Source organism: Haliotis rufescens, unplaced genomic scaffold (genome assembly GCF_023055435.1).
Source record: "Haliotis rufescens isolate VD_foot unplaced genomic scaffold, xgHalRufe1.0.p SCAF_6, whole genome shotgun sequence".
Taxonomy (NCBI): Eukaryota; Metazoa; Mollusca; class Gastropoda; order Lepetellida; family Haliotidae; genus Haliotis; species Haliotis rufescens.
The window spans coordinates 54,057,642-54,201,820 of NW_025964334.1; positions in this window are offsets into that span (position 1 = coordinate 54,057,642).

The following is a 144,179-nucleotide window of genomic DNA, read 5'->3' on the forward strand; positions in this document are numbered from 1 at the left end:
TTCAAATAAAAAAAATCAATTATTAAAAGCAATCTCTTAAAAAATATATATAATACGTTTTAATTTCGAGGTGGTTCATTTCTGTTTTACGAACTATTTTTATTGACCCTAAGCTTGACGAACAAGACGACACAGACACGCGTCCATTTGCGTTGTGTTTCTGAACGCATGGGTATTTCTAAGCCACCTAATACACAGCCGATTTAACTTGAGTCGAATGTTTTTTATTCAGCTGGCCCTTGAACGTACGTCAATTCAACACTTTTCCAATTTAATCGATTTAAGAACCGATCAGTAACAAGCTTGCGCGTATTAAATGAAAACCTCAATTTAAAATATTTTGATTAAAATCTCCATATAGACTGCAGGGTATGAATCCAGTGGGATTTCCGTTCTATCGTAAAAGCGTTACACTACATTCGGACCCCAGCTTCAATCACAACACCAATCTAACTCAGTGACAACCTCTAACCAGCTATTAACCGACAACTGTCACCATACATCAACAATTAGAGTTTTTAAGCAAAATGCTACCGAACAACGTATTATGACGGACGTTTGAATGTCAAAGATTTGCCCTCAAATTTATTTTCGTTTTTTGTAAATATTTCACACAAAAATTATATCAAAGTGCATTTTACTCTAAGTTTCCGATTTGTTTAACACGTTTTCTATTATGTGTGACATACTCAACATGCACAAACTCATTATCTCGGTAGCATACGCGTCGACAAGTACATGTTGCATGTATTCAGCTTACAATCTTTAACGACCAGATAACCTTACATGAATTTGACTTTTAATATTTTAGATATGACACGATACTTACAGCGCGACAGGTTAATTGCTGGTCGTAGGCGTTTACTACCATGAGCAGGGGCATGATGCTGACAAACCAATAAAGAAACCGGGATTCGAACTAACGACTGCTGGGACAGAAGGGACGCAACTGTTTATAGCAAATAGCAGCACCTTGGATACTGGACCACCTGTGACCATTTCTATGATATACAGTAATAATCCAAAATTGTACTCATGTTACAACATTGTACTAATATAATGTTCTGCAATATTCTGGAAATTAGGGTTGGTGGTCACAACAGTCAAGTGAATATTAGAGATTTTCACATTTATGAGCGCCCTTAACAACAAATTAGTGAGACGATTCCTGAACGACAATATATGTGAACAATTGACTTGCCTTTGCGTGTGTTTGTGACGGTGTCTCCGGTGAGGCAGGATACGCAAACCTTTTCGGTTTCATCACTGTTTGGGAATGATTCATAAACAAATGCTTATGATACAGTCGGAATCGTACAATGGACTCTGCTTTTACCGGAGATTTCTTATCATTATTGAAATGGTTGGTCGCCTTTATCCACACAATTGAGCTTGATCCTTTCTCTCCATGCGTGACACAGAGCATGGGCAACTTCATTCATTCATGTTTCTAATTTGTTTGTTTTTTTCATGTGCCAAATTACTGTGTTTCACGCTTTTAATGTTAAGCTCAAGTTACATGCATAACTATTGTTGAAACTATTGCAATATGATTTCCCTTTCAGTTTGCTGTTTTTAATGTAATACAAACAAATGTATTATGTAGCTCTAAACAGATGTGCTCAGCATAAAACAAACTCTATTCCTTTGTCCCGGTTACTTACGTTCACCTCACCTTAACTGAATGTTATATATGGCCTTACTTTACGTCTGACTGAGTAAAGAAACATGAAACTAATACTTTCTTAGCACCAACAGTACTCCCTATTCATTGCCGCTTGCTGTACCAATCCATGTCTGAGACGGTTCCGTGGATTGAGTTAGTATTGATTTAGGAGACTCAAACTCAAATAGGTTCTAGCATAACCTGACGCCCTCTTTTGTACATTCCAGGCACTCTGGTAAATAAATGTTTACACAAACGGCATTACACATCGGCTGCACTGTCTGCTGTAGACTTTAATGGTATAATGGTATCAAGGTCTGTGTTCGGAAGTTGTATTAAACAGATACGTGCTAACAGGATACGATGAAGGAAGTCTAAAATACAAATGTTAATCTTTTTATTTCAAGTATCAACAATAATCGAAGTTACCTTTATGCTACACCATTCGGGCAAGCTTGTAGTTTCACCAACGAAAATAACTGATAAATACCCTTGGTTAAATTAAGTGAGGGAAACAGGTCTTGCGATGTTCAGAAATGAAATGTATAAAGTTTCTTTTCCAGAGGCAAGAAGAAAGTAATTTACAACATTTCCAAAGGGTTTGGGAGGTGATATCAACAGATTGCTTAGTCAAGTAATAGATGTGTATATTAACAAGGCAACAGCACTATCACGATATCATTCCGAATTCATTCAACTTTTCAGCATGAATCAGGGGGCATGGGTGGCCCGGCCGTCTGGAGGCCTTCGTTTTCTATGCAGGCGACGTGCCAGAAACCTATGATCCTTGGCTCGAATCCCGCATCCCTCATTTTATGTCATGCTTTAACAGCATCATACCAGTGCTCGTGGCAGTCATCACTTCGGGATTTCCTCCTATATCAAGCTGTTACACCATGATATAACTGAAATACTGTTTAAACATGCTTTAATCCAAACTGACTGACTCACTCACTCAACTTGACCAAATGTTGGTCAACCAAACCGCCCTGTAATAGGACGTGAGCTAGATGACTGACGACAGCAAACGGTTGGATATAATGTCATGCTGCATACAATAGCTGAATATCAATAAAACTTTACCCGACTGGGTTGATTGCGTGTCTTCGTACCACGACGGAGTGGATCGTTGTTCATAATATCGACCATTACATTGTTTAGTCAAGACTCGATCATTTACAAGACGTCATCATTTATTTAGATTATTTCTGAGCGCGGCGTTAAACACCATACAAACAATTGGTCAAACTGATTAAACGCAATATTTTTACCTCATCTGTTCCAAAGGTAATATGAGCCGGGTTTCAAAAGAATTTTGTAATGGGTGTTCATAATTGGCATCTGTTGACATCATTCTGCAAAAGGCTTATTCGGTAGCTTTGTGAGGACGCTGTGCGGATAAACTAACAAAATATATTGCATTGAATTGTCTCGTTAGTCAATGCTGTGAACGAATAAAACATTCAGACAATTGTCAAGGAGGTTCAATTAAAATTCGAAGTTGCTTGTGATTGACAAGAATGCCACTTTCATTTCCGTCTCGCCGCAAGGTAAACGTCCATGCCAGCAATCAGACATCTCAATTTCTCCATCAACCCACATATCTGTCCACATATCAAGAATTCGTTATTCAAAAGGCATTGCTTCTGAAAAGCTGAGGAGATTTTAATTTGTAAGTGGAATGGCAATTTGAGTGCAAAAGTCGAGGGTAGAGAACCTCAATCATGCGGTCGTTATTGACGTAGCATCTGGCATCAGCATGTAGCTATATAGCTGGGGGATATTTATTTTAAACTGAACATTGGTGATGGCAACAACAGAAGCCGTGCTAGCCAAAGTAGAAAATCATGAGAAAAATAGTTCTGCTAGATTTGCATAATGATTGGATCTTGATACGACGTTAATCGGAGAAGTTGTACAATGTTGACAACAAAGGCTGGAGCTGCTGGAATATTGCTCTACAAAAAGGGAAAGTTGCCTGTTGGAAAATTGAAGCCATCACTCGTATCACTCGTGTGGCTAGTATTTATGTTGAATTTGTATGAATGGGTAAAACAGTGGATGGGAATTGGCCATTTGACAATTCTTGACAATGTAAAATACATACAATTTCAAAATGTAATGTTAACAGAAACATGTAGTCACAAATCATGATAAAAACAGTTTCTAAAAGATATTGTTAGAGGTAGCAACTTATATGAGTGAGTGAGATATATAAGCATAGTGCTGGGCTGTATAACTGAACTCCTATTTCTGTATTACTGTACTCCTAACTTATATGCGTACTGCTGTATTATTAATTCAGTACTATTGCATTAATGGACTCGGAATTCTGTTTGACGCGACCTCGTAATGTTGTATTGCTAGGCACGTTTTTGAATATTGTTGACCTCGTACTGCTATATTGTCACATAAGGAATAGAGTTATCGATGTCTCGATAAACCAATCCAAACTTTTTATCACGATTCGATCAATATGCAAATGAGGTAAATTAACTGCATTCAGTAGACATCAATGTGATAACCTATTGACTTTGCTAAAAAGTTAAACTAGAGGTTTTGCGATGAGGGACTGATTCTAGAAGCAATGACTGCTGTAAATCATACTCAGGGGCGGTTAACCCAGGCTTTGTATTCCAATTATTTGACCTACTTTAGTGAATGGGAATTCGTTTCAAACTTTAACTATTATAATAATGATACTATGCGAATTGTATACCATATATACAAGTGATTGTCTTTTAATTTCGAATATCTCAACAAAATTCAAATAAAGTAGCAAAGCTCCGAGGCTTGCCGATGAGGTTTTTTACTTTTTTCCGACGATATCAAAAGACACTCGCATGGAATTGTTTTTACGATGCTTATCAATCATTGTGGACAAAAACAATTAAGTATTTGATGCGAAAAGACACATAGAGGATATTATGTGAGTGTTCATGTCATACTATGTTTACGGCACGAGTGTCTAAATTCCGGTATTTAGCGAGCGACAGCGAGTTTCTAAATACCGGAATTTAGGCACGAGTGTCGTAAACATAGTGTGACATGAACATGAACATAATGTTCGGTGTATTACCGAAGAAGTTGTCTACATACAGAGACGAGTTTTAGTGTTTACCTATAGTACAGCAAGCCGCTACAGCAGCGGAAGCACAATTTGTCAGCTATAACATTGTTTCTAATGTGACGCCATTCCGACCTCACGTCACAATAAGATTCGCATCACGACAACAATGCCATCAAGAGGACGGAAACACACTGTTGTCTCTTGAAGTGACATGGGGACACATATAATTTTTATGTTTGCCGTCGTAGGTAGTAAATCAAAATACACGTCTTTAATTTGCCTGAAACGTTTACGACCCTGGTATTTCATGCAGAGGTAAGATATCTGTGGTATCATTGCGCTATCGTGTCACAAGCTTTTCTGGTTTATCACCGTCGCATGACAGGAGCAAACAAACATTTACTTATAATGCGAAGTGTGTGAGTGGCGGGTTTGCCAGAAGAGAAGGACATGCTAACCCATTTCGCGACCACCTTATGCCATCTATGATTTTCGGTGATCCATTCATATTATTTTCAACGTTATTTTGCCTTTTGCGCTCAGTGGATAATTGGGACTGGTAATGAAATGAGTGTGAATATATTATAAGTCAAATGTAATCTGAAATAGAATTGTTGACAATGGAAACCTTAAGCTAACGCTTTTGTCCATAGACTACTAGGTGGTCAGCAAAGAAATATCTCCTGTGTGTCGATAATAGATAGATAGATATGATACAAGAAGACACTTGGCAATACTTCCTATTTCCTATTTACTAGACCGCTAGTACTTAACTACTGGAAATACAGTTCTGTATTACTGAATGCAATAATTGTTGTATTACTGCACTCTTGCAATGCTTTCATTGAATTAGCAGTTGTGTAGTACTGGGTGATACGTTCTTTATAAACGAGCTGTTTCTCAACCTGTGGTGCTGAACTCGAGGATAATAAGGTAGTTTTACAGAATTCCTGACGCTATATTATCGAATTTGTTGTTGAATCACTGGATAGGAACATTGATTTTCAGCATTTTCGGTTGATCTTTTTAGACGCGGCTGATCCTATTCTGGATAGATTTCATTTGCCAACAAGTAATCACAGCCACATTGACACTCTTGCCAAAAAACGAATGCTGTGAGATTTTTGAAGTTCCAAAAGGATTGCTCTGGTTCCTCTTAGTCCCAAGGATTTGATTCCAGTCTCCATATTAAATACAAAGCATGATTGCTTAACATTTTCCATTAACCTAGATAGAACATGTTTAGTCGGAGTCGTAAAATGGACTCACTTAGTTTTAAGAAGATTTCTTATGATTAGGAAAAGGGTTTTATCGCTTTTATTTATTTATTGTCAACTTCCACTATGGTGTGGTTTAGGTTATCCAACACGAGTATTATTAATAATGCGTCTCAAACATTTCTGTTTCTTCTCTTGTGATACCTCAAAATTTGTCCCTCGTAATGATTCGGGTCATACAGATAGAATATTGCTTAGTGTGACTTTAGACTACAAACAAACAGACAATAACTGTATATGTCTCGACGTCATACTTATATATTTGTTTAAAACTGAGGTTATGCCTCTATGTAACTTTTACTCTACTCTAAGCAAACAATACTACTCACGTATCGCCCCAAGGCTCCTGCTGGTCTGTCGTTACGTTTGGGTGGATTCCGGGGACACAAACTCTCACACAATAACGATAATCCTTATTACAATCAACGAGTGACTTATTTATAGTCACAGACAGGATATATGCAAGTGGAATCAGAAAACAACAAAGTTCAATTCTGTCTAAACGTTTGATTTTTCAACTTCATACACCACTATCCCACACGACAAACTTAAGGAAATCTCACTCCTTGATATTTGTGTTATTTGTGACTAAACGTAGTGACCATCGATATAGGTATATGGCCATCTTCAAAGGTACGATCTGTCCAAAATGTCATCTGAAGTTGACTGAGAAAACAATATGTGAAATGATGGACTTCCTCATAACAGCAGTGTGAAATTTGGGAATAGGACTTTTTGGCAAAAGGTAGGCATCCCTATCAGCACTGCTTGTGCTCCCCTACTTGCTGTTTCTCTAAGTATAATAATCAGAACGTCTGTCAGGTCAGCAAAATCAAGACATGGGAATTTGGCCAGGAAGTTGAACTAAAGATTCAGGTATGTCGATGACCTGATATCATTAAAAAATAATCTTCTGCATCACATTTAGATGAGTGCACAAAGATTCGGTATTAGCGTGGTCAGCAGATGTGTCTCACGGTGTGTCGTGTGGCCATGTACACACACGCGCTTTTCAAAACTAAAATCGCTTGGTAGGATCAAATTGTAAACGTCAAACGATTATACTTCTTTTGGGCGTAAAAGCCAAAATAGTGAGGCAAATTTTATGAATGTATTTTTGAAAATCAGTGATGACACCACGTGTTCGTACTATGGCAAGCGAGTTTTTGTTGTTACCTTCAAGATCATTGAGTGTCTTCACTTAATTATTGGAGTTATGGTAACACTTTGACCATTTGTAGAAAAATGGAATCGAACACTATTCAGAAACAAAAGCGCCATGTACATATCACACGGATTTCAATAAAGAGACATTTAATTAAACTAATGCCTAGACGCCTAGAAGTAAATAGCTTCCACAAACTAATATGCGGTAGGACTTGAATTTTAATCTCCGCAAAGGAAATATCTGTCATCGCGTCTGGTTATGGGACACTCAGCCGACAACTAATGCTCTATGTTCTTGAAGGCAATAACATGGACCATCTTTGAGATCCATTGTCCGACTTCATGGGCTCATCTCACTGCAGTACAGTTGGTCACACTGCATATCAAAGACCTCTCAGAAGGTCTATGGGTATGGATGACCAACATATACAGCTATGGTTTTGACATGGATTCATTACTGTTAAATATGCTAATATTAAGATATTCATATGGGTGGTTCACCGACACTTGCAACAGATTGCAAGATTAATACAAAGACATATACAAACAGACAGGTACATTTACCTTGAGGTTTAAAACCTAGTGACCTGATAACATGAATAACCGTACATCTATTGCTTCATCATGACATATAACAGTGTATTGAAGTAGCTGGCTTGTGTTCCCAAAATATGTCATGAACATTTTTTTACTATTTTGAAATCGATTGCAAAGACAGAATATGAGATAACGTACGTTATTTGTATTAGGAGGACTAATATTTCTTCCAAGTATATAATATGGTATCACTGACATATGTGTGTCCAGAAACTGGGAAGGTCAGAAAATTAGAAATCTAATGTTATTTGTATTAGGAGGACTAATATCTCTTCCGAGTATATACACTGGTGTCACCGACATTTGTGTGTCCAGAAACTGGGAAGGTCAACCACAATTGATTGCGAGTCTCCTCATGCTTCTGTCTAGATTGTCATTCACGATCGAAATGCCCCAAGATTGTCGGTTAATTGTACATAAGCTGTGGATGTTGACTGTTGATCATGGACTGCCTCCGTAGTCTAGTAGCAGAGCGTCCGCCTGGAAAGGGAAGGCCCGGTGTTCGATTCCCGGCCACGTCATACCAAATACGTTGAAAGATGGTGATTGTTGCCACCCTGCCTGGCACTCGGCCTTATGGGCTTAAGCAAGGACTGGTCGGCTCAGAGACGGTATACTGTGTCTGAGTGGGATCTTCATGTTAAAATGCGGCATGGTATCTCAGTTGGTTAGCATTATAAAATCGGCATTAGTCCAGACAAGCATCTACACACACACACACATGCATGCACGTCGTTATTTAAATGCAATAATCTTGGACGTTAAACCCCATTTCACCTCAACTCAGCTTATACCTTTCACTGATTATGACGGCAACAGACATAATTTGTTTGTCTGGTAATAACATAAATTCAGGTGACATCGATTCAGGCCAGTCATGCAGGTTCTGATGTATTTGATATTTGCTGTTGAAAGCTTAGTGTAGTTTGTTTGTTGTTTGGCGCAGCAATCAGTAATAGTGCGTCTTGCGCATTCAATCTATTGACTCTGTGAAATTATATGTTTTGTGTATCCGATATTGAATACAATAACCGGGTTGTGTGTTCTGCGTGCATAAGTTTTACTTACAGAATCTTCACCTAAATTTGAGCTGTGTTTAAACTAAATCTATTCGAAAAATTTGTATCCATACATATTAATTCAAGGTTTTATAAAAAGCAATGATAGGAATGGTATATACTTTGATGTAAATTAATTATCAAGATTCTGTCAGGTAAAACACTCCTGTCTCAGGCTTGGCTGCAGCAATATTAACGCTGACAATTTTGCCAGATTTATATTCGACAGCCCGAGATGTTGTTGGGACTATCAGACTGAAGATGCACTCCATTTCTTTCTTAAGTGTCCCTTAAACAGTATATTAAGGCATAATATGTATTAGTTCGTGCGATTTAAATTCAATTTTAAATGGTAAATTCACATTAAACGACTGTAACAAATCTTGAAATCTTCTCGCCGATTTAGATATTTTCTATATATTTTTTTTAATGTTGGCTTTGCTGTGTGATGTTGTTGTGTTGTGTCAATAATCACGTAACTGTAGTTACGAAAGATAACTGATTAATAAAACACTTACAAAACAATAGTTATCTATAATGCCAATTATATAATGTATGCTCTTTCTCATGTCACTTTCTATACATGATTCTAATTTGTATGTGTATCATGTTTGGGAGAGGCATTCAGATAAGCAAAATTTGCTTATCTGCCAATCCCTCCTCCCCTGGTGTACGATATAGCCCTTGGTGCCACAAAAAGGTAAAAAGGATTGGGTTGTCATGATTATTTGTCAATTCACATCAAAGTTAATTAAGGTTCCTCTGCAGCAAAATGTGTACATGTATGTCATGTTTCTGACATTACAAAAACAGGATTTAAACGGTTTCAACATAAATGCTTCTTTATTTGAATATTAAACCACAGCGTAATTGTTCAACATGTACGTGTCTTCTCACAACAAGCAAACTTAGCTCTCAAAACAAACAGAACTTGACGTCAGACGTCTTCCTGTTTCCGTGGAATGTTTCCACTAAGTGCTACGGGGATTTGAGAAGGTAGTACGCTTAAAAGGACACTTATTAACAAGTTGTCTGGCTGTTCGAAATAGCACGGCTCGAAGCAGTGATTCAGTTTCATCTTTTCATCAGATACAAAATTTAATTAACACTGGACGGAATCCGAGTTCTTTGACATGTTCTATAAGAGTGGCCAATTGAATGAACAATAGGGATTAAAGTCAAGGATATTGGGTACAATACGGTAATTGCAGACAATTCAGGACTTCCTTGGAGAAGCATGGTGAGAAATGATGATGATGTAGCTTTACTACAGATCCAGCGAGGTCTTTAAGCCACGCCACAATTCGTGCCGAGTCTAAAACTCACCAGCCACTTGCACGTCTGGGGATTTGATATATTGAGTTGTTGCAGAGGTATGTCCTCAAGAATAATATAATGTAGTCCTCCTGAGGCCTGACTTCTGACAAGTTAAATTTGTTTTAATATATTACGTAATTACTGATATAATAAATCAGTTTATATTTTGAATACACATTTGAATCCGCTGTCCGATTCTGACTATACCATAAGCATGTGCTAATGAATCTCTATCAATTAGTGATGATACTAGGTGATCCCGTAAAGGTGAACATCTCCTACCCCAAAGTTGACGCCCACTACAAACACATGCAAAGGCAAGCCAATTGTTCACCTGAAAAAGGTGTGGTGAGGTGAAATTGGGTTTAACGTCGCGTCCAAGATTATTGCACTTATATAGCGACGTGTGTGTGTGTGTGTGTGGCTGCTTGTACTAGTCCGGACTGATGCCGATTTATAGTGCTAGCCCACTGAGATACCATGCCGCAGTTTTAACATAAAAACCCCACTCAGACACAGTATACTGACTCCGAGCAGACCAGTCCTTGTTTTAGCCCCTTAATGCCGAGCGCCAGACAGGGTAACAAATACCATCTTTTAACGTCTTTTGGTATGACGCGACCGGGGCGGACGCTCTACCACTAGACCACAGAGGCGGTCTCATCTGAAAAAACAAAGGAACATATGGCACAAGTCAAAATTGAGTGTGCTAAAGTCGTGAAAGCTGAGACGTTTTGTAGATGACCATGACTATTGTTGGTCCAAGCTGTTTAATAATCTGTGGACTGTTGCAAAACACGTATTTCGACGTATATTATGCGAAAGGATTTACTTCGGTTTATGATATGCTTTCTATATTGATATGTGGAATCAAACATTACCATACTTTATATCCTTATTGTAAGCTACATGTAAATTATGCACGGGGAATGACGAGTGATGGGCGATTGGGTAGATTAACAATTCGTAGTGGCAGGAAATAGTTTTGACTTGCTTTTGTATTTAATTGTGACTGGTGCCACCGTTGGGCAGGATACGGTCAGCTTTTCGCGAACACCTGGTATCATCACTATTTGATAGAGAACATACTGTAAACACTCGTTCGAGATGTAGTCGGAATCGTACGGGGCGGTCGGGGAGCCTTGTGGTTAAAGCGTTCGCTCTTCACGCCGCAGTCCCGGTTTCGATTCCCGACATGTGTGAAGCCCATTTCTGGTGTCCCCCGATATTGCTGGAATGTTGGCGTAAAACCAAACTTACTCACTCACTCTTCTTTTTGTCAGAGATTTCTTATGACTATGGAAAGTGTTATTCTTTTAATCAAATATTTACCGTATTCGACGTAATAAGCGCCCCGCTCTAATAAGCGCCCACGGCGATATTTGTTAATATATTGGCTAGTGAACAATTCCAATTAGCACCCCTTCTGATTGATCAATGTACACAAGACTTATTTATTCGTGTATAATACGCACTCGTGTGTTATATGCACCCTTAACTATGGGCAATTAAATTCTGGAAAATATATCTGTCGTGTATAATACGCACAGTCTTTTCTTTTGTATCATTTCAGGCTGTCAACATAAGCCACGGTTTTTTTCTCACTAAAAATATATTATAATAAGAGAACCCTATATCTAATTTTGAGAGCGCCCTGGGCGCTTATTACGTCAAATACGGTATGTACATTTATTCACAAACACGCACGAACATACAATCTTTCACACTAAGAAATTGTTCCATATTTTAATCTTTTTTTATATCAAATTTTCAAAAGAATTATTTAAATTCTAAAAAGCAAGAAAAGGCTAATGACTACTCATTTTGTTTGATATATATTTTGTAACATTATCTTAACCATTCGTAAAAAAACACATGATGTTTTCTCGTCCAAGACTTGTTGGTTCCCTATTGTTAATCTGCTAACATCGTGCTTTGAGGGTTTACACATTAGATTTCTACATTATGTGGAACCAACCAATCAAATATTTTAGACTGAATTGTGTCTCGTTAGGCAAAGCAGTGAACGTATAAATCATCAGACCACTGCCAATGAGTTAAATCTTTCAGTTCTTCGTGGTTGACAAGACTGCCACTTTCATTTCCGTCTTCCCCCAGGGGAATCGTCCTGGCCAGCAATCAAGCTGACTTCTGAATGTATCCATCAACCAACATATCTGTCCACATGTCAGTAATTTGCTACTCCAAAGAGCATTACTTCTCTTAGAGCTGAGGAGATTTTAATTTGCATCTGGAATCGTCATTTGAGTTCAAAAGCCGACGGCAGGGGACCTCTTATTATTTTGTTCGATCTTGCAAACTTTCTTGACATAGCATGCATACAAGGACGCACCATGCATACAGGGAGAAACAGTTGAAAAAATGCAACTATTTTAATCACATGGAGTAAACACAAGTGATGCTTTTTAGACTGAAGACAGAGACTACCTACACAAGAAACCGCAAACAAACGCGCTGAACACGCTAGGATATGTAAACTCATTTGAAAGTGACCCGTGAAGATCGTGGTTAGAATTGGTCTTCAGCAACCCATGAATGTCGTAAGAGGCGACTACCGGGATCGGGTGTTCAGGCTTGCTGACTTGGTTGATGCGTACCATCGTATCCAAATTGAGTAGATCGATACTCATGATGTCAATCTGTGGTCCAGACTCGATTATTTACAGACCGATGTCATGTATCTGGAATGCGGCGTTAAAGAACAAACAAAACCCAACACTTGAAACTGTAACCACTGACTGTGAACACAGGTGCGGGGCAATGTCAACTCTGAACACAAGTCTTGGTAACACAAGAGGACATGAAACACGCGCCGGCAGGACTGTAAACCGCGAACACTGGCATTAACCGCATCAGACACTGAAAACTAGCACTAGACACTGTGAACACTGCAAGCTCTCAACGCAAGCACTGGCCACATCACAACTGGGAACACTTGTGCTGGGTACACTAGAAACACTCAAAGCAGGAAATCGCAACACTAGAAACTGACCACTTTAGAAACTGACAAAACAGGGACAACAGAACTTGTGCACACATGTGGCCGCTTTAGAACATGTAGGTACAGTCTTATTTGCAGACTGTGAACAAAGGTGCTGTCTGTGAACAAAGGCGTTGACCAGGCCTGAAAATGGTCAAGCCAGACAAGCTGAAAACACCTGCGCTGATCGCAATATAAACTCTAAGGCCTTGAATGTTGTTACCCTGATCAAACAAGCTCGTTTGAATTTATTTATTATGACACCAACATAGTGGAGATGTTCTCCCTATTTTCTTATAAATCCGTAAATTCGTGTCGGACTCCAATGATATGAGGACAATGGTTCCTATCTTTAACTATCCTATCTCGGACTTGATGTATATTGCGACAAAAAGTTGCTCTTAAACCTGCAGTTATATCACTGAGTTCACGCTTAGGTATCAAAGTCTGGGCTTATCCCAAGAAACAATGTTCAGTGAACCCCGAGTTCCAAGGACTGTGACATCTCCAAAACCGATACCTGCAGCTAAACAAACTTGACAAAACCCTTTCCATAATCATAAGAAACATTCGTCCATTTTCTTACACACATGTGGGTGACAAATCCATTTGAGGTAACTGTTATCAAACATATGTGTGAGATCGAATTCCAGGCCCGTTATTGGCTACTCCATGGTGATGACATGAGGTCAGATGATGACGGACTAAAGTCATTCATAAGTTGCTCGTGCTTCAGTCGAATGTTCACCAACGTCTGGATTGAACAACAGGACCGTGTAGATCTAAACATTGTTGTACGTATTTGGTAGTTTCTTTGAGGTGTAAACTTTTTACTCGGCACCCAGAGTGTTCTTTGTTTTTGTCTAGTTTGCATTACCATCGCCTTGATAATCTACAGATATGGCGGAAACCTTTTTGTGTAGGGTCACATTATTTATGAGCAGTAAGCAGTGCATAGGATGACGTCACTTATGACAGTGGTGTTATGTATTAATGCGCTACTGCAATCATCAGAATAGACAAAATGCATCGGTTCGATGCTAAAAAGGTGCGATTTTAGGGTGTGTAAGAAACAGATTACTGCACTCGTGCCTGTCAGATACCACTGATCTTACAACTCGTTGTTACAAAGCAAAACAACTCGTTGTAAGATCAGTGGTATGACAGACACTCGTGTAGTAATCTCTATATCTGTTATACGATTCCGCCTATATCATGAGCATGTGGTTATGAATCGGTATCAAACAGTATTTATACCATGTGTTCGCAAAAAGTAGAGATGTTGAAATATTTTTCAACATAAAGGGAAAGATGACTACTGGCAGGTCTTCCCTCTTATTATACAGTTTTTAGGGGCGATATTTGTAACGCTTCGTGGATAAATAAAAAATTGAAACAGATGAGGCTGTTTCACTGGTCTCTTGGGGGCACGGGTGGCCCAGTCGTCGAATCCCAGTCCGCCCCGATTATGTTTCTAGGTTTGTCAGCACCATACCCGTGCTCGTGGGTTTCACCGATGTGGTAAACGTCTGAGACCTGCATCACTTCGGGATTTCCTCCCACATTGAGCTGACACGCCGTGATATAACTGGAATATTGTTAAAAGCGGCGGTAAACCCAACTCACTCACTTACTCTCTTTTCTTCTACAACACGTGAGTCAATCAATGGAAGAGCATGGGTTATTTGAGGAACTCCAGCATCTTACATAGTGTTTTCTCAGTAAACTTCAGATGATATTTTCTTTCATGTTTCACAAATTATCCTGAAACTTTGGAGATAGAGATGTAACTATATCTATGGTCAACGCCTTTTGTAGATGCTGCGTGGATCAAGGAATACAATTTTTCCTTAAGATTTTGGATAGTGGTGTACAAAGTTGAAAAATCAATGGTTAGATGGAACTGAACCTTGTTATTGAACTACATATGGCATTGTTTGATATGCCACTTATACCAAGTTCTTCTAAAAATTAATGTAGTGATGTTTTATATATAATGATTATGTTTTTTGAGGCTTTGTAAGTCGGAACAGATTAAAACTTTTCATGGGCAACCAGACTTTGGATGACAGCTGGCTTGGACAGAATGGGTTTAAGATTGGAATTGGCAGGATGCTGCTCACGATATTTTTGGTCCATATTTGAATAACTGACAAAGGTTGTTTTTTAAAAACAACACTGAAGTCACCTGTGACAGGTTGGTAGCAGTATTATGAGTATTATGAGTACTGGCAGACACATTTAGTTGGATTTATATCATAAGCTTCCACGTCAATGTTCTGGATCACGTACCTATAATTGAATAAATGTGACAATACCCTTTCCAAATTTATAAGAAATATCTGCTAAAAGCCAGAGTTGATTGTACGCTTTCGACTATGCCATGAGAACTATCAAATAGTGATGATACCAGGTGTTCGCGAAAGGATGAGCGTATCATGCCCCACTGCTGCACCACTGGTGGTCACAAACACATGCAAAGGAACCACATGCGTTTGCAACATTAGAAACCTTGAACACATTTACTGACCAGACTAGAAACTGACAACTGTAGAATCTTGGAACACTCTTGTGACATTAGAAACTGTATATAGATAATATCAATGACTACCAGGCGAATTTAATACACATAAACAGTTAAAAACAAACTTCTCAGAACGATAATTGAAATTACACTTATTTGGATTCAATGTAATATCTTTTATGTTATGACGATGATGTCTGTTCCAATAAAACAACGTTATATCAGCTGACAATTACTTGTCAGCTGATACAAATCCAGGAATATACACAAATTACTGTTGACATTTGCGAGATAACCTTTTCATTATGATGCTAACATGTCTGGGTGAGAGTTATGTCACGTAATAGCTGAAGTAATCCTGGATAAGTATCATAAGTACAATGTGATCATTACTGAAACATGATATATGTCAACATGATCTCCTTCAAAACTTTAAGAAGCTTATCGCCAAACACCTCGAGGTGCTTATGTGAGTGTTTATCTTATCTGTACCGACATTATTATTGTGAGTGACATACCACAGGCAATATGTCAGCCTTACAGTGAAAAGGACAAATGATGCATTTATTAAATCATATTATTGCATTCGTAATATTGTTTCACTGGACAAGAAGTTGTGTATGTCCGGATTGTAAGTTCTTTATTACTGACATGTTTTTTACTGACTGTGTATGACTGGATTCAAAGGCCTCTGTAACTAACCTTGTATTGCTGCAACTGGTAGTGATTTATCACGCAATTCGTAGTTCTGAACACAAGGACAATATAGACGTTTATCAGAATACATGACGCTGTATTTTTGCATTTGTAGCATTGAAATACTGAAAACTCGCTTCATTCTTTCTTTAAGTTGTCGACTTGCCATCTGTGTGATGCTTTTAGTAGCGACTGAACTTGGATCTTGAATCGATTTATTTTGCTTCGCAGTAATAACAACTGTTTTGACGCCAGTTTAAAAAGTTTGACCTTCGAAGAAAAGGATTGGGTTTTTTAGGCGACACAATAATTGGACTTCATGCCCGTCTGTATTGAAAATACAAGAATTGGTCGTCGAAAGGTTTCTACTAACCTAGATTGAAAACGTTTTTTGTCCTGTACTCTGCAATGCAGTTAAGGTCATACACTATGGTGCTCTGAATATGTGTCTGAGTCTCCTCTTATATAGTTTATCTTGAAACGAAAACCTGACACTACGATAACTGATTTCAACCTCATATGGTACCTCTTCTTTTGAGGACATTTCGAAATTTGACCAAAATCATGTCCGAAGCAAGTCCCTTTTTTCACTTGGGGCATATGTTCCCCTTGGATTTCCCTTGAACCACTAATTCGCCCTTGTATGTGTTTGTGACCAGTGCCACCGATGGAGCAGAATACGCTCCCTTTTTCGCGAACATCTGGTTCCATCACTATTTTGCTGTGATTCAGCCGGAATCTTACAATGGACACTGCTTTTAGCAGATGTTTCTTATGACAATGGAAAGGGTTTTGTCGTTGTTTTTATACAAAGTTGGTTATTCTGGTCTGACCCGATTATTCCATACTTATACATGATTTCACAGGTCAGAGAGTTCGGATGCATGAGTGACGACAGAATGATAGGCTACTCAAGCTCTATGAATTGGTTGATGGCGCGAAATCGTGGCTCATCATATCAGTCACTGGTTTAACTCTAGACTCAAATATTTACAGGCAGTAGTCATACAGCGTGAAACACCAAGAATAGATTGTGGGTTTACCTCAAACAACTCGAGTTTTGAATAACATCTACCAAGCGCACTGGAATTACTCCTTTGGGACAGGACGCCCGCTTCGCATTTTCAATTGTCTTGGAAACAGGATATGATGAAGACCTTTCATGTGCTCGGTTAGTAAGACCTGTATTTATTAACTAATTAACTCCCTTCCCACGTGAAATAATTAAACGCTCACCCGATGGACTTGTTATGTTCATACAGTCAATAACAAGACTTCAGTCATAACTTTGCAAAAAGAACAAGAGTCGGTTTCACTCAATTCACTCATGTGGGGTTTCTTCCCCGAGGTTACAGCTTCACTGGAGAAAGCTTAGTCGCAAAACTAGACCACCGTTCGATAATTCGTATGTTCTGGGAATAAATCTTGATTGAAGTTCTTAATATAGAACAGCAAAATTGAGTTCGTGCTTACTGCCTACGTTCAGGAAATAATATCATAGAAAATGAATGTCATTTTGAGCTTATTCAGGGCTTAAAAAATATCTACATACTCAATATAATGTCAGCCCTACATGTATATGTAAACAAATATTGAATTATTGCCACCATCATGTAAATCTACTGATGTAGCTTTGTCACAATTTGTATATTTTGCTTTTAATGCCATTTGGCATTTATGACATACATCGAATTAACACCCATTGTTTATCATCATATGTTATCACTAAATAGTGCAATCAACCATATATGTAACGGTTATTCAAATGCACTACTGTGTACTGTCTATTGTGTATATATGTTCAATGGGCCAATGGGCTGAAACTTCATGAATAAATCTAATAACAGGCAATAAATCTTTGAAAATCGTATCAGTCGAAATTTTCACATATTAAAACTCAGGAATTACATAATATTTTAAATAAATCATCTTAATCTGTTAGACTTCACACGTAATGGAGTGTAATTGTTTTACCCTCTGGTGCTATATTTGTATACATATCATGTTAAACAACCCAGTAAATCAACTCCACAGATCCGCATGTAGCTGGTGCAAAGCGAATACTTGCTCTGATACCTGACCCATCTGTAGCAAAGCCCGAATCATCATCAATTCTCGTCATGCTTCTGCCAGTGAGTGGGTCGGTCTTGGAGTGTCTGCAATTACCGAATGCAGTTATCCAATATCCTTGACTTTAATCCTCCTTGTTCACACTTATAGAACCTACCAAAGAACATCGGATTCCATCCAGTGTTAATTAAATATTGCATCTCATGAAGCTGAATCCCTGCATCGATATGTCCTGTTTTACCCGAGTTCGAACAACCAGACAATTTGTTCATGAGTGTCCTTATGAGCTTACAACCTTTTCAATTGCCCTGAGCAATTGGATAACAGAAAAAGAAGACATTCCAAGTAACCTCTGGCTTCAATTTCTGTTTAGTTTAACCCTCAAAGGGAGGCCAAAAGGCAATAGCACTGATTCCGGCATACGTGGGCAGAGGCACGTATATGTTAAAGGGTTGCACTGAACTTTAGTCTTCATTGCCGAAATATGTTGAAATCGTTTCATTTTACATAATATGTACAAATTGATGCAATAACATAAATACAGATTATTGTTTTATTTTCTAGCATTTTTATCCATGAGAATGTAAAGGTAATTTAATGGTTTGTACAACGACAACAGTTCTTACTGATGCATATTTATTTCAACGCAAATTGTCAGCGTATATATGTACTTATAACAGGTGCTTTGGCGTCAGAAGCTGCTCCATACTCAGAGCATGGAACGGCTTGTGCATTGTCCTGTATGTGATTGCGTCACACTATCCCACACTATCAGCGGTGTAACCGTTCTTTTTATGTACAACATTTTATGTTGTTTGTTGCACAAATTATATCATAAATGTACTTCTCGTCTGAAATATTTGTTTGTTTGTTGTTTAACGTCGCACTCAGCAATATTCTAGCTATATGACGGCGATCTGTAAATAATCGAGTCAGGACCAGACAATCTAGTGATTGACATCATGAGCATCGATCCATGCATGTGGGATAAGCTGACATGCATCAACCAAGTCAGCGAGCCTGACCCCCCGATCCCGTTAGTCGCCTCTTAAGACAAGCATAGTCGCCTTTTATGGCAAGCATGTAGACCTATTCTACCCCGGATCTTCACGGGTCTAGCCTTAAATGGATCATGTGAACCTCATATCAATTTGTTTGGGTATGTTATTCAAATTACAAATCTAGCTACTCTGAACATCAACCTCCAACCAAAAGTGTGCATTATCCCTATTGCATATCCTTGGTCACGTTTTAAAACGGATGATTGATTTATATTAAGTTAATAGAAAAAACAATTCATTTGTTGACATCACCGAAAGGTATCAAACAAAAGGGTCATACATTCAAAGAATAATTTATAAAGAACAAATATGTGTTTTTCTCTGAGCGTACTTAGAATCAAATCATGTTTAGAATATCATATGTTCAGAATTGTTTCCAAGAATTTCACCTAAAATAGTTATGATGTGCAAGGCAAACAGAACGCTTCAGCATTAATGATTTCCCAGTACAAACAGGAATATCTCTTTATAATATGACTCATGTTGGCTGATAGGTTTAGTTAGTAAAAAATAGACGCCAGAGAATAACCAGTCTCGATTATTCACCGAAACAGATTCCGAAACAGGGCGTAAAATGTAAAGAAAACGTTGAAATTATATGAATGGATCACTGAAAATCCATCTTCGCGAGAAAAGTAAGCATGTCCTGCCCTACCATTAGCACCCGCCACTCAAACAATAGGTAGAGAAAAGTAGATGTGTACATGTGTTACTTGAATATATATACAAACAATATTCAGATAAGTATTTAACATATTAAATATAGCTACGTAACTGATCTGTCCAACAAGGTATTATTTTTAATTATGAGCTTTAAGATGCTATCTTACAAAGGTCAATATGTCTTTGCCCGACAAGACTGTCACAGCGATGACTGCGACGTTCACCTGATGTCTTAACTTCTCAACTATTGGGGGGCACGGGTGGCCCAGTCGTCTAAGGCGCAGCGATTCGATGTGCAGAGTTGCGTCCCTTGGGCACGCCAGAAACCTACGATTGTGGTTTCGAATCCCGGTTTGCCCCGATTATGTTTCTAGGTTTGTCAGCACCATACCCGTGCTCGTGGGTTTCACCGAAGTGGTAAACGTCTGAGACCTGCATCACTTCGGGCTTTCCTCCCACATAAAGCTGACACGCCGTGATATAACTGGAATAATGTTAAAAGCGGCGTTAAACCCAACTCACTCACTCTCAACTAATGAGGTACAATTGAACATACTCTTCCTGCGAAGATTTCAAAGAGCGTTATACAACCCTTGAAATTCCGGAAGGCTTTTTTAGCTGAAATACTGTTCAAAATAGCTCTGAACCTCAATCACTTACCCTCGGCTCTTTTATAATTTATTTTACCGATTGATACAATATCAGATCGTCTGAAAACACTATTACACACATCCTTGTTGACGCGTGAAAGGGAGGTAACTATGGGTTACTACTATGACGTATATTTTTCACTTTCTCATGAACATGATCAATCTTAAATGTTTAGATCATAACCATATTTCTTCATAAACAATTCTGAACATTAAGGATGTAAGCATGCGTAGGTTGAAATGCGGCTCAAGATCCGAACTCACTCACTCACTCACCCACAGAAAAGTCTCCATAATTGTTTTCAAACACATAAAAATATACTTACTGTACATTATTGGGCCACCTTGTCTTACCAAATTGCAGTTTGATAAGATATTAAAAAGGTTAGTTTTCGCTCGTCGCAATACAATTTAATGATCAGTAATATATCGCAAATAAAATCTAACAATATGTCTCAAAATAGAGACATTGCCTTCCAGAACAATGACTATTATACGTCTATTCAGTGTCCTTTAAGCAGAATTTGTGGCAAAAAGCATGCCCTTTCGGGAATAATACTAAAGTTCTACTGCACATTATTAATAGAGGCTATTCCTTCACTATTCAGGCATCAATTTCATTAACCGCTGGTTTATCTACAATCAGAAACCAGACCGAATCTTCATGACTCACCACTGACATTCATGTGACATATAACATGAGACTGTAGGTATTGTTCAGATAGTTGTGTTGGATTCCATCTTTCTAAACAAGGACTATACCTTAACATAGATGCACGGTAGTCTTGTATGGGGTCTATGCTCGGGAAAGGTGGAAACTCTCGCAGATTTGACTCAAGTCATCCAAAATACAAATTTTATTATGTATCTCAATCTTACTTTTGATGACTATGCTACGTACCCGGGTGTATTATCTGAAATTTAGGACCAGATCGTAGAGCATGGTCCTCTTGAAATAAAATCCACAAAAACCTTTCCGTACTCACACGTGTACTCGTCATAAGGAATTTCTGAATAATTACCGGAGACATCTAGATCTAGAAAACATCTTTACAGCTTTATAGCTGGTGTCATCAAATTTTGAGTTGGATTTATGAACACATGTTGTCGTAATCGTAAAATGAAACCAATTTTTATTATGTATATGCATCTGGACTTTGATGATTACCCAAATTACACGGGTGTATTATCCCAGTTCCTTAGTCACTCCTCCACTGAAAAGTCGAAGAGGTTGTTCCCATTATGTCATTCAGGTAGAGAAACTGAAATTCAGTTTAATTCATCCTTATTATTGTGATCTAAGAGACAAGTTAATACCAGAACGCTATATGTCAAATTAACCTGTACCTGCTTTTATTTCTCTTCTTTCTTCAAAAGATGATGCTGTCATATTAAAACTGGCTACGTATGATAAAAATGCAATTTCCCTCAGAAACAATTGAGTGAGTGAGTGAATGAGTGAGTTGGGTTTAACGCCGCTTTTAACATTATTGCAGTTATATCACGGCGTGTCAGCTTAATGTGGGAGGAAAGCCCCAAGTGATTGAGGTCTCGGACGTTTACCACTTCGGTGAAACCCACGAGCACGGGTATGGTGCTGACAAACCTCGAAACATAATCGGGGCGAACCGGGATTCGAACCCACAATCGTAGGTTTCTGGCTTGCCCACGGGAGGCCACTCTGCACAGCGAACCGCAGCGGCTTAGACGGCTGGGCCACCCGTGCCCCCGGCTCAGTAGACGTTTGAGGGGTCACTAGACGGTCGCATCCCTTCTTGCCCAGGGGAGAACATGTGGTGTAGGTAAAGATAGCTTCGCATTCCAGTTAAACACGATTTTGAGATTACACAACCCCCCTCGACACCCCCCCCCCCCCCCCCCCCCCCCTCAGAAACAAATTGTTAAACATAAGTATATATCCAAATATGTAAAAACTACTTATTTCCAACTCTTTTGTATATGGGCCGGAGGCCTTACATGCAATAAAAATCTTTGACTTTGACATTGGTTGAAATTAAGCACTAGATCGTGGAGCATGCTCCCTCTTGAAATAAAATCGACCAAAAACGTTCCATACTCATAAGTGTAATCATCATAAGAAATGTCTGACAAATGGCTGAATTACAAAACGTTTTATAGCTTTATAACTGGTAGTACACAATTTGAGATGGATTCGTGAACACATGTTGTCGTAATCATGAAATGAACTCTGCTTTTTACACCTATTTCTTGTTATTACTGAAAAAAAGTTTTCCAGCTATTATGTATTTGTTTATTGTCATTTGAATTAGAGCAAGCGTCATTCTATTTACAGTGAAACTGTCATCTGTATGTCATTGGTACCATCAAAACATTGTCAACAAACACTTACTTTCTTTTGGCGGGTTGGTTGGTTGGTTTGTTGTTAACGCCGCACTCAGCAATATTCCAGCTGCATGGCGGCGGTCTGTAAATAATCGAGTCTGGACCAGACAATCCAGTGATTAGTATCATGGGCATTGATCCACGCAATTGGGATCGATGACATGCATCAACCAAGTCAGCGAGCCTGACCACCCGATCCCGTTAGTCGCCTTTTACGACAAGCATAGTCACCTTTTACGGCAAGCATGGGTTGCTGAAGACCTTTTCTACCCCGGAATCTTCACGGGTCTCTTTTGGCGGGTGTTACCGGTACAGCAGGATATGCTCATCCATTTCTCACACACCTAGTGTCATCACTGATTTAGTGATGCATTCATGTAATTTCATCATAATTTTGGCTTTTACGATCAATGGAATCGAGTTTGATTATTCTCTGAGGTTGAATCCATAATTCAAGATTAACCAAGATTCAAGAATTCTGCCAGAATCATAACGTTTAATCGTCGTAACCAACGTTTGACTGTACATCCTTTTATTCAAGTAAATATGGTGGGTTGCATTAACAAACAATGCAAATAATTACAACAAGGTGACTTTCATTTCCTATTTTGACCCCAACTTTCAAACTTCTTTTGAAAGACAACATAGACACATATCAGCTTCAAAAGAATGATACGATTCCTTATATACTGTGTATAAAGACGGGCGTATAGACAGCCAACATTAATACCAAACTAATATGATATCACTAACGAAAGACTCAGAGCCAGCCAAAATGAAATTAAAATATATGAAAGGCGAGCACGGCCAGTAACTATGAAAGAGTCATGGCTTCAATAACAATAACAACTCGGCTAGCTATTTCTCATGTGTAGGGTCTCGTTGATATTAACCCGATTTAGAAACCAAACAATAGCCAGTCAGTGAACTGTAGTCCATTCATTTGATGTCCCGGATTATCCTAGTCTGGCTGTTGTATGACATCTTAATGATTTTTACTGTTCCTGCCAGTTGAGATCCGGACTTCGTCTTATAAAAGGGAAATTACTTAGCCGACTGGTAGAATTTTACTTTATCACATGCCACTGATGGCGTGAACGGCAATGCGTGTGAAATCTCACCTTATGTTCGCTTCCTTTATCCCTTTATGAGCCTTCTTCCCAGCAATTAACTCAGCTTCTGGATATGTTTTGACCGATTTTATACACGTTAGTGACGCTCATGGACATGGTCAGCTAATATGTGCCATGACAATATAATAGTTTTACTGAATGTGATCATATCAATATTTTCATTACACCCCTATACAATCCTTGTCATTTGGGGATATTCAAAATAATCTAATTTCATTATCGATCTGGGAGATCAATTTTATTGTACCATGGAAATAACGTAAAAAATAATCCTTCGAGTTGTTCAATGGGCCTTCTGGGTGCTGCAAAATGGCGTTACACATGCTGTCACTCCAATGGACTTTATTTATTTTGGGTTAAAGATGTACCAGTTCCCCAATTATATCCAAATATGTTTTCCGTCAATTTGTAAAACTTGTATTAGTAATTTGTCGAGTCGAGGTCTCAAACTACATTGTCTCTAGGCAGTAATCCTATTACCACACATGTCGACGAAAACGTGCCATCAATTACTTACGCCACTGGCCAAACATTGCATATGCATGAAGCCAATTACACATAGTCTGTGAGTAATATGTCTAGGAGAACAATTTGTGAACAGGATATTTTTATGTCTGGAATCTTTATAAAGAGGAATTAAATAATTGCGAACATGGAGTTCACGCACATGTGGTGTTAAAGACAATATATCCTTAATTCTGTATGTAACCACATTTCCCAGGACACCACTTCATCAATATCAATTTTCAACAGGGTTCAACAGAGCAGATGTGTGCAATCAACTCTGAACACTTACCAGCAAGCAGCGTGGGAACTACACATAGGGCAACGAGGCAACAACAAACTAAAGATTTCGTAGTCCGAAGCGACTCCTTTTACCAACATAGATAGATAGATAGATAGATAGATAGATAGATAGATAGATAGATAGATAGATAGATATCCTCCATACAAAACCGTTGAAGTCTGATCACGAACTGCTTTCATATACAAATAGCTGTTACCCAAATAGACAAACAGCTCAGCGTTGTCCATGACTATGATTACAATGTCTAGATTGACACTGCAAATGAATCTTTCAATGGTTAACCGACCCTTGTCAATGTGGCTGCTACTGGTTTCAACTTGAACACGAGAACACGACACATATACACAAATCTATCGTAGAACTACAAGTCTAATTCATGCTAATGAATGAGATTATGACAATCGTACCTCTGTGTCAATGGGCCCAAGATTCTTTCCCCTGAACCATTGACTTGCACTTGCATGTGTTTGGGATGGATGCCCCCTGTGGGGCAGGATACGCTCAACTTTTCGCGAACACCTGGTACCATCATGATTGATAGTGATTCGTAAAGATATGCTTATTCTATCGTACAGTTGAGCCTGCTTTTGGTAGAGAGTTCTTATGGTTCTGGAATGACTTTATTTACTTGCTTTTACCGAGGCTTTTTCAATGAACGTATTCGCAAAATGTGAATGTCATAATGTAACATTCTGAAAGATAAGGACAGACTAATTTGATAAAGAATTATTCTGAAGACGACGACGCAACATCTTTCTCTTGCATCACGTGTCTTCATAGTAAAATACTGAAGAAGGATCACCGCAAGGTGGTGTACAAGTGCTCGAACCCATCATTTCACGCGTGATAAATAAAAAAAGAAGTAAAGTTGGGTATGATAAGTTTGGATTTCCTACATTCTTCTAGTTTGTATACTATGCAAGATACCAATTTGGACTGGTATTATTTTAAGAATTGATCCCAAAACAGCTCTTAATATGTTTGTGGGATCCAAATCCATGTTGTATCTAAATAAAAAGTTTCCCTGTACATAAATTCGTTCCACCTCTCTCCAAACATCTATAGACGCAGTAAGTCCTTGACAGTGTTTTTCCAGCTACGTCAGCATATGGTTCTTCCAGTCTGGCTTACGCTGCTAGGGGCTCCTGATTCCAACAACTTATTGGCCTCTATGGGCGAGTCGGACGATTCTTCATTGTAGGTACATCCGTTTGGAAATACTCGTATAGAGTTTTCTGTTCCGTCCAGCAGGTTCTTATACTCTATCCCAATCAGGCAAGAACCTGATTAATTTATGGATTATGTTCAATTTTAAGACAGCATTGTCGTTTTCAGGGCCAAAGGTTTCCAGCTTTCAAGTCACGAAATCTTTTGAAACCGTGTCAGTTATCAATTATTTATCCATCAATATCCTATGAATAGCTAATGAGATTACTGGTATTTCGTTTCTAAAAATCGATATCCTGGTACTTTTTGATATGGAACGCGTCTGTGGTGCAAAGTGATTGCACTATTTCCAGCTCACGAAGGACTAAAGTGTAGCACAGAATGCTCACCTCCGTGATTACATGCACTGCATGTGTTGGAGACAGACAAATGCCTCGCGGAGCTGCATCGAAGTTGACTGATTTCAATAATTACGAGTAACCCCGACGATTGAAAATCTGTCAGCGACGGGCAGCATCGCCTATCTGATGAAGTGCCAGCTGCAGACTTACAAGGGCAGAAATCCTTTTTGTCAATGGTTAAAACTGTGTGTCTGAAGTTTGAGTGGCAGAATATTTACTGAAATGGATACTGCAACCCTGCATGATCCACATAGTTGTAATCAGTGCTTTCAGCGTGTCAGAAAAAAATTCGACAAAACCATTTCTATAATCAAAATTCTTTTTGGCTAAGAGCAGAGTCCATTGTAGGGTTCCGACTATTCCATAAGAATGTGTCCCAATCAGTGATGGTATAAGGTATTGAGGAAAGGTTTATGTAATGAAGAAAGTGTTCAAAGAAGAACAGTACCTGTAGGATTACAAAGCGAGTGACTTTTCAAAGTCACATCGAAAATATTTATCATTGTATTAGCCATATCGTGACGAGAAGTCATACATTAATAATACATATGTTGAGACTGAATAAAAACCTGTCATCGACGGAGAGTACAATAACTAGAATATCACAGACAGGCTTGAGATTTAGAACTATTGATCATGTCAAATATGGTAACTGCTGTCATGACAATAATAATCCATAATGCCGTGATCTATTCCGGCCTGAAATAATAGAGTCTGAACCAGAATTACGGACAGCTTATAACATGATAAACTGTCAATGACTCTGACCCTGTCCCAGGCGTCACAAATCAATATTATAACCAATAGCCAGTGCATTACATCTCCATTCTATTATGATAAATACCTGTTACGGGACCCATTCAGCACCGTATGATTGGTTTGAGACGAGAACGATTCGTATGGCACGAGGCTAAAAATAGCCGTCCAATCATATTACTCTCCAGAGATAGGAGCGATGATGGTGGTGACTCCAAATGAAGCTATGTGGTGGATTGTTGTGAAGAAATAATACATTTGACAATCGAGGATGGATTAACCATCGAAGAAGGAGATTTATCATCCAAAACTGGCTCCCACAGGATATATCGCTTGGGTGGGATCAAGCGATATCTACACTGTAGATATCGCTGCAATGAAATTGCATCACAATGCTTTGCAGGCCATTATGACGTCATTGGTTACGCACAATCAAATGACATCACTAATGGCTCTGCTACTGACGCTGTTAGCAGTTCTTTTTACATTTAAGACACTGCTTATTACTATTTACAAACTGAAAAAGTTAGAATGATGTTGGATGATAAATAAAATCTCACCCGAGTGTCTTTTGATATCAAATATATCAACACTCGTTGATAAAAGTGGAAAAAATCCTCGGCAAGCCTCGGAGTTTTCCAACTTTTATCAACTCGTGTTGATATATATGATATCAAAAGACACTCGGGTGAGATTCTCTATGTAGAATGAGTTTAACTCATAGTATTAAGGCATTTGATGTAACTTTTATAGATTATGGCAGCGGTTCTAGTAGTGATACATTATCAGCAGGTGCAATGGCTTGGTTGTTGATGATAATATAATAATAAATACATGTTTCTTAATACCCCAGACTCCATTCAATAAGTGAAAGAACATGGCGCTACACTATTATCACCCTGGTTAATAAATCAGTATGCACTCAACTTTCATTCTCAGCTCCCTGGGCAGTATCCAACCAAAGCTGTGCAGTTGTAGCAGGCGCGGTGTCAGTGGTGGTTGTAGAAGATTTAAACACGTATGTAACGTCACTCCATTGTTTAAGCGATTCATTATTTTCCACAAATGGACAGCTGGTTGTAGGATATGCATTCCTACATCATCTTGAACTCACTTTATGTACATGAGAAACTATTTGTGTTTGTTTATGACGCTCAATCGTATGATTTAAGGATGGGAAGAAGTCAATCTCGGTTACAGCGATCCATGACAGAACGGGGTGAAATTAAAATATTTTAAATCTCCTTTAAAATATTATGTAAAATTGTGTAATAATTATGTTGCCTTAAAGGAAGTTTTTGTTTTGCTTTAAAAAGTAATAAGCTAAACATTTCACAAGAAACAGGTTTCTTGTTATCCAAGTGCGTATGTCCTTAAAACGTACAAGCGATTGATAGAATACCCATAAGGCCCCAACATATATTGTAAAGAGCCTTGAACCACGCATTGTAAAGACCGACTAGAGACGTATGACAGTTGCAGATAACCCATTCCATGTGTATCATGAAAGGACTACTCACACAGCATCAATATGGACTACAATAGTTCTGATTTATGTTTCAAATATCTTTTGTCAGAGTCTATCACTTAGGATATATTTTAAGTTTGAAAAGTAGGAGTGGGGTTTAAGTTACTATGTTCTCCATAACAGAAATAGCGAGTGAATACATAACACATTTTATGGATAGTAACTTCTTTTATTCTTTGTCACGACGTTTCAGAGCTACTTCTTGCTCCTTCATCAACGTCGCTATATAAGTGCAATAATCTTGGACGTGACGTTAAACCCCATTTCACCTCACCTGCTCCTTCTTCAGGTGTTGTGTTAGCCATGAATTTTTCATTGACGTTTTTATTATATGGAACTCGGTAAATAAATACATGTAGTGCATACAATATCGTGCAGGGTGATTTTAAAATAGAGTCATATGTTTTACTTTAGTAAGTTCTGCTCTTGAAGGCATACGTGAAATATAACATGACAGATTATAAATCTTAATGGTATGTGGTTGTCATAAGGCGACTAAATTGTGGGACCGAAGGTTGAATTACATATTTATTTCGTATGTATTACTTTTTGAATGTCTTAGTTTTGTTTTGGGGTTTGTTTTTTGTTTAATGCCGCAATCGGCAATTTTCCAGCTATATGACGGCGGTCTGTAAGCAGGTCTGGACCAGACATCATGAGCGTCGATCTTAGCAAATGGGATAGGCAAGCATGGGTAGCTGAGACCTATTCTACCCCGGATCTTCACGGGTCTTTGAATGTATTTGAAGGATGGGCATATAAAGGTGAATTGATACATATCTTCAATATGGTTAAGGTTACACTATGTTTATAATCTTTCATATTTTCGATTTCTGTGATGTATTCCGGTATAATATCAAGCCTTGAACATCCGACGCGAGCACTTGCGAAATCAGCGGCAAGGGCACACGATGTCGAAGCTGTTAAATATTTCATAGAGCCCATGACATAAATTATATCAACACATCTAAAAAAAAATAAAGCAGCACCCCCACATCCCAACAGACAATCAAATGATTGATCGGTCCTTACGAAACACCCTAAACTATGCGTATAACACAATAGACTAAATTGTGACAACCCACCAGTTATTTTTAAACGTCGCCATACAGGAAAAATAATTTAACTGACCATGATAATTTTCTATAAGTCAATCGTTGGCCGGAAATTAAACGTAAATTGATGTCAGCCCCATTGAATACTTAAGTGTGACACAGCTTTATTTCCGTAAACTTATTCATGGTAATTAATCTTCAATATACAGAATGCTAGGGGATATAGTGACAACGGCTACTTTCGCCAATTCGTTATTTCTATTATCATATTAATACGAAATTATCCAAGACAATTCCAGTTCCTTAATCTTAAGGGACACTATTACTACAACATAGATTTTATCTGATACACATCTGTTTTCGCATGTAACTAAAAGCAACCAAATCCTTTTCATAGAAATAAGAGATCCATTGTCTATTGTACGGTTCAAGGCCATAGGATAAGTATGTGTTAATGAATCACCATCTAATAATGATGTTACCATATGATAACAATAGGTGAGCATGCACTGGCGCTGGCACTATTCTATGAATGAGTATTATTCTCAACTGAATACCATGTGACGTTTATATGTGATCAATATGCCACTATGAGAAGAATGTTTATCGCGCCATATTACAACTGAATATCCATCTCTAATAAAATTCACACACACGCTCACGTATGTATGTATGTATGTATGTATGTATGTATGTATGTATGTATGTATGTATGTATGTATGCATGCATGAATGCGTGCGTGCGTGCGTGCGGGCGTGCGTGCGTGCGGGCGGGCGTCCGTGCGTGCGGACGTGCGTATGTATGTATGTATTTTACTCTAGCATGCGTGGATTATCATGCTTGTTTAATGTATTAGGGGCCGGGGGCCTGTTTCTGAAATATTATTCTGTCAGTATTATTCTCAGAAAGCCATTGTAGAACTCCAATCTAATGGTCTTACGATGAAACTCGAGAACATACTGTCCTTTGATCCACCTTCTACTGACTTGGCAAGACGAGAGTGATTGTTACCACACAAAATCAAAATCAAAACTACTCCACTATTCTGCCAATTTAAGTTACAATGTAGACATTTCTCAAATATCCGAGAAATTCAACATATATCTGGTTATCTCTTGATGCGGCACTGTGGCTAGGCACGCGACATTTGGGATGTCCACTCCATCGCCTCGTAAATACGTAGCGCGTCCTATTGACTATCAAGGAGATACATGCATTTTTTTCCGCCCAGTATGTTTGGTGCTAAAATCTACGTGAAACAGCAGCCACGTGCTCACGACACCTCACGGTAGTATGTTTATGCCACTCCACAACAAGAAAAGACACATCACATTCGAAAAGGCCCCGCATACGCATCACCGCCACAATACAAGGAAAACACACGGATGAGTGAGTGAGTTCGGTTTAACGCCGCTTTTAACATTATTCCAGTTATATCACGGCGTGTCAGCTTAATGTGGGGAAAAGCCCGAAGTGATGCAGGTCTCGGACGTTTACCACTTCGGTGAAACCCACGAGCACGGGTATGATGCTGACAAACCTAGAAACATAATCAGGGCGAACCTGGATTCGAACCCACAATTATAGGTTTCTGGCGTCTTCTGCCTTCTTAGACAAATACTAAGGGTATCTGCTTAATATGTCCATGAAGTATCATTGACAGCCTGACTAATAACGTCATCGCTGAGAGCACAGGTGACTACTTCCAGAATGGTTTGTTCTTAACACCAGGGGGCAGTGGGGTAGCGTTGTGGTTAAAGCGTTGGCTCGTCACGCCGAAGACCCGGCTTCACATGGTGCACAAATGTGTGAAGGCCATTTCTGGTGTCCCCCTCCGTTATATTCCTGGAATAGCTCTAAAAGAGGCCGAAAACCATACTCACTCATTCATTCACTTACTCGCACACTCACTCTTATCGTCAATTTTGTCTGCGTTACCCCACTGAACAAAGTATACTATAATGGCAAATGCCTCCTTTATGAGGCATTGTGTTGTACTGTGTTGGTCTGCTGGACATTTTTAAGGGTATTTCACACTGTTTGGGAAGATAGACGTGTATTGGATAATTGACGGTATTTGCTTGTTCAGATCTCGTGTAGACACGTGTAGGATTAACCTTTCACTCGATGGCAAGTTTGAGGATGATATAAGGACAAGTTTTATGGAAAATACGGATTGTTTAAACATATATGTCCGACGCCTCCCATTTCGAGAGACTAACACGTTTCACTTTTGTCATACACTGTGTTTGTAATGAATTCCTTTGACAACAAAGATTGAACTACACTCGAGTCAGATGCGAAATTAGTTTTCTATCCCGAAGGTGGTTTCGTAAGTGTCTAGAGTGACAAGTGACGACGCATTCATTCCATTACACCGTCGGCCATGCTCTTCCACTTCAAGATTCATAGATTTTTCCAAATTATCACTTGCTGGGTGCAAAAAGGTTTTTGCTTTAAATCAGAACAAGTTTTTACACTAAAATATAGCATTGGCTCAGGTAATCCACCAAATATAATTGTGTCAAGTCCCCCATAAAAGTTTGATGTCTCTTTGCTGTCATTTAGGCAGAAGTTGTGCTTGCAAGAATGTTGCATGGGTTGTTGTGACGAGGTTGACATGTGAAGCTTCAGTGATCCATTCCCGTTTTATTGCTGTTTAACAAGGTGATGGATAGGGTTTTGTCGCCGTATTTAGAACCCCTGCCACCTCTAAGTGCAAGTCTTAAGAAATTTCCTGGGTCTTAACTGACTGCAATTCCAAGTCTACCTAAGCATTCGTTGACATAGAATGTAAACTTTGATGTAATGTGTGCAGTGGCACGTCATCTTTGGACGTCCCGCTTGATGTTGTTTTGTTTTTGCTTTTTAACGCAGCAATATTGCAGCTATATGACGGCGGTCTGTAAATAATCGAGTCTGGACCAGACAATCCGGTGATTGACATCATGAGCATCGATCTACGCAATTGGGATACGATGACATGCATCAACCAAGTCAGCGAGCCTGACCGCCCAATCCCGTTAGTCGCCCCTTACGACAAGCATAGTCGACTTTTACAGCAAGCATGGGTTGCTGAAGACCTATTCGTACCCGGATCTTCACGGATTCCTTGAGATGTACGATTCCTTACCGTGTAAAGATGGTTACTCAACATAAGCGAAAAAATCCTTTCGACAGCAACACGAATTATCTACTGAAAGTAGTACAATGCCCAGATAAGACATAAACTATCGCTATGGACCAATTCGTGTGAATCAACTAGGCAGGGCAGCAAAATGAGTGGCGTGAGATCTACAGGTTCGACACGATCTACAATACTACTGAACATATTGCACAGAGACAAAAGTGCGCAGGACAGGACGTCCTGGTGTCGTTACGTCAAAACGGGGTTATCATCCAAACTCACATGTGCCAACGCCACTACTATCGAAACAGTCTACTATCATCCTAACAACATGAATATGTGATCATACCAGAGGTTATATGATCGATGACTAAAATCTAACCACTATTTCATAAGACCTTCTGTTGAAATTACCTAAAATGTTTCAGTTTATTATAATTGTACATATTTACACATATAAGATAAAATGTATTAATATCGAATAATGTTGTTTTGAATACTACAGCCTTTTATGTTATTTTATCCTTTTTGTTCACACGTGTATCTATTTAAGAGTTACATATTGCATTTAAAACGCAAACACATATAAGTTTTCCCGAATGGAGTCCTTAATTTTGAAACAAATTAGATTTCAGTTACGGAAGATTGGAGATGAGCAAAGAGTTGTCAATTGTATTGATCACCAATCACTTTGTTAAAAACAGCTGGATGCCACCAGCTAAGAAACTATCGACCTGCGTCTAACTTGTCAGTTGTAGCATTGATAGGTTGTGCCTCAAAGCTGAATGAATATGTAATGAGGACGTGATAACATAGCTCACAAGCTCCGATGTTCATAGGGGGTACGGGTGGCCCAGTCGTCTAAGGCGCCGCGATTTGCTGTGCAGAGTTGCGTCCCTTGGGCACGCCAGAAACCTATGATTGTGGTTCGAATCCCGGTTCACCCCGATTATGTTTCTAGGTTTGTCAGCACCATACCCGTGCTCGTGGGTTTCACCGAAGTGGTAAACGTCTAAGACCTGCATCACTTCGGACTTTCCTCCCACATTAAGCTGACACGCCGCGATATAACTGGAAAATTGTTAAAAGCGGCGTTTAACCCAACTCACTCACTCCGACGTTCATACAGTTTGGCCCTCACTCCATGAAGGTTCATACTCCAATGAACTCACACAAAGTGAAAATTCTTAAATGTACATTTTGTTTACATTTTGATGCAATAATCACACATTGACGCTTTCGAGTGGGAAGTGATTATTATTATTATTATTATTATTATTATTATTATTATTATTATTATTATTATTATTATTATAAAAACATAGTCAAATGACTGAAGTCAGCGTTATGAACACGCGATATATAATTATTAACCATTTTATAACTCGGTGACATTACAATTCACGAAACACCATGTTTCTACATGATGTCTGAGTCACGCTCGCAATCCTTAAATGTCTCAGAGCTCTTGTCGTTGTCGTAGCTTGACAAACGGTCACGTACAGCGTACGACACGTCATAATGTGGAACAAGATACAACTGGATGAGATTGAAAAATGCACAATGAATGTATATACGGCAGGTTTCCGAAATTCTAAAAATAAACCCTTCACGAGATTGAAAAATCCTTCCTTTTGCTTGGAGGCATTTTATGGTTTCGCTATTCCTATTTCGCCTCTACTGTAAACGGTACAGGATGAAAGTGTCTATCTATATGTTAAGGTTCAGTCATTTCGACGTCAAACGACTTTTTAATAACATGAATGTCACGATTTTGCGGTTTCCTGTCAGAATAACGACGCATGATTCTCAGAAGGTTCATTGAACAATGCCACTCAAGGCGCCAAAAGAAATCTATTGCCATGCAAATACAATAACTGTATGGTGGATGGTAATATTGAAATTGCTTGACCCGAGCATTTTTTTGTTTTATTACATATATTTAATATTCAACTATGCACCACAAAAAAAGAATGGTAACCCTTATTGACACACAAATTGCATTGATGTTTTTCTGCCAATGTGACTGTAAAAAAGTATTTTTTAAGTTTCTTTAAGAAATTATCTCGACGAATTCCACATTAACTATTGCCAACAATACACCTTTAGGGAGGCATAAATGTAACTGTCTTTCCAGGTAAACTGTTACACCACATTGAATAAAATACGAACACCTCAAAAACCTGATTCCATCCATTTTTCCAATTTAGCTCAAGCAATTTGTCACTCACCGACATCACACAAAATCCCAATTTGAGAGACCTGCACCGCTTTACCAGTCGATAAATGGCCACAGGCTGAGAATAATATAAAATTAAGCTTATCGACATAATTCTGTATAATCCCTCTGAGTTGCATGGCTTCTATGCCGTTCGTGATAAATACGTTACGCATTTTCATTAATGCCTCAAATATAGAATATTAAGTGAGTTCCCGTGTAATACCAATTTTATGAAACGAGTGAATAGTTCTGGTATTTGACGAGCGAACGATACCAGAACTATTCATGAGTTTAACTCGGGAGCGAGTTTAGTACTTTATTTATTACTTTCCGTTTATAACCTTTTTTCGAATTTCACTGTCGAGTGTGAAGAGGCTAACATCTACGCGATCTACAGCATAATCCAACTGGGTTTGAGAGAATATTACTTCAAACACGTCAAAAGCTTATACATATAACGGCCTACCTTTAGAATTCAGGGGTCCGTTGCACAAAAGCTATCGAAGCGATAAGATTATCCATAACTCCCATAGACGTACGCGTGTCGTTGCGCTACGATCGCCTTGTGGAACGGGGCCCTGCACCAAAGGGTTTACAATCACGTTACAATACCCTATGACGTAATTGGTGGACTTTTGTTGCAAAATCCACCAGCGAAACAATGCCATGTGACGTCAACCTAGCAATATTGTTGTTGGGGACATCAAGTGTGCATGAGCTCCTGTCAGGGATCTATCATCGTTGAATAAGCCCAGGGATGTTGAGGGTTTCAATATCTGTTCGTGAAACTTCTTCCCGCAATACATAAGCTCGCGCTTCTGGTATTACACAATGTGTAATACAGCTGTATGTTTATTAAGCGAGTGTCATAAAAAAAGCTGGCCCGTCGTTACGATAGGAATAATATGAATATTTTCAGCCCTTAATCTTGACTCCAGCTTCAGTGAGTTGAGACGAACAACACTGGAAAACGTATCCCTATCCTGGCACATTACTACTTTATATACCATACTGTCATGCAGCTCAATGGTAATATATTATGTATATTAACATACACTTGCTTTGTCATCGGAACCTATTTAAAAACATAATATCCTTGTTCCAATAGAACCCCTTCTTTGATTCCTAGTACAGGCAGACTGACTAACAGACACCGCCACCAAGAGTCAAGTGAGATAACAGGGCACATGAAAGAGGGCAATTACAGTATCAATAGTTCGAGTTCCGCGGCGTAAGACCATTTCCGAAATCTCTTATTAAATTTTAGAGAATTTACTTCAATTGCATGCCTTTCGTGCCCTGTGTCTTCAATCAAATGTTTTACATTTGGTTTCAGAAAACAAGCTGTCTTTATCCTCCGAAAAGAAAGATGCACTAGATTTTAGAGCATATAACATCATCAGATTGGCCCCTTGTGTCGGTAGGCCCATCTCATTTCTTTTACCTGCTAGAGAATTTGTACAGTCAATTAAATGGAATGCTTGAAGCCGATGTCTGGATGTGTGTTGCGTATAAACAATCGTCTAGTCTACCACACACTTGCGCTTATATTGGGTATACGTTCGTTAACGAGAGATTACGATCACTTAATACTGTTAAAGTAGTATTTTCACAGTTTTTTAATTGTAAAAAACACTAATATGACCTTTCAATCTTTTGCCCAACGACATCTTATTTGGCTTGACTTTTACTGGAGAAAATCAGATTGAGACTATTGTTACAGCGTCATGACATCACTCACATCGTCTCCTTGGTCAACTGACGTTGTAACTTTGACATTTAGCTCTATTGTGGTACTGAAACTTGTTTTGTTCATTCCACTTCAAATTATATCTGTGGCAATAAATAGAAGTTGTATAGTCTGTAGGACTCCCTTTGCATTATTGTGAGGAGTTCATTCCAGTGCAGTGGTCTACATAATCACAGATAAATGGATTTTTCACCAAGGAAATGGTATACGTAATCTCATGGATTAGCCTTTCACAAGATGTCAACTTTGTAGGAAAAGGACAATTATCAGAGAAAACATTGGTCCTCTAGATATACACCTCGTATACTTATATTAAAAACTTTAAAATCATTTGACAGAGTACCGGTTGAGCTACAGGGCCGATGTGGCTGCAGCCAGGATAAAATACGTTATATCTGGAAAACAAGGGAATCTGTTGCTGTTTAAAGTGACAAGAAAGTGTATACCAAGTGAATTATCATACGAACGTCCATCGGATCTTTAATATCAACGGCTGGTTGATGTCAGGCCTGTTTCTGAGTTGACTTCTTTTCCGAGAAAACAAATACTCTAACATAACAGATGCCCTAGCTATAGGCCGCCTCAAACATTAAATGGTCGACCCTGAACTCGTTTCTTCATTTGAAGCTTAAAGGCACTCAACTTAATCCTTGCTTCAAGTAGTCAGACAAGCGTCAATATCATTGCTGTTAAAAGTAATGATTAGGATTCCAGTGATGTATTAATGTAGCTTAATTATCGTAATCTATGTTTTCTACAATAGAAATACTTAACAGTTCCTTGGAAAATCGTTTGGCAATTTCTTTTATGGATTAATTTAAATCAATTTAGTGATAGTTCAGAATAACGTTTTTTTCAGGTGTCCCAGAACGATCATCAAATACAATAGCTCACACATTCTGGAAACAATAGAAGCAATTCAACCCTTTCAATAATCATAATTAACATCAGGATCATTTGAACGATTCAGACTGCTTCGTGAGCAATGTTATCAGGTGTTCGCAAAAAAGTGTGTGTATCCTGCCTCATAGGCGGCATCCGCAACATCTGTCAATAGTTCATCAGGGGGGGAAAACCGTTGACACATGTCAAAGTATAAGTAAGGAATTGCATTTGACCTCACTTTTTTCACTGTCCCTGATGCGCCCAATTTGCAATGTCATCCCCATGTCTACTATAATACATTTTGGATCTTCACGGTTTCTGAGGCCTCTACTCTATTCAAAACGTCAACGCCAAAGCGTAATCGAAAAGAATTTAATGTTTGTGAAAATGTCAAAAGGAATTCCACTGGTCCTAAAGAAATCGTATTTTTAAACGACACATGTACTTTATCGGGCTTTATACCCACATATTATGCATCGTTTCTTGTCTTGATATCCTCTGGCACATGTTTCAACCGCATGGCATGGCCACGTTGACGTAACAGTCCATTACTCATTTTGAATGACATCTCAATTTATTGAACACCATGTTTCTACACGATGGCCAAGCACACGCTCATAACCATTGAGTATCAGAGAGTTCTGGACCAGACAGATGTCATAGTGAAAGAGACTTATATCAATCCTGACAACCAACGGGCGACGTACAGTGTCAGTCATATCATCATATATCACAGGACAAAACGTGACAATTACCCAATGGATTTGTGTCTCTGGTAGCTTTCCAGAATGTTATTAATAGCGACTGAAACCATTTCCATATTCATCAGAAATCTCTGCTGAAGGCAGTGTCAATTGTACCTTTCCGTCTGAATCATGAGCATTCGTTTATGAATCACAATCGAATAGTGATGATACCAGGTATTCTCGAAAAGGTGAGGATATCCTGCTCCACCGAGGGCTCCCGTCACAAACGCATGCAAAGACAAGTCAATTGTTCACCTGGAAAAAAACATTCGAATATATGGTACAAGTCAAAATAAGAAATTGCATCTGATAATATTTTTGTCAGTGACGTGTAAAATGTGGAAATATCCTCCACAGGTAATACAATCTTATTGCATGAGACCGCCTCCGTGGTCTAGCGAGAGCCTTCCTGGTGAATGGAAGGTCCTGGGTTCGGCCATACCAAAAGACGTTGAAAGATGGTACTTTTTGTTACCCTGCCTGACGCTCGGCATTAAGGGGCTCGGAGTCAGTGGGAATTCATGTTCAACATGGTATCTCATTGGGCTAGCAATATGAAATCGCCATTTCATCTCACTTTATTGTGTGATACTGAAAACTCATTTTGCTTTTAAGAGGCATTATGTTAGTCTAATCCCCTGCGCGAGAATATCCAAGAGCAGTGGTTGTGGTTGTAATTCATCCAAAACACGACACACGATACAAATGATTTTCTCTACAATTGTACCCAGGTACATCCCGATCAATTGAAACAAGGCACTTAATCGCGAGAATCTCCAACTGCATCACAGTGTTACGTTCGTAGAAGCAATGCATGTTTCAAAAGACGTATTTTACCACATCTCACATTACAATCCATCTCAAATCACCAAGAATGGACAGTCCATTGTGTACCGCATCACAATTCAGTGTATCAAAGAAACACATCAGGGGTTTTTTTCCGCCTTGTATGTTCATCACAAAGATAGCAGTTGCAAACATCTGAAACATATCAATTCCATATCCTTCAATCCTTTAATGTTGCATGTTATGTAGCGGTAGGTGCACTGATTATAGTGTTACGATCGTAGAAGCAATGCATGTTTCGAAAGACGTATTTTACCACATCTCACATTACAATCTATCACAAATCACCAAGAATGGACAGTCCATTGTATACCACAACACAATTCAGTGTATGAATTGCATTTTTCATCACAAAGATACCAGTTGGAAATATCTGAAACGTTCAATCCTTGAAATAATGAAATAGATTTCACATGGCTGTTCTCGTTCCCTTTTTGGATGTGAATTAGTGAGTTGGGGCTAATGGAGTTTCAGCTTAATGTGGAAGGAAAGCCCGAAATGATGCAGGTCTCAGAACACTTTGGTAAAACAAGAGCACGAGAATTCGGGATTCGAACCCACAATCATAGCTTTCTGGCGTGCCCCAGTGACGCAACTCTGCAACTCGAAATGCGGCACATTAAACGACTGGGTCACCCGTGTGTGTGTGTTGTTGTTGTGTGTGTGTGTGTTGTTGTTGGTGTTGTGTGTGTGTGTGTTGTTGTTGGTGTTGTTGTTGTGTGTGTGTGTGTGTGTGTGTGTGTGTGTGTGTGTGTGTGTGTGTGTGTGTGTGTGTGTGTGTGTGTGTGTGTGTGTGTGCGCGCGCGTGCGTGTGCGTGTGCGTGCGTTCGCGCGGGTATTTGTATTTGTCCGGACTGATGCCGATTTAGTGCTAACCTTCTGAGATACCATGCCGCAGTATAACGTGTATAGCCCACTCAGACACAGTATACTGACCAGTATACTGACCACCGATATTTCGCTCTCCGAACGGACACTCTATCCACTACATCATGGATTGCATTCGCGAGCTGATATAAGTTTGCTAATAAGCTTTCATGTCTATGTGCACAGGATTATATAACAGAAAAGTCATTTCGCAAGGGACAAAATCGAATGTAAATATAAATTGTCAATGCAAGAGAATATCCCGCCTAGATTCTCTGCCGAAACAGATGCCACTTGGAGCAAAGGGCAAATAGCTGTGTCAATTATATGAATGGACCACTGGAAATCAGTGATGACACCAGGTTTTCGGTGGCACCCGCTATTCACAACATATGCATAATGAAGTACAGTAAGCTACGGTTATAACGAACTCAAAGGGACCACTAACTCTAGTTCGTAATAACCGTAGTTCGTTATAAGCATATATACAGCATATATACAGCATATATACAGCATATATACAACAAATGGCCGGGACTCAAAATTAGTTCGCTATATCGGTCAGTTCGTTATAAGCGTGTTCGTTATAAACGTAGTTTACTGTAAGTATTTTTTGGCTAACGCAGCACAGCAGTACTCCTGCTATGCGACGTCAGTCTGTAAACAATCCAGACAATCCAGTGAGAGTACCATTACTGATTTCGTTGAAACTAATAAAAACGGAAGATTAATATTGAATTACGTCTGCTGTGTACAAGAGCAGAGATGTTGCAGCTATCGCGTAAAGAAAAATCTTTGCAACACGGTGGGGCGCAGTTTTAAAGCCTCGACACAACCATTTCTTTTGTAGTTTACTCAGCAGAGATAAATGCTACTGAGCTGATGGTGAGACTCGGAGACTTAGTCCACCAGCAGAAACATCGACTCAGTCCACGTAAATATAAATTATCAATGCAAAAGAATACCTAGCCTAGATTAACACATCGTATTATCGGATAACACGTTGCCTGAAATAACGTGTCATAACCAGATTCATTTATCCTTCTTTCTTCAAACAAATGTTTTACTCACAGACTTGCTAAGAGATGCCCACTTGAGAGACCTGCACCACGATATCGTCGACAAAAGGTCTCAAGTTATCGACATAGACTTGTAATTATGGTAAGTTGAGGTTTACGACATGGTACCGGGTTAGTCGCTTCAAGCGGCTTGGTTTCGAAGACAAATAATACGTAACACTACCTGATAAATATGTTATGAATTTTGTTGTTGCCTTATACAGTAACAACTGCCCCGTCGTCACGAGGTCACAGGTTATCACAAGAATATTTGAATAGTTTCAGAAGGGCTTGTCCCAGCAGATTTAATGCGTTAGGGGTAACACCACTGGAGAACTTATCATTATCCTATCTTGTACAGTTATTATATACGACGTACATTTTCTGGGAGTTCAAAGGCAGTGTATAAAAAGAAACTAGATAAAGGGTTTATAATTGTCATTAGAACCGACAAATACCATAGCTTTCTGCCCATAGAATAACGTCTCCAGATTCCTTTCACGGGCAGACGGAGTAATGGATATTAGTCATCTAGAGTGAAGTCAAATACGAGACGCCAGGAACGGGGCAATTACAATGCCTCTAGCACCAGAGAGGAAACTGTCGGTTGTATGAATTCCTGATAAACGCCAGGTAATTTACTTCAATGTCATGTCTTTCAGGCACGCCAGGTATTAAAAACTGGCTACACGCAATAAATCTGTCTTACCTTTTTGAATCTGGGTACGCTTAGAAAGGAATCGCCTTTCATTGGAGCCTTTAACAACTTCCAAATCGGCCCCTTCTATCGGCTACCAGACATATTCTAGTTGATACAGAAATTGAGTGTGCTCGTTAGGATGAATGGGCCATCAAATTACTCGGCGAATCTCTAGTAATCTCCCCTCTTTGTGTGTCTTCACTAAACTACAATGTACAAGACAGGCGTGTATTGGAGAATTGTCGGTATTTGCTTGAGAAGTACACACTTAGATATAGGACTGAAGCATCACAAGGATGAGCCTTTCAGAATATGACATTTTTTAGGAAAAGAACAATTATCAGGGAATGCATGAGGTGTTTATATTGATCTCAGACGCTGTCACTCTCAGACGCTCACATGAACCAATTTTGCGAATACTGTGTTCGTAATAAGTTTTTTCGAAAGAATTCTTGCAACGAAGATTAAACTGTACTAGCGTCAGAGGTGAAATTAGTCTTCTTTGCTGAAGGTGGTAAGTGTATGGAGTGATAGGTGTCGACACATTCATTTATTGCACCGTAGGTCATAATCGTCCTGGGCGTGATTTATAGATTTACCAAATTCCCATTTGTCGGTGGCCAACAGGTTGTTTTTTTCGTTAAACTTGAAAAATGACGCTTTTGCACAAACATTAATCATTATCTGAAGTAATCTATCAATGTTCGGATTCTATGTATCATAGCAGCTTTTAAAGAAACGTGTTTTAAAGAATTTTGCCGAGATTGTTTTACAGTGGCTTGTGATTTGTCATTATACAACCTGTCCAGCTTAGCCATTGTCTTGATCAAATCAAGTTCATTTTGCAAAACACGATACACTTCTTAATTTAGTAAAGGTTTATGTGTAAACTTGTGTACATGTCTTTGCGTTGGCATGTTTGTCTGTTGAAATCCTGGATAAAGCATTCGTTTATCACATTTAATAAGTAAGCGAGGCAACACAGGAGAAAATCAATATGTAGTGATCAGTTGAATCTACCAAAAAACTGCTTTTACTGTGGTTTATTTCTCCCTCACATAGTTTCGTTATCTTTGTCACTTGAGCAATGTTTACATCGAAGCATTTTTATACTGCAATCAATATTTTTGACATTAGACATGCTTAACAATACCTTGGTCATACAATTTCTTTTTTATTTTCTTAATTTATAGAAATCCACTTGGCAATAGGCACAGTTTAGAAGCCCTTCAAGAATGTATTGGATTTAAAATAGCACATTTGTATTTGTACATTCGTGTCTGAGCATGATTTTTCTCGGTTCAAATATTCGTTAAGAACAAGTAATATGTCAATAAAAACAGGAGGCAGTTACTATGAAGCACACCAAAAAAATCAATTCATTGTCATTTTGTTGTCTCATAATTGAATATTTTTTTATGCGATCGTTTTCTCCTCTCACTGCCTCACTATTGCTCACATGTTGCAGTGCTGCTGCAAGATCAAAGTCAGTTTCACGTGATGCTCATCCCCATTCTCTCCCATCTCAGTCACATATACATCTTCAGACAGAGCGGTACATGTCTACTTCTGATGGAGACGAAATTCTGATAGTGAGAGGGATCATGATAAGGGCACTCACAACATGAATCAAACATGATGTGAATAAAGCATTTTATCGAAATATATCTAACACGAATATTGTGAAATAGTGTAATTATTGTAATATTCCTATGGTTGATTAGGCTTCTATTCAGGAAATGGGTCTTGAGTATCTAATATCAAAACCGAAAGTATTTAGATATAAGATAAGTTCCGACAATGGGACACAATGTTTGACGTCAAAAGTACAATGGAGGCGCACGACAAAGCAAAGAGAAGACGGGGAGCTTTACGTGATGCTCATCCCCATTCGCTCCAATCTCGAGAGATAATCATGAAGCTTACAATGGGAAAACTCCAATCGCCCATGTCCCATTTTCTCAGATGATTACTTAAAGTATAGTGTGGTTATGGGTCTGATGTATTTAAGATCTGAGCAAATCCAAACGTAGTTCCAGTTTATGTACATTTAAAGTTACGTTTTTCCAATGTACTTTTCATTATACCCGATTAGCAATTACGATTTTGTCCAACACAGAAAGTCTTTTTATTTGAAATCTGTACATACATGTATGTCCCTTCGATTATGTTTCTTTTTTAATATTAGGTACTACGAGTCTACATATTTAGCAAATCTTAGAAGACGCTCATTTGATTCGTATTGAGAGGACGTCAAGATTTCTGAACACAGAAAGTCTTTTCATTTGGAATCTGTACATACATGTATTCATTTTTTTTAAATTTTTAGGCACTATGAATTGCAGTAAGAAAATCTTGGAATATCCCAAAACATAAATTCTGTTCTGAAAATAAAAGCAACAAAACCCTCTCAAGAAGAAAATCAAAAGAAATCTCTGCTCTCAGCAGAGTTCATTTTATGATTCAGACTGACATCACAACCATGTGTTCACGAATCACTATCAGTTAGCGGGGGCACGGGTGGCCCAGTCGTCTAAGGCTCCGCAATTCGCTGTGCAGAGTTGCGTCCCTTGGGTTCGCCATAAACCTATGATTGTGGGTTTGAATCCCGGTTCGCCCCGATTAAGTTTCTAGGTTTGTAAGCACCATACCCGTGCTAGTGGGTGGTAAAGTGGTAAACCAATAAGACTTGCATCACTTTGGGCTTTCCTCCACATTAAACTGACACGCCTTGATATAACTGGAATACTGTTAAAAGCGGCATTAAACCCAACTCACTCACTATCAGTTAGCTATTTTGTTAGAGGTTGTATGAGGCAATAACGTCAACTTATGCCGCACCAGTGGCACCCGTCACAAAGAATGTGTTCTTGACCAAACCAAAAATGTGCTCTCCTGTCTTGACACGCTGACTGATGAAACAATCTGTTTCAAACCAAAGTCCTTAGCCCCTACCTTAATTTCTATGGATGAATACAAAGAATGTAGGATATGATGTAAGCTCATTTTCATTAAAAGGCATAAACTATCAATGACAAATATATTTTTCAAAATTGATCAACATGTCTCTGACAATTTTTGACAATTTCCGCCCGACCTTATGGTCAAATGTTTTCTCCATGTGCCCCAGTACGAGCGTATACATGTAGGTAGGCGTAGCCTTTGCTCCCAAAGCAACCACAGAGTGAAATCCTTAATATTTCGTTGCGTGTTTGCTAGGCAAATTACTGAGATGACGTGTTGCTGTTTAAGATGCAGTCACACTGATGTTACCCATGAGATTGTCATGGTAGCATCTTGATGCGGGGAATGGATATGAATCCGTTATACACAAGTAGGAACATTATCGATTGGCAACATGCATGAATAAACGCATTGATAGTAACTCACTTGTCTTTATGCCCACAAGACGACGCCATTACTTAAGTAATCCATCGTAACGGAGGGCTCATTACAGCTGACAGGTCCAACGGGTGACATTGATGAACTGTAGAGCAAATCTTAGCGATGACATGTAGATATTATGTTAGGTCTCTGTGTTACTTTATCTGATGAAGTTCGTTGTTCCTGTCATCAAATGACTTGGCGATGGTTGAATATTTCCATAACAATTCATTCGAGGATTTGTCATTCGTATCATTAGTTGATTAATGGTGACATTGTGGGTCTTTTCAAAGAACTGTATGTATGCATCTCTGTTCCATTATTCATTGCGTTAGGTCCCCACTTTCTAATGGTTAGATGGTACTTTAAATGGATTGGTAATATCCCTTAATGTTTAATGATGGTTTCTGAAGAACACTCACAGAAATACGAATAGAGACCTTTTCTTGTGGCAGGAACTGACTGCATAATCTGTTATGTGGAGAAACAGTCACAAAACAGGAAACATGTAGAGACATTTCAGGGAAATTCACATTTTCTGATTCTGTGAAATGCTTTGTATTTTTCTATACTGTAGTTCTTTCTGTACGCTTATCTTAATCCCTGTTATTTAGCTAATTCTTGTTTCACTGTCGCTGATGAGTCAAATTTGGAAATGTCATCGACAAGTCTACTAACATTTGGAAGGTTCCAAAGGCCATCAAAGGGTCCACGAAAATATGCAATTAAGTTGAAATGCATCTGAGCAGACATTCAAAGATTGTAGAAGTTCCGTTGGTCCTAACGAAATGCAAATATCTGTCATTTAATCTTTAATATAATGAAATATATAACATACACCTGTACCCGTTCCAGTTTTGGATGACTTCAGTGAATAAGTGAGTTGGGTTTAACACTGCATTTCAGAAGTATTTCAGTTATATCATGGCTTAGTGTGTGAGGAAAGGCCGAAAGGATGCATGTCTCATACGTTTACCACTTGAGTGAAACACACGAGCACGGGTATATTGCTTACAAACCAAGAAACAATTTTTTTGCGAACCGGCATTCGAACCCACAATCATTCCTTTCTGGTGTGCCCAAGGGACGCAACTCTGCAAATCGAATTGCGGCGCATTAGACGACTGGGCCATCCGTGCCCTTGGATGTGTTTAGTGCTATGTTTGTGTAATATACTGTTAGAATAGAGAATGACGGTTTTCAAGTGCCTCATATTTCTTCTATTGTCCGAATATTTAGTCTATTTACTTTGTGTTCAGGAAAAGTACTTTCTGAGGAATAAATGGTAGGTTATATAGAGCGAGCTGATATAGATATATGTGTGTTTGTGTGTGCATGCGCACGTGTGCGCGTACTTGTCCGGACTGAAACCGATCGTTTAGCTCCAGCCCACTGAGATACCATGCCGCAGTTTAACGCGGATACCCCACTCAGACAAAATATACTGACTCCGAGCAGACCAGTTCAGGTTGTGATGATGGGCGCCAGGCAGGGTAGCAATAAATACCATCTTTTAACATGTTTTTGGTATGACGCAATACGGGGATCGAACCACTGACCTTTTGCTCTCCGGACAGACACTCTATCCACTACACCACAGAGAGAAGTCGAGGGATGATATAAGCTTGCTGACAAGCTTTCATGTCTATATAACAGAAAAGTAACTTTGCAAGGGACATAATCTAATCCCCTGAAAACAACGTGTTAAGATCAGATTCTATTCTTTTATCCTTTTTTCTTCAAACAAATGTTTCACTCACAGACTTGCTAAGAGATGACCACTTGAGAGACCTGCACCACGATAAAATGGCCTCAAGGTATCGACAAAGACTTGTAATTATGGTAAATTGAGGTTTACGACATGGTGCCAGGTTAGTCGCTTCAAGCCGCTTGGCTTCGCAGACAAATAATGACACTGCCTGATAAATATGTTATGAATTTTCATTGCCTTATACAGTATTAACTGCCCCGTCGTCACGAGGTAATCACTAGGATATGTGAATAGTTCCAGAAGGGCTTGTCTCACCAGCTTTAATGTGTTAAGGTCAACTCCGCTGGAGAACTCATCAATATCAGGGCTAATTCTAAATTTATATACGACATATCATTGTCCGGGATTTTACAGGCAATGTATAAACAGAAACAAAATAAAGGGTTCATTATTGTCATTAGAACCGACAAAAACCATAGCCCCCTGCCCACAGAATAACATGTTTAGATTCCTTTCACGGGCAGACGGAGTAATGGCTATTAGTCATCTAGAGTGAAGTCAGATACCAGACGCCTGGAACGGGGCAATTACAATGCCTCTAGCACCAGAGAGGAAACTGTCGGTTGTATGAATTCCTGATAAACGCCAGGTAATTTACTTCAATGTCATGCCTTTTTCAGGCACGTTAGGTGTTTAAATTGGCTACACGTAATTTCCTTACCGCTTTGAATCTGGGTACGCTTAGAAAGGAATCGACACTCAACATTGGAGCCTTTAACAACTTCCAGATTGGCCCCTTCTATCGGCTATCATACCAGACATATTCTAGTTGATACAGAAATTGACGTGTATGGGCCATAAAATGTCTCGGCGAATCTCTAGTAATTTACTCTGTGTGTCTTTACTAAACTACAATGTACAAGACACAAGTGTATTGGAGAATTGTCGGTATTTGCTTGAGAAGTACACACTTGAACAAAGGACTGAAGCATCACAAGGATGAGCCTTTCATAACATGACATTTTTTAGGAAAAGAACAATTATCAGGGAATGCATGGGTTGTATATATTGATATCAGACGCTGTCGATCTCAGCATTGGCATGTAATTAGATTTTTTTCTAAATATATTCAAGTTCAGTTTGCCAAAAGACACGATACACTTCTTAATTAAGTAAAGGTTTATGTGTAAACTTGTGTAAACGTCTTTGCGTTGGCATGTTTGTCCGTCTGTTGAAATCCAGGTTAAAGCATTCGTTTATCACATTTAATAAGTAAGCGAGGCAGCACAGGAGAAAATAATATGTAGTGATCAGTTGAATCTAACAAAAACTGCTTTTACTCTTGGTTTATTGCTCCCTCACATATTTTCATAATCTTTGTCACTTTTGTAGCGCAATGTTTACATCGATGCCGCGGATAATCATAATAGTTATTATAAACAAATACCTACAGGTAATTGTCACTTTCTACAACTCCAAGGTGTGTGCTGCCTGGCTCATGCCAGTTTCCATCAGTCAAGGTCGGTTCATGGCCTGATTTGTCCATTCCAATCACTGCTTTACTCTGTCTTTTATACATCTCCAGACTGAGAGGTGCATAGGGATCAGATATCCGAGACAAAATTTTGATTTTGAGGGATTCCGTGACAAATGCACGTGAAGTAAACTATGTATCTTAAAGATATTACTGTGCCTTATCACGCTAATGCATTGGTTTTTGAATAGTTTGATTTCTTTGCCAGATCAATGACAGAACAGGCATAATACAATGCCACTGTGATCTGGTAATGAACTTTCAATTGGTGTACTTGTACATGTGCCTCGTCCCACTCGTCCCACGTCAAAGTAGTATATGACACGTAATGCCTTATCAATGCGTAAACAGAGCTTAACACGCGAGTGTGTTTGGGAATGGTAAATATCATATTTTTAGGAATAAACATTTGTGTTTATTGGTGTTTTTATGAATGAATACGTAGTGTTATTCCTTATACAGGATAATTACCTTCGCCAAAAACACAAACGCGATAACCTCTTTATCATATGATGTCATTCTTTAAATCTGTGCTCGAAAAAAACGTGACTTAAACATTGCAAATGTTCCTGGAATGTGCGCATTAATATATATATTACGTTAGTCGGGCAGTGATTACAGATTCTTTTACAGTGACGTACATATACATAACTACATATAGTAAAATAACAATTGCCTGTACACATTGTTTTCACTTGCCTTTTGCGGCAATCCATCGGTCTGTCCGCAAGAGTAACTACCCTTTATCAAAGGGAATCTACTCTAGCCCTAGTCTTTGAGACGTCACGATTGTTAAAAGTCCCCCTGTCCTGTCATAACGTTACGAACTGCAGTCGAATGTACACACGCGACAAAGCGAAACAAGGTAACAATTCGGACATATTTCGGCCAAATCCAACGATTTTATTAAGGAAAATGGTTCCAAGTGGCCGTGGACAACAAGCGCATATACATATATAAACTGATCCTGCTAGGCTGGTGTCTTCGTTAAATTGTTTCACAATTTATATCTCCAAAGTTGCGACTTGTAAAATGCCTCAGCTGCGTCACAGTTAAGCGATGATTTTCAGTATATTATTAGACTTTTCCTTTGATAATCGTAGCAATTATTCCAGTAGATTCTCCAGATTCAGGATGGTTAATGCTGACTAGATCGCCGAATAACAATGGCGACACCATGTTTGTAAATACTGAAAGTCGACCCTACTTGACGTTTGATATTTGCATCTCTATCCGCATATGACCAAAACGGTGATCGTTTATCCGCTGGCATTATCCTGCCGAGAAACCTACCCATTATATGATACATGTTATTATGTAATTACAAACGTTTTATTTGCATTTATACACATTGCATATATTAATGTATCTATTTAAACAAAGCAACAACATTTAATGGTCAACACGCATGGGTAAAGGCAATGGCTACATTTCTTATGTCAATATGATGATGCAGTTGTTTAAGTTATCTCTCGTCATGGAGCTATCCTCACACCTGGCATATCGATGTGAATAAACTGTGGAGCAGCTCTTCATCGTAGGCAGTAGGTTGGTGAACCAGTTTTCAGGTGAACAATTGACTTTCCTTTGCATGTGTTTGTGATGGGTGCCACCAGTGGGGCACATCATGATCACCTTTTGACGAGCATCTGGTATCATGATATCCACGTAATCGTACAATGTACTCTGCATTTGGCAGAGATTTGATATGATTTCACCAGGGCAGTTGTCTATGCACGTACATGTATTAGCCCTTCACAAGGAAAACGCCACTTATCAGAGAAAACATTGTTTTCCCAAATACATATATCTGATACTCGAATTAACCTTTTCAAAACATACCTTGAGTACCGCTGGGGTTACACAGCCAGCTTGGCTGTGCCTCCGACATATCAGGAAAACAAGGGACAACTGTTGCTGTTAAAAGTGACAAGAAAGTGTAGACCAAGTGAAATATCAGAAGAAACCATCTTGAACATCAACGGCTGGTAGACTTCAGGTCTGCTTCCAACTTCTAAGGGTTCGACCATATTCCTCAAGCAGCAACTATCATTCTTCAATGGAGGCTCTTAAAGCTAATGTAGTTCGTCTCCATCCTTCCGAGCAAACAATACTCTAACATAACATAAGTCCTAGGCCACCCAGAGCATTAAATGATCGACCCAAACGCGTTTCATCATTTGAAAGGAAAAACGCTATATCATTGCCTCAAGTAATCTATTTTAACTGACTTGTTTCCAATACCGCTTGGTGAAGAGCTTCATGTAGAGGTATTTTTAGGATTCCAGTGATTTGCGATGATGTAATAATATCATTTTTATACTGCAGTCAATATTTTTGACATTAGAAATGCTCAACAATGCCTTAAAAATCGTTTGGTCATACAATTCTATTTCTTTTCTGAATTTACAGAAATCAACTTGGCAATAGGCACAGTTCAGAAGCCCTTCTTGAACGAGGATCTCTTGATTGAAAATAACACATTTGTATTTGTACGTGCGTGTCTGAGCATGTTTTTTCTCGGTTCAAATATTCATTATGAACAAGTAATATGTCAACAAATCAAGAGGATGTTACTATGAAGCAAACTGTCGACAGTTATTTCCAATCTGCACATCCAAAATCAATTCATTGTCATTTTGTCGTCTCATAAATGAATATTTTTTATGCGATCCCTTTCTACTCTCACTCCCTCGCTACTACTCACATGTTGCAGTGCTGCTGCTGCAAGATCAAAGTCAGTTTCATAACATGAAGGAAGTTTTAGGTGATGCTCATCCCCATTCTTCCCCATCTCAGTGACACATACATGTACATCTTCAGACAGAGCGGTACATGTCTACTTCTGATGGAGACGAAATTCTGATAGTGAGAGGGATCATGATAAGGGCACTCACAACATGAATCAAACATGATGTGAACAAAGCATTTTATCGAAATATGTCTTTATTGAATATTGCGAAATATTCCCGTCGTTGATTAAGCTTCTACTCTGGAAATGTGTATTGTGTATCATATATGAAAACCGAAAGTCTTTAGATGTAAGATAAGTTCCGATAATTTGATACAATGTTTGACGTCATAAGTGCAATGGAGTCACACAACAAAGCAAAGAGAAGACGGGAGATAATCATGAAGCTTATGATTGGAAAACTCAAATAGCCCGTGTCCCATTTTTTCAGATGATTACTAAAGGTATCATGTGGCTATGGGTCTGATGTATTTGAGATCTGTGCAAATCAAAGCATAGTTCAAGTTTATGTACATTTAAAGTTCAGTTTTTCCAATGTACTTTTCTTTATACCCGATCAGCAATTACGATTTTGTCCAAGACATAAAGTCTTTTTATTTGAAATCTGTACATACATGTATGTCCCTTTCATTATGTTTCTTTTTAATATTAGGTACTACGAGTCTACATATTTAGAAAATATTAGAAGACGCTCACTTGATTCGTATTGAGAGGACGTCAAGAGTTTTCTGAAAATTATCGTCTGTTTTGTACTCTTCATTACCAGACTTTTGGTCAATTTTATGATTCGTACTGATATCACAACCATGTGTTCATGAATTGCTATCAGTTGGCGATTCGGACTGATATCACAACCATGTGTTCAGGAATCGCTATAAGTTAGTGATTATGTGAGAGGTTGTGTTAAGCGATAAGATGACCGTCTCACGTCCCACCGACGGCACCCGCCACAAAGAATGGTTTCCTAAAAGAATATTTGCTCTTCTGTCTTGACACGCTGACTGATGAAACAATCTGTCTCAAACCAAAGTCCTAGGCCCCTACTTCAATTGTATGGATGATACAAAGAATGAAGGACATTATGGTATGTTGCAAGCCCATTTCCATTAAAAGGGATAAGCAATCATGGAGAAATATTTCCCAAAATTGCTAAACATGTCTCTGACAACTTGTGCCAATTTCCGCAGAACTTTATGGGAAAACGTTTCCTAGTACGAGCGTATACATGTAGGTTGGCGTTACTTTTGCTCCCATAGCAACCACAGTGTGGAATCCCTTGATATTCCGTTGCATGTTTGCTGGGCAAATTACTGCGATGACGTGTTGATGCTTAAGATGCAGTCACACTGATGTTAACCACGAGGTTCACATGATACCATATTGGTGCGGGAGATGGATATGAATCCGTTATACACAAGTAGCAACATTATCGATTGCCAACATGCATGAATAAACTCATTGATAGTAACTCACTTGTCTTTATGCTCACAATACGACACCATTACTTAAGTAATCCATCGTAACGGAGGGCTTATTACAACTGTGGAGCGATTCTTAGTGATAAGCGTGTTTGTTGATAATAAAGATGACATGTAGATATAATATCATGTCTCTGTGTTACTTTATCTGATGAAGTTTACTATTCCTGTCATCAAACGACTCGACGGTGGCTGAATAGTTCCATCACAATTCATTCGAGGATTTGTCATTCTTATCATTAGTTGATTCATGCTGACATTGTATGTCTCTTGAAATAACTATCTGCAGGCATCTGTGTTCCATTATTCATTGCATTAAGACCCAACTTCTAATGGTTAGATGGTATTTTATATGGATTGGTAATATCACCTAATGTGAACAGATGAGTTTTGAAGGACACATAGAGACCTCTTCTTGAAACGGTCTTATTTACATGCGTATCTATTTAGTAACAATAGATTGAATATAAATATTGGTAAGTGAACAGAAGGAAAGAATGAACACACAAAAATCAATCACACATTCTGGATATAAAACTATGAAAGCAATTAAATCCTTTCTATAATCATAACAAATTTCTGCTATCATCAGAGTTCTTTATAGGATTCCGACTGTATCATGAGCGATGTTATCAAGTGTGCGTATCCTGCCTCATCGACCACCCCCGTAACAAACACAAGCAATGGCAAGTCAAAGGGTCATCGGGATCAAAACAAGGGAGCACATAATATTGCATTAGATCTCAGTTTTTTTCACTGTTGCTGATGCGTTAAAATTGGAACTAACATTTGGAAGGTTCCGAAGGGCATCATTACTCAATACAAAACGTCAAGGAAAATATGCAAAAATGTTGAAATGTATCTGAGCCGATATTCTCTAATCGAAAATGTAAAAAGGAGTTCCATTGGTTCCAACGAAATTGTATTTCAAAACAACCCATGTACTTTAACGGGCGTTATAACTACATAACCTTCATCGTTTCTTGTCTTGATACTCTGTCACATGTTTCAACCGTATGGCATGACCACGTTGACCTAACAATCCATAATTCATTTTGAATGACATCTCAATTTATTGAACACCATGTTTCTACACGATGGCCAAGCCCACGCTCATAACCCTTTGGTATCTGATGTTCTGGACTAGACAGGTGTCATATTTAAAGTGACATATCAATCCTGACAACCAACGGGCGACGTATAGTGTCAGTTATGTCATAATATATCACAGGACAAGGCGTGACAATTACCCAATGAATTTGTCACTGGTAGCTTTCCAGCATGTTAATAATAGCGACTGAAACCATTTCCATATTCATAAAAAATAGATGATGAAATGAGAGTCCATTGTACCTTTCCGACTATACTGGAATATGTTTATGAATCACTATCAAATAGTGATGATACCAGGTATTCGCGAAAATATGAGCGTATACTGCCCAAGTCAATTGTTCACCTGAAAGAACATTCGAATATATTGTAAGTCAAAATAGTAAGTTGCATAGCTTATTTCTAAATATTGGTGAGGGAAAATAAAGAAAAAATAACACACAAAAGTCCTTTGTAAGATTCCATCTGTATCCTGCCTCATCGGTCGCATCGTTAACACATATCAAAGTAAAACTAGGGAACTGTTGCTGATAATTTCAAATTTGGAAATGTCATCCACAGGTCTAGTAACATGTTGGAAGGTTCCTAAGGCCGCCCTTACTCAATACAAAACGTCACCGGAAATATGCAAATAATCTGAAATGCTTCTGAGCAGACATTAACTGGTCGAAAATATGAAAAGGAGTTCTATTGGTCCTGACGAAATCATATTTGAAAACGACACACGTAATTTATAGGGCGTTTTAACCACAAAATATGAATCTTTACTAAATAGTCGGGCACATTTTTCAAACGCACGGTCACGTTGGCGTAACAATCCATTACTCATTTGCAATGACATCTCAATTTATTGAATACCATGCTTCAACACGATGGCCGAGACAACGCTCATAACCCTTGAGTATCTGGAAGTTAGAAAGCGTCTTATTTTATGAGACTGAAAGTTCATTTTGCTTTTAAGTGGCATTATACTAGTCTAATATCCAAAGTACTCTGCCTAGGAATGTCCAAGGGTGGTGGTTGTGGATGTACTTCAACCATAACACGACACACGATACAAATGATTTGCTTCATAATTTTACCCAGGCACATCCCGATCAACAAAAAACAGGTTTTTAATCACGAGAATCTCCAACTGCATGTTATGTAGACTGATCACGGATCATAATGTTACGATAGTAGAAGTAATGCATGTTTCGAAAGACGTATTTCACCACATTTCACAATACAAAACATCACAAATCACAAAAGTACCACATCACATTTCAGTGTATGAAAAAGCACATCCGCCTTGCATTTTTAATCCCTAAGATAACAGTTGGAAATATCTGACCTTCAATCTTTGATATAATGAAACAAAAGTCACATGACTGTTCCCGTTCCAGTTTTGGATGACTCCAGTGAATGAGTGAGTTGGGTTTAACACTGCATTTCAGTAGTATTTCAGTTATATCATGGCTTAGTGAGTGAGGAAAGGCCGAAAGGATGCATGTCTCATACGTTTACCACTAAAGTGAAACACACGAGCACGGGTATAGTGCTGACAAACCAAGAAACAAAATTTGGGCGAACCAGGATTCGAACCCACAATCATTACTTTCTGGTGTGCCCAACTTTGCAAATCGAATTGCGGCGCATCAGACGACTGGGCCACCCTTGCCCTTGGGTGTGTTTACTGCTATGCTTGTGTAATATACTGTTAGAATAGAGAATGACGGTTTTCAGTTGGATGTTTTTAATGAATGAGTTCGGTTAAATACCCTAATAACAGTATTTCAATTATATCATGACGTGTCAGCTTAATGTGGGAGGAAAGCCCAAATTGATGCAGATCTTAGACGTTTACCACTTTAGTGAAACCCACGAGAACGGGTACAGTACTGACAAACACTAGAAACATATTTGGGGAGAACTGGGATTCGAAACACAATCATAGAATTCTGGCGTGGCCAATGGACCCAACTCTGCAAATCGAATTGCTGCGCATTAGACGACTAGGCCACCCGTGCCTCAGGATGTGTTTAGTGCTATGTCTCTGTAGTATACTATTAGAATGGTGCCTCCTATTTATCCTAGTGTCCAAATATATACTCTATTTACTTTGTGTTCAGGAAAAGTACTTTCTGTGGAATAAAAGGTAGGTTCAATAGGGAGAGTTGATATAGATATATGTGTGTTTGTGCGTGCGTCGGCACGTTTGCATGTACTTGTCCGAACTAGCCCACTGAGATACCATGTCGCAATGTGACGTGGATGCCCCATGCAGACACTGTATACTGACTCTGAGCTGACCAGACCAGGTTGTAAGGCCAAGCGCTAGGCAGGATAGCAATAAATACCATCTTTTAACGTGGTTTTGGAATGGCGCAGCCAGGGGATCGAACCACTGATATTTTTTCTCCGGACAGACACTCTTTCCACTTCACCACGGAGAGCAGTCGCGAGATTATATAAGTTTGCTGACAAGCTTGCATGTCTACATGACAGAAAAATAACTTTGCAAGGGACATAATCTCATGCCCTGACCTGCACCACGATATAGTCGACAAATGGCCTCAAGGTATCGACAAAGACTTGTAATTATGGTAAATTGAGGTTTACAACATGGTGCTAGGTTAGTCGCTTCAAGCCGCTTTGCTTCGCAGACAAATAATGACACTACCTAATAAATATGTTATGAATTTCCATTGCCTTATGCAATAACAACTGCCCCGTCGTCACGAGGTCACAGATACTCACAAGAATATGGAATAGTTCCAGAAGGGCTTGTCCCACCAGCTTTAATGTGTTAAGGTCAACTCCACTGGAGAACTCATCATTGTCCGGGCTAATTCTAAGTTTATATACGACATATCATTTTAAAGGCAATGTATAAACAGAAACTAAATAAAAGGTTTAAAATAGTCATAAGAACCGACAAATAACATAGCCTTCTGCCGATAGAATAACGTCTTCAGATTCCTTTCACGGGCAGACGGAGTAATGGCTATTAGTCATCCAGAGTGAAGTCAGATACCAGACGCCTGGAACGGGGCAATAATAATGCCTGTAGCACCAGAGAGGAAACTGTCGGTAGTATGAATACCTGATTAAGCACCAGGGAATTTACTTCAATGTCATGCCTTTCAGGTACGTTAGCTGTTAAATATTGGCTACACGTAATAAAGCTGTCCTCACCGTTTTGAATCAGGAACGCTTAGAAAAGCCTCGGCACTAGACTTTGGAGCCTATAACAACTTCCACATCATATTCGAGCTGATACAGAAAATGCTGAGAGTGTGCTCGTTAAGATGTATGGGGCATCAAATTCGTCGAATCTGTAGTAATCTCCTGTGTGTCTTAAATGAACTACAATGTACAAGACAGACGTGTATTGGAAAATTGTTGGTATTTGCTTGAGAAGTACACACTTGGACATAGGACTGTAGCATCAGAAAGATTGGCTCTTCAGAACGGGAACAATTATCAGCGAATGCATGGGTTTTGTACGTAGATCTCAGACGCTGTCATTCTCAGACGCTCACGTGAACCACTTTTTGCAAACTCTGTGTTTGTAATGAGTTTCTTTGAAAGAATTCTTGCAACGAAGGTTGAACTGTACTAGCGTCAGAGGTGAAATTAGTTTTCCTTGCTGAAGGTGGTAAGTGTATGGAGTGACAGGTGACCACACTTCATTTATTGCACCGGAGGTCATAATCGTCCTGGGCTTGATTTATCGATTTATCAAATACTCATTTGTCGGTGGCCAACAGCTTTTTTTTCATTAAACTTGAAAAATGTCCCTTTTGCACAAAAATAGATCATTATCTGAAGTTATCCATCGATGTTTGAACTCGTTTTATCATAGTAGCTTCTAAAAAAAACGGACTTAGGGGAATTTTGCGAGGGCAAAGCCATTGTCTTGATAAAACGTTTGGCCACTTAATTAAGTTTTTTTCTGAATATATTCCAATTCATTTTGCCAAAAGACACAATGCCAGAACCTTTTCTAAATTTCACACATGTTTATGTGGAAACAATGTTTGCGCGTCTTTGCGTGGACATATTTGTTTGTCTGTTATTCTGTTAAATTTGAAGTTAAAGCATTTGTTCATCGATTTATTATAAGTTAGTGAGACAAAACAGGATGAAGTCAAAATGAAGAAAACAGTTGGCTTGTTCTCGAATCTGTCCAAAACTTAGGTGTATTTCTTCATAGCACATTTATGTAATCTTGACCCTCCTTAATTTAATACATGTTTATGTGTAAACGTTGGCATGCGTTGGCATGTTTGTCTGTTAATTCCATTCGTAATTAATAAGTAAGCGGGGCAACAGAGGAAAAAGTCAATATGTACGATCGTAGTAAACAGTTGAGTCTACCAAAAACTGCCTTTATTGTGGTTTATTTCTCCTTCGCATATTAATGTTTGTTTGTTTGTTTGTTATTTAACGCCGCACTCAGCGTACTCTTTGTCGATTTCTATCACAATGTTTACGTCAATGCCGTGGATCATTATGATAGTTATAATTTACCACTACTGTGACTGTGAATATGACTTTCTTCATCTCTCCCATGTGTGCTCTGTCTGAGCTATGCCAGTTCCCATATCTGGGGTCGGTTGGAGGTCGGGGTTGAACATCCCCAATCGCTGCTTTTCTCGGTCCCTTATACATGTCCAGACAGAGACGTGCATACATATCAGCTATCAGAGACGGAATTCTGATTTTGAGGAAGTTCGTGACAAAAGCATTTTAAGTAAACTTTGCATCCTTCAGATATCAGTGTGCCTTATCAAGCTAATGCGTTGATCTTTAAATAGTCTGATTACTTTTCCACGTCAATGACAGAAGAAGCATAATATAACGCCACTGTGATCTGGTAATTATCATTCATTTTTTGTACATCCACATGCGCCTCATCCGTCTACAGGTCGAAGTAGTTTCTAACACGACAACCTTCTTGAAGTGTATATGTTGTTATGTTATTACAAATGTTACATTTGCAAGTCTACACAGGTATACTGGTGATGCAAATGTATCCATTTAACCAAAGGAGCATTTTATGGTCGGGTAGCCTAGTGGTTAAAGCGTTCGCTCGTCACGCTGAAGACCCGGGTTCGATTCCCGACATGGGTACAATTTGTGAAGCCCATTTCTGGTGTCCCCCGCCGTGATGTTGCTGGAATATTGCTAAAAGCGGCGTAAAACCATACTCACTCACTCACTCACTCACTCACTATCATTGGTTTGTTTCTTTGTTTGTTTCTTTGTTTGTTTCTTTGTTTCTTGTTTAACACTCAGCAATATTCCAGCTATATGACAGCGGTCTGTAAATAATCCAGTGATTGATGTCATGAGCATCGATCGACCCAATTAGTGTACGATGACATGCATCAACCAAGTCAGCGAGCTTGATCCCGTTGGTCGCCTCTTACGACAAGCATTGTCGCCTTTTAGGGAAAGCATGGGTTGCTGAAGACCTATTCTAACCCGGACCTTCACGGGTATCTTATCATTTGATCCTTCAAGAAGACATTTACGCGTTTGAAAAGAACTATCTGTATGTCATTGTTGATCTATTCATTATTCATTAAAACATCTAAGGATAAGATTGCAGGTAATCGTATTTGGAGCAATTAATCAATAGATTTCAGATGAACAATTGACTTCAAAGCCTGTGGTAGAAATTTCTTATGAATATGAAAATGGTTTTGTTCCTTTTATATAGCAAAGATTTTAAATTGTCCCTTTTTGTCTATGTGCATTTGCGTTGGTGATATGCCCTGTATATTGAAGGTACTTAATCACAGTTCGTTTCTCAATGTTCTTTATTTTCGCAATTTCGCTCTCCCCTCACAATATTTATGTGGCCACGAACTTTTTGACTTAAGCTCGTACAGTCTCATGCATATCAACACCAGGTTGCTTTTGAAGACAAGTGTTAAAAGCTCACTCACTCACTGAACGACAATTATCGTCCGAAACAGGTGGTTAGTCTAAATATAGAATGATGATACGTGACGTTTTCAGACGGCCTCGCTGTCAACCATTTCCGTTGGATTTCGCATCTGTCCTTTGGAGCCCATTATCTCCCTCTCCGTTGACATATGTTGAATCTTTGCCAGGCTTGGTATACATTTGTATCCTTCTTGGTGTAACTAAAACTACTGACCATGTTGGCAGTTGATGGCAACAGAACTCCAGAAACTGTCGATATGTCAATTTTTGTTACAAGGATACAGAATTTATATCATTTATGACATCGTTATGGCTGTAATATAGCTTTGCTTGTTAAATCCTGTTTAAAGGTGAGCTCATTTAAATGTACTAAATATAACATTATGGATTGCACTACACTACTAAAAAGGTTGAGGACCACCCGATTCTATCATATTACTACTGTTAATCTGACATGACATAAGAGAATAACTATTGTAATATGAAAGAATCGGGTGATCCGTAACTTTTTTGAAGTAGTGTATAAAGGTACATGCTTGTTTGATTGTTGTTTAAAGCCGCACTCAGCAATATCCCAGCTATATGACAGCGGTCTGTAAATAATCGAGTCTGGACCAGACAATCCAGTGAATTACCTCATGAGTGACACCCGATCCCGTTAGTCGCCTCTTACGACAAGCATAGTCGCCTTTTACGGCAAGAATGGGTATCTGATCATGAAGACCTATTCTACCCCGGATCTTCACGGGTCAGTAGTAGTAGTAGCAGAAGTAGTAGTAGTAGTGTTGCTGCTGGGAAAAGCATATACTTGATATATTTCCATCACTGAACTATTCACCATATATTTATTCTTTCGGTGGTAATCGTCTATTCATGACGATCACGTTGTTAAGAGAATAAAGTTCCCACTTTAAAAGAGTTTGACAACAAAACGATCTAATTAAACAGTTTTAATATATTTCCCAATTAAATAGCACTGGTTGATAAAGCCTATCGATTAGGCAGCTCATTGACAGTGGCTGATCATAATAACTATGGTTTGAAATAAAACACATCGAAATACCAACGGACGTTCTTTTCCTTTGTACAGCAATAGCCAGTCATCAATCGTGTAGGCCGTTATTAAATCATTACTGACATTGCAGAAAGGGATTATAGTTCGTCTTCATTAAGAGATCCTTCGTGTTAATAGTGAGTGAGTGAGTTTGAGTTTGCCGTTTTAGCAATATTCTAGCAATATCACTACGGGGGACACCTGAAATGGGCTTCATACATTTTACCCATCGTGTTATTAGAGACAATACATTACTATTTACAAGTTAGTGTTATATAATTTATCAACTACTTTTAAATATTTACATTATACGTTGACATCACATGCTCCAATATAGAAACCTTGAATGAATCCGGAGAGTTGTAATTAACGAGGACGTGACAGATCATGCTTTATCGCAACGTGCTACTCCTTCATTTCATTTCAAGGGATAATGTGCAATGTATATAGTATGTATATAGTTGTCGATGTACTTCATTTCGTCATACTGTGTATGTGGCACTGCATAAGCAGTCAGTATGGAAATTATTATGCTTATGTAAAGTAAGTGAATATTCTTTAACGGCAACCATGGGAAGTTCGGAATCGACTGAATGCTGTAACTACTACACTATCCAACCGATTCTCGAAAGCACAAACAGTTAATAATAATAATAATAATAATAAAAATGACAACAACTATTATTGTTATTATTATTATTATTATTATTATTATTATTATTATTATAAAGGAGAGGCTATCTGAACGACCACTGCATCGAGTTTATCCGCAGTGTATTGAGAAGATCAACCTTTGCTTGGATGAAGTCGTCTGGCCTGAAAAGTGAAACAGAGTGACATTTTCAGTCAGTTATTCTCACATTTACGTATTTATTAACTTCTCATATTGCAGTGTCTATTTTTGTGGCAACAATCGATCTTCAGTCATTCATATAATTATCACACCTATTTTGCCCTTATTGCCAAATGCAAACTGTTTCGGTGGATAATCAAGACTGGTTATTCTCTTGCAATGACGTTTTACTTTTCTGTTTTATTAAACAGAGATTATTATTTTTATCTTACATGAATGGCAGTATGATGTGTTTGTTTGTTTGTTTGTTTATTTGTTTGTTTGTTAACGCCGCACTCATCAATATTCCTGCTATATGACGGCGGTATGGAAACAACCAGACAATCCAGTGATTGACATCCTGAGCATCGGTCTACGTAATCGGGATGCGATAACATTCATCAAAACCAAGTCACTGGGCCTGACCACCCGGTTTCGTTAGTCGCCTCTTACCACAACCATTGGTTGCTGAAGACCTATTTTAACCCGGATCTTCACGGACGTATGATACGTAACTGAAACACACCAAACGTACGTTGACTTACACTCCAACACGTAAATTGGTATTCCTATATTTCATTTCATTTAAGGAACAAAATAATACGGCAATTAACTACGTGTGGAACTGTCGTAATTATGGTTAAGACAAAATATATTTCTGTTTACAAAATCAGTGTGTTTTCGCCTTTAGTATATTTCATACATTTCATATTTTTTTGGACATACGACTCAGAAACATTCAAGGTGGACACGTTGCGCAATTTTCCACCAAATTACATATAGATATTTCCCATCTTGCTTTTTCAGTATTCGTCATACGACTCGTGGTCTGAAACTGTATGATAAATGTTACAACATTCGAGATGGACATATTGAGGACTTTTCTAAATTTGACGCATTAATAAAAAAAATGATGTCCGATGCAATTTCCCATTTGGACTTATGCCATATGTTGCCGAGTTTGTTCAGGTAAACAAATGACTTGCCTCTGCATGTGTTTGACGGGTGCAGGAAACGCCCACCTTGTCTCGAACACCTGGTATTATCACTATTTTATAGTGATTCATAAAAACATGCTCACGATATAGTCGGAATCGTACAATTAACGATGCTTTATCAACGATTTTTTATGATTATGGAATGAATTTTGTAACTTTTATCGATGTATATCAGAGTACGGAAGAGATTTTTTGGGATGCATTCGGAATTATACAATGAACTCTGCTTTCAGCATATATTTCGTATGATTGTGGAAAGTTTTTCTGTAACTATGAACACAGAGGATGCCAGCCTGGGTGATATGAAGTCAGCAGTCAAATGGGCAACACGTAGCAGTTGCTATCCAATTCCACAAGCAATCTTACAGTCGCGTTTATACTGTGAAGCTCCGTTATTCAGGGCGGTTCCGTTTCCAGTTAAATCCTGCACGGTGGACCATCATACACCAGGTAGAAGATGGGGGAACCCCACAACCACTAGATTGTCCTATCCTGTATGGGGTACTACATGACAGAATAGTCCAAGCAAGACGCTTCCCTGCCTGCCTGTCACACGACTGTTGTTAAATACATGAATACCTTATAACCCTTTATCTCGCACTACCTTAACAGGATAGAGTGTTTCAGACGATATAACATAACGATGCCTGCATACTCCACGATGAGAATGAAAGGTATGTTTAACACTGCTTTAAACAATATTTCCATGATGTCACATTGTGCCAGATTGATGTAGGAGCAAAGTGAGTGAGTGAGTGTGGTTTTACGCCGCTTTTAGCAATATTCCAGCAATATCACGGTGGAGGACACCAGAAACGGGCTTCACACTTTGTACCCATATCGGGAATCGAACCCAGGTCTTCGGCGTGACGAGCTAAGGCTTTAACCACTAGGCTACCCGACCGCCCCTAGGAGGAAAGTGATGCGGACGCTAAACATTTACCACTTTGGTCCATAATCCTTAAAAGCGCATTAGATTAACGTAGACACTGCATTTGTCTTGACGGTTAACTCGGTATATTTTCGTTTGTCTCCAGGGCTTCGAGCTGCCGAGGTTGCACTAGTGCAACGTTGTACCCCTACGCTGAGAGACCAACCTTTCGAGGTATAACGTTCCGCCTTTTCCTTCACTGTGGCCAACACTGTCTGTGTATGTGTTCTTGTCGAACAAACAATCCAATACAAAGATCCCTCGGTAAATCAAGTCGTTAGAGTTAGGCAACGCGAGCCCCTGGGCGCATCAACGTCTGGATGCAACTACTTTAGCCAATTCATGTCAAAGACGAGGAGAAAAAGGAGCCCCAAGATGGATCTTAACTCGGGATGTTGACCTTTTCAATGTTTTGGACTAAATTCGTCTCGAAAAGTTTCACTGGCTCGAAAACACCCTGCCTCTTTTAATAAAGTATGGAATGGGACAAACGATGTTCTCGTGCACGAGTATATTGCTTAACAGATCAAGCAGCCATACTGAAATAATTAATAACAATACAAGTAAGCAATCGGTTCCTTTCCGTATAATTTATTGACTTATTTTATCATTCAATATGATCACAGCCATAACGATCGATCATTACACATATACTGCCAGGCAAAAGAAACTATACACTCATGTTTGATGGTGGCTAAAACTGAAACAAATAAATTGACCCTTAAGGGATTACCGGTTGTGTTTTGAACGTTTAATTTGCAATGTTTCGGTGACAGTTTTCAGCCAAGTAACATTTTGATAAAGTAATTTTTTTGTCAAATCCAATTTTCAAGTGTATACTTTCTTTTTCCGTTTCAGAAGAGCAACTTCATCAAACGTATTCATTTATGCAGTTCACTTATTTCTTTATCTGTTGATTTGATTCATTTTGAATGTTTAAGTCTAACATGAGATGACCAGTGAATGAGCGAATGATGAGTGAGTGTGGGTCCCGTCGCTCTGAATAGCAAGGACCAAAAATGACGAAATCCACTAGAAAAGGCTTGTGTCAAGGATCATAATTTGAGATTTGAACCCGCTACCAATCTCTGCTAAAAGCATGGTCCGTTGTTCAATTTCTTCTATATAGTGAGCATGTGTTTATGAATTACTATCAAATATTGATGGCACAAGGTGTTCGCGAAAAGGTGAGCGTATCCTGCCTCACCGGTGACACCCCTTACAAACACATGCAAAGGCAAGTCACTTGTTTACCTTGAAAAACACGAGAACATATGGTACAAGTCAAAATAAGGAATTGAATCAGACATAATTTTTGTCATGCTTCAAATTTGGAAATATCCTCCAAATGGCTGCCATAAAACGTTTAGACAGCTTTACTCAAGTTTTGAATGTTGACAACTTGATCAAACAACTTTTAAGCAACAGCCACACATAATCTAACCCGCAAACCAAGATGCATGTCTGTTTCACCACACAACCATGTTCTGAAATATACTAACTGGTGACGTTAAGTAGATAAACGATGAGCCCAATGAGCTCTATGCAATTCTCCTTCATCAAACTGTTAAACATGTCATGAAATATTCTTTAAGTTGTATATAATAAATACAATGAAATCCAAAATTCTCGAATATGTTGCGCTAATCTGTGTGAAACGTAGGCGTCCTGATGACCGTGTGTCGGTGCTCCATTGAACCTTGTGATTTAAGTCGTGAAATGAGTGTCGGAAGCTAGTCCATAGGGCAGTATCCTATATATAACCAGGATTAGAACTAAGGTATCTTGATTTTGGCTTCAGTTAAAAACAGTATCCTCTTATACTCAGGCATGTCAGGAATTTTCTATTCTCAACCAAAAGGAATGATGACTGTGGAAAGGGTTTTGTCGTTTGTATTTTATCATTGAGTAAAGGAATGTTTGTTTGGGCCAAAGTCAACAAATATTCAACAATTTATCGTTGGCCTGCAAATAATTCACGTGCTGGTATCATGAGCATCACTCGAATCACCCAATTCACCTTTAAGTCGGCTCATACGAAAAGCATGGGTTTGAGACCCATTCTAAGCTAGAATCCCCATTTTATTCCTTATATTGACACCTAAGTGCATTGCTTCAATGAGCTTTGATATATCGCATATATAATGGTATACAAATACACCTAGGAGTCAAGCTGAGACGCGTATTTCATAATCCAAATATATAGGATGTGCCAATAGCGTGGCGTACGGGATTTAACGAGCTGATATGTGTCGTACACAACGATCTCTCTGTATGTAACTCAATGTGGAAATAGTGACGTGAGGAGTTTCTGTTGACGTTATGTTGTCTGTGCAAACCGGCACAACATTTACGACATGCAATGTCTAAGTAAAGTTTTCAAAGGGTTTTATGGTAAACAAGTGGAAGATTTATCAAAATTTAACGCATTAGTGACCACACTGACTAAACTGTGATCAATGTTACAACATTCAAGTCCTCAAACTGTGATCAATTTTGCAACATTCCAGACCTTTTATTGAAGACATGTTGAGGACGTGACGCATGAGTGAAAAACATTATGTCCAATGCAATTCCTCATTTTGACTTTGACCGTGTGTTCCCGTGTTGTTTCCCGTAAACAATTAACTTGCTTGTGCATGTGTTTGTGACAGGTGCCATCTGTTGGACAGGATACTCTCATGTTCTCGCGAACGGTCTGAATCTACACAGGCTATATCTGATGTTGTTATGTCTGCGATAACATGGAACGCATTAAATCAAGCGATCTTGGTTGGATACACTGTCACAGGTCCAACACAATTTGAGTATCATGTGACGCCTACGATGCATCCGCGGAAAGATATGTTTCAAGAAAGCCATTATTTCCCTTCCTGCTGTAAGCTTGTCAGCAAAACTCTTTTTTTGTTAAGAGTAATGTTTTTGTCGTTCGTTTAACGGTAGTTCGAAATCGCTCATTATTCTTTCGCGTGGTGGTTTCATATCTTGATTATCTTTTAGAAAGTGTATGTAAAGTAGAATGTAGTCAGAAATACTCTTTTCCGTTTTAGAATATGTCCCCATCAACGTATGCTCGTTGTAGGAGGCGCCTTCATAATGGATCAAATTAATGAAACGCACTTTTGACTGTCAGGCCCAAAATTTAATTAAGCGATATTACTTACATGCCGCCGTCATATTGATTGAGTATTGCTGAGTGAAGCGATAAACAACAAACACCCTACTTTTTGATAAGAGATCATTTTCCGTCCCACAGCTGAAAAGTCCACTCTTAAACTAGGCATCCCTAGGCATAGACCAAACACTAAAAGACAGTAGTGAACTTTTCTGACTATTTTTATATCATTTCTGGTTATCGCAGTTCCTGCTCCAATTGTCTAAGAGTGAGTGACCGAGTTTGGTTTAACGCCGCTTTTAACAGTATTCCAGTTATATCACGGCGTGTCAGCTTGATGTTGGAGGAAAGCCCGAAGTGATGCAGGTCTCAGACGTTTACCACTTCGGTGAAACCCACGGGTATGGTGCTGACAAACTTAATTGGGGCGAACCGGGATTCGAAGCCACAATCATAGGTTTCTGGCGTGCCCAAGGGACGCAACTCTGCACAGCGAATCGCGGCGCCTTAGACGACTGGGCCACCCGTGCCCCCCAATTGTCTAAGAAACACTTTCTTATGACGCATGCAAAGGCAAGGCAATTGTTCACCTGAAAATCATTTTAGTCATCGATGCGTCATATTGTTTAGATGTCCTCCACCTGGCAACTATTACACGCTTTGAAAGCTTTACTAAGGGTCATCTTTTGACACTTCCGTAGAAAGAACATGTTCGATTGTACCCCAAACGCTGGAGCTGCTGGAATATGACGTGACATAAAGGAATATTGGAAAGCTTGATTTTTGTGGACACATATCAAAATATGAAACAGATGGGTAAATCAGTGGAAGGTTTTTGTCTATTTCATGGTCATTGAACGACATCAGGTCATCGATATACCTGAAGCTTACATTCCCTTGTTTCCAGTTTGCCAATCCGAGGAGAAAGTCCGATTAATATGCATACGGACATAGATTAGCAAGGAGGGGCGTACAATTGGTTCACATGGGGATGCCCACTTCTTGCCTAAATAAATGTCTTCGCACCAAATTACATATAGATATTTCCCATCTTGCTTCTTCAGTATTCGTCATACGACTCGTGGTCAGAAACTGTTTGATTAATGTTACAACATTCGAGGTGGACATATTGAGGATTTTTGACGCATCAATAACAAAAATGATGTCCGATGCAATTCCTATTTGGACTAATGCCATATGTTGCCGTGTTTGTTCAGGTAAACAATTGACTTGCCTATATATGTGTTTGACTGGTGCTACCGGTGGGGCAGGAAACGCTCACCTTGTCTCGAACACCTGGTATCATCACTATTTTGTAGTGATTCATTAATACATACTTACGATATAGTGGGAATCGTACAAGTGACGATGCTTTTAGCAGAGATTTCTTTTGATTATAGAATGGATTCTGTAACTTGTATCGTTGTATGTCAGAGTATGGAAGGGATTTATAATGATAGCACAGATTTCGTATGATTGTTGAAAGGTTTTTGTAACTATGACAAGAAGAGATACCAGCCTGTGTCGTTGATGTGAAGTCAGCAGTCAAATAGGCAACACATGGTAGTTGCTATCCAGTTCAAACAATTCAAATCCAATTCAAACAATGCAATGTTACAAACAGTCTCGTTTATACTGTGGAGCTTCGTTATTCCGGGCGGTTCTGTTTCGTGAAATCCTGCGGACAGACGTCTGGAAGTACGGAATATACATATGTATATCAATATATATATATATATATATATATATATATATATATATATATATATATATATATATATATATATCCGATGCATATATCTATCAGCAAGGAGGGGGGCCCGGTTGGTGCCAATGGTGATGTCACCACATTTCATATAGGTATTTCACATATTGCTCTGTCAGTAAACACCCTGCCGTCAGTATATAGTCGGAATCGTACAATGGACAATGCTATGGCATAGATTTCGTATGACTGTGTGAAGGATTTTGTAATGTAGTACATACTTTGTAAGGTTGATTTCATCACTAGGCCACAGTTCTAGTGCTGCTGCAACCTTTGAGAAATGTAGCGCCAACGTATTGTACTTGTAATTGAATGTCGATCGAATTACAAATAGCTGGAGAATTATATTTATTTTGCAAGATATGGCTCATTAAGGTATGGTTCAATTAGCAGGAATACCACTCTATATTCAAATGCATTTTAGCATTGACATCTGAACGCATTATCTTTAATTAACTTTAAGGAAGCGCCTATATGCTCTGGGGAAGAATGGGTCATCTGTAATCAAACATGGTTATATGACTTCTTGGATTGTATATTCCTCGGGGAGATGTGAAGGCATGTCGAATGGAGCTGATTTGTTGACCGAGTTGTAAACATGGTACATCAATAGCTCCTTGTATATTACTACATGGAGTATGGTGTCATGTGGGTCTTGGTGTCATTGTACCATGATACACTTACGAGAGGTCAATATTGGATTTACCTCCTTGGTTATTTGTCAGTAATGTATGTATACATGTAAAATGTAAGGCACAGCTTAAGCATTTGCTGCTGAGTAAAATAAAACTTTTTGAATAAATTAAAACACGGAATCTGCCTTAAGCAGTATACATGTGCATCTGTTTTAAACACTTTGAAATCAGTCTGCATGTGTATGTCGATATGATATGGTTCAATAACCGTCAAATTGCCAATTCTCTTCTACTGATTTACCCACCTGAACTAAAAATAAAATAGACTTGTGAAACTTCCTCATCTGTTTCATATTTAGATGTATAAGATTCAGAGTGACAACAAACTCTCCACTATACAAAAGGGATCGCTTCAACTTTACAATGGTCAAATGTCCCTTTATGTCGAGCAATATTTCAGAAGCTCCAGCCTTTGGTGTCAACATTTCAAAGCTTTTGAGGTAAAATCGAGCATGATCTTTCTTTGAATATTTCAAAGAGCGTCAGACAACTCTTGCTCAATAGGTGTTTGATCAGCGTTACACCATTAAGGACCTCAGATAAGCTTTCATAAAGTTTTATGGTTGACATGTGGAGGACATTTCTGAATTTGACGCATCAGTAACAAAAATGGTGTCCGGTGATATTCCCCATATGGAGGGACGGTCGGGTAGCCTAGTGGTTAAAGCGTTGGCTCGTCACGCCGAAGACCCGGGTTCGATTCCCGACATGGGTACAATGTGTGAAGCCCATTTCTGGTGTCCCCCGCCGTGGTATTGCTGGAATATTGCTAAAAGCGGCGTAAAACCATACTCACTCACTCCCCATATGGACGTATGCCATATGTTGCCGTGCTTTTTCAGGAAAACAATTTATTTGCCTTGCATGTTTGTGTGACGCGTACCACGCCGGGGCAGGATACCGTTCCGCGAACACCTGGTATCATCACTATATCATAGTGTACATGTACATAGTCGGAATCGTACAATTAATGATGCTCTTTGCAGAGATTTTTTATGATTACGGAATCAGTTTTGTACCTTTGTCGTTGTATAACAGAGCATGTTATCCCAACGCTAATTCTCGCACCTGCAACACCTCTAACACAATGCGACATGCCATGTGAGTTATTCAAAACATATGTATCAAAGTTACATTTAGCGAAATCAGTCGTGGTAGACTTTATGTTATGTTTATCAAATCTACGGTTCTAATGACATACATACAATTCGACCAATCTACGGTTCTAATGACATACATACAATTCGACCACTCTACGGTTCTAACGACATACACATGATTCGACCAATCTACGGTTCTAATGACATACACATGATTCGACCAATCTACGGTTCTAATGACATACATATTGGTTCAGGTTGGTACAGAAACTCAGCAATACTTCTGGACATAAAATTAATTATTTTTAATACCATTTCCTGAACGCAGTTGAATGTCACCAGACTCTCAAATTTTCATAATATCCCTTGATTGATAGAGTAAGTTTTTGTTCTACTGTGTGACATTATGTGTGCAGTCAACCACAATGGACAAGACCACATAAGTGTTCTAGTGGAGCATTGGCCCGGAGAGCTCAACAATACTTCTGGACATAAAAGTAATCATTTTGATAACATTTCCCGAACGCAGTTGAATGTCAACAGACTTTCAAACTTTCATAATATTTGTGGATTGATAGACTAACATTATATTCTACTGTGTGACATCATGTGTGCAGTCAATCACAATGGACACGACCACTTCCGTGGTCTAGTGGAGCATTGGCCCGGAGAGCGGAAGGTCGACGGTTCGATCCCTGACAGCGTCACACCAAAAGGCGTTGGTACTTGTTTACAGCTTGCAGCGATGAAACAGGAACTAATCGGTTCGGAGCCAGGATACTGTGTCGAAGTGGAGTATTCATGTTTACCTACGGTGTGGTATCTCAACCACTACGACCAGTTTAAGTCCGGTATTGTACAAGCACAAGCACAAGCACAAGCACAAGCACACACACACACACACACACACACACACACACACACACACACGTGTGCAAGCACGTCGTTACATGGTGGTGGGACTGAACTTGAACGCGAAACCATATTTCACCTCATCATTGAATGGACAATCAATGTGCTCTTTCCAAAATTGTTTGCGATGAACCACTCATGATCATGTGAAGTAGAACGGTTCATGAAGGCCAGCTAGCTCCTTATAGGCTAGGTCCTGTACACGTATAACGTATCACGTCATCCAATTTTGCTAGAGACTGACTGTGCTCCATGGTCTGAAGTCCCGCCAAAGTCCAGACACTGTAATTGGGGTTCACAATGGAATTATGGCATTGTGTATGTTTAATTAGGAAAATCTGTCACTGCGATATTGACTTACAATCCTAAAACGTGGGCCAGAAAAGAAAGTTGGTTTTCAAAGATGACGAGACTAATACCCAATTATGTTGACGGTGTTGATGTACGTAGATACTTATTACAAAACGTGAATCGCACGATCAAGGTTCCGTCCCACAAAGCGTTCTCAGTGCTACGACTGTCGAGCTCCCATCTTCAGCATTCTTTAGCCCTGAGATCGTTTTGTGGAACAGGCCCCTGAAATGTTGGCTTGTCATGACGGTAAACGGATGTTTTAATTCCGTTATATGTTTGACAAACAAACGGGCAGTTGTAAATGACCATAAACTCATCGTGACAGATCCCCACATCATAGACGTAATGTTATCTTCTATTCTCCCAAATTAGTCATCTGAACCTTAGACGTAGAAAAGTGAACAGGTAGAGAGACAGATCGACATCATGAGATACTGGAAACTAAAAATGTTTGAGAAAAACGGACATGAAACCTTTAACTCTATGAAAGCCTCATGATATTCTTTATTGAAACGATAATAAATTAATTAGACCGGGGGTGAGTGAGTGAGTGATTTTCGTTTGATGCCGCTTGACCATTATTTCGGTTATATCAAGGCGCGTCTGTTTCAAGTGGGATGAAATCCCGAAATGATGCAGTCGTAGACGTTTACATTTGTGGTGAAGCCCACGAGCACGGGTATGGTGCTGACAAACCTAGAAGCATAATCGGGGCGAACCGGGACTCAAACCCAAGATCATAGGTTTCTGAAGAGACCAAGGGACGCAACTCTGCACAACGAATTGCGGCGCCTTAGTCGACATGGGAGATGATATTATCGTTCGGATACATTTGTTGACCGTATAAACACAAAGAGCTCTGGTTTCCACAATCCCGTCAACATATATAAATCCATTTCAGTAGCAGCAGCATACCTTTGACAACCATGTCCTTGTAATATGCCAACATCTCGTCCATAGACATGTGTTATGTACCCTTCTGTATTGATAAATATTTCAGTCCCATCGTATAAATGGGGCTTCGATAACAAAAAGCAGTTTGATGAGTCACACACTGTAGGAGTAGCAAGCCCTAATACAACATATTTCAGAAATATGTAGATTAACAGTCTTACGTTTGGGAAGAAACTCGAAGCAAAAGCCAACTTTCAAGTTCCATATATGTCAAGTCATTGCATAACTATCTTTTTTGTTTTTGTATTAAATCAAATGTCGAATGTCTTCTCTGAACAAGATTTCCATAGAAAGCGGATCTCAAGGGCATACAAATGGACGAATTACTTGAATGCTCCCACATTTCAGACACGACACCCATCATACATAATGAAGATGTACTGAAGGTAAACGATTCAATATTTCTTAGAACATGCATGAAGAATGAAAATGGATTTACACTTTGTTAAAAAGTTCATTGATCTCCTCGCAAACTTGTTTTAAATGCTAATTGATTAAGCGATTTTCAAAAATGTGTACATTACATGTATTTATCTTCGGTTTTAGTATTTTGATTTAAGCATTTTATTATCTTAGCTTGTGACAGTATTTCTTTGTCCTCGTCGCTATAAACATCATTTATGTTCTGTCACGACAAAGGAATGACTTTTCCAGGAAAATCTTATCTCTTTGCCTGACGCCATATCAATCTAGGCACGAAGGTTAGTCCCTATGGTTATCTACATAGAACTCGCAAATTCTAAACTATCTACACCAAAAACAATGAGAAAAATATAACTGTTTTTACAAACTGTTTGAAGTCTGAAAGTTTCTGTGACCTTTAGTTGTGCCTGGTGTATTATTCCTGTGGCGAAGATTTCCAATCTAATAGAGTTCTGACGTTGATTTAACAAAATAACGTTTCATTCTTTTCAAATTCTTCTTCTCTTCCAAATTGAATGTAACAAACTACTTTAGTTGATATCATAAATACGTTATACAGATGATTAAACACTACCGATTGCAAATAACGAAATAATGTAATATCTACAAATGTTTTATACCACGGCAATTAAAACAGATGGAAGTCCTACATACAGACAATAAAGAATGACACAAAATTAATTATCCTTTTATCATTTCCTAAAGACAAATGTCATGTCTGTAGATGAGACAAGAAGTGATATATAAAGAACATTTACAATGTATTGACGCTTTAGAACATAAGTTAATCTATACATTGGTTTTCCATCTTCACTTTTTATCACCAAAGACTTTAAGTCTCATCAAGGATAAGGCTATCCAAATATACCAACCAAACACTCTCAATTAAAGCAATGAAACAGTAGCTTTCGCTCACGTTGTTATTATCTCCTTTAGGGAGTTCATCCATCTCAATATCAAGATGAGCTACTAATTTCACACCATCAGTAGATCTCCCGCTAAGAAGCGTATTACTGGGAATTACCAAAGTGTATTGGGAACGAGTGGTACAGTGGTCTAACGCGCCAGAACACGCTGTGCAGAAGCTCTAAGCTGTAAGCATCCGCTGCTGGTGTCTTCGCTTTCTAGATTCGGTATTTGTGTCCGTAAGCACGATACCCTTGTCCTCGCTTTTACCAGAGCTGAAAATGCCTTTGATCATTGTCTGGTTTGTTTACAGGCCGCCGTCGCAAGCCGAAGTACTGCTGTGAGGCGTCAGCCAAGAAACTTTTACACTTTTCGCTGATTGTGTAAGAGGTGGGTGCTACAGGTAGGGCAGGACATGCTTACCCTCTTCGCGAACACCTGGCGTCATCACTGAGTTCTGTAAACCCTTCATATACATTTCATCATGTGACGCGTCAGTCAAGAAACTTTTACGCATTTCGCTGATTGTGTAAGTGGAGGGTGCTACAGGTAGGGCAGGACATGCTTACCCTCTTCGCGAACACCTGACGTCATCACTGAGTTCTGTAAACCCTTCATATACATTTCATCATGTGACGCGTCAGTCAAGAAACTTTTACCCATTTCGCTGATTGTGTAAGAGGTGGGTGCTACAGGTAGGGCAGGACATGCTTACCCTCTTCGCGAACACCTGGCGTCATCACTGAGTTCTGTAAACCCTTCATATACATTTCATCATGTGAGGCGTCAGTCAAGAAACTTTTACACTTTTCGCTGATTGTGTAAGAGGTGGGTGCTACAGGTAGGGCAGGACATGCTTACCCTCTTCGCGAACACCTGGCGTCATCACTGAGTTCTGTAAACCCTTCATATACATTTCATCATGTGACGCGTCAGTCAAGAAACTTTTACCCATTTCGCTGATTGTGTAAGAGGTGGGTGCTACTGGTAGGGCAGGACATGCTTACCCTCTTCGCGAACACCTGGCGTCATCACTGTGTTCTGTAAACCCTTCATATATATTTCACCGCTATTTTGCCATTTACGCCCAATGGAATCTGATTCGGCGGGTAATCCAGACTGGTTATTCTCTGGTGTTGACATTATATATTTGACGTTTGCCAATGTGGTCAACACGCAAAAAATACTGATGATACTGTTGATATAATGTGATTAAATTACATTCACTAAATGAAGAAGAATGACTTTATATGATTTTGTCGACCTTAAATAAAATATTTCGTATACATTCCAGCATCTGCAAATATCATGTACTTGTAGCTACATTTGGATCATGTTGTAGTGTAGAGAAAAATAATATAACCATAAACATTTCTTATTTTTCATAGATACAACTCTGTTCAGTCCCTCTGCTTATGAGCGGATGGGAAACGTTTGGCCTTACTTAATTCATGTCTGCTTTTTAGAAGAAACTTTCCATTTTCCTGCCGGCACCATAGTTGCTCATTGCTGCTGCTGATGCTGCTGCTTGCTGCTTGCCGGTAACTCAGTGACACAACACAGTCACAAAAATTGTTTGATTCAATTCACTGTTTTGTCTTGTACCAAATGTTCCCGGGTTTTATCAAGTGAACAATTGACTTGGCTTTGTATGTGTTTGTGACGGGTGTCACTGATGCCTTTTTCGCGAACACCTGGCTTCATCATTATTTGATAGCAACCCATGCTTGCCGTAAAAGTGTAGGGCAACAGACATACATCTTGGTTTGCTGTTTAGATCTTCAGCAACCCAGGCTTGCCGTAAAAGGCGACTATGCTTGTCGTAAGAGGCGACTAACGGGATCCGGTGGTCAGGCTCGCTGACTTGGTTGATCCAAGTCATCGACCCCAATTGCGTGGATCGATGCTCATGTTATCAATCACTGGATTGTCTGGTCCAGACTCGATTATTTACAAACCGCCGTCATATGCCTGGAATATTGCCGAGTGCGGCGTTAAACAACAAACAAACAAACATGATTTGATAGTGATTCATTAGCACATGTTCATGATACAGTCCGATTCGTACAATGAACAATGGCGATTTTTGAAGGGTTTTGTTGCCTTTAATTACGATTTACGACAATCACGAGATGGGCCAGAAAATCCAGTGACTCGATAGCGCATATATACTGATTTTGTTGAAACGAAAAGCCACATGACATTTGTTAATTTCGAAAGTCCACTAGCACAGAACTTTTATTTTCTAGGAATGAAAATCCGCAACAAGACTGATACTGTCTGAAACACTTCCTGGATATATCCAACCACATGCAAAAAAATGATTTTCTTCTTATTTGTAATCAATAGCAGGTTCTAGCGGTTAGATGACTTCATGTCTGACTCTGTCTATGCGTCAAATCTCCCTGTTACCTCATCAATAAAAATGTAGAAGATGTTCCTTCCAAAATAAAGTCACATTACAGTGCTCTTCTATTAACTGCGTCGGCTCAGAGTCTCTTTCAAGGTATGTTTCCCTATATAAGAGATGACGGGACTCTGAAATCTATACCTCCATGTAATGTAAATCATGCTTTTTTCAGCATCTGAAATACTAAATGCCACAAAAACTTTTCGATTGTAATGTCCAGACGACAGAGCATGATCCATTCGAGGGCATGGCAGATTAACAATGCGGTCTGACCACGTGGCGGAGTGGTGAGGCGGTTTTCGCCATGGAAAAGAGCCCTCGATAGGCGTCTGAACATGTCAAGATAACCGAAGAAGTTCAAGATGACATCGTGATTTTTTAAGACGAGGTTATGTTATTTTTTAAACAATTTCTTTGTCGCAAGGACAAATGGATGATGCATCTTCCTTGTAGTTTCATTTTTCTTCAACTATTTTATCGATAAATATTGTTGTTAGGCTAATCTTGAAGTGCGTAATTGCGTCTGTTGGCCATTCAAAAAATCTCTGGACGCTGTTTTGATTTGACAGCACCTTACTCAAACGTTAATTAGAGCCTTTCGCCGACGATAATTAAAGACGCCATACAACTGAATAATGTGCAAGGAAGCCCTCTAAATTATTCACTTATGTAAATGCATGATCGTTGCAACAAACCTTCCGAACATAACATCTTTTGTAGTTCCGTTTCACACAAGTCGAGGGTGCTTGTGTAATCAAAATCGTGTTTAACTGGAATGCGAAGCTATCTTTACCGACACCACATGTTCTGCCGTGGGCAAGGAGAGATGCGACCGACACCAGAGACCACTCAAATGTCTACTGAGCCGGGGGCACGGGTGGCCCAGTCGTCTAAGGCGCTGCGATTCGCTGTGCAGAGGTGCGTCCCTTGGGCGAGCCAGAAACCTATGATTGTTGGTTCGAATCCCGGTTCGCCCTGATTATGTTTCTAGGTTTGTCAGCACCATACGCACCCACGAGCACGGGGTTTCACAGAAGTGGTAAACGTCTGAGACCTGCATCACTTCGGGCTTTCCTCCCACATTAAGCTGACACGCCGTGATATAACTGGAATAAAGTTAAAAGCGGCGTTAAACACCACTCACTCACTCACTCACTCACTCACTCACTCACTCACTCACTCACTCACTCACTCAAACACCCACCCACCCACCCACCCACTCACTCACTCACTCACTCACTCACTCTACTGAACCATGATCCATTTCGAGTCCTTTCACACTTCCGACATATTCACGTAATGGTCGTTGATGAAAGTACCGGATTTATATTTCATTTGTGTGTGGTTGTTATTAAACCGATTTCAAACGTTTGCCGGATATATTTACAACATTCCTGCTCTTACTGATAGACCTATCAACTATATTCTCCAATTAAGGCTTTGAACATTCTACCAGAAACTAATACGATGTCACTAATAGGACAACCTTCTAATTATGATTGAACGCCTCCGTGGTCTAGAGGTAGAGCGTCCGCCCGGAGAGCGGGTTCGATCCCCGGCCGCGTCATACCAAAAGACGTTAAAAAGTGGTACTTGTTGTTACCCTGTCTGGCGCTCGGCGGGGTATCTCAGCGGGATGGCACTATAAAATCGGCATCAGACATCAGGCATCAGGATTAGTACAAGCAGCCACACACACACACACACACACACACACACACACACACACACACACACACACACACGTGCATGCACGTCGACATAAGAGTACAATAATCTTGGACGCGACGTTGAACCCCATTTCACCTCACCTCACATCGAATTTTTTGAAAATACCAACCAAACACAACAGATTAAACCTTCCTGTACCTGTAAAAGAAATCTCGATAACACAACATCAAACTGACATTTATTGGGGCTTTAAGAGATAATACAGCTATTTCCTCGAATGTTATCTTTTTAGGGACGCTATTTGAAATTAAAGGTAGAGCGTCCGCCTGGAGAGCGGGAGGTCCGTGGTTCGATCCAAAAGACGTTAAAAGATGGTAGTTGTTGTTACCCTGTCTGGCGTTCGGCATAAAAGGGGCTAAAACAAGTTCTGGTCGGCTCGGAGTCAGTATACTGTGTCTGAGTATAGACAGCTATTTCCTCGAATGTTATATTTTTAGGGACGGTATTTGAAATTAATTCTGGTTGATATTAAAAGTTTTATAAAGTATAATGTCATACAATACAACACGGTTTCCCCGGTGAAAGTGAACGCTATGTAAGGATCCTTAATAATCTATACACCTACCACCTGATATCTCATTGCTATTGTACAATGTTATTCTTGTGCAGGGGCCATTGTAAATGTACTGAAATAGAAAAGTGAATTGAATTGAAACATATAATTTAATTATTTTCAATGGAAACATCCAAATTGACTGTCTATAGAAAAACTTAAACTCTTGCTGCTGTCTCCGGCTAGTAAATGACTTTACTGACAGAATGAGCATAGGGAACGACTTCAAATGTATCTTACGTGGGTGGGTGTTTGCGTCCCAGCGATACCGGCGCGTCCATTTCTTCTGTCACCACGTTTAGTGACGGATGTCCCATAGATTATGGTTGTCCTGTGGGATAGTGGCGTACAAAGTTTAAAAATCCAATGTTTTGCAGTAATTGAACTGGTTCTTTTATGAGATTGCACAAATTCAAGCAAATCCTTTGAGATCTTGAGAAACCACATGATATTAATTCAAATTGTCTCAAATACTTTCTTTGAATATACAGAAAGTCCTTCCATAGGTAAGGAATGTTAATCGATTTAATGTACGTAACAGAGAGCCACAAGGCAAACTTGCATCAAAATATTCACTCAGAGTATATCATCACTGTGAGACGCCATAAAGTATATCCTGCGCGTTGTGAATGTACGCCACTGTGAGTGACCTTTGTTTCGAATGTACGTCATTTTAAGAATAAAGTTACCTCTACATATTGTAAATGCGAGTGCATGTAACCTACATGTATATGCAACCTCTGTATATTGTGAACATACATAACTGGGGCCATCATGAAAACTCTTCATATTGTGATTGTACGTCATTGAGGTCATGTATTTGATCCTATTATTGTGAATGTACGTCATTGAGAGCATGTAGTTGACCCTATATATTGTTAATGTACGTCATTAGGAGCATGTTGTTAACCCTATATATTGTGAATGTACGTCATTAGGAGCAGGTAGTTGCCCCGTATTTATTGTGAATGTACGTCATTGAGAGCAAGTAGTTTCCCCTATTTATTTTGAATGTACGTCATTGGGAGCATGTTGTTGACCCTATATATTGTGAATGTACGTCCTTGGGAGCATGTTGTTGACCCTATATATTGTGAATGTACGTCATTGAGAGCAAGTAGTTATCCCTATATATTGTGAATGTACGTCATTGAGGTCATGTATTTGATCCTATATATTGTGAATGTACGTCGTTGAGGTCATTAGGAGCATGTTGTTAACCCTACATATCGTGAATGTACGTCATTGAGAGGAGTAGTTGTCCCTATATATTGTGAATGTACGTCATTGAGAGCAAGTAGTTGTCCCTATGTATTGTGAATGTACGCCATTGAGGTCATGTATTTGATCCTATATATTGTGAATGTACATCATTAGGAGCAAGTAGTTGCCCCTATATATTGTGAATGTACGTCATTGAAAGCAAGTAGTTGTCCCTATATATTGTGAATGTACGCCATTGAGGTCATGTATTTGATCCTATATATTGTGAATGTACATCATTAGGAGCAAGTAGTTGCCCCTATATATTGTGAATGTACGTCATTGAGAGCATGTTGTTGACCCTATATATTGTGAATTTACGTCATTGAGAGCAAGTAGTTGTCCTTTATATTGTGAATGTACGTCATTGAGAGTAAGTAGTTGCCCCGTATTTATTGTGAATGTACGTCATTGAGAGCACGTAGTTTCCCCTATTTATTGTGAATGTACGTCATTAGGAGCAGGTAGTTGACCCTATATATTGTGAATGTACGTCATTGAGAGCATGTTGTTGACCCTATATATTGTGAATGTACGTCATTGAGAGCATGTTGTTGACCCTATATATTGTGAATGTACGTCATTGAGAGGGGGCGGTCGGGTAGCCTAGTGGTTAAAGCGTTCGCTCTTCACGCTGAAGACCCGGGTTCGATTCCCGACATGGGTACAATGTGTGAAGCCCATTTCTGTTGTCCCCCGCCGTGATATTGCTGGAAATATTGCTAAAAGCGGCGAAAAACCATACTCACTCACTCACTCATTGAGAGCATGTTGTTGACCTTACATATTGTGATTTACGTCATTGAGAGCAAGTAGTTGCCCCGTATTTATTGTTGGTTGGTTGGTTGGTTGGTTGGTTGTTTAACGCGGCACTCAGCAATATTCCAGCTATATGACGGCGGTCTGTAAATAATCGAGTCTGGACCAGAAAATCCAGTGATTAATATCATGAGCATCGATCCACGCAATTGGGATCGATGACATGAATCAACCAAGTCAGCGAGCCTGACCACCCGATCCCGTTAGTCGCCTTTTACGACAAGCATAGTCACCTTTTAGGGCAAGCATGGGTTGCTGAAGACCAATTCTACCCCGGAATCTTCACGGGTCCTATTTATTGTGAATGTACGTCATTAGGAGCAAGTTACTGCCCCTATATATTGTGAATGTACGTCATTAGGAGCATGTTATTGACCCTATATATTGTGAATGTACGTCATTAGGAGCATGTTGTTGACCCTATATAGTGTGAATGTACGTCATTGATGGCAAGTAGTTTCCCCGTATATATTATGAATGTTCGTCATTGAGAGCAAGTAGTTGACCCCATATATTGTGAATGTACGTCATTGAGTGCACCGTGTGATACTGTTTATATATATTTTCGTCAGGATAAAAGGGATAGATCCGTGTCTAATTATATATAACCAGAGTTGTATGTGATTTAAACACATAAAATCAGAAAGTGAGCGTATCCTGACCCACCAGTGGCACTCGTCACAAACACATGCAAAGGCATGTCAAGTGTTCACCTGGAAAGAAACATGGGAACCCATCCTCAACATGTCTACCTTAAAGACGTTTTGAAAGCTTTGCTAAGGCCTTGAACGTTCCCAAAGTTTGAGAAAGATTTGTATGACGCTCTTTTAAATCTTTGTGGAAAGAACATGCCCGCTTGTACCTCAAAAATTGTGAGATGTATACACCAAAGGAGTCCTTGGAATATTGCAGGGGGTTGGCTATTTGATCATTATTGAACGGTATCAGAGCATCTGTCTATCTGAAGCAAGAGTTACTTCTTGGCCACTCCTTGGATTCCCTTGTTTTGACTTTGCCAATCCAAGCAGAAGTTCCTGTTGATGACACATAGAAACAGAAAATGAGCACAATGGAGGTGCCTTCAAAATGGAGTCTCCAAATCTCACATGGATGTTATCAATGAGGTGGAAGTCCAGCATTTCACATTTTATTCTTACAGAAAACCTCAGATGACATTTGCTTTCCTTTTTGACAAATTGTCTTCTAAAAGCAGACTCTGCAAACACTTATATAACCCCTGTACAAGGACACGTAATTCTTCCCAGGCCATTGCCCGCTTCGAGAGGTCAGAAATATATTGTGTCAATTTGCGCAAATTATGTAGTGACAAAAATAGTTCCATCTTTTGAAGTGCAGTGTGGATGCTACGTTTAAATGATCACCCTGTTTCTCGTCCCCAGATATGTATAGCCTTTGATGCGTGTGTTTGTTGAGAAACATTGTTGACGCTATCATGCGTTAAAGGTGATGTTTTCCCCATTTCAAATTCTATTTATCACTTAGGATTACATTTTGTATTTTCATATTCGTACTTCAAAAATAACGTAGTCTATTTGAATTGAAATCTCTGAGAATCGCATACTCCATAACCCCCTCAAATCTGAAAATATATTTACGGAATTGTAAAACAATACGTTATCAGAAATAGCATTTTCTGTATTGATTAAATATAATATGTAAATAATTGTTTTCCACTTCGATTTTTCAGTTCCAGCAGCCTAAAAGGGACGGTTATTTTTTTCAAATTTAGGATTCACAAGAAAAGTATCCATACGCAGTGAAAAGTCCACAAAGTTTCTGGGCTCCATTAACAAGGAGTGTAAACAAATCAGATTGCAGCACACACTCCCCTTCGTGTTACAATTCATATGTGACAATTGACCTTTATTATCTGCACTTTTGAAAACACTCATCTCCGTTACCGCCAGGGTCCATGCATTACCCTGTTGATTACAAATGAGACACCGATGTGAGGGGAAGTGCTACTTTTGGTTGAAATAAGCATTCCTAAAGCTTAATATAATAGCTAACAAGCTTTCCTGTACAAACGAAATATTTATTCATCCGAATTCTAAATGCCTTAGAATAACATCATTTCCGCTGACCTTGCGCATGTAAACATATTGGAAGAAGAATGTTACATAAGTGTGTTCAGTGCTGCCAGGCTTTTTATTTTAATTTAATAAATCAACTCATCCCCCTTTTTAGCAGCGCCTTTGTCCACGTTTAGAAAACTTACGAAGAGCAGGATCCATTTTCATGTAAGTTGATATGAAACCAAAAATGTTTGGGCTCCACAATTAACATAACCAAAATATTTTTACCAATACAATACTGTAACGCGTGAAAACATACCACGATAAGGTCTGTATCAGGTGTTTGTTGAATTCGACTAATACGCAAAAACCATTGTTGCGGGTTATGAAGAGATGTATGTAAAGCGACAAACCTCTTACAGTGAGCATAACAAATCTCAGAGTCTGCTGAAAGCAAAGTGCATTGTACAGATTGCCATATCTTGCCCACTTTTAGATGCGATTGTTCGCGCAATGCGTTTATCTGTGTTGCACATTGTTCTTTGCGATTTATCGCGTAGCTATCTTATATAGTCATATAAGATCAACTATAAGAAATGACAGGCGATAATACAGTTTAAACAATAACACCTCTTGGTCAAACTATACCTATTTGGGGTCTAACCAATTGCAACATCTCATAGACAACAGATGATATGGCCATGCTAGTACGGCTTTGAGCATGTAATTATACGCTTTTCAACTTTGACAAAGAAAAAGGATAGTTACAAAAACACATTGTTCTGAACATGTATTAAGCCAAACGTCCAATTAAATGGCTTCAAATTCGAATCTATTAAGTTGACATGGCGAGTGGCACACCACCAGACATTCCCATGCGTTACAATCAGCTTAATCTTCGCTTAATACCCATACAAATTGCATATTAAACAAAAGAAATTTTCTTGAACGTACAAGTCGTATTTTTAACGAGAAATAATAAAACAATATGTTTGTACTCTGCGTAGGCAACAAACACATACCTGTTTATGCAAACTGTGTGAATGGCGGCTGCTTCAAGTAAGGCACGACATGTCTGCCATTTCGCGAACACATGGTGTTATCACTAAATTTCAGTGATCCATTTATACTCAACAACAACAGTTCCTTGGACACCAATATTTTAGTGTATTTTTCAAACAAGTAAAGTTTGGTTTTCAATATTGTAGTACATGCAAGTCACAAAAACGCAACTGCTACAGAAAAGCATGCATTCCATGCAAAAGTTGACTTTTATGCAAGTCCCATGCATTTCACTACCCACGAATGGGTATAAAAACTTGTCCGTTAACGGGATTCCATATGCATTGTTTAGCATCGTGCTGACAACAACCACTCAGAAAAACAACAAAATTACGCAATTATTCAACATTACGAAATGCCACGCCTGTCCGAAAATGAGCGTCTGTGAGCCATTGGTATGCTTGAAGCAGGATCGGGTCAACGTGATGTCGCAAGACAATTTAACGTCCACAGAAACACCATTTGGTGTTTATGGCAACGTTCGCAACAGACGAATGCAGTCAGAGACCATCCTCGGAGTGGCAGGCCACGCGTAACTAATAATCGACTAGACACCTGGATTCGAACAACGCACCTACGAAATCGATTCCAGCCAGCAACAGTGACTGCAAGAAGCATCCCTGGCCTTCGACGAATATATTCACAAACCGTACGTCGTCGCCTCAGATGTGCAGGGATTGTCGCCAGAAGACCCGCCAGACGTCCCATTTTGACAGGAAACCACCGTCAAGCACGTCTACAATGGTGCAGACAGCGTCTACGCTGGACGGCCATGCAGTGGGGACAAGTTCTATTCACTGACGAGTCTCGTTTTCACCTCAGCCACAGCGATGGACGGATTCGAGTGTACCGACGGCGAGGCGAACGTTACGTCAATCATTGTGTCATGGAAGAAGATCGGTTCGGGGGCGGCAGCGTTATGGTATGGGGTGAGATTACAGCAAGACGGAGGACCCGTTTGATAGTGGCAAAGGGAAATCTCAATGGACAGCGCTGCCGCGACGAGATCATCGACCCTGTTGTTCTACCGTTTTTGCGTCGTCATGGCCCAGGCATTACCTTTCAACATGACATATTGCTCGACCTGTCCAGGTTTCTCTTTAACAAAACAACGTGAATGTCATCCCCTGGCCCGCTCGCTCCCCTGATATCTTACCAATCGAGCACATGAGATGGGATGAGATGGATCAGCGCCTTCGACGTCAACCACGTGTTCCACAGCACACTCCAGGAACTTTGAAACATGTTCCAGCAGATATGGACAGATATCCCACAGGACTTTGTGCGATGCCTGGTCCATTCCAGGAGACGAAGATGTGTTGCTTGCATCGCAACCAGAGGTGGACACACACGCTATTGATTTGTAAATTGTCATTTTGGCATGTTCATGTTTTTTTTATGAAATCACGCATTTTCTGAAGACAGTATGGCAAATTAAACCATTTGAACACTTACAGTCTTTTATCTGTTGCAAACCGAAATTGTTTCAGATTTGGTAAAAAACATAACTTTGCATTAAACCTTATTCAATGCCACAGGAACTTTTGTTGTTCAGTATATATAGTTTCACCTCTATTTTGACTTTTGCGATCCGTGGAATCTGTTTCTTCGGATAATCAAGACTGGTTCTTCTCTGGCGTTGACGTTTTGTAGTATATGTTCATATGATCCCGTGGTTTTTTTCATGTGAATAATTGACTTGTCACATACGTTTGTGACGGATGCCACCGGTGGGGCAGGACATGCGAACCTTTTCGCGAACACCTGATATCATCACTATTTGACCTTGATTCATAAACACATGCTCATGACTCTCATTTAAGCCGATATGTATTATTATTATGGAAAGGATCTTGTCGCTTATATTTATCAGGAATAACTCAAGCTTACGCGATTCCTGATAAAACAGTAATTCTTGTTCACACGCATTAAACCACACTCCGTCGCAGTGGTGACTCAGCATAACACCACTGCCACAGGCTAATTTGCATATCACGTGACCGGACTTTTCTCTTGTTTGTAAACAAACGCGCTTTTTCAGAAATCAGTATAGAACGGACTAATGTAAGTATTTGGGGGCGCTTTACATATTGTTTTGCATAACTATATAGATATGCTACTACAACTGCGACAGTGAGTTGCATGACAATATATATTTATGCATCAAAGTGACCGTGTCGCTAGCTCTCCATTGCGCTTCGATGACAGCACGTGGAGCCGTACAACCAATGTAAACATAGGATAACTACGCAAAAACAAGTAGATTTTTACGTATTTGCATACTTTCTCAATGAAAGTTAACCACTCTTTGACATTTGTTTATGAAAATGTGTAGACTTGTCAAACATAAAACGGATGAAAAGCATATGCAATATCTTGAATGGACTGTGAAAGATGTGACGAATCGTCACATGGCGCTGGCCTGTGGCAGAGGTACTATGCTAGCTGGCTGCCGGCCGCATGGAACTCTGGGTAGGAGAGTGGCATTAAACTCAACAGCTGCGGACACACATCTTCTGACAAGAAGGCAACCTCAATGAGCATCAAACATTGTTTATAAAAGAGACAAAACCCTCACGATACAATGTTTGTACTTAGAGGCAATATCTCAAGCCATGGAGCGACGACGGTAGATCGTTATGAAAAACTCTAATATCAGCGACAGTATAGTTCAAAGATATAACACTTTTTATATCAACTCCTTTATTCTTTTGAACGAAGTTTCGGGCTTCTTCTGAACGTCATACAAAGAATAAAGAAGTTTATATCCATAAAAAGTGTCATATATTCATGCTCTTCCAACTTCTAAATGTGTCTAAAAAACATGGTTTGATCTGGAAGTAGGATCAATATATTCCCACGACTTCTCCATTACGTAATCCTTATCGGACTTCATGCCCACGGTCAAGCAGGAACGAGTAGGACAACTGGTTATCCGCCCACTCTGCGTGAACGCAATACAATCAATGCTGTGACAGAGGGTGTCAAACACAAATATCACCGACAGGGCAAATAAATACGGCAGAATATAATATTGCGCAATTCAAATGGTTTAATTTATTTTGAAGGTATTGATTTTGAACTTAATTTACAGAACATCAGTGATTTGTTTGTATAATGTCACACGTTGATGTCTTTGTGTGGTTGTGAAGCTGTTGCTTCGACGTCAATGCGACGTTCCATCTTAATTCCCACTAAGCCAAACAATCTCCTTACAGATTGAGTATGGACGTTGTAGTATATCGATGGAGTAGTTTTGTGGTAATGTTTGTCGTTCATCACGCTGAAGAACATGGCAAGGGTGAAGATCTGGGTCTAGAATAGGTCTTCAGCAACCCTTGTTTGTCTTAAAATGCTTGTGGAAAGAGGCGACTAACAGGATCGGGTGGTCAGGCTCGTTGACGTGGTTGATGCATGTCATCGCATCCCAGTTGCGTAGATCGATGTTCATGATGTCAATCACTTGATTGTCAGATCCAGACTCGATTATGATTTAAAGCTGAAATATTGAAATTGCTGAGTGCGGCGTTAAACCACAAACAAACAAATAGAAGAACGTGTGAGATTTCAGCTTGTTCGGCGTAACAATAAAACCTCGGTTAAAACTCCTAAATCCAGTCATCCGACCTCGCTATCACTAGTACAACGTAGATTTCCAGCACTTAAAAACACTAACCACGATGACAATCGTTCAAAATGCAAACGAATACCATTAATGTTTGTATAACTGAACAATTCATTGAATATATCCCCACTTTTCACTGGCAGCACACCGAAAACCTTAAATATCTTTATCTACACGCTTAAACAAAAAAGAATGCTTTTCAATCTAATTTATAAGGTTAATCAAGAACGTTCAAGAATCTGACCTTTTCACCAAAATGGTGACGCATCTTCCTAGGAGAGTGAGCATGTCAGTCCAAGGATACAGCCTCATCAATACGATAGATGTAGGTCTATATTTGGGACTGGTCTGGAAACAATAACAACACGGCTCAGACACCAGGCGCCTGGTGTATAAAAAGCACAGTATTCCCTGGTAGATCTAATATCGGCGTACATTCTTTGGTAATAATGAGAATCGACAAAATGGGATTTACAAGAGATTTGTTTCTGATTCCCTGGAATCCGGTACCGAGCTACACAAGACAATCCTTGCTAATTAAGATGTTGAAATGATGCAATCGGGGAATAATCCCACATTTGCCTATCCACATCGAACTAGGTTTATACAGTTTCCCAAAAAGCTGTTTGAATTAAGTGTTCTTCCTTTAAATCCCTTCTTCCGCCATGATTTACAGTCTTACAAATCAAAAAATGTCTTGGGTGTAAAGAACAAGTCACTTGATCCTGTTTAAAATAAATATATTTCTTTGAACTTTTAAGACAGTTAAAGTCACGAACGCTAGCCAAACGACGAAGGTTTCTTTTGAATGATATTCAAGTCTTTTGATAAAGTACATAGGTTCAGTGACTCGTGGACATGGCCTCCCAGAGGCGCTGTCAGATTTGTGGGTATTTGAAAGAGATTGATAGGAGATTCTGTTTACAGTTAGTTTGATGGACTTCAACTTGAGCACGTAAATACCGCGAGGACAAAGACTCTAAACACGATACACCTTCAAACACATATTTCTCATGTTTCATCCTTTGTAGAGCATCGTATACCTTCATACTTGATAAATCATTGACAATAACATATCGATAAATTCTTCGAAGTACAGCTTTTAAATGAACCCTTAAAGGTGAATCTATCATGCTACATGTTGAATCCAATGCTGAAACGCGAAGTTAAACCGAGAATCGGTAAATCAAGAACTAAATAGTGTAATCAGTGAAAAAAAGACTCAAGATCAATTAACTATCTTCAAAACATTGATTTACTCCTCACTTGGAGACAGAACAAATGTTTCAACCTAAACCTCAATGTTAGAGTTAGAGATTTCACACAAAAAACAATCAGGAAAGACTGAACTCCTGGCAAATTTGGCACTGAATATGTTTTGATTACACATTTGGAATTATCAGACCCGTTTACGTGTTGATTCTCAAGTTGAAACGCGAAAGTGAGCTCAGAAATCGGTAAGTACAGAACTAAATTGTGAAACGAGTAAATAACCACACAAGATCAATTAACAATCAACAAATCCTATTGAATTTGGTTAGTTTCAGTGTGTGAATCACAACGAGGTTGTATCGGTAAGGTCGGTGGTGTAGCATTGTGGTTAAAGTGTTCGCTCGTCACGCCGAAGACCAGGATTACTAACATTACTAAAAGCGTGGTAAAACCACATTGACTAATCCAGGACCAGTTGAACCAAAGCAGTTTTGAGACAAGTAGGTGGTACACGGGATTTGGGAAAACATATTTGCTTTCTTACAGGTAGAGAGGGTGTACGCATATGGTGCACGTGCAAGTCATGAAGATAAAATTGACAACGCTCCCGTGGACACACGTGTTGCTCAAAGGACAGTTAATAGGTCCGTGTGACAAGTCGATACCAGAATTCTCTAAAAGCCAGTTGAAAGAAATTATTAATTATAACAAACAAATACACATGTCAAAGCTTGGTAAGCATGACCTAATCATACATTCTCAGGCTTGAGAATTGGCCAAGTCATAAATTACATGGAGAAGGAATGTATAAATCTCAAGCTATGTAAAAAGTTAGCATTGCCACTGGTCTGCCTGTATCTACCCAAAGCGCATCAGCACGTACTATATTACATGTTATTGAACTTGCCACTAGAACTCATTGTTAGCCGAGACAGGACACGCACGTACCCAACGTACTACTGCGCGGACCACTAGCTACCTCTTCCGGACCTCAAACATAGTCATACGGGGTTAATTGTCAGGTCACAACAGATGATTAATATCTTGAAATGTATTCTGGGATGTGATATTTAGCTTGAATCGCTCGATACATATACATGCAAAAGACTGAAGGTCTCATTGGAGCTGCTGATACCACCATCCACGCAACCTTTTCCAGTGGAAGAGCTGAGATGTTCTTCAGCGTAGAAGAGCTGAGATCTTATTTCAGTGTACTAGGAATCCTTGTGTTATTTCCATGAGCAGCATAATAATGACTGTTGATAGATGGAACTGCAGTACGCTATAGCTCGATGGATAAACAGTAAACTAACTCAAAGTGACCACTAATTTTAGTTTGTTATTAGCATATATACAGCATATATACATAAAATTGACGGGACAAAAAAGACAGTTCGTTCAATCTGTCAGTTCGTTATATCTGTCAGTTCGTTATAAGCGTGTTTGTTATAACCGTATTTTGCTGTATCCATGAGTGACAGGAACAGTCTTTTAATTGCTTCACTCGTGTTGTGTCAAGGGTGTGACGCAGAAAACTTCTTATTTTTAAGCAACTCTCCTGTTGATTCGTGGTTTCAACGCCGAAATATCAATATTCCAGCGGCCTGTAAATGATCTTTGTGTGGACCAGACAATCCTGTGATTGATATTATGAACAACGATCCACGACGGACTACGTAAACAAGCCAATCAAGCCATCGAGCCAGACCACCCGATGCATTTAGTCGCTTCGTGCGACCAGCTTAGGTTGCTAGGGACAAATTCTACCCTGATTCACGGGATCCCAAGTTACGACTAACACGGGTGCCGGGGACACATTCTACCCCGGGTGTTTCTAAGCAAGGATTCAACTGGGAGGAAGTCTATATACACCTAGACTTTAAAGTGGTTTTAGGACTGAAAAATCTTTAAGCAGTAATTGAAAAGATTGAGAAAGGTTCAAATCAACAAACAAAAGGAGCAAATACTTTAGGTTGGTTATATATCCTTTAGTTGTGCACCCCGTGAAGACGCCGGGGTAGAATAGGTCTTCAGCAACCAATACTTGCCGTAAAAGATGGCTATGCTTGTCGTAAAAGGCGACTAACGGGATCGGGTGGTCAGGCTCGCTGATTTGGTTGATACATGTCATCGATTCCAATTGCGTGGATCGATGTTCATGATATTAATCACTGGATTGTCTGGTCAAGACTCGATTATTTACTGACTGCCGTCATATAGCTGGAATATTGCTGAGTGCGGCGTTAAACAACAAACCAACCAACCAACCTTAGCTGTGCCATAATCCGATGATCGTTCGTTCGATTCCTAGTTTCGCCCTGATTTTGATTCTTGATTTGTCAACACGTGTTATCTGTCCAGAACCTGCATAACCTCGGGTTTACCGTCCACAAAACATATATTTCAAATAGCTGAAATAATGTTCTTAGTAGCTTACTCAAACTAGTAGCATGTCATTTTGTTAATGTTTCATTGTCATTGTGTCAATATTATTCGAGACCCGTGAAGATTCCGGGGAAGAATAGGTCTTCAGGAACCCATGCTTGTCGTAAAAAGGTGACCATGCTTGTCGTAAAAGGCGACTAACGGGATCGGGTGGTCAGGCTCCCTGACTTGGTTGATGCATGTCATCGATCCCAATTGCGTGGATCGATGTTCATGATGTCAATCACTGGATTGTCTGGTCCAGACTCGATTATTTAGAGACCGCCGTCATATAGTTGGAATATTGCTGAGTGCGGCGTTAAAGAACAAACCAACCATATTATTCGAGTATTGTACCATCATCTCGATATAAGTTCAGAAAGCTCGATTCGCGATGGCTGTTATTCACGTTGACGCCCTCATTCCCGCCCTCATTCCATTACCATTTAAGCTTAAATGATATGATGCATGTTGCCAGTTGGATGTTCATATTACAGGGATGAAACTGTTTCTGAGATCATCACAATCTGAACACTGTATTCATCCTTTCGATTCATCTGCTTGAGTTACAAAGGATATCGTGCAAATCTATTGACATAATGCCCCCACTTCCCAAAATAATACTTTACATCTGGTCAAAAGACACCGTGCTAGGAAGGGTTGTGGTTGCTGCGGTTACTGGAGACGCGGGGATTATTAGAAAGAGACAGAAGCATACATGACGCAGGACAATGCCTGTATTCTAGAGAAATAGATGATTATAAAATTACTTTGATCTCTCTATTGTAGACAACATGTAAGAAAGCGATGTAATGGCACTGTACAATAATTGGTATGATTCTGACCAAAATAGCTTTGTGACTATAACGTCAAAGAAAGCAAATGGAACTATGATTTGTCCGCATCGCACAAATTGACGGCTTTACGACATAAAAGTCGTTTATTCCAATAGAAAGGATGGCTTTTTCCATACAGCTAATTTAATGTAATAATCCGGAATGTCACGTACATTAACCGACATTGTGCAAATATAGAGCCAAAGGAACAGTGATTCAATCAAGAAGAAGAAAAAGGATAACATAACGTTCTCCAATTTGTGAACATATGAAGATTCTTCCCTGCCCCGTACCTTTTTCCGACTTCCAGATCATGCGAATAGTATGTGCCTTACATTTTGTTTCTATTGAAAAGTTTAGTCACAAAACCCTTTCTGTAATCATAAGAAATCTCCGCTAAACGCCCCTTCTACTATTCGGAGTCACCGTGGCCTTTCTTCACGGAGTGACTAACTGATTTAAGTTTTTCAAGATAACTGTCAAGATTCCAGCAAATTCGGCCAGTGAATACAGCCTTCGACTTTGACGTGACTAGAAAAGTGTTACCATCACTCTACCCTGTCACTCACTTTCAAGAATATAAGCCGATGAACGGTTGTGTAGTCAGGATCCCTCACCAAGAATACCCCATAAATAAGTAGTTATTGTACAGCAAATTGTGGATGATTGAATTTTTTCTAGAGATCACAGGTTCTGTTAGCCTCAGGATCCGTTTCTACTCAACTTTTTATTTGATCAATTTTGTCTTACAATTATTTTGAAGAAGCTGTATGTTTATAAAAAAATTAAAGTCTATCAATTTCAACGCAAAAGGGTAAATTTAGACCCAAGAGATATGAATGTGTATTGATTAAGTATACTATACAATTAATGACTGAAATAATTAGATTGCAGCAATAAAAGCAAGAAATACAATTTGGGAATTGAAAAAGATACCAGATTTAATACAACATTGTTGCCGAAAACCTATGTAACAAATTGTGCAATATATTTATCTTGACGTAGACGAGGAATCTGTTTTTAAACTTGAACTAATTAAGTAATGAAAAGCTAACAATTCAAAATTAAGTGACAGCTTAGGTTGAGTGATGAATAGATGTTGCGAAACTGTTTGCCTAATAAAATGAACGTTGATCAGAGAGCTTTTGTTCGAATGGATGATGTGTCACTTATCGGTAAAGTATGTCCCTTAATTTGTTAAGAGGTCGAAAAACAAACGAGAAGATTCATTTCTTATTTACTGACATAATTAAACATATCTAGGTTAGAAGTTCAATCATTCGGATCCGAACTTAACGAACTGATCACGCATCTACAGTCTTTCCTTTTTGAAGTCATATCTTTAGAAAGATAGTCTTACGCCTACAAATGACAAAAGTTCAATTGGCAATTCCATAAGGTAGGGTCGTGTGCAGAATTGGCCATGTTCTATCATGGGCACACATCTGCGCAGCTTGTTAATATTCCGCTGGCCTACAAATCGATCTTTGTATCGGAATTTTATCACATAATTACCCAAATAGTACCTAGCTGGGTATATGAGTCAATAACAAAAATGTCCACAGGACGTGTCTTCAGTGGCTTGAGTTATGTTATAGGACAACTTGAAGAATACGCATGATATGAATCAATCATTATTTCAAGTTGTTTGTTATGGGTACCGGTAACAAAAGGGTTTAAGTCATCGCAATTTCACATAACTTGGACCCTCGATAGTAAACCATTTTGGGTATACATACCATAGCTTCGGAAAGGACCGGAAGTATGTATTATTTACTATATAACTAGCGTGCTTTTATTATTCACCATTCGGAACTGTTCGTTTACATTCGGTTTGGGGATACGTTGTTGCCAATGAATCCCTCGCCCTTACCGAGAAGTGTGATGCCTTCATGCTGGATGTTTTTTTTCAAATATCGGCGGAGAGAGGTTTCTTGTTCATTGTTAGGTGTACATAATAATAAATAATAAAAAGGCTATTTCTAGAGGGCAAAATTCCACATCACTTTGGGACATGCTCAATTTTCAACACACCATATGTACATATATACAACAGAGAGGGGATATTAAGATAAAACATGTTGTAGCCTTAAAAAGGTACGTTTTGAATCCGAACACATCGTTACTAGATGCACTTTTGAGGTTGAAGGGAGGAGAGTGTTTTATATCGCAATAATTTGTTCCAAAATGTCATGTCCCTGTTTTAGCTGGTATAATTATGTTTGTTGTGCTGTCATAGCTGGCAAACTGTTGATTGTCAACGGATTGAACAAGGTGTCATCTCCAAAGAACAGGGCCCAACACCTGCACGTACAAGACGTATTGGAAACCGTAAGATTGAATAAGTGTGACGCAGAGAGTGACTACAGGTCAAAGAGAAATGTCATCTACAAAATGTAAGGAAGATGTATCTCTTCAACAGTAAAAGAAGAAAATAATGTTTCACATGTTTCCTTTTTGCACGCAAGGTGATAGCTGCTCCCACTGTTTCTCTTGGTTACATTCATCATTGTACGTTCCATCTGCCATCCAAGTGTGTTGTTACTCTCAAGTTCATTGCTGAAATGTAAACCAAGCACGGTCAGTTTCCTTAAATTGCGAACATTGCTCCACCTTTGGCGTCAGTTTCCTCTGTGTACGTCCCCTTGGACATGCAGCATCGTGACTGTTCCTTAGCGTAGATAATAATGAACAGCGATCGGTTTGGTTATACTAAAACAACAATGGCTGTCTATATGACAGATATTAATAATAATAATAATTATAAGCATAATAATAATAATAATGCTATTTGTATAGCGCAAAATCGACATCAGTGAGGGATATGCTCAATACGCATATGTACATATATACATTGTACAACAGGGAAGGGACAGTAAGATAGTAAATATATACATATTCAGTTGTAGCGATCACGAAGGTATGTTTTGAGTCAAGACTTAAACACAGTGACACTAAAGTGTCTTGATTTGTTTTCATGTTGAAAGGGAAAGTATAAAAATATTTGTAGGCCAAGTCGTCTCAGGCGCCGCGATTCGCTGTGCAGAGTTGCGTTACATTGGCACTCAAGAAACCTGTGATTGTGGGTTCGAATCCCGGTTCGCCCCGATTACGTTTATAGGTTTGTCAGCACCATACCCATACTCGTGGGTTTCACCGAAGTGGTAAACGTCTGAGACCTGCATCACTTCGGGCTTTCCTCCCACATTAAGCTGACACGCCGTGATAAAACTGATATACTGTTAAAGCGGCGTTAAACCCAAATCACTCACTCACAATAGATCTCAATACGTGTATCCCATTTTGATAATCTGAACCATTTTCTTCCTAACATTACACAACTTTCGATTGCTCTTTGCCACCCGGACATGTATTTGTGACTTCGGTAAAAGTAATTTGAAAATAAAAGAGCGCGTAACTTTTCGATCATGACAGATTAACCTGTCAAATGTTCTGGTGAAGAAGCTTGTGGGGTTTTGGGGAATCCGATTCGTCTTACAGGAGCCACTTACTCATTACCAGCCACTGATTTTGAAGCCTATGCAGCAGCAATGTATCATGGCGATAATACGACATGCATTGTGATTTATATGATTGATGCTGGAAAACCAAGAGTGATTGGTTACGAGAAAATGTTTCAGATAATCGGAAGGTCAATGCATTATACAATCTTAACAGTTATAATGTGACTGTTGAGCGGTAAAACTTCAATCTAAAATGAAAGAGTCAATGAAAATTAATTAGAGGGGGTCGATTCTGTGAAGAGGGAAATCAAGAATGGATATCGGGAAAAGAATGATTTCTCCATTAGAAATTGTTATGGTTACCACCTTGCAATTGTTACCTTGTGAACAAGAAACATAGGAGACGAGTGATGTCGCTTCATCTGTTTCATATTGTGACAAAACACTGTCCCTCCACAAGACTTTATGACAAGGTCAACTTTCCCTTTAGGTGGAGCAATATTAATGTAGCTCCAACCCTTGATGTTTGCATTTTACTTCTTTTGAAGCACAATCAGGCATTTACTTTCCACCAGGATGTCAAAGAGTATTATGCGACTCTGGTTCAGAAGTTATTTGATCAAGGTTACAACATTCAAGACATCAGTAAAGCTTTCCAAAATCTTTTATGGTAGACTTGTGGAGGACATTTCCAAACTAGACGCAACAGTGACACAAATGTTTGTCGAACGCAATTTCCTATTTTAACTTGTGCCATATGTTCCCGTGTTTTGTTCAGGTGAAGAAATGACTTGTCTTTGCTTGTGTTTGTGACGGGTGCCACCGGTGGGGCAGGATACGCACATCTTTTTGCGTCATAAACACACTCATGATATAGTCGGAATCGTTCAATCGACTCTGCCTTTGGCAAAGATTTCTTATGAATGTGGAAAAGGTTTTTTGTCGTTAATATTTATTATGATAGATGCAATGGAGATGGCTTCTCATGGTGGTGCTCTTTGTAGTTTTCACTCGATTTGTCCACTACGATCGTGGAGCTTGTGTCAAGATGGAAGTTTAAACAATTCACCTGTGACAGCAACTTGCTACTCCCGACTTCATACATAAATGATCATGTGGATGTGTGCAATTGGATGTTACCAGAAAGGTTATTGAAATAGCAGAAGTCGTCTGAAAGTCGTCAGTGCCTTTGTCTAGGATTGCTCCTGTTTTGTCTGATTCTGACGTGAGTACTCAATTTCCTAAATGAGACAGCGTACAAACATGCAATGTGCCAACAAGTGTGCTGAATGGTTACATCAATTCCAGGGCGACATAACTTGTATACTCTCAGAATGTCTCCTCTGATTGATTTGATCAAAGATCTGCCAATGTCAAACCCTTGGATTTTATACCATTTTTACAACAATGTTGCTCATCTCCCGAACTGAATATCAGTCATGTCTTACAGAAAGCCATTATTCTATCAAGACTTCAATATGAATACTAAGTTTGTATGGCTGTGTCGAAGTGCCACCTCTTCCAGCGCCCACTTTTTAAATGCATTTTCTAAAACTGACTGATTTTCGGTGATTGATTTCAACGCAACACTCCATTTCCTTGGAACATTCGGATATTAACAAAATAGATTTTAACTCATTATTCTATTTTATCGTTTGACAATTTCACACTTTCTTGGCTTCTTCTAAGCGTTATGGATTTAGTTCAATAGCTGAAACGAACATAATATTTCAAAATGAGCTCTCGGTAAACTTTGCACACAAATCTACCGAGGGTACCACTACCTCTGTGCCATGTCTCTTATGTGCTTAGGTTTCATGAATATGCATTTGCAGAAGAACCTTCAGCCATATTGTACACGACGATCCTATGATTTTAATTCATGATATATCTAAATAAGAAAGTGTTCATGATGTGATCATTAATTTTGAAGTTCGACCTTTCCCTAGTTCAGACATATAATGACATATGCATGTATTCCAGTTGACACGCAGATTTCGGACCATTGCCGCAGGGTTGCCCAGATGTCTACGGCCCTGCAGAGCTGAGTTTCTAAGCTCCATGGATCCGGTCTCGCTCGATAATGATCTTTGGTCTTAATCAACATATCCGTGCTCGTTGATTTCAGAGTGGTACACATCTACGTTCTGCATCACTTTGACACATGGATGAAGCCTAATGCACATAACACATGTCAGGTCGTTGCGGGGCCTTCATGCACCATGTTGGTTGGTTGGTTGGTTGGTTGTTTAACGCCGCACCCATCAATATTGCACTATGTGAAGTCAATGGGTAAATATTTGGTTTGTTGAAAGCCAGCATTCAATGGGGTTTTATGTTGACGTGAACTGCGAATTTAATTTCAGATCAAACTTCACAATTATAAACATTCTCCACAGCTGCTATGAAGTCGTTCGAGTCGAAAATGGTTCCGATTAGAGCTTCCTTCATGCCCGGGAATACATGGAAGTTTGACGAGGCCAGATGAGGAGAATACGGTTGGTGCTGAAGAATTTCAAGGCCACATTCGTGGATTGTACAAATGGCAAGGACACTTGACAGTTACACAAGCACGGCGCATTTTATATAAATATTTCCGTTAACATTTAATCCGTGTTGCCAGTGCTATGTTTATCGAAGCTTTGAATTATGGAAATGATAACATATTTTCAATAGGAGAAACATTCTTTTTTCCATAGAAATCGAGACAATGGTAATCTGAATAATCCCTTCCATGGATGTATGTATTTTGAATTTGGGATCTTATCCATAAGGGACATAAATCAGATCAATGTAAAGTCATTTTGTATTCATCTTTGTAAAATAAATTTGCATTTAAAATATTTAATTTAAAATGTATTTGACTGAATTTAAATTGCGCATAGGAGAAACTGATTTTTCCATTTTGAGTGAATCCAGTTGTGCTAGTTACGGCATACAAGCCCCAGGATGAATCGGATCGTGGGCGAACACATTTTTAAACGTCACTGGTAGTCGAAATGTTAGCATATATGCCAGAGAAGTGTGTTTTACTCTCTGCATTAAATGAAAAAAACATAGTTTTGTTCATAGAAAAATTGAATTTCCATACTCTGAAAGTAATTGCGGCTTTGGACAGCGATATTTCATACTTTTCCCATCTGAGAATCGGATCTTTTCTGATGAGCAAACGCATTAACCACTGGGCTATGACACTGCCCTGATCGTATCCAGGTGCTTGTGTTACATGATGGAACTCTGTATTGAACCGTTCTAAGGTACCGAGCTGACATTCACGTTGAACTTTATAGACTCTTTGGCTGAATACTTGCAACCTCATTAAACAAATGATTTACTGCTGTATGTCGCCATCAACCAGAAATGAGGCAGAAAGCTTTGAAACACCATTAGGAATCCCAGGGCATGTTCTTATGAACCGTCGTAATTTATTGGTTGATCAATTCCTGTACCACTCGAGTTGTGTCGAGGACTGCCCCATTATATATCAGGTTAGCACTTTAAACATTACGTTGTGCATGACTGTTTTCCAAAAGTCAATGTTAAATGTTTTTGAAAAATGACCATTTTCAGTTGAAGTGAACTTCTGATTAGTGCAACCGATAAGGCCGTGATATTGCCGTCGGGCCGACTCTAATGACTTGACTGGGCCTCATACAACTATTTGTCTTTTTATTGTAAAGATCATTTTAGAATCCGTCAAATGTAAAGAGTGTAGGTATTTATTAACTCGCGTAAAATTGAACGTCAAAAGACAAAACGAAAAGATGATTATAATCTTAGCTGTGGGTTCAATAAAGTTCCAATAAAACACATTCATAAATCCCTATGTAATATTTTATCAGATTTTATAGCAGTGAACGATTTTAAATGATTAATGGAGACTGTTTGCCCTTTTCATAAGAACAATATATATTCTTGCTATATTGAGAACTATGACTTAGAAACAGACTGATAGTTGTTGCTGACATTTTACTGAATTAAAACAATAAAATGTTACCCAAATTATTCAAGTAAGGACATGGCCGCTTGAATACAACGTGATGTCAAGCCAATGTGTATAGTCTTGCAACTATTCATAATTATCGAAAAACGAGGATAATAATTGGCACGTTTTACTCACCCGATTAACATTAAGAGCAGGTCAACCTCCTTACATGGTTTCCTGACGGCGAACAAGAACACTCGAGAGAGTCGCTTCCGTGTGTTTCAATCATATATAGCAATTTCTGGAACATCCATGGATGAATTGCGGTACAGACCACCCTCAACCATGCAGGGGGCTTCGTAATGATGTCAAATTAGGACATCCTTACTATTGTTGGCATTAATGGAACCTGTGGTGTGTAATAATCATGTGAAATCATGTAGAACAATAACAACGATTTTTGTTCTTGTGCTAGAAATAGCACAACTCTCTTTCATATTTCTCAGAATCCTCATGTTCAAGAAGACCTTTAGTAGTACAAGTTGTATAATCTGTCTTCAATTCGAAAGTCAACCTTTCTAAACTGTTATAAACAATATTTGACTGTTTTATTCAGGTTTTTATTAAATAATAAAATGTTTATTGTCTCAATTAATAAAACTAAAAAGTCAGTGTCTTATAATGATACTTTTTCGGGTCCGTTAGAGTGTGGGTGGTTTATTATACCGATATTGAAAAGTAAAGCATCATTTTATTCATATTTTTTGAAGATCTTCAATGCACTTTACTGCACAAATCCGCGAATACCATCAATGTCTTTGAGGCAATACAACTCTTACAAGTCGTCCAGTTTCGTTGACATGATAACATTAATTTTTGTGGTCTTAAACTAAGCAAATTTTGTCCAATTGTTTTTCTTTTGGTGTCATTAGTTACCAGACGTGTTCGCATAAACATACCTGTGCAAGTAGTTCGTTCGAATCCTAGTTTCACACTGAATATCATTCTTGATTTGTCAGCAATATGTTATCTGTCCAGAACCTGCATCACTTCGGGCTTTTCTCACCAAAATCAAGCTGACACGCCGTGATATAACTCAAATACTGTTCTTGAGGCGTTAAAGCGCTCTCACACGCTCTCAGTAGCATTTCGTTTAATCATATTTTATTGTTATTGTGTCTAGATTGTTCGAGTATTGTAATATATCCACCATGTACAATCGTATGGCTTGATTCGCGATGACTGTCGATTCCTGATGAATTTTGCCTAAAATATATGACGCATGTTACCAATTTGATGTCCATATTAAAGGGATGGAACTGTTTCTTAAATCATCGCAATCAGCACACCACATTCATCCTTTCGATTCTGTGTGAGTTCCAAAACAAATCTACTGACATTATGCCGCGACTGAATAATTCATCTGCTCAAAGACGCCCGTGTTTGATTGTCTGTTTAGGCAGATAATTGACACTGCTAATTCTCTGGCGCTGACTTTTTCTATTTACATTATTGCACAAAACGGGGGAGCCGTCTCCAGTCACCTGTATTAGGGCATCATATAAATGATCCAGTCCGACCCAGGAAATCGACAGGTTGTCACCACAACCAACAATCCAAGCCGTGAGGATACCACGACACACAGGACCAGATCATTCACTGTAACTATCAGATCATCATTAGTCGGATCTTAACACAATCATAGCCTACAGGGGACCTAATCAACACTGGAATCCTCACGCGAAACAAGCTTAGAGAGCTCGGGACCAATTTAGCCCTGGAATCCCCACGTGAGAAAAGCGCGGGATACTGAGTACCATTCAGCCCTGGAATCCTCACGGTGGCATTGCGACTATCCTTTGAAGAGGCATTGTAAATAACCCAACATGTTTAAATATCCTAATGCCATTCCAATTGATTACGTTTTTGAAATTCTTCAACAAAATATCACTTAGTCCTGCAGTTAGAGTGGTTTGTAAAATATGTTGACAAGGAGTCTTGTCTCATTTTCAGGCAAACCACCCCCGTACTTAAGGGTGTCACCTGAGTGATAAAGGTGCACGACCCCCATCACTTTGGGTTTCCATTCTGAAGTGCTGGATAAAGAAGCGTTATCCTATACACACTCAAGCGCCCAACACAATACAATCCAGTGAAATCCAAAAACAGCAATCGCCATATGAAAGGAAGTATTTCAAACACTTAGAGTTGTTGTTTATAGTTTAAGAAGGTTCTTTCAGAGAATATTTTCTTTGAATGTGTAATCGCATGAATGTGTAATTTGCATTGATTGTACGATTCCTGCGATACAGTGGACATACCATGTGAGCGTACCTTGCCATACCAGTGGCAGCCGTCACAAATACATGTAAAGGCAAGTTAATTGTTCATCTGAAGAAACACGAGAACATATGCTACAAGTCAAAATAGGGAACTGCATCGGACATCGTTTGTGTCACTGATGCGTCAAATTTGGAAATGCCCTGCACGTGTCAACCATAAAAAATTGAAAGCTTTACTGAGGTCTTGAATTTGGTTTAACCTTGGTTAAACAACTTCTGATCAAGAGTTGTTCGACGCTCTAAGAAATGCAATCGGGTTGTTATATTTATCACATTCACTGGGTGTGTTTTATGTTGTTTCCTTGCATGACAATACAGCAATCCAATCAAGAGCCATCTGAAGAAAATGTAGATGTACACAATATAAAGAATGGGTTTCCCAATAAACGGTGAACAAATAAACAATCAACAGTTCAGGTGGTCATGGCGCTGTCCCTGGTTTATAGACCCAAGGAGGTCAGTAGGTAACTGGAAACATGTACAATGGTGTTAACAAGTCTATTTCAGGAATGACGCTCAAGTAAAATGTACGTGTAAAAAGAATGCTATTCACATATTTATGCAAGTATTGTGACTGAAGCGTGATACTTGAGAGCATCATGTCAGGAACCAGACGAATAGATTGCTGTTTTATTTCCCTAGTTCATATCAACGAGCCTGCTGATGAAAGCTTCTATTGTTCTTAGTATTAGGCACAATTCATTACGTGGTCCACTGCACAGCTCAAGTACATTTTGATCTAGACCAATGTCTTCTGCATCAGAGTTAAAACTACAATGAAATAAGACGTATATGATATCAATCGCTGCGGCAGTCGTCGCGTAGGAAAATGATGTAATAGAATGCAGGATGTTTTATCTAAGTCAGGAACGACAAATATTTCACCATTTGTTTTTGCAGTAACAAAATATTACGAACACACATACAAATAATGCCAGCTATTAGTTGCAGTAATACCCTCAAGAACTTTTTATCCAGAAATGATCACCATTTATCGAATATTAAATATAGACCAGAATCACACTACATACTTTATATAATCCAAGGGACAAGGGACATTCAAACCACATGTTGTATATTCTCAAAAAGTCAGGAGGGCGCTATTCTTTCCCATAGACATTCTAAGTGACAGATATAATCCCCCTTTCAGGCAAAACTGTTTCGTTTCCAACCATTTGAGTATTAACATAATGTTGTTTGTTGTTTAACGCCGCACTCAGCAATATTTCAAAAATATGACGGCGGTCTGTAAATAGTAGAGTCTGGACCATACAATCCAGTGATTGACATCATGAGCATTCATCCACGCAATTGGGATCGATGACATGCATCAACCAAGTCTGACCACCCGATCCCGTTAGTCGCCTTTTACGACAAGCGGAGTCGCCTTTTACAGCAAGCATTGGTTGCTGAAGACCTATTCTACCCCGGGTCTTCACGGGTGTGCCAGTATTTTTTCCCGAAACGATTTTACTTTTAAGCCTACTTACACGAAGAAACATATATTGAAATCAATGGTTATAAACGGAAAGGTCAACCATAACAACTTCACAGATTTCGTATCAATTATCTGCACAAAAGACAATGATTTGAAACCAGCGACAGTTCAACGCACTGATAATAACACAAGCTCGTCCACCTGCCCCAAAAATTGTATAATTAGCCACCAAATGCCATGTAATCAATTGCAATTTATTTATTAGCTTCTTGAAGAAGATTAAACCCTTCTCGTCCTTTCATTCCAGTTCGTTTAGGTTCACCTACTGCTCGGCTATCTAAGTACTTAAACTCACGGGAAGCAGGTGTGTTGTAAAAACAGGGTCATTCTGACCCAGACACCCATGGTGTAGACATACTTGGGCACATCCATCACTTGGAATATAAAAAATTCCCAGGGTGTACGTAGATTGTACCTGACAGCACTGTTTGACACAGGAGGTCATACTTGGCAATCAATTTGAGAAAGAACTAACAACGATGGATGAGTTCTGAATAAATAGACTTAGTGTAAGGCGGCGAACTGCGTTTCTCCACTAGGGTCCATTAAAACTTTGTTTCAAGTTTCGAGTAGGTTATTCTTAAGTTATCGAGTGGAATCTTAATGTAAATACGAGACCAGACGTTGTCGACATTGAACGTCAGGTCAATGTATGTCGCAGTGTTCTCAACAATGTAGAAGGAAGCGCCAAAGAGCTTTGAAAGTTATAAGATGTCACCGCTCAACGCTTTTTTTGGACTAACGCTTAGTCTCTGAAGATAGATATATTAATATTAACTAAATATATTTAATAAGAAGCCTTTCTCCAAGCAGTGACTTCAAGATAGGTATAGCTAGACTTGCCTATTGAACGTTTTAGACTGCGTTCAAAGAGCCTCTTACATATTTCGCATACATATTGCAGGACCAGGTCCGAGCCTCACCAGCTTTTTGTTTCATCCTGTGCCTGCTATTTAAGCATTGACAGGCCTGACCATTGGTGAAGATGTTGGACCAGCCTGTCGTGGCAGTTTGATATGTTTACCCTGAACTCCGAACCCTGAAGTGAGTTAGTTTTCTTGCAGATAACAGAGACTGAACCAAAACAAAGAGACTTGCTTCATTTAGGGCATTTCCACTACAGAAAGGGCTGAGCAGAGGCCTTTACATGCCTTTGTGACGGATGCCACTGGATACGGCTGGATAAGCTCATCTTTTAGCGGAACACTTAGTATCATCACTATTTCATGCTCATGGAGTCGGAGTCGGAATCGTACAATGGACAGAGATTTTTTGGAATAGTGGACATATTTTTGGGTATTGTGACCTCGTGATATATCATGCCATCTTTGCCGCAACAACAACCTCAAAGTGTTTCAAAAGCAACATAATGTCGACAATGCGACAAAGCAAAAAATATACATACATATCTGTCATGGGTGTTGTCAAAAAGCCGTCGTGGATCCTTGACGCGCAACCAAGCAATGACTCTATCAGTCACCTCTCCGATTAACACAGGTGACTGGTGGTACCATTTTAGCCTCGCCATACATAAGTCAATGTTTATGCCTCATGCAATATATGTTGTGGCTAATTGTGGTTCTAAATAGCGATCAGCACACCCTGGCACAGAACCCTATGGACAAATAATCGTTATGACTCAACCATTCCAACTTGAACTTCCCCGAAAGTACATGAAATCATACGATATATTGAAACAACACCAGGGATCAATTTGCAATCCAACGATGTCCACATTTGGAAATATTATTAAAGGCTTCGACTGATGGAAAATTGGGGTCACTCAAGACCTTGGACTGAACGCTCAAAACTTCTTCTTTCTAAACACCTCCAGCTAGTTGAATCCAAGACACCACGCTACTGACACAAGAAACGAATTCCTCATTACGAGTTGACAAGTTACTGAGGCTGATGACATACGTGTGTGAGATCTACACTGTATCAGCCGAAGGTCTCAAGGTGAGTTGATTGTGACGTGACAAGCAAGTGACCTGTTATTTTGTATTGGTAAGTTGTCTCAATAAACATAACGGGATTGATAATCATAGAATACTTTCTTTTCCCGTTATGAGTAATGATGTTTTTTGAATATTTGCTTTAAGAAGTTTATTTTCTTAACATTCTTTTTTGTTCTTGGATCAACTTCACGTTACACGCGTACGTAAGTTTACATTTCAGATACATCTAAAATTATCAACTGCACCACTCATGGCATGACAGACGAACTATTGTGATAAGAAAGAATCGGTGGTCCTTAACTTTTGTGAGTAGTATATGTTCTCATAAGAGAGAAAATTTTAGACAGACAATTGCAGCTAATTTTGGTAATTAGTTCACTAAATCAATACTCATATAAGAACACATTCTTGACAGAAAAGTAGATACTTTCGGAACACCAAGAAAAATCACATGTTCCTGACAAGCTGGTAACTCTCGCTGTGCATGATCACTTGATAACGACATTGCGAGGTTTCTTGTTTGGTCTCTGCTGGTATTTGTATTTCTGCTGTAATAGGTGGGAGACTCTAGTGCATAAATCGATGTGTGTCTCTAGCGGTACACTCAAGCAGGTTACACTGCAGCAAAGTTGTGACATGGAATGAACATCATGGAAAAGATGTATAGGGCGTGGTGAGGGAGTGTTTCCGTGCAGTAGAATTACTATAACACTGTTTAGGTTACATAAATGCCTACCAACTGGATCTGGAGGTAAGCTTGCAGTACAACCTCGTCTCGTAAGACAATTACCACTTTGGTTTAACCCACAAGCATGGTATGATTATTACAAAACAACAATCAGATTTAGGGACAACCTGGTTTACGAATTAACGGTTATAGGATTCTGACACAACTAAAGGATGCAACTCTGAACTAAACGACTGGGTCAACCGTGTACCCAAGGATGTAGTCAAATCTTGAAAAACAACCTCTGTTTAGATACTGGCGTAAGCAAATTTTCACATTAAAATGACAGGGGGGAAAACGTGACTTAAACCATGCTGGGAATCGAACCCGAGTTCCAGAAGTGATGGGCGAGCACTTAACTACTACCCAGCCGCCCACACTGACAAAATAATTGTAATGCTGTGTAACAGCGCTATGAGTAGTGTTGCTTCATAAGGTCTCATGGCGTCATAGCACTTGCATTGCTGTTCTAAAGACAATTAATGAAATTTGGTCAGACAACCCAATACATATAAGATAGTGTAATTGTATCTACTTGTTTCTCAGACAAAGGTTAAATGGCATTTGTGTTTTCAATTCAGCTTGATAGCCACCAGACATGTCAACCGTTGTATACTTATGGTATATGGAAAATCTTTGGCAGCTCTTGCATTTGGAGTCTACATTGCATAACTGTTGCGGTATAATCGAGTCTGCTCTTTCTAAGAAGAATTCAACGAGTGTCATACGACTCTTGCTCAGAAGTTACAATATTCAAGGCCTCTGTAATGCTTTCAAAAAGTTTTGAATAGACATGTGGAGGACATTTCCAAATTTGACGCATCAGTGACAAGACTGATGTTCGATGCAATTCGCTATTTTGACTTGTATCAAACGTTTTTACTTGTCTTTGCATGCCTGTGAAGGGTGCCACCGGTGGTATAAGATAAGCTCACCTTGTCACGAATGCCTGGTTTTATCACTGTTTTATGGTGATACATAAACATATGCTCATGATGCAGTGGGAATCATACAAATGGACAATGCTTTAATCAGATATTTATTATAGCCATGTAAAGGGTTTTGTCATTTTTATGCCACATTTAACCCAGTCAGCAGAAGGCACGTCCTGATAAAAACGCCCTCCACCTCGCGTTGGCAGTGGGTGTAGTCGCTATAAGTTCCCACGATTTTCCCGGATTTGAACCACGAGTCTGCTCTCTGCAAGATTAGCTGCAAAAAATGACAGATGCGGCGTTAAGCAATCATCACTCACTCCAGATATTTCTCACTAAGGTTTCACCAACGGCAGGGGCAACTGCTGGGTCTAGACACCGTTTTCATCACTATACGTTCATGATAATGTTGCCTTTGTGCATATGGATTTGCTGCTGTAAGATTGAATGGTGTCAATTTGTTTACATATGACAGAGTACACAGAGTATAAGCATCACCAACGTTTCTGATCTTTCTCTCTCTCTCTCTCTCTCTCTCTCTCTCTCTCTCTCTCTCTCTCTCTTTTAGGGTTGAAGAAAGCCGCCCGTCCATTTTCCCGTGTTCAGTGATATTCCCCTGCACCTACTCTTTCAGCCCACCTATCCCCCCTGTCTGAAATTTCGTCCACATTTAATCAATGTTGTATTGATTGCGTTTGTGTGAGAACCTGTTGCAATATCAATCCCATTTAACTGATGTACTTGTTGTGACTATTCTTCTTTATTGGTATATTTAGTGATATTTGCTGCTGCTGGACCCCTTGGCCAGCTGGTTACTTGGATGATCTCATACATGGAGTGGATAAAGACGTCTACATGTCCCCTCATTGGCATTATGTCCAGAAAGGACAACGATATAACACTCGTAATTTTAACTCTGATGCAGAAGACATTGGTCTATATCAAAATGCACTTCGGCCGTGAAGTGGACTACGTGATAAAATGTGCCTAATACTAAGAACCATAGAAGCTTTCATCAGCAGGCTCGTTGATATGAACTAAGGAAATAAAACAGCAATCTATTCGTCTGGATCCTGACATGATGCACTCAAGTATCACGCTTCAGTCACAATACTTGCACTAAAATGTGAGTAGCATTCTTTTCACACGTACATTTTACTTGAGCGGCATTCCTGAAATAGACTTGTTAACACCATTGTACATGTTTCCAGTTACCTACTGACCTCCTTGGGGCTATAAACCAGGGACAGCGCCATGACCACCTGAACTGTTGATTGTTTATTGGGTCACCGTTTATTGGGAAACCCATTCTTTATATTGTGTACATCTACATTTTCTTCAGATGGCTCTTCATTGGATTGCTGTATTGTCATGCAAGGAAACAACATAAAACACACCCAGTGAATGTGATAAACATTACAACCAGATTGCATTTCTTAAAGCGTCATACAACTCTTGATCAGAAGTTGTTTAATCAAGCTGACAACATTCAAGACCTGAGTAAAGCTTTCAATTTTTATGGCAGACACGTTGGGGAATTTCCAAATTTGACGCATCAGTGACGGAAACGATATCCGGTGCAATTGCCTACTTTTAATAGTACAATATGTTCTCGTGTTGTTGTTTTTTCTTTCAGGTGAACAATTAACTTGCCTTTGCGTGTGTTTGTGACGGGTGCCTCAGGTGTAGCTTGATACTCTCACCTTCTCGCGAACACCTTGTATGATCACTATCTCTGAAAGAACCTTGTTAAACGATAAACAGCAACTCTGAGAGTTTGAAATACTTCCTTTCATATCGCGATTGCTGTTTTTGGATTTCATTGGATTGTATTGTGTTGGATGCTTAATCCAGTACTTCAGAATGGAAACCCAAAGTGATGGGGGTCGTGCACCTTTATCACTCAGGTGACACCCTTAAGTACGGGGATGGTTTGCCTGAAAATGAGACAAGACACCTTGTCAGCATATTTTACCAACCACTCTAATTGTAGGACTAAGTGATATTTTGTTGAAGCATTTCAAAAACGTAATCAATTGGAATGGCATTAGGATATTTGAACATGTTGGGTAATTTACAATGCCTCTTCAAAGGATAGTCGCAATGCCAGCGTGAGGATTCCAGGGCTGAATGGTACTCAGTATCCCGCGCTTTTCTCACGTGGGGATTCCAGGGCTAAATTGGTCCCGAGCTCTCTAAGCTTGTTTCGCGTGAGGATTCCAGTGCTGATTAGGTCCCCTGTAGGCTATGATTGTGGTATGATCCGACTAATGATGATCTGGTAGTTACAGTGAATGATCTGGTCCTGTGTGTCGTGGTATCCTCACGGCTTGGATTGTTGGTTGTGGTGACAACCTGTCGATTTCCTGGGCCGCCTGGATCATTTATGTGATGCCGTAATACAGGTGACTGGAGACGGTTCCTCCCTTTTGTGCAATATTGTAAATATAGAAAACGTCAGCACTAGAGAATAACCAGTGTCAATTATCTGCCTAAACAGACAATCAAACACGCGCGTCTTTGGGACAGATAAATTATTCTGTCGCGGCATAATGTCAGTTGATTTACAAGATTTGTTTTGGAACTCACACAGAATCGAAAAGAGAATGTGGTGTGCTGATTGCGATGATCTAAGAAACAGTTCAATCCCTTTATTGTGGACAGATATTTTAGGCTAAAAGGTAATGAAATGTCATCAGGAAAGACTGCCATCGCGAATCGAGCCATATGATTGTACATGGTGGACATATTCCAATACGCGAACAAACTAGGATAATTATAACAAAAGCTACTGAGAGAGTGTGAGTGTGCTTTAACGCCTCAAGAACAGTATTTGAGTTATATCACGGCGTGTCAGCTGAATTTGGGGGAGAAAAGCCCGAAGTGATGCAGGTTCTAGACAGATAAAATATTGCTGACAAACCAAGAATGATATTCAGGGCGAGACTAGGAATCGAATGAACGATCATCGGATGATCGCAAGAGTGTGTGAGTGAGTTGGGTTTAACGCCCCCTTTAACAGTATTCCAGTAATATCACGGCGTGTCAGCTTAATGTGGGAGGAAAGCCCGAGGTGGTGCAGGTCTCAGACGTTTACCACTTCGGTGAAACCCACGAGCACGCGTATGGTGCTAACAAACCTCGAACATAATCGGGGCGAACCGGGATTCGAACCCATAATTATAGGATTCTGGCGTGCCCAAGGGACGCAACTCTGCATAGCGAATCGCAGCGCCTTAGACGACTGAACAACCCGAACAAGTATCATTATTAGACACTGACTACTAAAAGTTTTATTGTTTGATAAAATAATAATTATGTTTAATAGAAAAAACTGGACAAAACTGTCTAGATATTCTTTTTTTTTAAACTGTTCACAAAGGTCGACGTTCCAAATGAAGACAAATTGAACTACTTACTCAACTGAGGGTCTTATTGAACTTGAAGAAACATGTATTTCTTGACATTGCTCAGTTGATATTGAATATATGTGCCGTACAATCAATGATTATCAAATGAATCAATAACAAGTCCTTTTCAGGGCTTATTTGGGTAGAGAGTTGTGCTATTTCCAGCACAAGAACAATAATCGTTGTTATTTGTTCTACATGATTTCACATGATTATTACACACCACAGGTTCCATTCATGCCAACAATAGTAAGGATGTACTAATTTGACATCATTACGAAGCCCCCTGCATGGTCAAGGGTGGTTTATACCGTAATTGATCCATGGATGTTTCAGAAATTGCTATATATGATTGAAACACACGGAAGCGACTCTCTCGAGTGTTCTCGTTCGCAATCAGGAAACCATGTAAGGAGGTTGGCCAGCTGTTAATGTTAATCCGGCGAAAAAACACGTGCCAATTATTATCCTCGTTTTTCGATAATTAAGAGAAGTTGCAACACTTTACATATTGGCTTGAAATCAAACTGTATTCAAGCGACCATGTCCCTACTTCAATAATTTGGGTAACGTTTTATTGTTTTAATTCAGAAAATAGTCAGCAACAACTGTTACACTGTTTCAAAGTCATAGTTCTCAATATATCAAGAATAAATATTGTTCTTATGAAAAGAACAAGCAGTCAAATAATTATTCAAAATCTTTACCTGCTATAAAGTCGGGATAAGATATTACATGAATGTCTTTCATTGGAACTTTATAGAACCGACAGCTAAGATTGTAATCATCTTTTCGTATTGTCTTTTGACGTCCAGTTTTACGCGAGCAAATAAATACCTATACTCTTTACATTTGACGGATTCTGAAATGATCTTTACAATTAAAAGACAAATAGTTATATGAGGTCCAGTCAAGTCATTAGAGTCGGCCCGACGGCAATATCACGGCCTTATCGGTTGCACTGACCAGAAGTTCACTTCAACTGAAAATGGTCACTATTTTGAGAACATTTGAACATTGACTTTTGGAAAACAGTCATGCACAACGTAATGTTTTAAGTGCTAACCTGAAATATAATGGGGCAATCCTCGACACAACTCGAGTGGTACAAGAATTGATCAACCAATAAATTACGACGGTTTATAAGAACAAGTCCCAGGCTTCCTAATGGTATTTCAAAGCTTTCTGCCTCATTTCTGGTTGATGGCGACATACAGCAGTAAATCATTTGTTTAATGAGGTTGCAAGTATTCCGCCAAAGAGTCTATAAAGTTCAACGTGAATGTCAGCCCAGTACCTTAGAACGGTTCAATACAGAGTTCCATCATGAAACACAAGCACCTGGATACGACCAGGGCGGTGCCATTGCCTAGTGGTTAATACGGTCGCTTGTCAAAACAGATTCGATTCCTAGATGGGAAAAGTATGAAATATTGGTGTCCAAAGCCTCGATCTTGCTGGAAGATTGTTAAAGCGGCACAAAACCTGATTCCCTGCCTAAATTCATCCAAAGTCATTAAATAAAGAATACAACCGGATGTTCTCAGCAGGAAGATCGTGTTAAGGACTTCTGGGGAAAAACATAACTCGTGACTTGCCAGAAATAAATTCAAATATATCATTATATTTATCCTTTTTCGTTACAGTCATAAATTTTGTGTGCCATGTAAACAACAAAATCGCTACTAAAAGTCTTGTAGACGTGACCTAATGTTCGTATACTTCTACAAATGAAAACCATGCAAGAGGTATGTTAGGTAGATTCGTGTCTCCACGAGTGGCTGAATGTTTCTTTTTCTACTGAATTGTCAATGTGTTTTATATGCTACATCGCAATTACTTTGGAAATGGAAATACAATTTTTCTATGGACAAAGCTTTGTTTTATTCATTTAATGCAAAGTGTAAAACACACTTTTATGACATGTATGCTTACATTTTGACTACCAGTGACGTTTCAAAATGTCTTCGCCCAAGATCAAATAGGAATAAAGATGATTCATTCAATTCCGGGGCTTGTTTTCCGTAACTCGCACAACGGGATTCACTAAAAAATGAAAAATCAGTTTTCCATTTCTCCTATGCCCAATTTAAATTGAATATGTTTTAAAAGCAAATTTATTTGACAAAGAGTAATATAAAATTATTTTACATTGATCCGAGTTATATCTTTTATGTGTAAGATCCCAAATTCAAAATGCATATATCCATACTCATATTATTATTATTTAAATTCGCTTTGTCCCGATTCTATGGAAATAAGAATGTTACATAAAGAGAAAATATGTTATCATTTCCATAATTCAAAGCTTTGATAAACAACACTGGCAACACGGATTAAATGTTAACAGTAACGTTTCTATAAAATGCGCCGTGCTTGTATAACTGTCAAGTGTCCTTCCCATTGCTACAATCCACGAATGTGGCCGTGAAATTCTTCAGCACCAACCGTATTCTCCTTATCCTTTCATCTATTCCAAGAATGAAGCAAGCTCTAGTCGGAACCATTTTCGACTCGAACGATGACTTTATAGCACCTGTGGAGAATGATTAGAATTGTGAAAGATGAAAACACGTGTTATGTGCATTAGGCTTCGTCCATTTTGCAAAGTGATGCAGGATGTAGGTTTGTACCACTCTGAAATCAACGAGCACGGATATGTTGATTCAGACCAACGATCATTATCGAGCGAGACGTGATCCCTGAAGCTAAGGAACTCAACTCTGCACGGCAAACTGCATCGCCTTAGGCGACTGGTCCACTCTGCACCAGTTGTCTGATATCGGCGTGTCAACTGGAATACATGCACATGTCATAAAATGTCTGAACTACGGAACGGAAAGTCAGATTGGTCGAATTACAAACTTACAGACTACATCATAAGTTAAGGCGAGGTTTGATGCGGTTTAACATCGCGTATAAGATAATTGCATTAATATAGCGACGTGCATGCATGTGTGTGTGTGGCTGCTTGTATTAGTACATACGTTGCATAGATACATACGTCGGTATAGATGCTAGTGCTTCATTAAGAGGTGAGATGCCGGATGCCACTGGATACGGCTGGATAAACTCACCTTTTAGCAAAACACCTGGTATCATCCCTATTTGATGCTCATGGTGTAGTCGGAATTGTACAATGGACAGAGATTTAGTGGGCATAATTTTGACGCTTTTATTCTAGAGATGATTTAGGTATTGTGATCTTATGATATATCATGACATCTTTGCCACAACAACAACCTCAAAGTGTTTCAAAAGCAACATAATGTCGACAATGGGACAAAGCAAAAATTATACATACATGTGGACGAGGGTAGACAAATCTGTCATCAATGTTGTCAAAAAGCCGTCGTGGATCCTTAACACGCAACCAAGCAAGTCAATGAATCTGTCAGTCACCTCTCCGATTAACACAGGTAACTGGTGGTACCATTTTAGCCTCGCCATACATTAGTCAATGTTTATGCCTCATGCAATATATGTTGTGTCTACTTGTGATTCTAAATAGCGATCAGCACACCCTGGCACAGAACCCTATGGACAAATAATCGTAATGTTTCAACCATTCTAACTTGAACTTCCCCGAAAGTACATGAAATCATACGATATATTGAAACAACACCAGGGATCAATTGCAATCCAACAATGTCCACATTTGGAAATATTATTAAAGGCTTCGACTGATGGAAAATTGGGGTCACTCAAGACCTTGGAGTCGACGCTCACAGCTTCTTGTTTCTAAACATCTCCAGCTAACTGAATCCAAGACACCACGCTACTGACACAAGCAACGAATTCCTCATTACGCGTTGACAAGTTACTAAAGCTGATGACATATGTGTGTGTGATCTACACTGTGTCCGCCGAAGGTCTCACGGTGAGGTGATTGTGACGTGACAAGCAAGTGACCTGTTAATTTGTATTGGTAAGTTGTCTCAATAAACATAACGGTATTGATAATCATAGAATACTTTCTTTTCTCGTTTATGAGTAATGATGTTTTTTGAATATTTTCTTTAAGTAGTTTATTTTCTTACATTCTTTTTTGTTCTTGGAGCAACTTCACGTTACACGCGTACGTAAGTCTACATTTCAGATACATCCTATTTAAAGCATGCATTATCTAAAATTATCAACTGCACCACTCATGGCATGACAGACGAACTATTGTAATAAGAAAGAATCGTTGGTCCTTAACTTTTGTGAGTAGTATATGTTCTCATAAGAGAGAATATTTAAGACAGATATTTGCAGCTAATTTTGGTAATAAGTAGACTAAATCAATACTCATATAAGAACACATTCTTGACAGAAAAGTAGATACTTTCGGAACACCAAGAAAATCACATGTTCCTGGCAAGCTGCTAACTCTCGCTGTGCATGATCACTTGATAACGACTTGATAACGACATTGCGAGGTTTCTTGTTTGGTCTCTGCTGGTATTTGTATTTCTGCTGTAATAGGTTGGCGACTCTAGTGCATAAATCGATGTGTGTCTCTAGCGGTGCACTCAAGTAGGTTACACTGCGGCAAAGTTGTGACATGGAATGAACATCATGGAAAAGATGTATAGGGTGTGGTGAGGGAGTGTTTCCGTGCAGTAGAATTACTGTAACCTTTAACGCACAAGCATGGTATGATTATTACAAAACAACAATCAAAATTAGGGACAACCTGGTTTACGATTTAACGGTTATAGGATTCTGACACAACTAAAGGATGCAACTCTGCACTAAACCACTGGGTCAACCGTGTACCCAAGGATGTGGTAAAATCTTGAAAAACAACCTGTGTTTAGATACTGGCGTAAGCAAATTTTCACATTACAATGACAGGGGGGAAAAAGTGACTTAAACCATGCTTGGAATCGAACCCGAGTTCCAGAAGTGATGAGCGAGCACTTAACTACTACCCAGCCGCCCACACTGACAAGATAATTGTAATTCTGTGTAACAGCGCTATCGGTAGTGTTGCTTCATAAGGTCTCATGGCGTCATAGCACTTGCATTGCTGTTCTAAAGACAATAAATGGAATTTGGTCAGACAACCCAATACATATTAGAAAGTGTAATTGTATCTACTTGTTTCTCAGACAAAGGTTAAATGGCATTTGTGTTTTCAATTCAGCTTGATAGCCACCAGACATGTCAACCATTGTATACATGTCAACCATTGTATACTTATGGTATGTGGAAAATCATTGGCAGCTCTTGCTTTTGGTGTCTACATTGCATAACTGTTGCGGTATAATCGAGTCTGCTCTTTCTATGAAGAATTCAACGAGTGTCATACGACACTTGCTCAGAAGTTACAATATTCAAGGCCTCGGTAATGCTTCCAAAAAGTTCAATAATACACATGTGGAGGACTTTTCCAAATTTGACGCATCAGTGACAAGACTGATGCCCGATGCAATTCGCTATTTTGATTCTCTCTCTCTCTCTCTCTCTCTCTCTCTCTCTCTCTCTCTCTCTCTCTCTCTCTCTCTCTCTCTCTCTCTCTCTCTCTCAAATCTCAAATCCAATCATGTCAGACAAGGATTAGTTGGCCAAACTGTTAAGGTCCTATGAAGATAACGTGTAGGTATATTTAGGGTTGAAGAAAGCCGCCCGTCCATTATCCCGTGTTCAGTGATATTCCCCTGCACCTACTCTTGCAGCCCACCTATCCCCCCTGTCTGAAATTTCGTCCACATTTAATCAATGTTGTATTGATTGCGTTTGTGTGAGAACCTGTTGCAATATCAATCCCATTTAACTGATGTATTTGTTGAGACTTTTCTTCTTTAGTGGTATATTTAGTGATATTTGCTGCTGCTGGACCCCTTGGCCACTTGGTTACTTGGATGATCTCATACATGGAGTGGATAAAGACGTCTACATATCCCGTCATTGGCATTATGTCCAGAAAGGACAACGATATAACACTCGTAATTTTAACTCTGATGCAGAAGACATTGGTCTAGATCAAAATGCACTTGGGCCGTGAAATGGACTACGTGATGAATTGTGCCTAATTCTAAGAACCATAGAAGCTTTCATCAGCAGGCTCGTTGATATGAACTAAGGAAATAAAACAGCAATCTATTCGTCTGGATCCCGACATGATGCTCTTAAGTATCACGCTTCAGTCACAATACTTGCACTAAAATGTGAATAGCATTCTTTTCACACGTACATTTTACTTGAGCGGCATTCCTGAAATAGACTTGTTAACACCATTGTACATGTTTCCAGTTACCTACTGACCTCCTTGGGGCTATAAACCAGGGACAGCGCCATGACCACCTGAACTGTTGATTGTTTATTGGTTCACCGTTTATTGGGAAACCCATTCTTTATATTGTGTACATCTACATTTTCTTCAGATGACTCTTGATTGGATTGCTGTATTGTCATGCAAGGAAACAACATAAAACACACCCAGTGAATGTGATAAATATTACAACCCGATTGCATTTCTTAGAGCGTCATACAACTCTTGATCAGAAGTTGTTTAATCAAGCTGACAACATTCAAGACCTAAGTAAAGCCTTCAATTGTTATGGCAGACACGTGGGGGAATTTCCAAATTTGACGCATCATTGACAGAAATGATATACGATGCAGATCCCTGCTTTTAATTGTACAATATGTTCTCGTGGATTTTTTTCTTTCAGGTGAACAATTAACTTGCCTTTGCGTGTATTTGTGACGGGTGCCTCAGGTGTAGCAGCATACTCTCATCTTCTCGCGACCACCTTGTATGATCACTATTCAACTTAACGATTACGTAATGGAAGAAAATATTCACTGGCTACGTAATGGAAGAAAATATTCACTGGCCTATCTCTGAAAGAACCTTGTTGAACCATAAACAACAGCTCTGAGAGTTTGAAATACTTCCTTTCATATGGCAATTGCTGTTTTTGGATTTCATTGGATTGTATTGTGTTGGGTGCTTAAGTGTGTATAGGATAACGCCGCTTAATCCAGCACTTCAGAATGGAAACCATAAGTGATGGGGGCCGTGCACCTTTATCACTCAGGTGACACCCTTAAGTACGGGGATGGTTTGCCTGAAAATGGGACAAGACACCTTGTCAACATATTTTACAAGCAACTCTAACTGCAGGACTAAGTGATATTTTGTTGAAGAATTTCAAAACCGTAATCAATTTGAATGGCATTAGGCTATTTAAACATGTTGGGTTATTTACAATGCCTCTTCAAAGGATAGTCGCAATGCCACCGTGGGGATTCCAGGGCTGAATGGTACTCAGTATCCCGCGCTTTTCTCACGTGGGGATTCCAGGGCTAAATTGGTCCCGAGCTCTCTAAGCTTGTTTCGCGTGAGGATTCCAGTGCTGGTTAGGTCCCCTGTAGGCTATGATTGTGGTAAGATCCGACTCACAATCACAATTTTGAGTTGCTTGGGGAAACTTTTTACGAGAATACTAAATACACGATTGTCATCTTTCACTGATAACAATAACATCCTGTCTCCCGTACAAGCTGGATTTAGGAAAAACTACTCAACAGTAGACAACATGTTTATCATCAATATGTTAATGCAGAGCCTTAAGTATAGCAAACAAAAGTTGTATTGTGCATTTATAGATTTCACCAAGGCTTTTGACAAAGTGTGGAGAATAGGTCTTTGGCACAAACTGTTGAATAGTGGCGTCAGGGGTAAATTTCTCATCCTAATTAAAAATTTGTACAACAGTATTAAATCGTGTGTTGTTGTTAACAACGAAATATCAGCTTTTTTCCCAAGCCTTTCTGGAGTTAGACAAGGGGAAAATTTATCCCCATTACTATTTTCATTGTACATAAATGACCTCGAGCAATCTCTATTGGAACATAACTGTCACGGTATAAATGTTGATTATAATCTTGGTGATGACGCAAACGTATTATTACAATTTATAACTTTACTGTTTGCTGATGACGCAGTCTTATTTAGTCGATGCCCCGCCGATTTACAGAAAACCCTTGACTCGTTTAAATTATACTGCACTAAATGGAAACTAGATGTTAACATTACAAAAACAAAAATTATTATATTTGGCAGTGGTCCTGCTAAACGAAGTAAACTCCAGTTCATGTTTGGTGGAAAACACCTCGAGATAGTAGATAGCTACGTTTACCTTTGCATAACATTCCATAGAAATCGAAGGATGATAAGCGCAATCAAATCTATTGCCTCTAATGCCAAGAAAGCTATGTTCTGTCTCCTGAAGAGAGCACGAAATATCAATCTACCTCTCGATTGCGTTATATCGGCGTTTGATTCTATGGTATCACCTATCTTGTTATATGGTACAGAAATATGGGGGTACGAAAATTTACAAATTATTGAGCGTGTCCATTTAACATTTTTAAAATTTGCTACTGGATTAAGAGCATCAACTCCAAACTTTATGGTTTATGGCGAATTAGGCAGGGAACCTCTACGCATAACTATCTCAAAACGTGTAATTAAATTCTGGCATAACATCGCAACACCTATGTGTGATAAGAAACTTTCACGAATGATTTATCACATTGTTGACAGGAATCATGATGTAAGCAATCCCTGGCTAGAATGGATTAAAACTATATTAAATAACTGTGGACTAACTCATATATTCTATAACCCTTATACTTGTAATACCACATGGCTGGTTGCAAAGGTAGGCCAGATACTACAGGATCAATTCCTACAAGAATGGAGATGCAATATGGCATTGAGCAGTAAAGGCTACTGTTATCAGTATCTGACAGAAAAACCAAAATTTGAAACATACCTACTAATGACAAAAAATATGTATATTCCAATCTTAAAATTCAGAACATGTAACCATAATCTACCTATTGAAACCGGCCGTTGGAATAATGTAAAGAAAGAGGATCGTGTATGTGAACTGTGCAACTCTCCTTCAGTTGCAGACGAATTCCATTATCTGTTTAGATGCCAGGCTCTGTCAAAACATAGAAGTGTATACTTACCAACTGCTTACCAAAATAATTGGTCTAATTTATATACATTCAAGAGGTTATTATCCAGTCAAAACACGAGGTATCTTAAAAACCTATCGAGATTTATTGATGAAATATTTAAAGCAGTAAGAAAACACAAAACAGAAAAGATATAACATATTCATGCATGACATACTGTCATCTTGTCACATATTAATACTTTGTTAACATGCTTGTACTTTTGTACTCTTTTGTACCACCGACGGTGGTTTGGAGAATAATAAACTGAACTGAACTGAACTGACTAATGATGATCTGATAGTTACAGTGAATGATCTGGCCCTGTGTGCCGTGGTATCCTCACGGTTTGGATCGTTGGTTGTGGTGACAACCTGTCGATTTCCTGAGTCGGACTGGATCATTTACCTGATGCCATAATACAGGTAACTGGAGACGGTTCCCCCCTTTTGTGCAATAATGTAAATAGAAAAAGTCAGTGCAGGAGAATTACCAGTGTCAGTTATCTGCCTTAACAGACAATCAAACACGCGCGTCTTTGGGACAGATGAATTATTCTGTCGCGGCATAATGTCAGTAGATTAACAAGATTTGTTTTGGAACTCACACAGAATCGAAAGGATGAATGTGGTGTGCTGATTGCGATGATCTAAGAAACAGTTCTATTCCTTTAACATGGACAGATATATATGGACAGGCTAAAAGGTAATGAAATGTCATCGCGAATCGAGCCATATGATTGTACATGGTTCATATATTCCAATACGCGAACAAACTAGGCACAATGACAAAGATAATTATAACGAAATGCTACTGAGAGAGTATGAGTGTGCTTTAACGCCTCAAGAACAGTATTTGAGTTATATCACGGCGTGTCAGCTTAATTTGGGGGAGAAAAGCCCAAAGTGATGCAGGTTCTAAACAGATAAAATATTGCTGACAAACCAAGAATAATATTCAGGGTGAAACTAGGAATCGAATGAACGATCATCGGATGATTGCACGAGTGAGTGGGTGAGTTGGGTTTAACGCCGCTTTAACAGTATTCCAGTAATATCACGGCGTGTCAGCTTGATGTGGGAGGAAAGCCCGAGGTGGTGCAGGTCTCAGACGTTTACCACTTCGGTGAAACCCACAAGCACGCGTATGGTGCTAACAATCCTCAAACATAATTGGGGCGAACCGGGATCCAAACCCATAATTATAGGTTTCTTACGTGCCCAAGGGACGCAATTCTGCACAGAGAATCGCGGCGCCTTAGACGAGTGAACAATCGTTGTTATTTGTTCTACATGATTTCACATGATTATGACACACCACAGGTTCCATTCATGCCAACAACAGTAAGGATGTTCTAATTTGACATCACAACGAAGCCCCCTGCATGGTTGAGGGTGGTCTATACCGTAATTGATCCATGGATGTTCCAGAAATTCCTATATATGATTGAAACACACGGAAGCGACTCTCTCGAGTGTTCTCGTTCGCAATCAGGAAACCATGTAAGGAGGTTGGCCAGCTGTTAAAACACGGCCAATAATTATCCTCGTTTCTTCGATAATTAAAAAAAAATGCAACACTTTACATATTGGCTTGAAATCAGGTTGTATTCAAGCGGCCATGTCCTTACTTCGATAATTTGGGTAACGTTTTCTTGTTTTAATTCAGAAAATAGTCAGCAACAACTGTTACACTGTTTCAAAGTCATAGTTATCAATATATCAAGAATATATATTGTTCTTATAAAAAGAACAAGCAGTCATATGATTTTTCAAAATCTTTACCTGCTATAAAGTCGGGATAAGATATTACACAAGGATTTATGAATGTCTTTTATTGGAACTTTATAGAACCGACAGCTAAGATTGTAATCATCTTTTCGTATTTTCTTTTGACGTCAAGTTTTAAATAACTACCTTCACTCTTTACATTTGACGGATTCTGAAATGATCTTTACAATTAAAAGACAAATAGTTATATAAGGTCCAGTCAAGTCATTAGAGTCGGCCCGACGGCAATATCACGGCCTTATTGGTTGCTCTAATCAGAAGTTCACTTCAATTGAAAATGGTCACTTTTTTTAGAACATTTAAACATTGACTTTTGGAAAACAGTCATGCACAACGTAATGTTTAAAGTGCTAACCTGAAATATAATGGGGCAATCCTCGACACAACTCGAGTGGTACAAGAATTGATCAACCAATAAATTACGACGGTTCATAAGAATAAGCCCCAGGCTTCCTAATGGTGTTTCAAAGCTTTCTGCCTCATTTCTGGTTGATGGCGACATACAGCAGTAAATCATTTGTTTAATGAGGTTGCAAGTATTCAGCCAAAGAGTCTATAAAGTTCAACGTGAATGTCAGCCCAGTACCTTAGAACGGTTCAATACAGAGTTCCATCATGAAACACAAGCACCTGGATACGACCAGGGCGTTGTCATTGCCTAGTGGTTAATACGGTCGCTTGTCAAAACAGATTCGATTCCTAGATGGGAAAAGTATGCAATATCGGTGTCCAAAGCCTTGATATTGCTGGAATATTGTTAAAGCGGCACAAACCCCGATTCCCTGCCTAAATTCATCCAAAGTCATTAAATAAAGAATACAACCGGATGTTCTGAGCAGGAAGATCATGTTGAGGACTTCTTGGACTCAAATATATAATTATTTCTATCCTTTTTCTTTACAGTCAAAAATTGTGTGCGCCTTGTGAACAACAAAATCACTACTTGTAGACGTTACCTAATGTTCGTATACTGCTACAAATGTAAACCATACAAGAGGAATGTTAGGTAGATTCGTGTCTCCACGAGTGGCTGAATGTTTCTTTTTTTCTGAATTGTCAATGTGTTTTATATGCTACATCGCAATTACTTTGGAAATGGAATTTTTTCTATGGACACAGCTATGTTTTATTCATTTAATGCAAAGTGTAAAACACACTTTTATTACATGTATGCTTACATTTCGACTACCATTGACGTTTCAAAATGTCTTCATCCAAGATCCAATAGCAACAAAGATGATTCATTCAATTCAAGGGCTTGTATTCCGTAACTCGCACAACGGGATTCACTAAAAATGGAAAAAATCAGTTTTCCATTTCTCCTATGCCCAATTTAAATTCAGTCAAATATACTTTAAATTAAATATGTTTAAATTCAAATTTATTTTACAAAGAGTAATATAAAATGATTTTACATTGATCCGAATTATATCTTTTATGTGTAAGATCCCAAATTCAAAATGCATATATCCTAAACTCATATTATTATTTAAATTCGCTTTGTCTCGATTTCTATGGAAATAAGAATGTTACATATATAGAAAATATGTTATCATTTCCATAATTCAAAGCTTTGATAAACAACACTGGCAACGCGGATTAAATGTTTACAGTAACGTTTCTATAAAATGCGCCGTGCTTGTATAACTGTCAAGTGTCCTTCCCATTGCTACAATCCACGAGTGTGGCCTTGAAATTCTTCAGCACCAACCGTATTCTCTTTATCGTTTCATATATTCCAAGAATGAAGCAAGCTCTAGTCGGAACCATTTTCGACTCGAACGATGACTTTATAGCACCTGTGGAGAATGTTTAGAATTGTTAAAGATGAAAACATGTGTTATGTGCATTAGGCTTCGTCCATGTGCCAAATTGATGCAGGATGTAGGTTTGTACCACTCTGAAATCAACGAGCACGGATATGTTGATTCAGACCAACGATCATTATCGAGCGAGACGTGATCCCTGAAGCTAAAGAACTCAACTCTGCACGGCAAATTGCATCGCCTTAGGCGACTGGTCCACTCTGCACCAGTTGTCTGATATCGGCGTGTCAACTGGAATACATGCACATGTCATAAAATGTCTGAACTACGGAAAGGAAAGTCAGATTGGTCGAGTAACAAAATTACAGATATGCATCATTAGTTAAGGTGAGGTGTAATGCGGTTTTACATCGCGTTTAAGATTATGGCATTAATATAGCGACGTGCATGCATGTGTGTGTGTGTGTGTGTGTGTGTGTGTGTGTGTGTGTGTGTGTGTGTGTGTGTGTGTGTGTGTGTGTGTGTGTCTGTGTGTGTGTGTGTGTGGCTGCTTGTATCAGTTCATACGTGGCATAGATACATACGTCGGTATAGATGCTAGCGCTTCATTAAGAGGTGAGGTGAGGTGAGGTGTGATTGGGTTTAACGTTGCGTCCAAGATTATTGCACTTATATAGCGACGTGCATGCCCGTGTGTGTAGCTGCTTGTACTAGTCCGGACTAATGCCGATGTATAATGCTGGCACACTGAGATACCATGCCGCAGTTTAACATGAATACCCCACTCAGGCACAGTATACTGACTCAGATCCGACCAGTCCTTGTTTTAGCCCTTTTATGCCGAGCGCCAGACAGGGTAACAACAAGTACCATCTTTTAACGTATTTTGGTATGACGCGGCCGGTGAGTGAACACCGGACCTTCCGCTCTCCGGGCGGACGCTCTGCCACTAGACCACGGAGGCGGTCCGCTTCATAAGTTAAACTCATTGAATAGTCGTGTAACTATCTTTATAGTAGTGTTAATTTCAACTCTTGTTACATTGTGGATATCTCGTTCTCAATTTTGTATTGCATGAAGGTATGACCTTGAGTTAGATTGAAGACTTAACCTGTTTCTACTTTCTTACTGACGCTATATACACGTTTGTAACTTTGTCAGCGTTGCTTAACTATAGTTCAATTAAAAGTGCATTGAGTCTCAGTTCCACGAGACACATGGGCACTTCCTGTAGGAACTGGAGGAATGAGTGTACAACATCGGCCTGTAAATATTCGTTAATGGATCAGATAATACAGCGACATCAACCAAGTCACTGTGCCTGACCACCTGATCCATTATTAAGGTCGAACTCAAGATGAACTTAAGTTAAAATATCTTCACTTTATAAAACCCAGAGGAACAAATCATGGAAGAGTCGGGGTACTTTCGGTAGATTTGTGTGTAACGTTTATGGAGAGCTCATTTAGAAATATTTTATTGGCTATCGAAGTAAATTAATAACACTTAAGAAGAAGCCAAAATGGAATAATGTGTTAAAATCTATTTCGTTTATGTCCGAATGTTTCAACGAAATAGAGTGTTACGTTGCGATCAGTCACAGACAATCAGTCAGTCTGTTTCAGAAAATGTTTGATCAACACAAATTCACACCTGAAGAAAAGAATATTGTGCATATTCTTGAGCATATGAACAGTCACACAAACTAAGTATCCATATCAAAGTCTTGATAGAAGCATGGCTTCATGTAAAAATGAAATGGTAGATGTATCATTTCATCTTTTTTATTCATTTCTAGAGACTAGCAGCATTGCTTTAGAAATGGTATATAACCCAAGGGTTTGACATTGGAAGATCTTTGATCAAATCGATCAGTCTAGACGTTCTGATGGAATATATAAGTTAGGTCGCCCTGGAGTTGATATAACCATTCGGCACACCTGTTGGCAAGTTGCATGTTTGTACACTGTCTCATTTAGGAAATTGAGTACTCATGTCAGAATCAGGCAAAACGGATGCAATCTTAGACAAAAGGCACTGACGACATTCAGATGGAGGCTTCTCCTATGTTAATAACCTTTCTAGTTTCATCCAATCGCACATGTCCACATGATCATTTATGTATCAAGTCGGGAGACATTGCTCCCATCTTGACACAAGCTCCTCACACGATCGTAGCGGACACAAGCTCCTCACACGATCATAGCGGACACAAGCTCCTCACACGATCGTAGCGGACACAAGCTCCTCACACGATCGTAGCGGACACAAGCTCCTCACACGATCGTAGCGGACACAAGCTCCTCACACGATCATAGCGGACACAAGCTCCTCACACGATCGTAGCGGACACAAGCTCCTCACACGATCGTAGCTGACACAGGCTCCTCACACGATCGTAGCGGACACAAGCTCCTCACACGATCGTAGCGGACACAAGCTCCTCACACGATCGTAGCGGGCTCATCTGAAGTCGTAGCGGACACAAGCTCCTCACACGATCGTAGCGGGCTTATCTGAAGTCGAGTGAAAACTAACAAACATCATCATCATGAAAACCATCTCCATTGCATCTATTATTATAAATATGAGCGACAAAAACTCTTTCCATATTCATAAGAAATCTCTGCCGAAAGGAGAGTCGATTGTACGATTACGACTATATCATGTATGTGTTTATGACGCGAAAAGGTGTGCGTATCCTGACCCATTTGTGGCACCCGTCACAAACACATGCAAAGGCAAGTCGATTCTTCACCTGAAAAAACACGGGAACATATGGTACAATTTAAAGTAGGACATCATTTTTATCAAATATGGAAATGTCTTCCACATGTCTGCCATAACACGTTTGGAAAGATTTAATGGACTTCAATGTTCTGAGCAAGAGTCGTATGACGCTCTTTGAAATCCTGGACAGAACATGCTTGATTGCACCTCATAAGTTGAGAAATGTAGAGACCCAAGGGCTGGAGCTACAGGAATATCATTCCACCTAAAGGAAAATTTAGCAATTTGAAAGTTGAAGCAACCCCCCTTTTCATGTACAACAGTCTTGTAGAGAGTGTTTTGTCACTCTAAATCTTTATGCAAAGCTCTAAACATGACACAGATGAAGTGGTCTCATTGATCTTCTTCATTTCTAGTTCCGGAGGTCATAAGGAGATAACCATAACAAATTCTAATTGAGAAATCGTTCTTTTTCAGATATTGATTCTAGCTTTCCCTTTCTATCAGAATGACTTGATCAACCCCTTCTAATGAATTGTCACTGACTCTTTCATTTTAGTCTGACGTTTTACCGCTCAACAATTCATTATGACTGTTAAGATTGTATACTGTATGGACCTTCCGATTAACTGAAACATTTTCATGTAACCAATCACTCTTGGTTTTCCAGCATCAACCATATAAATCACAATGCAAGTCGCATTATCGCCATGATATATTGCTGCTGCATAGGCTTCAAAATCTGTGGCTGGTAATGAGTGTCTCCTGTAAGACGAGTCGGATTCAACAAAACCGAACAACCTCCTTTACCAGAGCATTGTTCATGTTAATCTGTCATGATCGAAAAGACACGTGCCCTTTTGTTTTCAAATTACTTTCACTGGGGTCACAAGTAAATGTCCGGCGGAAAATAGCAATTGAAAATGGTGAAATGTTAGAGAGAAAATGGTTAAGATTATTTAAACGGACTACACTTCTTGAAGTTTCAGGTCTATAAGTTTCAGTAACTAATATATTTTTATACTTTCCCTTTCAACATGAAAACAAATCAAGATACTTTATCAGTCATATGGACAGCGATGGGGTTTGTTGTAGAACCAAACCGATCTCTTTAATGTTCATTATTATCTGCGCTGAGGATCAGGCACGGTACTGCATGTTCGAGGGGACGTACACAGAATGGAAACTGATGCCAGTGGTGGACCAATCGTCGCAGTTAAGGGAACCGGATGTGCTTGTTGTACATTTCAGCAAAGGGCTTGAGAGTAACACCATACTTGGATGGCAGATGGAACGTACAATGATGAATGTAATTAAGAGAAACTGTGGGAGAAACTATCACCTTGCTTGCAAAAAGCAAACATGTGAAACATTATTTTCTTCTTTAACTGTTAAAGAGATACATCTTCTTTATATTTTGCAGATGGCATTTCTGTTTAACATGTAATCACTTTCTGCGTCACACTTGTTCAATCTCACGGTTACCAATACATCTTGTACGTGCAGGAGTTTGGCCCTGCTCTTTGGAGATGACACTTTGTTCCATCCGTTGACAATTTACAGTTTGCAACCTACGACAGCATTCCATATTATACAAACTACAACGGGGACATGACATGTTGGGACTCACTACAGCGATATAAAACACATGTATGAAATTTTCTTCCCTTCAGCCTCAAATGTGCATCTAGTAACGATTGTTTTACTCAAAACGTACCTTCTGGCTACATCTGAATGTGTATACACGTTTTATCCCCTCTCAGTTGTATATATGTACCTATGCTGTGTTGAAAATTGAGCATGCCCCTCAGAGATTTGGAATTTTGCGCTCTAGAAATAGCCTTGTTATTTTTTATTATTATGTTACACCTAACCATGAACAAAGCAAATGATATTAAATCCTCAACTCCAATTCGATACCTTTCTCCGCCGAGATCTGACAAACAATCCATCATGAAGGCTTCTCACTTCTCAGAACGGACGAGGGGTTCATTGACTGCAATGTATATCGAAACTGAATGTAAACGAGCAGTTTCAAATGGTGAATAATAAAAGCCATGCTAATTATATTGTAGATAACACACACTTCCTGTCCTTTCCGAAGCCATAGTATGTATGCCCAAAAGGGTTTACTATCGAGGGTCCAAGTTATGTGAAACAACGGATGCACGGTGAATTGCGTTGACTTTGACCCTTTTGCCACTGGTACCCATAACAATTAACTAGAAATAATGATTGATTCACACCACTCGTATTCCTCAGGTTACTTCAAGCAGCTGAGGATACGTTATTGACTCATATAACTAGTAACTATTTGGGTAAGTATGTGATTAAATTCCATAGAGTCAAATGTATGGTTTAGAAAACATTCTGAGCTTGGCTTGTAGGCCATGTTAAGGAATCGATGGAATATTATTTAGATGCGCAGATGTGTGCCCATGATAGAACATGGCCAATTCTGTACACGTTCCTATCTTATAGCAATATCAAGTGAACTTTTGCCATTTGTAGGCGTAAGGCTATCTTTCCAAAGACATGACCTTAAAATGGAAAGGATCCCAAAGTTTGAACTTCTAAACTAGATATGTTTAATTATGTCAGTAAATAAGATTAGAAAAGGAAAATAAGTCCTTTCGTTTTTGTTTTTTTTGTTTTTGGCCTCTTGCCCTTTTGCCCTCAGAGATATACTTTACCGATAAGTGATACATCATCTATTAGAACAGAAGCTCTCTGATCAACGTTCATGTTATTAGGCAATCAGTTTCGTAACATCTATTCATCACTCAACCTGAGCCGTCACTTAATTCTGAATTGTTAGCTTTTCATTACTTAATTAGCTCAAACTTAAAAACAGATTCCTCGCCTATGTCAAGATAAAAGAATTGCACAATTTGTTACATAGGTTCCGGCAACAATGTTGTATTAAATCTGGTATCCTCGTATCAAAAGCCACGGTGAATCGGATGAAATTCTCGCGTTTTACCTTATTGTTTTGCAGGTGCACGTGTGGCATAGGATGATGGCATAATGATTACATAGGCAAATACATTTTATTTGTAAACGAGAAAAACAAACCTGAATGCACATGTTTTTGAGAGTGAAATTGTAAAACATGTCTGGAACGACCTTGCAAAATGGATCAAAGACAAAACTGGAATAGAACTAGAATTTTCAAAGTATACACACTCAGTAAAATTACGCAATATTAAATACTTCGTAAATCCGTATTTATTTGCCCTGTCGGTGATATTTATGTTTGACACCATCTGATACAGCATTGATTGTATTGCGTTCACGCAGAGTGGGCGGATAACCAGTTGTCTACTTGTTCCTGCTTGACTTATATAAAGTCTGATAAGGATTACGTAATGGAGAAGTCGTGAGAATATATTGATCCAACTTCCAGATTCGATTTATTTCTCCGACTTAAACCATGTTTTTAGACACATTTAGAAGTTGGAAGAGCATGAAGATATGGCATTTTTATGGATATCAACTTCATTATTCTTTGTATGACGTTCAGAAGAGGCCCTGCAACGTCGTATAAAAATAAAGGATTTGATATAAAAACTATGCTCTTGCTGATATTACACTTTTCTTACGTTTTCCATAATGATCTGTAGTTGCTTCAAAATACTTGCACAAAATCAGAATGGCCAGAGAATTCCTGGTTCAGAAACAACTGCAACAGTAGACGTCACCATAATGGTTTAAGCTGGATCATTAACTTAGACAGTCCAATTAAACATCTATAGGTTTCGAGTTGAGAGTCACCGTCGTTGCTACATGGCTTGAGATAGTGCCGCATAAGAAACGTCACCATGGATAGATGTATGAGAAACTTTATTTGTCCAAACACCGTAAACATACTTTTAGACATATAAAAGAGATGAAACTTGGCAAAACTGATCATCAAGGTTGAAATTAAAGTGTCAAATGTTCTTAAAGTGAAACACAACACTAGTCTCTGAGAAAATGGCGTCACAAGTCAGAATTGATGACTGCCATGCAACGTCGATACATGGATTGGATGAGACATTTGATGAAGGCCATGGGCACTTGAGCCCACACTCTGAGGAACGCCTGTCGAGGTTCAGCTGCAGTTGTCGGCCTTTGTCGGACGTCATTTGAATCTCGTTCCACAGGTGTTCAATGGGGTTAAAATCGGGACTGAGGGCAGGCCACTGCATGGTTCTGATGCAATTCTGCTGGAGGAAGTCTCTTGTTGCTCTCGCAGAGTGGGCACGGGCATTATCATGCTGAAACTCGTGGTTGCAGCGACGTACCAAATCAAATGAGGTATGGCGTGTGGTCTCAAGACTTGATCAATGTACCGAGTTGCTGTGACACCATTGCCACTCCCTTGACCGATGTTCTGGAAGACCACAGGGCCTACCCTCTGTGCAAGACCATTTCCATCCCACACCATGATGCTCGGACCACCCTACGCGTTTCTCTCAACAACACAAACATCCGAATAATGTTCCCCACGACGTCGCCAGACTCTCTCCCATCTGCTGTTGAGATACAGTAACAGCTCTCGTCTGAGAAGAGGACCCCGCCAATGCTGGTGCTGTGTTGCCCACTGAAGACGGTCCCGGCGATGACGCGTTGTCAGAATGGGTCCTCGGTGTGGCCTGTGACAGTGGATGTGTCTGCTCGTCAATCGTCGACGCACGGTGTCCGCACTAATGTGTCGCTGGTGTGTCCCATGGTCAGTCGAGCAGTTTCCGCAGCAGTAACAAAGCGATCTTGAAGATGCTGTCGCACAATCTGACGATCGTGACGTCGAGTGGTGACCCTTGGTCTTCCACTACGTATAGTGTTGGTGGTCGGGTACCGTTGCTGGAGCCTGTATATGGTCCTTACGTGGACTTGAAATGCATTGGCTACTTGCCGGGCGGTTTGTCCGACTTGCATTCGTCCAAGGGCTTGGTGTCGCTGATTTCTTGTCAATCTTGGCATGTGGTAGCAATTCAATAACGAATGAATGTTATCCGATCTGCAAACTCATTGTAATTCATGGAAATGATTACTTACTTATTTATATTATGTCCATCAGTCTGTTAGTGTGCGACTCGTCATGTAATAATAGATTCGAATTTAAAGCCATTTATTTGGACGTTTGACTTAATACATGTTCAGTGAGTGGTGAGTGAGTTGCCCGAAGTGATGCAGGTCTCAGACGTTTAACACTTCGGTGAAACCAACGAGCAAGGGTATGGTGCTGACAAATCTTGAAACATAATCGGGGCGAACCGGGATTCGAACCCACAATCATAGGTTTGTGGTGTGCCCAAGGGACGCAACTCTGCACAGCGAATCGCAGCGCCTTTGACGACTGGGCCACCCGTGCCCCCTAATACGTGTTCAGATTATTTTGTCTTTTTATACAATCCTCTACCTTTGTCAAAGTTAAAAAGCGTATACATACATGTACAAAGCCGTACTGGCATGGATATATCATCTGTTCTCTATGAGATGTTGGTTAGGCCCCAAATAGTATAGTTAGACCACGAGGGCAAGAGTGTTATTATATAAACTGTATAAGTTGCTAAGAACAATGAAGAACGAGGCATCATCTATTTCACTACAAAACATTTTTCTACCATGACGTCAGTTCTTGAGATTCGAAATGAGCTCGTAACTTAATAAATTGGACGATGCTATTGTTTGAGGGTATTGAGTTGTTCCTCTTAGATGTATTTAGGCAACACAGATGAAAACATTGCGCGAACAATCGCATCCAAAAGTGGGCGAATTATGAGAATCTGTACAATGCACAATGGACTTTATTTTAGCAGAGATGTCTTATGATTATTATATGTAAGTGGTTTGTCGCTTTTATTTACATACATCTCTTCATAACCCAAGACAATGTTTTTGGCCTGATTCAACAAACACTTGATAAGGCCTAATCGTGGTATGTTTTCACGCGTAAAAGTATTTAATTGGTAAAAATGTTTTGATAATGTCCAATGTGGAACCCGAATATTTTGGTTCTATATCAACTTACATGAAAATGAATCGTGTTTTTCGTAAGTCTTCTAAACGTGGACATAGACGCTACTGAAATGACAATGAGTTGGGATTTATTAAATACAAAAATGTTTTTAAAAGTCTGGCAGCGCTAAACACACATGTAACATTCTGCTTACAAGATGTTTTAAGGCGCAAGGTCAGTGGAAATGATGTTATTCTAAGGCATTCAATATTCCAATGAATAAACGTTTCGTCTGTACAGGAAAGCTTGTTAGATATTTCATTAAGCTTAAGAAATATATATTTCAACACAAAATAGCACTTCCCCTCACAACGGTGTCTCGTTGTCAATCAACTGTGCACTGATTGGATCCGGGCGGTAACGGAGATGGGTGTTTTCAATAGCCCAAGTTGATTATGATCTGAAAAGTAACCCCGTATGACTATGTATGAGGTCCGCCAACTGGCGCATACCATTGTGAAAAAAGGAGTAGCGGTTGGTCCGTGGCGAGTAGTATGATGAATATGTGCATGTCCTGTATCGGCTAAAAACGCGTTCTAGTGGCGAGTTCAATAGTAAATAATAGTACGTGCTGATGAGCAACACGTGTGCGCAGTCAATTTCATCTTCGTAAACTGCATGTGCATAACATGCGTTAACCCTCTCTAACTGTAGACCGCCTCCGTGGGCTAGTGATAGTGCGTCCGCCCGGAGAGCGGAATGCCCGGGGTTCGATCCCCGGCCGTGTCATACCAAAAGAAGTTAAAAATTGTTACTTGGTGTTACCCTCTTTGGCGCTCGGCATCAAGGGGGTAAAACAAGGACGGGTCAGCTCGGAGTCAGTATACTGTGTCTGGGTGGGGTATTTATGTTTAACTGTGGCATGGTATCTCAGTGAGTTAGCACTATGAATCGGCATCAACCCAGACTAGTACAAGTAGCCACACACACATGTGCATGCACGTCGCTATATAAGTGCAATAATCTTGGACGCGACGTGAAACCGCATTTCACCTCATCTCACATCTACCTGTAACAAACCAATTATGTGTGTCCAAATTCGGTGCACCGCCTAATTGTCTCAAACGGTTGGTTCAACATATCCTGGATTACCAGTATTTTTGTTCTAATACTTGATATTCACATTAATATTTCAAGATCCCATACTCTATATAATACATGTTCGGACATTGTAATCAGCGTGTTTTGAAAGAATAATTAAAATCGATAAAAGAAAGAACCTCTAGAAATTAAAGTGGGGCATGAGTTTGTATATTCTAACATATTCAAGCAATATCACGAAAGGCGTTCAGGGTCAAGGTCAGAGCAACCGTCACATCTGGAGGTTATTCCGAGATGGTAAAACAAGGGACTTTTCACAATTATACACCAGTGGAGACGTAGGATTATTCAAGGTTGTGTCGACATAAATCAGTCTTATTTGACATTTGTTTCTGGAGTAATTGCGTAACTAGTCTTGATGCACCAATTTGAAAAACAGACTGAAAGAACAGTTATTTTTTTAATCTGACACACACATTACTCTAACACACTGACAACTAATTTCTTAGAGCAAGAAAACCTTGTGGAAGAGTCACACTTTTAAACAGATCTATTTTCCCTGGATGAACTCCTGTTAATAACGTTAACTGTATTTTCTAAAATGTGTCGACTCTGAAAACTCTGTAATTGAAAACTAACTTAAAGTCTTAAATCCGTCCCTTTGCCACTGACAGAGTGTTGATTAGCATGCATTGCGTATGAGTGTAATTCTGGTGGGTTCAGGGAGCATATCATGTTGACAGAAAACTCTTTTTGAGACTCATGCGGCAATGAACACATCTTTAACTTCAATTAAGTTTCAAATGAATTGATTTAGTGTCATGATACTTGTAGACACACATCCACACATTTCCAAAACTTCAACATGAGTCTTGAGCAAAGGAAAATATTTTCGCCCTGGGCGAAATATTTTAATAACGCTACAAATCAGTTGAATAAAGTTGAATGGAGTTGAATTATGTGTTATGATGCTTGTAAACACACTTTTATGTATTTGCAAAATAAAAACATGAGTTTTGAGCAAAGAAAAATATTCTTGCCCATATGCGACATAGTTTAAATTTTGAGTTTTCGGAACATTTTCATTCATTTTTTCTTCCTTAGTATGTACCCATGAAAACAGCATGTTGAAACTTAAGGAAGAGCATATATGGAAGTCAACCTCTTTATTATGAGGAACACAACGTTTCGGTGTATATGCTTACTCCATCACCAGGTGAATAAATGCCATGTTCTGTTTTGGAAGTTTAACGACCGCTTCTACCGTTGGCAATTTCGCAGTCGGGATAGGTGGGGAAATTAAAAAATAAATAATGTTTTAATGTAGATAAACACCATACCTCAAAAGACTGTAAATGAAGGGGGCATAAACCTTATCCTATACAACTACGGCTATAATTTACAACAAGTGTATTAAGTTATCTATAAAAGGAGATAAGTTAATTGGTAATATATTAAGAGAGGTAAATTTTGAATGAAGGATTTAAGGCCTGAAAAGAGTAGAAATCTATCCTGGTAATTGTAAGCTGTACTTGAAGAAAAAGTAAAGCTTAATGGGGCTAATATATTTACAGTTAAGCTGCAATGTAGAATATGGGGTTATAATAAAGATAAAAGGTTATAAGAGCCTAATGTAAGTCTAAACTGGCTGGGGTAGGGTACTGATTGATATGGGGTTGCGCATGAGCCATGTGAAGAGGAGGGTTCTAGACAGATTGAAGTCGAAGACAGTGAGGGGGTGATATTGTTTTCAAAAAAAGTGAGCTGAGGTGTTCATGATGAATTGAGGTGTTATCTGGTTTTGAGTTTCTGTCAGAAAAGAATTTAGATCTTAAAGGGTTAGGATTTCATGGTCAAAACGTTCTGTTTCAAGGCATTGAACCATTGTAAAATTGAGGCGGTCGTGGGTACTTTTGTAGATTTTGTTGCTTGGAGAATTAGTGGGGTGCGCAGGAGATATTTGATGGTGAAAATTTGCTGAGAATGTTTAATAATAGTTTGTGTTAGTTGTGCTTCTGTTACTATGGGGTGGAAGTTGATGGGGCCAGTTTGGGTGGGGGTGGTTAACAGATCCGGGGACTGAATAGACGAGGTGGAAGATTTAAGTTTTTTTTTGTTTTAGTAGAGGGGAGAGTGGTTGGGGTTTGTTGGGTCTGAGTGGATTGGGCTTGAGAAGGTATGATAGTAGGGGTGCTTTGTTGAGTCTGTGTTGACCTGTCCGAATGGGGTGGGTGGATGTGCTTAGATGTTTCCTTTGCTTTTCCTGCATGAAGGGGGAGGGAGGGGGGGGGGGGGTGTAAATAGGGCTGGGAGCAGGTGTTGAGCTTGATTGGTTGCTGTGCCTGAGGGTAGGTTGACAGGCTCTGAGTGTAGAGACGTGGTCCGAACTTTGGGCTTCTTGGGGTTGTTGGTGTCAAAGGAGATTTGGATGTTCCTTAATCCACCTGATAGATCGGCTGTGAGGATGTAACTGGCCATCCTGTATGACAAGAGGGGTAGAATGACCCCGACAAGGTCCCTGGGTAGGGATTTGTTAATGCTTCGAAATTTTACAGACATGGTAATGAAGTTGAAACAGTAAGACGAGGAGCTAGAGTGAAAAAACAGCAGAGTGGAGCGACGACAAACCAGCGGGAGTAAAATAAAAATCCGAATGTGAACCAGAACGAACGGACGACCTGAATGCCATGAGGCAGAGAGCATATATATTTATACTTGTAAGGACAACAAAATTGGTAAGATAATAAAAGGTGGAAAATAACAAAGGGTACAAGCTAACAAAGGAAGCCAATCATCTGTTGGCTTCCTTTGTTAGCTTGTACCCTTTTCCACCTTTTATTATCTTATTAATTCTGTTGTCCTTACATGTACATATATATGCTCTCTGCCTCATGGCATTCATTCACCTGATGAAGGAGTAAGCATGTTCTCCGAAACGTTGTGTTCCTCATAATAAAGAAGTTGACATCCACATATTCTCTTCCTTATGTGTATCACTTCTAAATGCCTTTCAAAGACCTGATGTTGGAACTTGTAACATTTGATCTAAACTGGCCACAGCATGGAGAGGTTCTGGACAAATGGGTTTCCAGAATAACAATGGGACGTGTTTTATGCTTTTTATGTAAAATCAGAAATGATGTCGTGATTGTTTACACTTTTAAAAAAAATCTAATTGTACTTCAGAACTGTGCTATTTGACCAGATACGAGCTTTATTATCTTTGATGGTGGGCCTTTAGGTTAAAGCGTTTGTTCGTCAGACCAAAGTCCCGGACTAGATTCCACTCATGTGTAAAGCCCATATCAGGTTTCCCCCAACGTGATATTGCGGAAATATTGCTGAAAGCGGCGCAATAACATATTCTCCGACTGACTTATAGTCTATCTTATGTCATGATGTGTTGGCCATGTTTCAGCGTCTGTCAACTGTGTCCGCCCTTGTTCTTTTCCGAATGCACTGGGACCATGAGATATTTTCTCTGAAGCAATTTCTATTTAAAAAAAACTTGAATCCCGTTGGTATTCCGTGTTTGAATTTACCCCCAGAATTGTAAGAAGTAACTCAATGGATAAGGTGGTAAGGCGCGGTAGCTTGGCTGGTTTGCGTGTCATCAGGCGCGATGAAATTGGACGTTGCACATTATATGAATCGCTGGTTTGTCTGTTCAGACCGCCTCCGTGGTCAAACGTCCGCCCGGAGAGCGAAAGGTCCGGGGTTCGATCCCCGTCCGCGCCATGCGAAAAGACGTTAAAAAATTGTACTCTCTGGCACTCGACATTAAGAGGCTTAAACGAGTGGGGTATTCATGTTAAACTGCGGCATGGTATCTCAGTGGGCTAGTACTATAAAATCGGCATGAGCCCGGACTAGTACAAGCAACCACACACACGCGTGCAGGTACGTCGCCGTATTTGTGCAATAATCTGGGCGCGACGTTAAACCCCATTTCACCTCACCTCACCACACCTGTCTGTTCCAGATTTCATTATTTTGAGACCTCAGTCTTACAGCCGGAATATTGCTCAGTGCTGCTACAAATGAATATCAAACAAACAAACTGAAACTACCACAAAGAAGCGTGATGTGCCATGTAAAATGAATGTGTCTGGTGCAACGATGTAGAATTATAGTCTCAAATAAAACGTAGATTTAAACCATTAGCGATGTTTCGTTGCCTCAACTGTTACCCTAACTGTCTACCACAGCAGTTACAAAAATGTTTCTCCTGGAAATAACAGCCCCAAATAATGTTTTAGGGACTTCACATGGCAGACATTGAGAGAAGAATATATATATTGCCTCATAAATAAGCAATGGTCCCCAAAAGAATTGAATTTTGATGTTTTTTATTGATCTCGCAACCTTTGAAAAAAATATTCACTGGGACGTTTATTGGATTCATTTTTGCATGATCTCAACTATTACCATTTCTGGAAAAAGACAATAGTTCGAAGATCAATGAAACGCTTGAATAACATTTCACAACTTTTGAGGTACATTCAAACAGGTTCTTTCAACTAAGATATCAAAATGCATCATACGAATCCTGACTCAAAAGTTGCTTGGTCAGGGTAACAACATTCAAGGCCTCAGAGAAGCTTTCCAAAAGTTTATGCTAGACATGTGGAGGACATTTCCAAATTTGACACATCAGTGACAAAAATGATGTCCGATGCAATTCCCTATTTTGACTTATGTTCCCGTGTTTTTCAGTTGAACAACTGACTTGGTGTTGCATGTGTTTTGTGATCCATTCATATGGTTTTTACAACTAGTTAGCCTTTTACTCTCAATGGAATCTGTTTCGACAGATAATCGAAACTGATTATTCACTGGCGTTAATGTTTTATTTTTTATGAATATGGAAATGATTTTGTGGCTTTTATTTACCACTACAATCTACCATGACATTGATGGATGCTTGATTCTGATTGGTTAAAAAGAGGTTTCCTTTTCGCTACGGAAACCCCTTTCAAATATATCAAGCCTTTTCACCAAAAAACATGCGCATGTATACATAGAAAGCCTACATATCGATTTATAAAAAAATGGCTGCCCATCGATCACCCCCATATAAACTGTAAAACGAATATTTATTTCCTCTAATACACGCTGGGTCTCTAATACCAGCCAGGTCTCTATTACACGCCGAGTCAAGGGCTCTCGCGAAATTAATAGACGGTGTAGTGTCAAATAGAGGAAATACGGTAGTTTGATATTGGATGTTTTGGGAGTTCTAGGCCGCAACCCTGACTGCTTCGATGATGACGTTAAAAGATTTAACGAAGGCATATCTTTTGCATACAAATGAAATATATATGAAACTGTTACAGAAATGTTCCAGAATCGGAACAATTTAATCTATTTCCTCATTGAAACAACCGACAATGAAAGTAAAATATAACATTAAAAAAATTGTTTGAAAAAACTTTATTCATGACAACATGTTGTTAACAAACCTTTTTCTGATCGATATTCGTTGCCATCTCCGTCAACCACCACCGTTAGAAGTTGGCAGGAGGGGATTTGAAAGTCCATTAGAAAACACTCCCCTTCGAAAGTCCACGAAAACAATGTCCCAACTGAAGTGACAGCTTATCAAACGTGATAAAATTCATTTCAGAACACGCACAATTAAGAAAATCATACACGATCCACTATTTCTGGGACACAAATGTCTAAGTTCTGTCACTATTTGGCTTTGGATCCGTGGAATCTTGAAATTAATAGGTCACACCATGCAGATACCTCGTTTCAAAATATCCGGCTCGTCTGCAGCCTAAATAGCGGCTGTTCCGTCATACTCAGTTACATTGGTCATCGTATGGATGTACCAGCAGGCTCGATCAATCCCAGATAATCTACCTGTTAATGCTGAACCACATCATAGATCGGGGTTGTCATCTTGCTTCATTCTATAACTCGTTACCGAGAATGTAAACACAAGATTGTCAGCCATTGACAGCTGTGAGGTGTGAGTAACCGTAATGTAGGTCAAGTTCTGCCACATCCAAGTTTCGGGTGGAGAGGCATTTGTTTTGCATGTTGTTATTGTTTACTGGGGGTAATTGCAAACTAACTAATAACACTTACACATGTTAAATGTATAATAGAATGTTAATTCATTAGGTTCGCTGTAGAAATATATTCGTTATTTTGAAACCTTTTTTCTATTACCCGTCACCCCTACAATAGAAATGATGGAATGTTCGATTTCCAAGAAATGACCTCTCTCCAAAATTCCGAGAAATGACAGTCAGTCCACAGTGTACAATAGTGTACAACAGTTTGGTAGAAATTAAAACATCTCTCTTTGGACTAAGTTTGGAGAGTTATTTGTCAACTTCTTTTGAAAAACTATGTGTTTTGAACACTTATTATGAACTACTCACGACTATGGTGTGTTTAATCTTGAACTTTAGTAATAATTGTTACATATATAACTACCTGTGACCACTTTTCGGAATGTTCTAAGATTGCGGACCTGTGCACCTGTGTTATTGCGCGCTGCAAGAGAGCGCCGTTTTCAAAGTGTTGTTGCCGTCATGGTAGAATGGAGATAAACCTACTGTTTTTTTAAATTTGATGTAGTCCCACTGTAGAATAGATACCTCTTTATTTTAGCGCTCGGTACAAAATTGAAATAAAGAGGTATCTATTCTACAACGGGACTACATCAAATTTCAAAACACAGTAGGTTTATCTCTTAACTAGCTAATAAAAATACCTCAGACCTTGATTCTTTGGATCCTGTTATCATCCTTGTATCCAGAATCGTATGTGCTCCAATTTCATGCTTTTACGTTAAAGGGAATTACAACAACATTCGACACCATGTGCAGAGGTGAGTGAAATATAACAGTACTGTGCACATGACGTGAACAGTCTCTTTGTCTCCCGCCTCGCCTGCACTGACCGAGTTTGACGAAATAAGTCAGCTTTTTCCTCTGAACGCAAATTTATTCAAAGAAAGAGCAATGAACAAACACTGGCTTTCACGAGCAATTAGGTTTTTTTCATGAGCATGCTGATGTTGATGACGCATTTTGTTACAGTTAAAAAGAAAATATGCACAATTTATGTAAAGCATTGATTACACTGCTTGTTAATTTCAAGACGTATCTAAATTTCGACATTAACTCATTGTAAAAAAGTATCTTTCTAACTTGTCCTCGTTTTAAATTAGTTTTCTTTTCTAAGATGTGTGTGTACTTGAAGCAGAATAGAAGACACCAGTGCTGTCACGAGTAGTTGATAATTAAGCAACAGTCAATGTTATCAGCAAAAGAAGTTAAATGCAACAGATTGTATTGAAAGTTCACGCAATAAGAAAACTAATTTCAATGACACATTTTGACGATAATTAAAATAAGATTGATTTTCCAAACTCTATCGTTTTTAATCGTCAAAGGTTAAAGACTATTAATCCTACAAAAAATGATTCACTGAGTTTAGTCTTTAAATTATTCTACCTTAGTTGTAAAATACGCTGACTTACCTCCCTTTGAATATGCACTGTCAACTTTACATTTCATTAACAAGAGATTTGCAAATTTCAACAGGTCTCACGATTTACACATTTTGTCTCGTAATAAAGAATGGACAGAATAATTAAAATTAGCAAATTTAAGTCAAATGAACGAATACTCCAGGAATGTTGTCAGTGTTTTGATAGCATTGGCTTGTATTTCTTTCTAGTCAATCAAATGCTAAGTTTTTACGGAGCAGTAAAGATTGTTTATTTGTAGTGATTGTCAGTGGCAGCAATGGTGGAAGCGCTAGTAAACTGTCTGGTGCTGTCAGCAGCGAGTGAGTGGGATTTAGTGTTTCCGCCCCTGGTTGTTTACAAGCATGACAGGCTTGATCATTCGATACATTACCAACAAAGCATGGCGATTAATACCACACTTCAACCGATAATGACCGCCTCCGTGGTCTAGTGGTGGTGCGTCCGCCTGGAGAGCGGAAGGTTCGGGGTTCGAATCCCGGCTGCGTCATACCAAAAAGACTGTTACTGTCTAGCACTCGGCATCAAGGGGCTTAAACAGGGATTTGGTCGGCTCTGTTAAGCTTAATAAATGTTTATTTCAACACAAAATCGCACTTCCCCTCACAACTGGGTCTCGTTGTCAATCAAATGGGCACTGAATGGATCCGGGTGGAAACGGAGATGGGTGTTTTCAATAAGTTGATTATGATCTGACAAGTAACCCCGTATGACTATGTATGAGGTCGGCCAACTGGCGCATACCATTGTGAAAAAAGGAGTAGCGGTTGGTCCGTGGCGAGTAGTATGATGGTTATGTGCGTGTCCTGTGTCGGCTAAAAACGCGTTCTAGTGGCGAGTTCAATAGTACATAATAGTACGTGCTGATGAGCAACACGTGTGCGTTGTCAATTTCATCTTCGTAACCTGCACGTGCATAACATAACACTCCACTACCTGTATACCGCCTCCGTGATCAAGTGGTAGAGCGTCCGCCCGGAGAGCGGAAGGTCCGGGGTTCGATCCCCAGTCGCGTCATACCAAAAGACGCTAAAAATGATATTTGTTGTTTACCTCGGCATTAAGGGGCTAAAACAAGGACTGGTCGGCTCCCAGTCAGTATACTGTGTCTGAGTGGGGTATTCATGTTAAACTGCGGCATGGTATCTCAGTGGGCTAGTGAGCTAGCACTATAGATCGGCATCTGTCCGGACTAGTACAAGCAGACACACACACACACACACACACACACACACACACACACACACACACACACACACACACGTGCGTGCACGTCGCTATATAAATGCAATAATCTTGGACGTGACGTTAAACCCCATTTCACCTCACCTCAACCGATAATTTTGATGACCGTAATTTAGGAACATGGTAAACCTCATATCCTGCAGTTATGACACACTGTATGTATGTTCTGAATATTCAAAAAACACAAAATATATATATATATACAAACATATCTTTGCAAGACTTATATTACAGCTGCACACGTTTATATACTAATATGCCACGCCACGAAGTAACTCTTTAGAAGAGAGAATATTGATAGTTTCAAGTTTCAAGAAATTTAATGTGCAAACCAGGTTCGTAGAATGTCAGCTTAAGTCGTAGATGTCACAGGTTGGTCGTTGAAACGTTACACTCCGGGGAAATAGTTTAGGCATATTTTGATTCCATTACATTTTCATCTATTTAGAAAATTATGGAGTCTTTGCACCTTGTGTTTATTTGCACAAGTACCACCTTTGTTCTACTTTGTCACATGATATAGTCATAATGAACATTTTACCACAGTTGTTTTCATTTCCGTCAACAAGGTTGCTTCTATTAGTAAAATTACTGACAAAATACACCCCATGGATATCAATGACGGGGGCACGGGTGGCCCAGTCGTCTAAGGCGCTGCGATTCGCTGTGCAGAGTTGCGTCCCTTGGGCACACCAGAAACCTTTGATCGTGGGTTCGAATCCCGGTACGCCCCGATTATGTTTCTAGGTTTGTCAGCACCATACCCGTGCTCGTGGGTTTCACCGAAGTGAAAAACGTCCGAGACCAGCATCACTTCGGGCTTTCCTCCCACATTAAGCTGACACGCTGCGATGTAACTGGAATACTGTTACAAGCGGCGTCAACCCCAACTCACTCACTATCAATAATGTCATTGCGTACATAAGGTACATGAGCGTAAAGTATAACTTCACTGTTATTACACACACACAAGTCTATCTTGACTACAAAGTTTTTTTTATTGAAACAGTCCACACAAAACAGAATGTTAATTTAAGTACTTACACGCGCGAGTTGAGTAACTTACTCCAAATTGAACAGAGGGGCAAAAGAAAATTTCCTGAGTTAGTTTTTAATAATTGAAAGAACTGTTGTTGATTTTTGTACTTGATTATTTTCATTACCTCTATTTAACTATCCCTCATTCCTCAAGCAGGTTGTTAAAAGCGATCTATTGCTGGGGGATTGTTCATTGCTGGGGGATTGTGTGTAAAAAAAGTAATTGATTCAATGAAGACTGGTTAAGAAATAAATTGGCAACCACATGACCCCCAGCTTTCTTTGTGGCGAAAAAAAATAAAATGTTATTGATTTTCAAAGATGAGATGTAAGTTTGTAAGTTTTAAAAGTTTTTAAAAATGTAACCATGCAGAAGTTATCTTTGAGTGATGACTCAGCCCCCGTACAGTTATTTTCAACTGAAAATCAAACATAAGATGAAATCAACTGAGAGGTATAGTTTAGTTTGCTCCTCAGGTTATGTAAAACATCAAAGAGCTCACAAACGTGTAAACAAATACTGATGCAATGTGCGATAAGAAAAATGCCATTAAAATATAGTATGTTCTTGGTTGCACAAGGTGTAGCTTAACAAAATTAAAGTATTGAAGTCAGGGGTATTAAGGTGTAAACAGACGATGTAAGGTGTCAGTGTTTTTGGTCAAGTGTCAGTGTTCTTGTCTAAGTATCGTTGTCAAACACACGCACGCAAGCACGCACGCACGCACACATACCCATACGTGCTTGTACGTCGCTATATACTGTAAATCTTGAAGTTCACGCGAGCGTTAATTAAATGTCTACAATGCGAGCAGGCTTCATCAAACGAATTTTTAGATGAACAGCCTTTGTTTTGTCACCCGCCTTCAAGTTTGTTGACACTTTCTCCGCATACCACTCAGTGAACTGTTGATTCATCACGGTAAACGTTAGAATAAACACAAAAAGTATCTGTTGTTCTTAGGAAAACAATATGTATTGTTTTAGCGGAAGTACTCTAGTCAGTGCTATTAAGCGGTGCTATTTGGTGTGTGATTGGATTAATGTAAGGTTGGGTTAAGGTGAGGATCTCTCCTGTAAACCTGACAGAAGACATATCCTTTATATAATTCCACTGATGCTTGAGAGGAGGGGACTGTCGCATTCATACTTAGTCGCATTTTTGGCTAGGGTCGCATTCTTTTGGAGACGCATTAATTTGACGATTTACAGTAAGTGCAATGTGCGAGTAGTGAGTGGACGTAGTTTCCCACTCTTACAATGAAAATCTGTGTAGCTCAATATCGTGCTAAAATCGGATTCTCTATGCAGCCAGTGTACCTACACCTGCACGGTGTACCTACAGACTGCCAAAGGAGTGTAAAAATGTGTCTGAGCTTATGGTGGTGAGTGGGGATGTGAAGTCACACCCAGGCCTCCCGATCCCCTCACGTTCCTTCAAGCACGCTATCAGTGATCAGTTAACTTGGTTTAATCCAAGTTAACCCAGTTGATAGTGAAATCATGACATTGCTGAGGGACATTAAAACGAATATTTTCGACAATGAACGTGAAAGTTTGAAACTATGAACAACAAGATAACCAAAGTGGCTTCCGACTTCAACTAGAAACTTCACTCTCTCGGGGAAGAGAATCAACAATTTCGTAGTGTGGCCACGCAACTCGAGGAGAAACTCGAAGAAA